General features: G+C 38.0%; 1 protein-coding gene across 1 annotated transcript; it reads right to left on the minus strand.

Moving 5' to 3' along the window:
* Positions 1-3,307: 3,307 nt before the first annotated feature.
* On the minus strand, positions 3,308-66,694 carry Alpk1 (alpha kinase 1). Its single transcript, XM_076864753.2, has 13 exons — positions 66,574-66,694; positions 61,535-61,689; positions 30,294-30,492; positions 23,880-23,939; positions 22,989-23,075; positions 22,051-22,127; positions 21,105-21,200; positions 19,683-19,787; positions 16,433-18,539; positions 11,688-11,841; positions 7,390-7,552; positions 5,024-5,210; positions 3,308-3,870 (listed from the first exon to the last, which is right to left on the minus strand). Exons 1-13 carry the CDS (start codon positions 66,692-66,694, stop codon positions 3,671-3,673), a joined length of 3,711 nt encoding a protein of 1,236 aa, XP_076720868.1. The 3' UTR covers positions 3,308-3,670.
* Positions 66,695-130,561: the final 63,867 nt, after the last annotated feature.

The following is a 130,561-nucleotide window of genomic DNA, read 5'->3' on the forward strand; positions in this document are numbered from 1 at the left end:
TGTTTCCCCCCCCTCATTTTGTCTGCTTCAATGGGGATTGATGAACTTTTTATGTTCCTCCAAATAAAAAATAGTTTTCACTTGGAGCCTAGGTCACAACCACTGCACTCTGCTATTGTAACACAAAAGCAGTCAAAGGTAATACATAACTGAATAACTGTGTTCCAATAAAACTTCATTTATAAAATCAGATGACTTTTCATAGTGTGTTTGGCCCATGGACTACTTTGCTGATTTCTGTTCTACAGCATCTGAAAAGCCACTCTGTTAATTAATGGCCTCTACCTGCTTTGTCAGCAACCTCTTTTCACTGTCTTCAGTCCTTGTTAGAAAAATTCTCTAATTTTTCTATAGAATTTTTCATTGTTGACCACTTCTCCTTATATTCTTCCCTGACAAATTTGTTTGATATGATCTTGATTTTTCACCATCTCTCTTTGTTCTTAAGATTTACTTGCTGTTTTTTCCTTTAAGAAAAGAATTAATGAAGACTTAAAAATATGTATAGAAGCAGAAAGACATGCAAAATGAATTCTCAAGTATGCATTTTCCCAGTTGTTTTAGTCAGCCTTTTCACTTCATGACTAGAAGATCTGATCAGAACAATCGTAGAGGAGGAAAGGTTATTTCCAGGGGGAGCTCACAGTTTCCAAGGTCTCTGTCCATAGACAGTTCCATTCCTTGGGGCTGAAGGTGAGGCTGAACATCATGGAGGAAGAGTGTGGCACAGGGAATCAGTTCACATGATGGATCAGGAAGTAGAGAGAGAGATCTCCACTTGCCAAGTACAAATATATATCCACATACCCTCAATGCCCCACCTCCTCCAGCCATACCCAATCTGCCTTCAATTAAGACTCGATTAATCCCATCAGGTGATTAATTCACCGATTGGGTTAAGATTCACAGCCCAATAATTTCTCCTCTGAATCTTCTTCATTGTCTCATATATGATCTTTTGGGGGGCACCTCACATCCAGACCATAACACTGGTTCAACATCATCACAAAAATTGAATTCTTGCCCCCCCCCCCTTTTTTTTTGCTTTGGCATGAGTATTTTATTTTATTTTTAGAGTACTGGAGATTGAACCCAGGACTTTGTATACAAGACAAGGGCTCTGCCACTAAAATACATCCCTATCTCTGGCTTGAGTATTTAAGATATTACTTTACCAATTTCATCTAACATCAAACCCATATTAAAAATCCACAATTGTTTCCCCAATGTTATTTTATCACTGACTTGTTATTCCACTTTTAGTGATTGGATAGATGATACATGCAATGGAGTATTACTTAGTCATAAAGAAGAATGAAATTCTATCATTTGCAGTAAAATGGATGGAGGACATTATGTTAAATGGAATAAAGCAGACACAGGAAGACAAGTAACACATGCTCTCTTTCATATGTGGAAGCTGAAAGAATATCATTCTGAAAGTAGACTAGTGATTACTAGAGATTGGGAAATGTGTGTGTGTGTGTGTGTGTGTGTGTGTGTGTGTGTGTGTGTGTGAGAGAGAGAGAGAGAGAGAGAGAGAGAGAGACAATGGAAAAAGTGTGGGTGGATTTGATTAGGGCATGCTGTATGCGTGTATGGAATTATCACACCAAACTCCATTAATATGCACAAATAATATGCCTTAATAAAATAAAGTTATTATAAAAATAGTGTCCAAAGATGTTTTCCTTCTTTAAAAAAAAATTGACTTGAGATGTAAGTAGTGTTAGCCTAATACCTGCATTATAAAGTTCCTCTTCAACCTTTCTCCCAATAGTATTAGAAGTTATTAAAATCTTTTGTCCAGATCAATTATTTCATTAAAGGGATGCAAAGTTGTGATTTTCTTCTTCTATCACTTCTTTTATTATGTTTATTAGTTGGAATTCCTCTATAATACTGAATAGAGTTAGGATAGTGGGAAAATTTTTGTTCTCCTTCTCAAATGGAAAGGTTAAATTGCTTCATTATAAATGATAATATTGCTGCTTTTCTTTTCAAATTTAAAAAAACCCTTTATCAGACCCAAAAAGTTTTCCTTTATGCCTAGTTTTCAGTTTTTTTTAACATGAGATGATCTAGAATTTTATTAAATTACTTCTCTGCATCTGCTGAAATTATTATTCCCTCCCTTTATTTTGTTAATAGGATGAATGAATATATATAATGAGATTAATGAATATATATGTATACACACATATCCATATAATATATATGTAAATATATATATATATATATATACACTTTAAAAAATAAACTTGTATTAGTTTGTGTTCTCCAAGAAGTATATGCCAGGGAAAGATTAGACATGTAAGATATTTTTTGAGGTGAAATGATCACAAAGAATCAATAGGATGGCATTGGAGTTGGCAAGAAGACTGCAACACAGCCCAACACCTGTCAAAAGAGAGGACAAAGAAAGGAGGATAGGGCAAGGGGAATCTTGTACCACAGCAGTAATAAGAAAGTTTTATCAAGTCAGTAGGAAGGTTTTGTGCCAGAGTCCTCTGTTAGACGAATTTTGAGACTAGTATCCTTGCCATGCGTGGCTGTGGGCTGAGAATACAAGGGAAAACATGGCTTCCCCAGGAACACTGGTAGACCCAGCCAGGAGGAAGATGGGGGTGCCAGTCAGAGTGCTCCCTGGAGCAGATCAGATCTGCCTTGTTCCAACTGCAATTGTGAAGAGACAGGGGCAGCAACCCCAAACTGAGAAGAATAAGTACCTCTCCATCTACAGAAGCTTGAGTTCCACCATGGGGTAAGGCATCCATACTCTCCGATATAGTAGTTAAGGCTGAGGGAAACTTAGACTGAATAGTGGAGGAGGGAGAGAGTGAGCACCACTTATGGTCCCAAAGAGGAAGTGAAATGGAATCGCTTTATCTTATCAGTGTCCCTTCTGTATATTTCTTTCAGTGAGACCACGGAAGAGCTGCAGCCTAGACCTGAGTAAAGACATAGATCTGTGTAGGGCAAGGTGTGGACTGTGGTGGCCATGATCATCTGCCATTCTCTGTCATGTCTTTCACAGATTATTAATACACTTGAAGAAAACATGGGAGATTAAAAGGAAAGAAACTCAAGAGTATAAGAAAGTTCTAAGTATTATCTATAGCCAAGAAATCATCAAAGAAAAGATTGATAAATTCAACTATTAACAAAAAATTGCAGACAAATGTTTTATGCAAAATCAAGTGTCAAAATACAAAATATTGAATTCATATCACAAAGCCCTGAATATTTTTAAACATATATAACATGCATAATTCAATAGGAAAAAAGTCAATAGTGTCAGTCTCAACAGATAGGGACAGCAAGCTCCAAAATCTCACTGGTTTAAGCACCAAATGTATTTCTCGGCAGTGTTTTGTATCTTTGTGGATCAGAAGGGCTCTTTCCCACGCTGCCATCACTGTGGGACCTGTGCTCATAAGTAGCTACCTCCTGACACATTCTTGGTAACTGTGGCAGAGAAAGGAAACCCTGAAGGATATTGTACTAGAATTAAATCTAGGCCTGAAAGTGATACTCATCAGTTCCTCTCACAAACCATTGGCCACCACTAGCCTCAAGGAGAGGGGCTGTGCCATGTTCTGTTGCCCAGATGGAGAGGAGAAGTTGATGTTGGTGAGCACAGAGGTCTGTCTCTTTGCCAATCCACAGTCTATGACTTGTTGAGTTTCCCCATTGAAGGTCTAGTCAAAGAAAGACGGTGGCATATTTCATTACATTTCACATGCTGGTCATTAAAGAAGTAAAAAATTCCTCTCTTTCCAAAATTGGTAGTGACATTTTTCCGATCAACAGAATGAATTTGGGGATCTGTGAGGTAGATGAGTCCTTTTCCATTACCAGTCACCCAACCTAAAAGAGAAATGGATGCATCTGAGTATTAAGTTCCCTACAAATACCAATCAAACATTTTAGGGGAAAAACATATACACACACAAATGCTTAAAGAGGTGCTTTTAAAATTTGGTCATCTTATGGTTTATATGTTAGTAAGTTTTTGCTAAAGAGTCTGGGCTGCATAACCCAATGCTTGGCTTAAGAAGAATTGAATATTGCATAATTATTTTTGTTAAAGTTGACATATGAGATCACCAATTTCTAGGCATTAGAGAGCAATATAAAACACTTAGAATAATGACGACAATCACAATATTGCATTTTACTTTGATGACTTGGAAGCTTCTTTAGTGCCTTAGTCATTGATTCATGTAGTCATCTGTCTAGGCCACAGATATTCACTGAGTGAAAACTCTGTGTGAAACATCGTTTTTAGAAACTGGGGATATGGCAGAGAACAATCTAACAATCTTTGTATTCATTGAGCGAGCAATCTCGTGAAGGAGGACAGATTGATAAACTACAAATAATTAAAACATTTAATATGACAAAGTAAGAAATCATGTGGAGATAGAATAGGGAAGGTCTTGAGGTGGTCACGTGGGCATTACTAAAATAATTTTAATAAATCACATTTGCCCTTTACACTAAGTGTAGAATAAGACCTCTGATGAGTGAAATACCAGACAAATAAATACATTAGTACAGATTTTAAAAGAAGTCAGATGTAAGTACACACAGCTTTCTCTTCCATAATGGTCCCAATTATGATACTCCACACTACCCTTTTAGTAAGGGTAAAGAGCTGGAGAAAATAAAAATGGAAAAATGATTTTGACATGTGAAAAAAATCAATAAGAAATTTACATTGTGCAAATCTGCTTGAGTGAAGTAAAAAAAATACTGTTCTGGATTTTGCCCTGGAATTAAAACTAACAAATATGAGTCAGACCTCCTCATTGATGATGTGACACAATATACACTTATAGAAGTATCTTACATTGTGTTCTTTCAAGAATCATTTACTACACATAGTAAAATGAATTAATTCCAAATAATGTCCTATATACTGAATAATCTACTTAAAATGGTTAGGGAAAACTTTCAAAAACTTACATTCACAAGCAAGTAATATTTGGAATAAAACATTATTCCCAGTTTCTCATACCTTGTAAATCAACCACAACATCTTTATGATTAGAAAACTCATAAGAAAAATGGCCATAAGCCAAGCCATATTCTGTGGCTTTGTATTCTGTTTTCACAACTTTGGCATTATTTGATAATTTTACAAATTCTCCCAGGATATAAGGCTCCACACTGATACATCCCTTTATTGTCTTGCCTTCTAAAATCTGAAAAATAGAAACAGAGACAGTATGGTTAAGGCCACGGCCTCTGGAGGTGGGTAGCTCTCAGTTTGGATTTTGTTACTCTTCTTCTCTAGACCTCAGTCTCCACACCTCTAAAGTGTATACTATTAACATTCAATAACTACCTTTTAGTTTTGTTAAAAGGATTATATGATAAATGCGGTTAAGTGCTCAGCACTGTATGTAGCATATAACAGAATCTAAAGTTATTATTGTTCATATAGTAAAGTGCTCACTTAAAAATTAGGCCATGAAGAGCCAGGTGCAGTGGCACACGTCTCAGTGGCTCTGGAGGCTGAGACAGGAGGATCGTGAGTTCAAAACCAGCCTCAGCAATGGTGAGGTGCTAAGCAACTCAGTGAGACCCTGTCTCTAAATAAAATACAAAACAGGGCTGGGGATATTGCTCCGTGGTGGAATGCCCCTGAGTTCAATCTCTGGTACCAATAAATAAATAAATGCCTTACTTGAAAAAAAAAAAAATTAGGCCATGAAGTGACCTACCCTTGGGGCTAGCTTGCCAGGGTATAAGAACAGAGCATGCTCTGGGATTCTAGGTTGGAATATCAATTCAATCATCTCTGAGTGATGTGATCTACTTTGCAGAGTTGTTTTAAAGGTTAATGTTTGCAAAATGTCTCTACAGTATGTGACATAAAGATGGTGAAAATTGGACAATGGCTATTATTATTAAGAACAATAAAAGATAGGTTAAAAATATCTCTGGTAATGGGAGAAAATCACTGTAAGTATGAATGTATTAAGGGTCTAATATATTTGGGGAAGGAGGATATTCTCAGTTAAAAGAAGAGAAAACTCAGGGGCTAGACTTATGACTCAGTGGTAGAGCACTTGCCTAGTATGTATGAAGCACTAGGTTCGATACTCAGCACCACATACAAAATAAAATAAGGGTCCACCGCCAACTGAAAAAAAAAAAAAAAAAAAAAGAAAGAAAACTTAGAAGGGATATTTGCCTTAATTAATTAATTATTTTTTGCCGTGCTGGGTATTGAGCCCAGGACCTTGTCCATGCTAGGCAAGTGCTCTGCCTCTGAGATACATCCCCAGCCTTTCTTAAAATTTATTTTGAGACAGGGTCTTGCTAAGCTGTTCAGATTGGCCTTAAACTTCTGATCCTCCTGCCTCAACCTCCTGAATAGCTGGGATTAAAGCTTGCTCCATCATGCTGGGCACCTTTATCTATTTCAAGGAATATTTAGTAAAAAGAGAATCATCCCAGAAGGCAGAGCCATGGGCAGAAAACAGAGGAAGACAGACTTAGGCCAAATCTATAGCTTCCATAATTATTTAAATTATATTAAAAGGGTGATAATTATTTTTTAAATAAAGATGTTTATGCTATAATTTGGTAACAGTTGGTTGCAGGAGGTGGGGACAAACAGAAGTAAAATGGGATTTATGAGTAGTGTTGAGGGGATAACTCATTAGGTATGGTCTCTAGGGTCTCTTCTTTCTCTGAAAGTAAGAGTCAATACAACAAGGAAGTCTATTAAAAATGCTACCTTGACCATGAGGGATCAGATACCAGGATCAACAGATATACAAATGTGACTTGGAAGTATAAATGATGCACTGATGGGGATGGAGGGTCACATTTCTTACATATCTGTCTAAGAACATGAAATTGATGAAACAGATGAAGGATTCTAGAATATGAGTTTATTGGATTTTTACCAGAACAATGGTAGAGGTAGACAGATTAGCAATAAAAATCAAAATTATTGTTTTTTGTGGTACTGGGGATTGAACCCAGGACTTACACACATGTTAGGTGAGTGCTCTGACACTGAGCTACATCCAGCGCCCCCCACCCCCCGCCCCCTGTCTTTTTTCTTTAGTTGTAAATGGACACAGTACATTTACTTTATTTATTTTTATGTGGTGCTGAGGATTGAACCCAGTGCCTCACACATGCCAGTTGAGCGCTCTACCACTGAGCCACAACCCTAGCCCCCTTTTTGTTTTATTTTGGGACAGAGACTTGCTAAGTTGATAAGGCTGGCCTTGAACTTGAGATCGCCTGTTTCAGCTTCCCAGGTATCTGGGATGACAGCCATGCAATGTACCACTGCACCTGGCTAACATAATATGTATTTATAGGTCTGTTTAACACAACCCTTGCTCTTAAAAACCTTACCAGTAATATTGTGGAGGGGATGTAGAATATCTGCGTTGGGATCTTTTGTTCATAGAGTCTCTTGTTAAACTCTGTCACGTAGTACTGTGCAGTCATCTGCCGCTCCACATCAATGAAGTGGTGCCAGAGCCCCTTCTGCTCTTTATATTCTTTCCCAACATATCTATGAATAGAGAAAATCCACATAAAATCGTAAAGTGATATTTTTTTTTTTTTACTACAGAATAAAATTGAGAGGATTAAAACGAGATCTCAAAAATGCTTGAGAGATACTACTTCTTCTCTCTTATCCGGTCAATATTAATTATCTTGACTTACTTTGTGATTCAAATGCTTTTGTCAGAACCACCTGAGCAATGCTAGAATAATACCCAGAAAAATACCAATTATAAAAGGAAAGTGTCCATTTAATGGGGGTCTTCTGATTCTTTTGTAAGCCAAGGTGTTCAACATGGTAGGTGGGGAAGTGCCTAGATTCTGGAGCCAGATCTTTCAGTACCTGCAGTGTGGCCTTATACACACCAATTATTCAATTCAAAGCCTCTCTCTATCCCTTTCTTGTATGCGTATTTCATCCCAATGAACACTTACTGGTTATCAACACCTATTATAAGAACACAATACGCTAGTCCTAAGTGCTTTGAAAGTGCGAGACATGGTTTGTAGATCTTCTAGGGCTCACATCACAGTTGAAGAAAAAAGATACAAGTCAGTAAACGATTAAGTAAAACAGTGAGCACGACATTTTACTGTAGCTTACACACGCTAACAGCTGATGTGAATTTGTGAGCAATTTCACATGTGTCTGGAATGACCTCTAAAAAAACAAAGGAAATTGTCAGAATCATAGACCTCAATGAGAGTCAACTCTCCAGAAATTTCTGAATCCAATATATAATGGAATCTAAGGAGGCAACAGTGTGGGCCATTCAGACTCCTGAGGATCAGGAAACATCTCTGACAGGAGGCTGCAGAGGAGCAGCCTTCATGACATGAGAAAGCAGCCCACAGAGGAGCAGTGGTCATAGCAGCCGTAGTCAGTACTTCAGGCAGTTCTGCTCTACATAGAATCCGAGATGGGCAGAAGATCTGGAGCAATTCAGAATTTTGCTTTGTGACTGAGGCCAGAGATGTGCACAAAGGGGTAAAACCGATGGGTGCCAGTACTGAAGTATTTCCTGAATATTCTGCCAGGGGACCTCCAACTCTAGGTGTGGGATCACCAATCTGGGAGCAGAGAATCATTCCTTCCTTCCATTTGGACTCCGAACCATTTTATTGGAATCATTTCTCTCTGGTGAGAATTAGTGGTAGACTCTCACAGTCACTTTTCTTTTAATTTGCAAATGTTTTTATTTTGCCTTCCATGAAAGATAGTTTCAAGTGCATGACTTCCACAGTTCCTGACTTCTATTGTTGCTGCTGCAAAATCAGATGTGTGTCTAATTGACATTTCTTTGTATGTACTCTGTTCCTGCCCCACCCATATACTTCATTTTAAGAATCTTTTTTTTTTTTTTGTCCTTGGTATTCTGAAATTTATTTAATTTTTTTTTCAGTGCTGGGAATTGAACCCAGGGCCTTGTGGATACTAGAAAGGTGTTTTACCACTGGAATGTTCTACATTCCAGCTCTGTCCTTGGTATTCTGAAGTTGGACTATCATGCAGAAGTAGATTTATGATTGCCTGCCTTCATTTCTTTCTTCCTTCCTTCTTGTTTCTGTTTCTATACTCCTTGAGATTAATTGTGATTCTTGTATTTGAAGATTAGTGTTTTTGAATTCTGGAAAATTACCAGGAATTTTCTAATCAAACATTGCTTCTGTTCTATTGGCTCTGTTATCTCCTTCTGATCAGATGCATATTAAACCTTCTCATTCCATTCTCCACGTCTCTTAGTCTCAATTTATTTCTCATCTTAGATCCTCCTAGGATATATACGGGTACATTAGTTTCCCAAGAATGATGTAACAAGGTACACAAACTAAGTGGCTTAAACAGCAGAACTTGATTTTCTCACAGTTCTTTCTGGAGCCTAGGAGTCCAAAGTCAAAGTGCCAGTAGGATCATGCTCCCTCTGAAGGCAGTAAGGAAAGATCTGTTCCAGGCCGCCCTCATGGTTTCTGGAAGTTCCTTGCCTGTGGCTGCATACTATAATATTCACGTGGTATTCTCTGTGTGTGCACCTATCTCCAGATGTCTTCCTTTTGTAAAAAAAAAACAATTACACTGGGCTAGGGGCTCACCCATTGTGGCCTCATCTTAACTGCCTCTGAAATGACTTGATTTACAGTCTGAGTACTGGGAACTTCAACATATGATTTTTGGGGTGCTTGCAGGGTACAATTCAGCTCAAAATGTCTTAATTGACCATTTATATATGTGACTTTGGGTAAGTTTTTTAATATCTTTGTGCCTCAGGTCCTTCATGTATAAAATGGGGATAATAATAGCATTTACCTCATTAGGTTTTTGGAGGATTAACTGAATCAGTCCGTGAACCACTTCAAATATGGCCTGGCACCTGGTTAAGTGCATTTGCATGTTTACTGTTATAATAGTCAACTTTTCAAGAATTTTCAACTTTTACTGTTTAAAGAGGCATCCAACTTATTTCTTTCTCTCTTTATTTCTGTGTCTCTTCTCTTCCCCCCCTCCCCTTTTTTTTTTTGGTTTGGACAGGGATTAACCCAGGGGTGCTCTACCACTCAGCCACATCCCAGGCCTATTATGTAGTTTATTTAAAGACAGAGTCTCACTGAGTTGCTTATAGCTTTGCTAATTTGCTGAGTCTGGCTTTGAACTTGCAATCCTCCTGCCTCAGCCTCCTGAGCCACTAGGATTACAGGTGTGTACCACCACACTCGGCTTTTCCCATTTTATTTCTTACATTATTTGGATTTAGATAAATAAAGAATAAGATAAACTTTTTTAAAGTTTTGGCTTATAGGTCATTTAAGAATATAAATAGTATAAAGTTAGGCCTTAAAATCAATGAACTAATTTTTCAAATGAGGTTCTGTTTGAAGTTTTCATCAAGAACTAAGGCCAGCAATGAGGCTGTATGTAACTTAGTGGTAGAGTGCTTGGCACTAAGCTACATACAACACATATAAATAAGCTACATACAGCACATATAAATAAAGAAAATAAAGGTATAAAAATATTATGAACAAAAAAAGAACTAAGGCTAAGTAGAAAAATTTTTTAGACACTTTCCTCAGTGAAGTGGAGTGCATGCTTTTGTTGTTTATTTTTTGTTTTCTGGTACTAGGGATTGAACCCAAGGGCACTTAACCACTGAGCATTTTTTTTATTTTGATAAGGATCTCACTAAGTTGCTTAGGGTTTTGCTAAGTTGCTGAGGCTTGCCTCAAACTTGTGATCCTCATCAGCATGTATGCCTCAGCCTCTGGAGTTGCTGGAATTACAGGCATGTACCCCTGCATCCAGCAGGAGTGGAATTTTTAAAAGATAATATTTCTGAAAGTTGCTAGTGGTAGCACACACCTGTAATCCCAGTAGCTTAGGAGGCTGAGGCAGGAGGATTACAAGTTTGAGGCCACCTCAATAATTTAGTGAGACCCTATGTCAAAACAAAAAATAAAAAGGACGCAGGGTGTAGCCCTGTGGTAGAGTACCCCTGGTTCAATCCCCAGTACCAAAAATGGAAAAAAATAAGAAAGAGATAATCATTCCATTGAGAAAGTGCCACCACTGAATCCCTGCTTTCCATGAGTGGTCTCTAAACTCACTATTCTTTGTGTATACCTTTTGTCTCTAACTGTCCCCCATCCCACCCTGCCCCAAACTCCTATGGAGGGTACCTAAATGGTCCAGTGAATACTTACATCCCTGGACATGCTTCATTCCTGGCCAGAGGATAGAGAATCTTCCTGCATTTTTTTTTCTTTCTGTAGACTCACCTACTTATTTAAAAGTGTGGTTTCCATAGTTTAGCCTCTTTGCCAGCATTTTTAGTGAGTAAGGCTCTCTGGCCCACCATATGACCAGGAACTCCATTTTTCTTATCTGCACAGTGGGCCTAAAAATGTTTCCCAGTGAGTTTGAGATGATGAATATAGGACATCCAGCAAAATGGCTGATATAACATGGTCTTCAATAATGGTAGCTGTCATTAACTAACTAGTGATAAAAAGAGAAAAGGGTAGAAATCTGAAAACATACATTTTGGCCATTTTCCCAGCCCTTTCAAAAATCTCATGAATGAGTACTTAGCAGAATGGGAAGATGAGCCCATTTTACATTGGTGACATAGGTATTTTTTCAGTTATACCTTCCCAGGGTTTCTTCCTGATGGAGATAATGAACCCAAAAGGCATTTCTTTGCTTGCCTTTCTTCTTCACATTTAGGTAATCTCCCAAATACACAGCAGTTTCCTGGGCTGTCCACAGTTCAGACTTCTTGGAATATTTTAACAAGAGAGCATCTGAAAAGAGATAAGATGAGAGTAGGGCAAAGTTTCAAAAGAATGTTACAAATCATGAATAAAATTGAAGAAACATGAGTCCTAAAGCAACCCATCTGAAATCTGCGATTTTTTAAAACGTTTTTTTTTCCTCCCAAATTTTTGCCTCTTTTCAAATTATGGCTACTATTAAAAAGTTAGTGAAGTACTATAAAAATGTAACACTTCACATTTTGCAGTGAAGAATGGTGTAGGCATTCAGCTTGAGCAGACTGTAGGCACCTTGGTAATTGTCAAGATTGCCCCTGAGCAGCCCTGGGAGGCTTCCCAGCATACTAGAAATAAGTGAAACTATTCTCACAGTGGTATGTGGAGCTTTATGACAGGACCTTGGTGTTCTCAATGCCAAGAATTTTTGATATAAGCTTGAGAGAAACCAGGTGGGATGAAGTCTCCTTGTCCTGACCAGTTCATAAGCACAACTCTTGGGCTGCGGATGTGGCTCAAGCGGTAGCGCGCTCGCCTGGCATGTGTGCAGCCTGGGTTCAATCCTCAGCACCACATACAAACAAAGATATTGTGTTCGCGGAAAACTAAAAAAATAAATATTAAAAAAAAAATAAGCACAACTCTTTCTGCCCTAAATTGTGAGGATCTACTGGTTTACTGTTGCCCAGAACCATGCTTTTGTAAATAAGCTTCCAGTAATTTGAATTCTGTGAAATCCTGGGTCTGTCTGCCTCTTTCTTTGGTGGTACTTTCTTTCATGGGACTTTGGGTCCAATTCTCATATACTGGGACCAGGCTATTCCAGAATGAATAGTCTTTGATTCGCAAAATCTCTTGCTTGGGAAGGCAAATGATTAAGATAAGATCAGAGTTTCTATATGAAAGAGATGGAAAATAGAGGGGTTTTTAAAGCAGCTAGACCCCAGAGAGCATGTTGGAATAAGAGGTATGCTTGCAACTTCTTCTTCCAATCTGGGAATCCTACATAGAAGAGCTGACTTCCTTTGTCAGAACAAACAGAAATAACTAAATAATTTTACCTAAAAGGCTCCTAGCAACTCCAGAGATTCTAGATTACATATAAAAGGGCATTCTTATTTTCTCTTGTTTTAAGTCAGGAATTACTTAAGAAATTGTAGCCACCCTACAAAGATGCAAACTCAACTTAAAAAAAAAAAAAAAAAAAAAGATTAGAGCAAAACGCCAGGGTTGTTTTCTTAAAGAAAGGAAGAAGAATGCTGGGTTCAGTGGTGTGTGCCTTATTCCCAGCTACTTGGACAGCTACAGGAGGATGGTGAGTTTTAGGCCAGTTAGTACAATTTAGTAAGACCCTATCTAAAAAAACAAAACAAAATCAGGAAGAACAGTGCTAGGAAAGAAAGTATCTCTTCTAGGTAAGAGACCAACATGAACTCTAAGAAAGAAATGCAACATCTTGGTATCCAAGTTAAAATTCAGAGAACAAAGAGCTCCTGGGTGTCTAGGTTGTGACAATGAAGGAATGAATGGAAAACTTGGGAGAGAAGATATTTAAGATAAACCCACAGGTATGGAAGGGGATGACTCTGGGCTAGTGGAGATGGTGTCCAGGGTTTGGTCACTCAATGAGAAAGTGGGGTGGAAACAAAAGGGTGAGATGCTTGTCCATACTCGTGGAGGGTGGTCACTTGAGGGAAGAAGAAAGGAGGGAGCTTATGACTTATGTTTCTGCAACATTGGGCCTTCTCTCCTCTATGGTGATTTTTGTCCTTAAATTGACACACAACAATAATAATAATAATAAAAAGTACAGACAACAGAAGTTGTAAATGTTTGCATGAAAAACCCCACAAGACAGGAATAAATCTCTTGATACACAAAGTGCAAGTCCTAAAAGATGATTAAATCAGCTCAACCAAACTGAGGACTTATATTATGCAAGTAATTTAAATGAAAAGACAGACTAGAACTAGAGAAGATGTATTTACAATACAAACAACTGACAAAAGATTAGTTATATAGTTTCTATTTTTGAAAAAATAGAAGAAACTTAAAAAGGCATTTCACATGGGGCTTATAAACAAATAGGAAGATGTTCCTGGCATTACTGACTAGGTAAGTATGAATTAAGACCATAGTCTTAATTCCATTGTATAGCCATAAGATTTGCAAAAATTGGACCTGATAATACCAGGGGTTAGAGAAGATCTGTGGAACTCACATGTTGTGCAAGTCACAACTCCTGTAGAAAACAGTTACACTTCGCTGACATAAATTTTTGCATACCTTGTGATCTAGCTCTGGACTCCTACTCATGTTCAACAAAGTTTTGTGTTTTGGTGTATGCAGGAATATGCAAGAATATTCATAGTGACATTTGCAATATCTTGTAACTAGAAAAAGTGAAACATCTGTCTATGGAAAATGGATACATAAATTAGGTATATTTACCCTAAGTGATATTCTGTAATGAAAGTAAATGACCTACAGTTATACCATGCAATAAGAATGAATCTCAAATGTTAATAAAAATGCAAATTTCCATGACATTATATGGTATGTGAAGCTTTATGACAGGACTTTGCTGATCTCAAAAATAAGCAAAACCAAAGAGCATATTGTCTGGGTATGTATATAAAACTGTACTGTTAAAAAAGATAACAGTGATAAACCAAAATTTATCTCAGTGATTTCCACAGGAGGATCAATAAATGGGGATAGACAGAAACATAGGCAGGTTAAAGTTAAATGAATAATGTTCTAGTCCTTGGGTAGGAGGGCCTGGGTGTATGCTATGTACAGTTTTGCTTTATAACTGACAGTTCTGTACATCTGAAATAGGTTGTATTGAATACATGCATTAAGTTTATTGTAAAAAGTAAAGACAAACTGAAATGAGGAAAAAAATAACAATAAGGCAATTACCTAATTTGAAGAAATGTGATTCTGAAATTGCAGCATCTCACAGTAGTAGGGAAAACCCTATCACTAGCAAAATTTTGCTTTTTTAGCAACAACCTGATGTGTATTTTAGTCTGACTTCAAGGTGGGCAAAATATTAGAATGCTTTCAAGCAGAAGCTCTCAAATTGGCTTTATATGAAATCATTAGGGAGTTCCCAGGTCATCCTGATGGTTGGATCCATTCCCCAGACCCACTGGATGGGGCTGTCTGGATAGTCTGGGATGAGGCATAGTAAGTTTTAAAAAGCTTCCAGGAGATTCTACTGCAGTGCCCTGATTAAGAACTACTACTTCATATCTAGTATTTAGTAATCAACATAGTTATTTCTTCTGAGATGCACTTTACAATAGTTTTTTTTTTTCCTCATTCAAATGACTCTTCTGTATATTGGAAAGGCATTATATACTATGTTTCTCTGGGCTGAAAGAAGAGCCTTCATGCTATCTTTCACCCAGTCTCACTTTTAGGCTGTAATAGACATATTGACTGCTGGTGGCTCCAGCCCAGGGTCCCTGCTGTAGGAAATGACTTTAATAAGAAGTTTCTGCTAATTGCAACCATAGGGGTCCTATAGTTTGAACATCTGTGTCCTCTTAGAATTCTAATGTTGAAATCCTAACTCACAAGATGATGGTATTAGGAGGTAGAGCTTTTGGGATGTGATTAAGCCATGGGGTTGTGACATTATAAATGAGGTTCCTTGACCTTTCCACCCTGTGAGGACACTGGGAATTCCCAAGGATCCAGAACTATGAGAAATAAAATCTTGTTGTTTATAATCTCCTTTGTTTACAGTTTTTATTATAGAAGCCCAAAGAGACTAAGAGAAAGGGGCACATAATCAATTCTTTGGCTGGCAAGAAAATGCTTAGATGGACAAATGTGAAAATCTCTGTCCACAAGAAAGATGATATTTAAGTAAGACTCTTATCCTTGATTTTTTTTTTAAGTATCAGGGATTGAACCCAGGGGTGGTTAAGCACTGAACCATCTCTCTCCAGCCCTTTTAATTTTGAGACAGGCTCTTACTAAGTTGCTTAGGGCCTCGCTAAGTTGCTGAGGCTGGCTTTGAACTCAAGATCCTCCTGCCTCAGTCTCCTTCTTCTTGAATTTGAATAAGGAAAAATAGAAATCATCTGGTTGGTAAAGAGAAGTAAAAGAGGAGACAGATGCTGAATGAATGATTGGCTATCCAGAGCAGTTTTAAATCCTGAATGATAGCTGTGTGAAGGCCTCTGAAATTCCTGTCTCCCTTTCTGCCTCACATGTCCTTAGAGAAAACCTGCAGTATGTGAAGTAAGCTTGAGCAAATCTCTATTCTTGGTCACCCACCATTAAGGTCTGTCACACAAAGGGTGGGGGAGGCCCCTGCAGTTTACATTTCTCTGTGGAACTCACAAAGTACAACAAAGAATAGAACATTTGTCATGAGCTTTTTTAAAAATATTTTTTCATTGTAGATGAACACAATACCTTTGTTTATTTTTATGTGGTGCTGAGGATGGAACCCAGCGCCTCACATGTGTTAGGCAAGTGCTCTACCACTGAGCCACAACCCAGCCCTGTCATGAGCTTTAAGTGGTCTATACAACGAGATTTTCAGAGGGCCCCAGAAGTAGATGATTCCAACATCTGTATAGACTGAAAAGGCTGTACTTACTGTGAGCTCGTTGGAGTTGACTGGGCTTAAAAACGCCTGTATTTTCCAGTCTCTGAAACAGCCAATCATGCCTCACTCCTGCCAAGAGTTTGTCCAAGTCATCAGGCTGCAGGGTACGAGCCTCAAGGACTTCTTTCCTCATTTTTCCTAGCGATGAGACAGAAGAAGAACTTCCACTGGAATTCAGAGAACACCATAAGCTCTCCCCCTCAGAAGAACCACTGGAAAATGTAGGTGACTTCATCCACCATGAAAGGGATGAGCTGGAGCTCTGGCTGCAGTTTAACATGTGTCCGGGTTCATTTCCTTCTTCTGTGGTGGCACCATCCTCGCTGAGCACAGGAAAGGGAATGTTACTGTTAACAGAGGAACTGGGGGTCTCAGTCCTCTGACCAGGTGGCTGTCCCACGGTGCATGGTCTAGGAGAGTCATGTCCACCTGAGGAGCAGACATCTGTGCTGTCAAAGAGGTGGCCCTCCTCATCTTCTGTAGGGGCATCAGGATCAATGCCCTGCTTCCTGACTGAGCCACCACCCGCCTTTCCTGAGTCAGGATGTTGAACAGGCTGATAAGTGAAAGAGCTACCTGCCAACATGGAACTGTGGCCCTGAGAACTGCCCACGACTACACGAGAGTCAAAAGGCACATCTTTTGTGCTTTCCTCTGTTTCTCCTTCTGGGTCCACCCAGAAGAAGCTCTCTTTAAATACAGGGCCCACATATTTTTCATTGAGTTCTTTTCCCTTTTCTTCCCCGTGTCTGTCTTCAACGTCAGAGTTGGTTTCTGGAAAATCATCAATTATTTCAAAGTCTTCTTCTCGGATTGAAGGACAGGAGGCCATGTGCTTGAACCTACCAGAATCAGAAGACCAAGAAGCAGAACTACATGAGGGTTGGAAGTGAGCAGAAGTATGGCCAGGTCCTGCATGTTGGACTTCCTGGACACCTTCTGGAGCTTCTTCTGACAGCCCTGCTTCAGAGACCAAGCACGTGTTGGTCGTGTTGTGAGGACAGAAGGTTGTTAAGGGCATGTGTTTGTGTGGTTGACCCTGAGAAGGCTTTGGACTGTCATCTGGGGATATTTGGAGAGAAAGATTGTGAAACTCTGAAGACAATGACCGTACAGCTCTGTGATCCCTGCCGTTCTCCAGCTCCTCAGATGAGGCAGTGGAACACTGGGTGTCCACAAGATGTTCTTCTTTGCTAGATTCTTTTCTAGCTGATCTGTCATCGATAGGATAATTCACTTCCTCCCAGCTTGAAGAAGAACTAAGCCCTGATAACTTGCTCCAAGTACTGGAGCTCTGGCTGTTGCTCAGAGACTTGTTGCAGACATGTCCCCCCACATTGCTGTGGTCAGGCGGCTCCGTCTCAGTCTCCACATCTTGATCCAGGGAGACTCGGAATGCCTCAGAATGGGTCCAGTTTCTCCTTCCTACCCTTCTGAGTATCTCTGGACCCTTGCCTTTTTGTGAGCGTGGTTTGTCTTGAGTAGCAGTCATGGTATCTGTGGTTTTTGTTTCTGTTTTTAAAGCAGTGATACAGACTCCTGTTTTTATGTCTTTTTGTTTATTTTTGTTGTTTCCACAAATGTTTTCAAAAACCTCACACACGGAGGTATGGTGCTGTGAATAGGTTTCAAGGATTTTATGGAAATCCACTTGTCCATGCAAGATAGGTTTATTCAATCCGAACTTGAAACTCTCTGGGACATAAGATCTGTCATCTAAATTTGAGAAGCTTTGGACCTGTAAATGATCCTTCACCTGGCTGATAACAGACATGATCTCTCGAGACAGGGATTCTCTGTCCTGACTTCTGGAGGAAGTACTGAAAGTGTACAGCTTCTTCATGGCTTCGTTACAGAGCTGACTCGCGGCACAGACTGCGTGCGTCTCTCCGTGGAGTCTCCGGTGCACTGTGGTGAGACCGAAGGCGGCTTTGATGAAGCTATGAAGTTCCTGTTTTCCAGTAACTACCTGATCATCCCTCTTGGTGAGAAGGCCGATCTCAAAGGCCTCTTTGGCCTCACACAGATACAAGTTTTTCATTCCTGGAGGACAATCATTAGAACTAGTATATGATAATAAGCATGTGCCACGGATATTCTGTGGAAAATACAAACACAGAGTCAGATACTGGGTTGCAAACTGAAAGCAAATCAGGATAAACATTTCCCTCCTAGAAGATAATCATTTGAAATATTATGGGACAATAAAGAGATGCCACACATCTTCTGAGGGAAATGCACACTTTGAGTTAAGGATCGATGTCTTTTTGGTGAATCAGAAGAAGGGACTGGGAGATAAGGGATTAGCTGGTATGAAGGGATAAGAAATTAGCTTTAAAGGCCTCCTACTGTAGCCGTGATACTTTTTGATTAAAGATGGCAGAAGTATGGCCATTGCTGTTTTAGCAAACAATTTATACATGGAATATGGACATAATAAGTTTCTCTATGCAGTAAGGTTGTTTTAACAAATCACTAACTTAACAATAGCCCAAACAATAGAGGTTTTCAAATCCATTTGTGCATTAGAATCATCTTTGCAATAAGAGTCATCCCTCCGTATTGGTGGATTGGTTTTAGGACCCCATATGGAGACCAAAATCTGTGCCTGCTCAAGTCTCTTATATGAAATGACATAGAATTTGCATAGTCTATGTCCATCCTCCCACATACTTTAAATCATTTCTATGTCACTTACAATACTTAATACAAAGTAAATGCTATGTAAATAGTTGCTCTTCTGCATTATTTACGGAATAATGGCAAGGACACAAAAGTTTGCATGTGTTTAGTATGGATTCAACTTTTTGCTCCCATAGTTTTGATCCAAGGTTGGTTGAATCTGCAGATTTGGGACCCAGAGACATGGAGGACCAATTGTACTTCTAAGTGAAAGATCGCTGTATATCAATCCCATAGGTTTGTATTTAATGGACCTAAGGTAGAGCCCAAGAGTATGTGTTTTGAAGAGCCTCCTTGGGTGAGTCTAATGTGCTGTCAGGCTTGGAAACCACTATTCAAGAACAGAAAACATTCTGTGCTTGGGCTGGATAATTTAGCTCCCATCAGGATGTGGCCACTCTACCTGAGCCCTTTTTCCCATGGCGAGTCCCATCACAGCTGCCAATCATGAGGCACACTGCCTACTTTAAGCCTACACCTTTCCCTCCCACTGGTTGCAGAGGGGGGCATCCCAAGGAAAGGAACGGGGGGGGGGGGGGAGGGGCTGCACTCTATTTACCACAGCTGTGAGCACGAACAGGGGTGTGTAGGCACTGAAGGCAGCTGCCAGTTTGCAGGCTTCCGCAGCCGACAACAAATGGTGGTCAAACTCCTTGAGCAAGCCCTGCAAGAACACCGGAGGCAAAGTGGAGGGTGATGATTTATCCATTAGCAAAAACAAGTGGTGGAATCCCTTTGCTTTTCTTTTAAGATCCTGAGGGCCCCTTGCTTCTCATCACAAACCTTTTAGAATAGTGCCAAGAAAGAGTAAGTGGATTTAAAGACCCCAGGGTGCTGATTGTCCTTTCCCCCAGGTCTACACACTCTCCATATTCCACTTCGCCACTCCAGAGAGGGCCTAGGATGTGAAAATATAGTTCCTGCCTGTGCAAGTGAATCAAATGTCCTTAAAATGGTAGCAGTTCTTCATTTGCATGAAATCTTTATATCTTGTAGTCAGGTTGTTTGAGGCATTTTGCATTGTTCTTGGCAAAGAGTCCTTCACAGCAATGAGGATTCATTCACTCATTCTAGAAACATGTATTGAATAACTGCACAGGCCAGGTACTGTTCTAGATTTAGGGGGGCATAGAACAGGGAGCCTGCTGTGAGTTTACTTTCTACTGGGAGGAGAGATTTGTCAACACAAAAAGCACATAAAATGCCTAGTATCTGAGATAATAAGAGTTCTGGAGGAAAACCAAGTAGAGAAGGGGTTACAAAGGTCTGGATTGGGAAGGAAGTTTGCAGTTTTAAATAGTCATTTGGGGGTATTTAGTAGAAATGGCAATTGTAAAAAATCTTCATTTCAATGCTGCCTGGAGAGAAGTTCAATGTCAACACCAATGCTCCAGGTAACAGAGACCCAGGCTCTGCTCTCATTCTCTTACTGGTTGTGCAAACAGCAGATGTTACTTAGTTTTTCTGAACCTCAGTCTATTTCTCTCTAAAATGGGAATGATACATTGTGCCCTGTCTACCTCATAGAGTTTATGTGGCTATATACATTTTTTGAGTTGCAAGGTGATATTTAAATATTATTCATCATCATTATTAATGATAACAGCCTGGATAGTGATGGGTTTTAAATTTTTACCTCTTTATCATCAAGATGACCCAAATTTAGAAACTGAATTTTGTGATAATTTGAAATGAAATGAATTGGACTCAAAATCACTTTGAGGATATTCATTCTATTCATTCACTAAAAAAATGTTTAGTACCTGTGTTTCCTGATTCTAAGCTAGGTGCTGAGATAATAAAGCTGAACAAGACACCACTGGATCTGTCTCCAGGACTTCTCCTGTTAATCTAAGAGGAGATTCTCTGCTCCTTGACCCCCAGTCTCCTCAGAAAGTGCTTAACTCTTAACACCAGGAATAACATTGGCAGTGCCTAGATGGTGCCAGTCTGAGCCATGTTTTTGGCATATGATAATTACCAAGTTAATCTGTGGATTATTTTTAAACTTTTCATAATCTTTTCTGCTCATGGAAACAAAGATGTCTGCCAGGATTCCAAGCGATGTGGAAATGCCCTGTAAAGAAATCACAAACAAATCAGACTTAGAATTCAGGGCGGCTCTCATCTCATGGCTTACAGACCACGATGATCCCTCTACATGAACCCTTGTCTATTATTTTAATAATAATAATTATTATTACTATGCCCTTGAAGACACTTTTGAACTGAATGTCACTGGGCTTGAAAGACCATCACCTCTTGAGACACAGGGACTGTTTGTAAACACAATTATTTTTAGCTGGGTTTCACATGATTCATACTTGCTTATACTGCTGGCCTGAATAATTGGCCCAAGAAAGGGATCTCACATCAGATCCTGGCCATGTTGTAAAAGCATAGGCAGCAACACTGCTGACCCAGCTCAGGGAAATGGAATAAATAACCGGAGGCTTCAGATAAGGAGGAGAATATTCCCCCTAAATTATAGAAAATGAAAAGGTCAAATAGGAGAGCAAAGAATGTATCTTAACTTCTTAAAAATGCTACATTAACAATTCATTGAAGTCTGTGCTCACTTAACTCAAAGAACGATTTTACATATAAGCAGCTTGGGTATGGGAACTTTGCTATGGAATCAAGTAAAGGCTAAATGCACAATAACAGATGAATGAACCAGGAGAGAGAAATAAATAGATAGTTATAAATTATTACAGAGACACTAAATATATGCCAAGAGCTCACTGTGAGCAAAGACAGAGCAAGACACAGATGCAAGTTAGTAAATTTTCTGGTCTTGTGCTCACATAGAATAAATACAAACAACACAGATGGAATCGCTAAATGGAAAATGAATTGCACCATAAGGACATAATCATCCAAAGACAAATATGAGAAAGAAGAAGAAGAAGCATGAGACAAAGGACCTTCTTATCTGGCTGAGGAAGAGTCACATATCCTACGATTGAGGCCCATATTAGCTCTGCTGCTTCATACCACATGCCTGAAAAAGAAAAAGGAGGAACAGTGAGAAACAGCTCATACCTGTGCTCTGGTGTTAGAAGATACCTTTGAAAACTAATACAGAAAGAAGATTCCTCAGGTTCTGTTGGGAAAACTCAGGGCTAGATTAGGTTGACACAACAATTTGTTTTTTCATTTGATTTAATTTAGAAAATTCTCCCATTTTCTTACTTCAGAAACAATAAAATTATTACATATTTTGAATATAACATGTTACATATAGTTTTTCCATGACTTACAATAATACTATTTATTATCTTCTCTTAATTTTTTTTCAAAATTTTAACTTTAAAATTGCATGTTAAAATATAATTAGGGTCCATAAACTTTGCTTGAAAAAATTCATGGACTAAAGGACTAAATAAATAAGGTGTAATAGAGGGTTTGAGATGATGTGTAACTATACATACCAAGTCCGCTGAACTGAGTCAGAGGCTAGGAATAATACTGAGAAGTTGGTCATTAGCAGCTATAATATACAACAGTAAATTTCTCTAACAAAATCAATAACAATATTTTATTTTACTAATATTCTTAACACTCCCAGGTTCTATTATTATTATTATTGTTATTATTTGGCTGAGGGTCTTGCTATGCTGTCCGGGCTGGTCTAGAATTCTTGGGCTCAGATGATCCTCCTGCTTGGCCACTCAAGGAGCTGGGACTGCAGGCACGTGCCACCATGACCAGCTTAGCTCCTGAGATTTGAAATGTCATACTCTTTTCAATGAGTAAACTCAGGGACACGGGGATCAACATTTTAGCCATATATAATAAGAAAATTCCAAAGCAAAATCTTGTAGCCAGGCTTTGTAAATCAGCCTTGAGAGGAATGCCATACCTAGTTTTTGCAGAATTTGTCCTCTGATCTGTATACAGACTGACTGTACCAGGATCTTATCACTTTCATTTCTGTATATCCAGGTACCTAAAATACAAGAAGAAAAAAAATTTCCTGGGTTACTAAGAAAATGGCCTGCTCAAATAAACCTATTTTCTTTTCTTTTTTTTGGTACTACGAATTGAACCCCTGGGCACTTTGCTTCATCCCCAGCCCTCTTTATTTTTCATTTTAGGGCTTCTCTAAATTGCTGAGGCTGGTCTTGAATTTGTGATTCTCCTGCCTCAGCCTCCCAAATTGCTGGGATTATAGGCATGTGCTCTGGTGCCTGGCTAAATAAACATATTTCCCCAGAAGCCTTCATGGGCACTATGACACAGATTTGAGAGACAGTGTTGTCTCTAGAATAATTATTATATATTTTGAATATAAAATGTTAATATTCATACATGTTACATCCAAACCACAAGGCTCCTCAGGAACTGGTGACACAGCTAAGGTTTGGAAAAGTCAGGCTGTGGTGTGTGGATGAGTAGACCTTTAAAAAAATTCCACCTCTCTGGTGTGAGGCAAAAGGAGATGAGGATGGATGGGATCTCATAGCTGTCTGTAGTAAAAAATAGGCTGAGTGCAGTGGTACATGCCTGTAATCCCAGCAACTCTGAAGGCTGAGACGAAGGATCCCAAGTTTAAAGACAGTCTCAGTAATTTCTTGAGGCCGTAAACAACAGTAAGATCCTGTCTCAAAATAAAAAATAAAAAAAGGCTGGGAATGTGCCTCAGTGGTTAAGCTCCTGTGGGGTCAAACATTAAGGTCACTAAGTTTTTATTAAACTAGAACTCTGATAGGGTCTGATGGTAGGAGTCCTGGTGAAACGTGACAGTACGTACCTGTTGCTCCATTGTTGCTTATTAAACTGCTCAGGATATACTCTGCTTTTAAAAGTTTCCCTGAAAGGAAGCAACCAAATGCTATACAGTTAGTTCTGAACATGTACTTAAATACTACAAATGCTCTAAAGTTGATGCATTATAACATTAGAACACTGCCTTTCTGGAAAATATTCTATTTTAAAATTTAAAAACAACAACTGTTTCATATATAAAACTGAAAAAGAAAGCTGAAGTTTTCAAAAATTGGTAAGATGGGTGATTACGGAGTATCTGAAATGGTAATTAGATTCATATATATATATATGCTATGAATGTATGTATTATGTATGTATGATTCTATGTATATAAACAAATACAATTGGCATTTCATATCCACTCTGTATATACACACACATAGAGAGAGAGACTATTGTTATATATATGGAATTGTTCATATATATGCATATACATATGGGTATATATATTCCTTTAGAGCGGGGCTTAAGTAGTAGAGGCAAACCTTTGTAAAAGTGTATGCCTCCTCTCTATGAATGCTATATCTGATAGAATTACTTACAGGACTATTTACAGATTTATCACAAAGGGATTTTTTTGCAAGAGTGGGGAGGTTTGGGGGTTTTAAAAGTTTTTGACTTATTTTGGTTGCCACCACTAGGGAGGGGCCTTGTCTATAAACAGCTGTTTTCCATAAGTAGGAAACTCAATCAGTTATCCTTTTACCCACCTTTCTTCCAGGTAGCTCTAAACCCCAGGTGACCTGGCCCCTCCCTCTCATTCCCTCTATTTCAGAACTACTCCTTACTGTCAGCCAGGCTTTTCCTCCCCATCATAGTCTTCATACTTACAATTATTTCAGCCTGGAATGCCATGATCCTAAATATCTCTTCAGGTCTTTGAACAAATGTCACTGTCTCCTAATTGTGTGGGCTGATCCTGACCACACAATTTCAAACTGCACACACAGACATACACCCTGACTGGAGGAGATTGTGTTTCCAAAGAAGGTCCCAACAGTAGCTTCTATCCACAGCTTTTTTTTTTGCAGCATGGCCTTCATTAAGGAATGGAATCTAGATTTTACTTCCCCTGTCCTTGAACATGAACTGGCACTATGACCTGTTTTATGACCAATGTATATGGCAGAAGTGACACAGTGTACCTTGTTCGATCTGTGCCTTAGAAGGTCCATCTTCTAGATTTAATTTCCTCCTTACAAAAATGCATCCTCTGTGTGTGTGTGTGTGTGTGTGTGTGTGTGTGTGTGTATGTTTATAACAGAGCACAATGTCTCAGAGTAATAAATGTTTTTAGTTATTGTCTGAAAAATGTCTATTTTATCCTCAATTCTGAATTATGTTTTTGCTGGGTGTAAAATTCTAGGTGGAAAGTCATTTCCTCTTAATTTTATGTAGATTCTTTTGCTTTCTGGACTGTTATTGCCAACAAAATCTTTATTATTATTAATAATCTAAAATCTGTCTTTTCTCTGTTTCCTTTAAGATTTTCTTATTGTTTGATTTTTCTGTAGTTTTTCCACAGTGTCCAGGTGTAGATTTTTTTTTTTTTAAATGTGGGTCTTTTTTTCCCTCAAAGTTAGATATATTTCTTTAATGTAAAGAATTATGGGTTTCTCCAGTTCTAAATCTATTTGTTCTTCCTAGAAGTCTTTTTTTTTTTTTTTTTTTTTTAGTTTTCAGCGGACACAACATCTTTCTTTGTATGTGGTGCTGAGGATCGAACCGGGCCGCATGCATGCCAGGCGAGCGCGCTACCGCTTGAGCCACATCCCCAGTCCCTTTCTAGAAGTCTTAAAAGTGTATCCTCATTCAATTTGAACTTTTAAAATTTCTTTCATATACTCACTCATCTGCTTAACTCTGTGCTTTATTCTCAGGCATTTGTTTATTTTTCATGTTACTGGTGATTGAACCCACGGGTACTCTACTACTGAGCTGCATCCCTAGACTTTTTTTAAAAAGATTAAATTTTGAGACAGGGTCTTGTTAAGTTGCTGAGGTTGGCCTTGAACTTTTTATCCGGCATGCACCACTGTGCCTGGTCTCAATATTTTCTTTAAATACAATTTCCAGTCTCATGATCTTCTCTCCTGCTCTTAAACATGTTGCAGCAATACTTTTCAGGAAGGTCACACCTATGAGACAGGGCCCAGGAAACTTGTGCTGATCTTTGGGTTGTTGCCAGTCATATGTACCAGGTGGGCAGGCACATTGTTAGACTCTTTAGCTGGTCCTTTGCTACTCAAGAGAAGTCCGAACAGCAGCAGCCAGGTCATAGAGCTGGCTAGAAATGCAGTCTATGCCTCCTCCACACCTAGGAATCAGAATCTGATTTTTAGTCAGATTGCCAGGGAATTCATAGACCCATGGAAATTGGGAGGCACCACTCCAGAGAGCTCCTCAAGGTGCCTTTTTGTTAATGGCCTGAGATGAGATTAAATGAAAAACTGACAGTGAGCATTGAGAAATGTTTATATTCATTTATCAAGATAATTTTATAATGTTTAAAGCTATTATTACTTCAAAGCAGCATTTTAATGTCTTTTTAATTCATTTTTCTAATGAGTTATTTTATTGTATTCACCCTAATGAAGCAATTATTTTTTTTAGTACTGGAAATGCTGGAAGCTTTTCCCACCCAGTGAGATAACTGTTGGGTTTTCTGGCTGTCTCTATCCATAGTTTTGCAGATAAATTCTTGTATCCTGTATCTTCAAAATAATAACAGCAACAATAACATCAACAACAAGTTGTATGCTTTCTCATTATGGGGATAATTCCTCATCAATGACCATTATTTTCTGAGAAACACATTGATTTGTAATTTCAATTATAAATTCAATTTGCAATTTCAATTGTATTTTTAATTTCTAAAAGTTCTGTTCAGTTCTTTTTCACATGAATAAATTCATTTATTTTTCTTTTGTGTTTTAGTCTTTTAAATATACTATTTTTTTAAAGCTCCATGAGTCTGTCAAGTTGTTCTGCAGGTACTTTCCTTAATGTTGCAGCCCACTTTCATTGTGGTTGGATAAGATGCTGCTCTTGTGTTTTGTTTCTTTCTTTGCTTATTAAAATATTAAATATAATAATATAATTATAAAATATTTAATATAAGGTCATCTTTGGTCAAAAAATATATATTTTGGTACTAGGGATTGAACTCAGGTACACTTGACCACTGAACCACCTCCTTAGCCCTATTTTGAATTTTATTTAGTGGTGGGGTCTCACTGAGTTGCTTAGCACCTCGATTTTGCTGAGGCTGGCTTTGAACTTGTCTTCCTCCTGTCTCAGCCTCCCAAACTGCTGGGATTACAGACATGCACCACAGTGCCCTGCTCTGCCAAGAATATCTTCCAATGGGATTCCCACATCTAAGAGTGAGGATGTTTCTCCAGAGCATAGTTTATACTTGATTTTCCCCTGAGCCTCAGAAATTTCAGTCTTAAATCTTTTTTTTTTTTTAAATTAATTAGTTGGTGAGGGATTTCTTGTCTTGTGATAAAGATAAATTCATACTCCACACTGACATTTGGCATAGACTTGAAATTTTTCTTTATTTTAGGAGGCTTTTTTGATTTGTTTCCTATCTGGGCCCCCTTTCATGGCCTATGTAATAATTTAAGAATTCCAGCTTTATGCAAGTATTTCACGCCTCATGTGGGCCCAAGGCCCTGCCTCTTGTCTCTGCACAGGGATTAAAATGACAGTCTCTTCCCTTAGGACTATATCCAATTGCAAACCCCTATGGCTACAAGTATCACAGGCAGTAGTCTACTGCTTTGACTTTGAACACCTATGATCAGGTACTTAAAAAATATCTTCACCTACTGGGTAGGGTAGCGCATGCCTGTAATCCCAGTGACTCAGGAGAGGGACCAAGTGAAGAGGATAGCAGGTTCGAGGCCAGCCTCAGCAACTTCGAAAGGCCCCAAGCAACTTAGTGAAATCCTGTCTTAAAATAAAAAAATAAAAAGGACCAAGGATGTGAATCAGTGGTTAATTCCTGGATATATATATATATATATATATATATATATATCTTCAATATACATGTATCATTTATGTATTTGTAGTGGGAAAATACTTGGCACCTGCTCATGTTCATGGAATTGAAAGTCTGAGCCTTTATCTCTCACTGTGGTTTTAAAAAGGGTTGTCTCCTAATTTCAGGTGAGAATGAGCTGGGCAGGCCCTGGGAGTCTTCTCTTGACTATGACCTCCCATTATGTTGCTGTCTTGGTTACTTGTGCGGAGAGGATATCAGGAAGGGCTGGATCAAAGGGGCTCATAGGAAGACTGCTGTCCTCTCCTATCACCTTTATTGATCTTCTTACTCCTTGTAATGCAATATTCCTCTCATTTATCTACTCCAAGATTCCCAAAGGCTGGAATTGAGCATCCTCCTCCCTCTTTGCTTTACCTTCTTCCCTTACCCCTACACATCCTTACCTTTTCCACACTCAAGCCCTAATCCAGATCCCCATCCCCACATACATGCAGTATAAGTGGAGACTTCAGTGATGTTTTGGGGCAGAAGTTTAGAAGGAAGAATTAACTCTGAGGCTGAGTTTTTCTTCTTGTGACACTTTTAGAAGTGTCTTTGATGAAAAGCCAATCCTAACTATTGGGGAATAAGATCCGGGACTTTTATCTTAGGCACATGACAATGTGAGCAGAAAAGCGTGACATTCATGATGATGCTATCAAGGCTTGTCCATTATCAGGAGAAAACCACTGTACCATCTTGGTTAGAGATATGAGAGAAATAACAAAAACAAAACAAAACAAAACAAAACAAAAAACAACAACAAAAAAAGAAAACTTAGCAACTTAGTGTGGCTGTGTGAAAGCAAAACTATAAACATACCTACTTATCATTTGATTTGGATTTCCATGCTATATCATAGTAGCTCTGTATATTGCAAAATATGTAAATATGTGATGTAATTCTATTTCAAGTTCTTTTTAAATTATTTTTATTACTTGTTGATGGACCTTTATTTTATTTACTTATTTATATTTGGTGCTGAGAATTGAACCCAGTGCCTCATGCATCCTAGGCAAGTGCTCTACTACTAAGCCACAACCCCAACCCTATCTCAAGTTCTTTTTGATGGGACTCACCTTGCAAGCCTGGTGGCACATGCCAGGCCTAATCATTCTGTTCCCCAGAGAATGCTCTGCTTATGTCACTGTCATCTGACACTACCAGAGGGAACACTAATTGTTTGATTCCCCTCTTGCTTCAAACATTATAAATGTTATCAGGGACAACTGAAAGAAGACATTTTTCCTAAGTTCAACTTTATCCCTGCAGTTACTCTAGAAAAGTCAATAATAAGATGGGGGTGGGTGGCTCAATTAATGCACAGTTGCCAGAACTTGAAAGTGAGTGAACTTGAGCTTTTGAAAAGGTAACCTCCACAAACCCATTTCTCCCATGTCCTTTTATCTGTCACTTTGGCATTCAGTGATTGTCCTACATAGTATGATTACTACAGTTCCTTTTCAAAGGAAATGAAGTAGTTAAAGAGATTTTAACCTCTAACAGACCAGAGGTTTTTTTGTTTTTTTGTTTTTAATAATGGTAATTGTAAAACCCATCAAAAAAGGAACCAGTCCTGTTCTGGAAGGGACAACCTGTCTTCTTTTCATGCTTCAGTCTTCCAGACTTGGAAATGAGAATAGCAGACTACTCATTCCTAAGTGGAATGGTTATCAGTAATTTAAATAATTCAAGAATTCCCTGGAAATGGACTATGCTGTAACACATAGCAGGGCCCCCTCCCTTCTCACTCCCCCCTCCGCTCCACATCTCAAGTTGGACTGTCAGCCTCATTTTTTCATTTCATTCAAAGTGACAGGGGGGGAAAAAAGATACTTTCAGACCTAATCAGGTACTGTACCGGTGTTCTGAATGATGAAAAAAAAAAACCCTCAAATTGCTTCAGTGGGTTTGTCAGGTCCATTGTCAGCTTAGTCAAGTGGCCCTACAGAAAGGAGACAGGAGCGCTAAGAGAAAATAGTAGAATTCTAATCTGCTTTTTAAAGGCTCTTGGTCCGAAGTATAGCGATTCAGATACCCCTGTTTGAAAGCAGCAGGACAGATTTGTTAGAAGACAAAAGCTCCAATTAGTATTTTCCACACCCTTTCACAATTTTCTCTACTGCTTTTGGCTCTGAAACCCTTTATGCCAGGGCTTTTGTGCTGGCAAAGAGGCGGGTGGAAGGGCAGGCGCGGGGCGGGGCGGCGCGGAGAGGTGGCACGCAGGGCCGATGCCCGCGGGCTGCGCGCGGGGCTGGCCGAGAGTCGCAGCGAAGCGCAGCTGAGTAAGTACCAGGCGACGCCCGGACGGACGAGCAGCCAGGTCCCCGGGAGAGAACCCACCTGAGTTGACCGAGATCCGGGCTTGACGGATAACCACCTGCGGGGCGATTGGCGTCGAGGGTTGCAACTTGTGGAGACCTTTGGCCACCTGCAGGAGCTTCCCGGAGACGTCCAGCCCGTACAGGAAGCGGTCCATCAGGAAGACCAGAGCGGCCGCGGCGGCACAGTCCTGAGCGACGATGGAGGCTCGCAAGGACGCCTGCGGGAACAGCCAGGGAACCGAATGGACCGATGGCACAGCAGCCCGCGGACAAAATGGCAGGCTTAGCCCCAGACTTGACCTTTGGGACATTTTCATTTAAACAAACAACCATCAAACTGATATCTAGGAGTACATTGTATTCGATAACTAAATCATAGAAGAAAAAAATATGGAAAGATCCAGTTCATTTGAAAGAATATGTTTTGTTCATTCCATTTCTCCCACTATATTTCTCAAACTGTTCCAAGGGCTAAGTGCGTATTTCCCGTTGTTAAAAATTCAAACAATAGATATATATCTAGGGTAAGAATTAACAGTAGAGATTGTGGCTCAGTGGTAGAGCACTTGCCTGGCATGTGTGAGGCCCTGGGTTGGATCCTCAGCACCATGTAAAAAAATAAATAAATAAAATAAAGATATATGTCCATCTACAATTAAAAACGAACAAACAACAACAACAAAATGTAGCCCATAGTTTCCCTGAACCTTATCCCATCCTTCCCCTGATCTTGTTCCCACTTTCCCCATAAGGATTTGTGAGAGATTCTTCCAGAATTTCTTGTACCCTTTGATGTATTCTTAGACACTAATTGAGTCCTTTTTTTTTTTTTTTTTTTTTTTTTTGGCCTGGCTTTCTCTTTCCCTTTCTTCCTCTCTGTCTCTCTCTCATAAATGAGATCACACGCAACATGTTGCTCTGCATTTTCTTCTTTCAGTCATCATTACATCTGGGAGAACTTTCCACTCAGTTCATAACACCCTGCTTCATTTATTGCATACATTTCAATTCAGAAGAAACACAGAACTTTGGGGGACAATTCTAATTTGATTTATATTGTCATATTATATATAGTTCATAAACACAATAAGAAAAGGAAGAAAATAGGCATGAAATGAAAGTATAAGTGAATAAGAAATAAGAATAAATGAGGCAAACTTCTGTGGAAAAACATCATCTGTCCGTGTGTTGTACTCAAGGCCTTTGATTCAGTGGGCATACAACTAACTGCATAAATGAGCCTGTCCCCCAGTACGATTTCCTTCATCTGCTAAACTAAGCCAAACTGAATGTTTTCTAAGCATGTTTGTCCACAGATGAAGTCTACTTTGCCCTGCAAGCATTGTCCTACTACAGCGCTTCTGTACTAGTCCCTGCTTTCTTCACCTGTAATCACAAGTACTCAACTTGTCTGGCAAAACTAGGTACACAGCACAGTGTACCACTAGTTTTAGTGTTTTATATTCACTAACTCCCTAAGTTCTCACAGCAATCCCGAGGCAAGTACTGTTATTACCTCCATTTGTAGAGACTCAGAGAGGTTAAGAAACATGCCCAAGGTCACATGACAGGATGTAGGTGCAAGCAGGAGGGCCAGGTTCAGATCTACCATACTCACAAGCCTTGCTGTGCCCACTTTGCATTAGGAAAACTGCAGGAGTTAGATATCAATTATCGGACCACTAAGTGATGTTAGTAAATACAGTGAGTGCAGTCAATATTGCAGTTGTTGGTCTAAGCATGGCTTAATTTAAAAAACTGTTAAGTGTTATACACAAACTCTTGAGAAGGAGGGAATCTCTGAAATAGAAGGGTTTAATGAGCCATTATAGATGCTTAAGAGAACCTGGTCTGGGACAAGCTCCTGTCACTTCTAGCAGCAAGTCTAAGCAGCTGTTGGAAAATGTTTGTTGGAACAGAGCAAAGACTATTTTTTATAATGAAAATCTGAGGTGGAAAGACACTAGCTGTTTCCATTGAGCCCCCACTGGTTATAGATGAGAGGGATGGGACAAAGCAAAGTGGGGAAAGTTCCAGCATAGGAATGCTGTCCATAAGGAGAAGCAGCTGCCGCTTCTGGATTGGTTGGGGTTCTAAGTAAGCCACAGTAGCACCGAGGGGTTGTGATGGGATTTGATTTAAGGTTTTAATGTGCATTCAGGAATACAACATGGTCTTTTGTTCTTTCAGCCTGTAGCTGTTGACTGATCGACCTCCTCCATCTCTCTTCCCTTCTGTCCTCTAGCCTTCGTAATTAAATTTAGGACATCTTGGAATATTTATTTTATCAAAATAAGAAAGAATGTATTCATTCCCATTGGGAGAGAGTAGTCTCTTCTTCTTGAAATATATTGGGAACAGTTCTTTTAGAGTTTTAATGTAATATTCATGCTCTAGTTGGGAGGCTGAATGATCTAAAAGGCTATGTGTTCAATGGTACCCCAGAGTGGTACCATTGGGAGGTGGGGGGACTTTTAGGAGGTGACACTTGGTGGGAGATTCTCAGGTAATGGGGGAAATGCTCTTGAAGGGGATTGTAGACCCCAACCTCGTCTTCCTCCTTTTGCTTTCCAGTCATAAGGTGAACTGTTGTGCTTCACCATGAGCTCTGTACCTTTGCCATCTAACATGCCCACCAGAGGCCCAAAGCAGTGGGCCTGCTCAGTCTTAGACTGGAACCTCCAAAACTGTTATCCAAAATATTTTTTTTTCTTCATAAGTTAGTTATCTTGGGTGCTGACTAAAACAACCAGCATATCTCTAAGTAAAACTGGCCTCAACTATCACATCTGGCCCATTCTGTATTCTACCTATGGTATTTGTTCATATAATTTGATTTCTAGTTTATGCTTTTCTACCTAATGATCCATATACTGCATGTAGAATATGACATTTATCTTTGTGGGCATTTTCATTAATCAGGTAATGCCTACTGATAACCAGCACAATAAGCCTTCTTGTTTCAAAGAGATAATGTCTTAACTTGTTTAGACTTTTAAACCATCAATGTATTTATTAGGTATTGAATCTATCTTGTGTTTCTAAGCCAATACATGTTCTTATTGTGCTGGAGATGCCAATTGTTAAGGAGGATATCCCTTCTCTCCTCTTGATGCTCCCTTCCATGTAAAGGGGGCTGGATTACTGTAGCACCCCTGGCCTCTCTACTCTACTACTCACTCCACCACATAGGGGGAGGAGTGACTAATTGTACTGAGAAGAATAAGCTGGGCATGCATGGCTTCACTCCTCCCTTTTTCTCTTGGGAACACTGTGTTAAGAAAATAGGGATTCTTTTCTGCTCTTATCTAAATATATATATATATATATATATATATATATATATATATATATATATATTAGATGGACACAATATCTTTATTTATTTATTTTTTTAATGTGGCGCTGAGTTTCAAACCCAGTGCCTCACACATGCAAGGTAAATGATCTACCACTGAGCTACAATCCCAGTCCCTCTAAGTTTTATCTAGAAAGTCATCTTATATGAGATGTTCTGTTTGGCCCAGAAATTGCTGTGACTGGATGTGGAAGGAAGTCTGCATACTTCTGGGATCAGCTATGTTCTAATATGAAGGTTTATCATTCAACTTACTCTTTATCAGAGTTAAAGATAATATTTGATCTCTTGTCTACATATCTGTTTTATTTCCCAATCAGCTCAGAATAGCAAATAAAGAGCTTTTGTTCATTGGATCCCTCCCAAGACCCTTGCCTTTCTAAGGCACACAGTAACCCACAGCCCATGTCTTTGAAGCAGCCATGTATTTTGCCACTTGGCCTTGACATCTTCTCTCTACCCCTTGCCTTCTCAAACCTGGCTCCATGACTGTGGCTTGGCTTGAAAAAAAAGGAACCTACCAATCTGAACTAAGACATGGTTATGGTTTGGGTATGAGGTATCCCCCAAAGCTTCTGTGTTAATGCAGGAGGTGAAATGATTAGATGATGAGAGACTACCTTAAACAATGGATTAATCCATTTAGTGGATAAATAAGTTGAATGGATTACTATGTGGTAACTGGAGGAGGTGGGGCGTGGCTGGAGGAGCTTATGGGGTCATATATTTTGTCCCCAGCTCCTCTCACTCTCTCTGCTTCTTGTCTGTCATGAGCGGAGCAGCTTTCCTCCACCATGCTCTTATGCCATGAACAATGGATTTGAATGACCATGAACTGAACTGAAATTGTAAGTCCAAATAAGCTTTTCCTTCTCTCAGTTGTTATTTTTGGGTATTTTGGTTTTAACAACCAAAAAACTAACTAACACACATAGAAAGAATTTGATTGTTACTACACATAGAAAGAAATAGAAAGTGGAGTGTGGCTGAGCCACATTTATGGGCAATATGAAGGAAAATCCAAAATTAATGGCTCCACAGCAAACTCCACCTTCCCTGGGTGCATTCTTAGAGTCATGTGTCTCTGGTACTGTCCCGAATTTACTTTCATGATAATGTACACCCCTTTTATGAGTCTACCTGACTGAGCTTCTCTTCCTTCCAGCCAAACATAGCCTAACTAAAATTAAAATACTTCAAACTTCTATTGAGTTTTGTCAGATAAATCATTAATCTGAAAATGCAGTTTCATGATGAATATCAGTCATTTGACATTCATAAAATGTGAACTCAAAAGTGGAAAAGCAAATTGATGGTACTACATGTGCCCAGGTCTGTCTAAGAAGGCCAGTCTCTGAGTAAGAGTCCTACCTATGGGGCACTGCATAAATATATTTATTTGGTTTGCAACTCAGGCAAACTATTTACAGAACTTGAAGTAAACAATTTAGGCTTACTATCCATAGAACTTGAAGTTTCTTCCACTGCCAGCCCCTCTTATATGGTTGCTTAAAAAGAGCAACTCGCTCTGCTCATGGCTGTGTACCTTGGATGGCACTCAGCGAGCCAATGAGGGCCTTCTCTTTGATGTTGCACTTCAGTGCTTGACCTGCTCTCCTTCTCACTGGGGCCTCACTTCCACCTGAGGTTAGATGCAGTTACCACTGGGCTGAGATGTTCCAAGGCAGGCTATTCTCCAGAAGTGACTCTTGCCTCATTATAATGGTTTTCATCTTTGTAGCACCATCGAATTTATGAAAAATGGTGAGCTTGTTTGATTCCTACTGTAACCCTAAAATCTAAATAAGAAAAGGAAACAGGCTGAGAGGCTAAATGGCTTCTCAAAGATACAAAATTAAAAGGGTCAGAGTCAGGCAAGAATTCAAGTTTCTCTCTTTCATTATGTATGCATGTATATATAAGTAAATATATACATTACTGTGGTAAAAACATAAAATTTATCGTCTTAATCATTTTAAAGTGTACATCTCACTGGTATTAAACATATTTATATTGCTGTGATGGAGATCTCCTGGATTTTTTCATCTTGCAAATTTGAAACTCTATTTCTAGTAAACAGCTCTTGTACCCCCAAATCCTGACAACCACCATTCTACTTCCTGTTTTTATGCATTTAATTACTGTAAATACCTCATATAAGTGGAATCATACTGCACTGGTCTGTTTGTGACTGGGTTACTTCATATAGCATGAGGCCTTCAGGGTTCATCCATACTGTATGAGGTGACAGAATTTCCTCCCTTTTTAAGGTGACTAATAGTCTATTGTATGTGTATACTACAGCTGTTTTATCCATTCATCTATCGATGGACACCTAGGTGTCCATCAGCTTTTGTGAATGTGCTGCCACAAATATAGATGTGCAAATATCTCTTTGAAATTCTTTCAGTTCTTTTGGATACATACCCAGAAGTGGGATTTCTGGCTCATGTGAGCTTTATTTTTAAATTTTGGAGGACCGCCATACTGTTCTCCATAGAGGTTGCACCATTTTACAATCCCACCAACAGTTCCATTTCTTCCACATCTTTGCCCAAACTAAAGGAATACAAGTCTCTTGAGATTTGCTTCATCTTCTGCTTCTCCTCTGTGGCTGACCAAGGTAATTTGGAGCAGTGCTTAATTGTGACATAGTGTCATCTTTGGGTTGAATTCACTACTGAGTCTAAACAGTGGCTTTGGGGACCTCGTATCCTTCACTATGATAGGAAAATTCTAAGAAAGATAGAAAAAGAAGAAATAGAAAAATAACTTCCAATGAAAAGAGTGTTTTTGTAATGTATTTAAAGCTAAGAGAAAGGAAAGAAAATTTCCCAGGAGAAGGCCTTAATTTCAATGCTTTGAAATTCTCTAGTAAAAGTTACTACCATGGGTTGGTGTTGTAGCTCAGGGGTACAGCACTTGCCTAGCACATGTGAAGCACCGGGTTTGATCCTCAGCACCACATAAAAATAAAGAAATTAATTAAAGGTATTAAAAACATAATTTAAAAAAGTTAGTGCCATGAGATCAAATGATGGTTTGGTGGTTAGTGGGGGATTCCTCCAGATGGTCTCTCCTCCCAGGGAGTTAAAAGGAAGCACTGTTAGTCCAGGGTACCCTCTGTGAGGTGGTCTCCCTGAATTGAGAAAACGGAGAGACCAAGGTGGAGTTCACCAATGGAGAGGCCAAGGTGAAGTTCACCCAGCAGAGTATCAGAGGAAAAGAGCTCCACAAAACAAGAAGTTCAGAGCTCTGCAGAGGGTCCCCCGGCTGAGTCTTTAGCCAAATACAGGTGAGCTCATGCATGAAGAAACACACAAGACTGGGGAAAGAATTATCTGAAAGGTCCAGGGGAAACAGTCCTCAGGCCTCTGGGAGCTTGTGTTTTCACAGGCCACAACAGAAAATCTCATCATTCAAGTGCTAAGAAAGGAATTGCCTCAGTAGTGACTCAAAATTAGCCTCAGAGTAAGATTTATCCAACTCCATAAATTTAGAAGCAAGTTTCAAAGGGATCAAATTATTTCCTAACTTGACTGAGTCCCAGAACAAACTCAAGAATATTCAAAGGCACACAAATATCTGTTATACAATAAGACAAAATCTACAATATCTGTCATGGAGTCAAAAATTACCCATCAAGCTGGGCTTGGGGAGCTGAGGCAGGAGGATCACAAGTTCAAAAACAGCTTCAGTGAGGCACTAAGCAATTCAGTGAGACTCTGTCTCTACATAAATATTCAAAAAGGTCTGGGATGTGGCTCAGTGGTTAAGTGCCCCTGGGTTCAATCTCTGGTACAACAAACAAACAAAAGTCCCAAAAACAATCAGGAAAGAATCCCATATTGCACAGATAAATAATCTATTTAAAGTGACCCCAAATGACAGTTATAACTTTATTGTACATGTTCTATGAGGTAGAATAGAAATTATGAATATGAAGTATAGATATGGAAGATATAAAACTTCCAGAGATTAAAAACATATGTAAGATCTGAGATAACACCAGAGATACCTGGGTTTGTTTCCCAGTTTCACTAGTTTCTTCCCATGCCAGGTCACTTGATGTCTCTAGTCTCAATGACATCATCTGTGAAATGTGGATAATATTTATTTGTGGTGCTGTTTCAAGATTAGAGGCTATTTGGGTCCAGTGCTCGGCACAGAGTTTGACAAATTGAATGCTTAATAAATGACATGGAGTCTGATGGAAAAAAAATTGAAAAAAGAAATCAGTCACTCATTCCCTCTTTCTTGTATGACAAAAATATCCATAGGCAAAGCCAGGCTTCCCCAAAAAAATTTCAGTGGAATTTTCAATTGAGTGAAACAGAAATGATAATGCAGGTCACATCCATAAGGCTTATCTCAGAAAATGGGGGAACCTCTAACTTCTTTTAATCTCTCTTTTTTTTCCCCTTCCCCAACTCTGAGGACTGAGGTTCCTGGAAACTGAGAAAGAAAAAGGGAAACCGAGCACACTCCACGGCCCTTGGTGGAGGGAAGCTGCTCTTCAAAGGGAACCAACCCTCTCAGCACGCACGTGTGCGCTGCTTTTGGCTGTTGCCAATGCAGGAATCCCTCCCCAGGCACCTGTAAACTGAGGCTGCAAACACGCTATTCTGCACCCCGCACGAACACGCCATATATTTGAGCACAGAACATTGCCTAATCTATTTTTCCCCCTTCTACTCTTAATAGATCGGAGCACAAAAGCCTGAGAGAGGGTGACCCGCCAAACAAAAGGGCCTTTGAGTTCCTTGGAAAAGTAGACTTGGAGGAGGATGGAAGGAATCCAAGTGGCCCTATTATTTCCACTTGCACTAATTAGACATTTTTCTGTCAGCTATTGAGCACTGCTGAGAGGCCAAACTCACTGAATTCATTTCTAAAGTGTTTACAGAAGTTTGCATCTGTTTGTGTCTCTTCAGGAGGAAAATAAGCACTTCAATAGCATTGTGGAAAATCTAAACGAAGCATCCTATTCTAGAGGACCTGGCATCTCCGCAGCTGCATAATTTAACTCCAGTTGAGGGCCCAAACCTCTCGTATCTCTCTCCAAAACCTAACCATGCAAAATGCAGAGAAGTCAACTCAGGAGAATCTTTTCTTTCCTTTCATTCTCTTGGCTGTCTCTCTCTTGAAACTGGCCGCCTGCTGTGTGCTACATACAGATTTAGGTGAGCATCATTCTTGAGGCCTCTCTCCCGTGTTTCCACCGGCCACTCTGAGAAATTAATACCCACTTTCATTTGCTGCCAAGTGAGGGGATCGTAAATTCCTCGGCAGCAACGCAGAATACATCACCATTCTGGGAATCTCCCCGAAACGTACAGGCCCAGGGAGCACTCTGACCTCAGAAGGGGAGAAATGAAAGAGGCCAGGGTGTGTGGTAGGGAAGGGACACTAAAAAGAAAGTCTCCCTACATGGCAAAATGTGCCTGGGTTGTGCACAATTAGATTAACATGAAAGGGAGCCCCTCGCCCTCCCCCAGCCCCAAAAGAGAAAGAAAAAGAAAACAACACAAAAACCCTAACCCACTGACTACATGGGCAGTGTCTTTGAAATGCATATTTGTCCACACAGAATTCGATTCAGGGTTTTTTTGTTTGGGTCTTTAGGCCCTCGACCAACCTGCCATTTCAGAGGACTCAAAATTATGATTTTTTAAAAAGCTGTGTCACAGTAGCAGAATTTTAAGTGTTGGGATGAACATAGTACATCTCATGATAAAAAACGAACATGAATTTCTGTTCCTTTCTCTTTCCTCAGAAGCTGACTTAAGGGAAAGATTGCCCAGAAAGCCACCAAACTCTTTTTCTTGTTGAGTGATCAATTTTAAACACAAATATTTGGATGTGGATAAGAGAATGTGCTAGATTTCTAGAGAGATGGGTTCACAAATGCATACACACCAACACACAGGCAAGGGTACACATGTGCACACATGTGTGCACACACACGTACGCACACACCCAGCTCCCCCCCACCCCCAGTTGTGTTTTCACATCTGCTTTCAGGATAGGAAATATGGGATTCAAATTGAGTTTAAGGCACAAAAGAGAACTTCATGGCTAGGAAGCTGAGTCAGGTGATAAAGGAATTAAACTCCACAATGAGATTTCGATACACTGATGATTGAAAAAATGCTAAAGAGCCTTTTCTAAGAGCTTTTGCTGAACAGCAGCAAGAAAAAGTGTGTGCGGTTTTCATGGTTCCTTGCATTAGTGCCAGCCCCTCCCGATGCCGAGCATCAAGTTTGGGTCCCTGTGCTATGGGTTCAAAGCCACGACGTGTTCACAGCAATGACAATGGCAGCTGTTCTCAAGGGGGGCTGGGTGAGGGGGCTCAGAACCAAAGCCATCTGGCACTGCAATTGGCAGGAGCAGTGTAAAGGGAAATTATTGCTGCATAGCAAATTGGAAGATTGCAAAAGGGAAAGGGAAAGTTGGAAGAAGGGGGGCATGTCCTGAGATGAGGAATTAGCAAAATAAACAAATGAAAAGTGATTGACTCCAGCAGAGTTATGCATCGATGGTAAAAGAGTAAGAATAGAACCCACCAAACTGGTCTGCTCGAGCTCAAAGGAAGCCCAGGCAAGGCATGCTCCATGTTTGTCCATCCACTAAATGGGAAAAGGAAGAGGGAGAAAAATGAACTTTCTTAAGATTTATGCCCAAGACCTATAAACATTATATTGGTCTTTCCTTCATTTCACCAATGGAAATTGCAAATACAAGCATATTTGGAAACAGTTGTAAGCTTTTTCTTTATACCTAAACATGACATTTTGGGTCATCTCTTTCGGCTTGCTTTCTCTCTCTCTCTCTCTCTCATCTATGGTTGAAGGAATTGGTTGTCTGTTAAAGGACACAGAAAGCTGTACCAATACAGACCAACTAACCAGGACACTGGTGAACCTCAAGGGTGCTGTGAACCTCAGACTTGCTCGCCTTGCTTCTTTGGACTCCAGATGCTACGGCCATCCTGGTTCCTGTCATTACTCTTGGTGATTTTAATACTCACATTGATGATTTATCCAGTGTATCACTCTCTCTTGCCCATGACCTTCTTTCTCTTTAGTGATCTCATTCTACACTTGAGATGGTTTGAATGTCCTCCACATGTTGAAATTTGATCCCCAATGTCAGGTCTTAGAAGGGTAAAAACAATTCAACCCTGGTATTTGGAGGTGTGAACTTTGGAGATAGTTAAGGTTATATGAGGCTGTAAGAGTGGGGTCCTAATCCAATGGGTTTGTGGCTTTATAAGAAGAAAGAGGAGAAATCTGAGCTGGGACCTTATGTTTTGCCATGTGATGCCTTTCACCAATTTGGGACTCTGTAGAGTCACCTCTAGCAAAAAAAAGCTCTTATGAGATGTGGTATCTTGGACTTGTGAAACCATGAGGTGAATAATCTTTTTTTTTTTTTTTTTTTTTTTGGTACTGGGGAGTGAACCCAGGGGTGTTTTACCACTGAGCAAGGTCTTGCTAAGTTGCTCAGGGTCTTGTTAAGTTACTAAGCCTGGTCTTAAACTTGCAATCATCCTGCCTTAACCTTTGGAGTTTGGGGGATTATAGGAGTGCATCACCATGCATGACTCTAAATCTTTATTATTTATAAGTTTCCTGGTCTGTGGTATTTGATTATAACAACAGAAAATGGACTAAGATAACATCATGCCTTAGAACTTGCAATTTTAACATCTCAGAATTTAAATTCAATCATTTGATTCTCTGATATTAATCTCCTTTCCTACTAATGCCCTTCCTCTATAGCCCAACTTCAACAATTTTGGAAAGCTTCCAAAACATCCACCAATCCCTTGACCCTACATTCTTTTGCTATTCCATCAATTCTTTCATATCCTCACTTGTCTCTTTAAATTCCATGGTTCCTCAATGTAATGACTTTTGAAAAAGCATTCTTTGTTCCTTGGCCCCTTTCTGCCTGTGTCATATTTATCTGGAAAATTCCAACCATGTTTATTATTAGGAGAAAACCCTGGCCTCACATTAGAATTACCTACAGGGGACTTTCAAAAATCCAGATGCCCAGATGGCACCCCAAACCAGTTAAATCAGAATCCCTGGCAGTGTACCTAAGCATCAGTTTCTTTTAATGATTCCCAGGCAATTCCAATGTGCAGCCAGGGTTGAGAACCCTGAGCTCTCCTGACTTTCAGCCTTTCTCCCCACCTTCAGTATCTCCTCCCCTCTGGAGATAAAATGAGTTTTCTGATGAGCAAGGCAGGCCTGTTCTGCATGAAGGAAGGTGCCTGCCAGCATCAGAAAGAGTCTGGAGTGAAGAATTGGCTGAATATCAGAAGCTACATCCTGTCCATTTTATAATAATAAAGATTGCTTTTTTTTGCCTCAATTTCTTAATTGATTCTGAGTATAAGGGGGTAAGATGTGTTATTCATTGACAGTTAACATTCCAATATTATATCGTATTCTCTGCATAGCCTGAGCTTCTACTTAAGCAAGTGATTTTGGCTGGAGAAAAATACACAAGCATGACACCATCAATTTATGACCATGACCTGAAGTTGGCCCCAGCATGGGTTGGCCATCCCAGTTACTATTTCACCTTCTGCTCTCCTCTCAGGCTGCCAAAACCTCTCACCTCCTCACTGTCTATTAATGGCCTTGTATCTTATTTCACTGAGATAAAATAGTCAATGAGAAGAGATTGTCTTTATTCTTTTACCAACATTTACTGATACTTTTGCATCAGAACCCACGGGTCCCTCATCCTTCTATTGGTAAAGATATAGCCAGTACTATCCCTTCCTTCCATTATGCCTGTAATCACCTCCTTGCTCTCTCTCTCTTTTTTTTTTTTTTTTTTTTTTTTGTGGGGGGAGGTACCAGGGATTGAACTCAGGGCCACTCAACCATTGAACCACATCCCTAGCCCTATTTCATATTTTTCTTTAGAGACAGGGCCTCATAGAATTGCTTAGTGCCTCACTTTTGCTAAGGCAGGCTTTGAACTAGCTATTCTCCTGCCTCAGCCTCCTGAGCCACTGGGCTTACAGGCCTGTGCCACTGAGCCCTGTGACCTCCTAGCTCTTCAGCATCACTGATTTCCTCTTCTCACCTGGATCAAGCTCATCACCATACAAACATATATTATCTTGCATCTCTAAAAAGTCCTGTCTTGGCCACAAGTCTCTCTCTCCAGCTCCTGTCTCATTTTTCTGCCTTCCTTTATAGCCACACTCAGAAGACTCATCTACACTGCTCGATTTCACTTCCTTGCCTCCACTTTCTCATAATTTCACCTTCATTGCTCCACTGAACCCATTTTTTTTCAAGGTCACCGACAACCTCCAAATCCAATGACCATCTAATAATCCTCAACTAATCCAGACCCCAGAAACATTGGTTAAGCCAGTGGATTTCTCTTTTATTTTCATGCGGCTTCTGGCATGACATACTCTCCTGGTTTTTTTTCCTGCTCTTTCTTACTCTGCTTTCCTGTCCTACTAATGCCCTTCCTCTATAGCCCAACTTCAACAATTCTGGAAAGCACCCTATTTCCCCTGGGGAAAATGTCCCAAGGTCTTAAAACTGCTTCTCTTCTCTAACTAAAGCCTTAGGGCTCCATCTCGCCATTTTGTTGATGAATGATGAATTTAAAACCCACTGCATTTCCTGAAATGCAGATTTGTATGTGGAATTGCCCATGACAGCCTAACTAGGGTCTCAAATTTAACATGTTTAAAGTAGAATTCTTTAAAAAAAATTTTAAATATTTTTAGTTGTAGATGGACGCAATACTTTTGTTTTATTTGTTTTTTATGTGGTGCTGAGGATCGAATCCAGTGCCTCTCACAAGCTAGGTGAGTGCTCTACCGCTGAGCCACAACCTCAGCCCTAAAGTAGAATTCTTTATGTTAACCCCCATACTTGCTTTTCTAGCTCAGTAATGACATGTTATCTACTCATTTAAGACAAAGTTTAGATTTTTTAAATCCACGTTTGTGCCTCTTGTACTCTCATACTCTACATTCAAACCATAGCAAAACTTTCAAAATATGTCCAAGAGCTGACCATTTTTCATTCCCAGAGCAACAACTTCAGTCCAAGCCACTATGATCTTGCATCAGTATGAGCCACAGCCTCCTAACTAGAATCCCTGCCCTTGCCTCTCGCGTCACTCTTCCTCTGGCCGATTCCTCTCACAGTACCCAGAATGATCCCCTTAAAATGTAAATTAAATATTGTTGATTCCTGTTCTCAACTTGGCTTCCCATCACATTTAAAATGGAATTTAAATCTATTTTCAAGGCCAACCAGATCTTACATGATATTGCCTCTGACTGTTTCACTGACCTATTTCTTCCCATTCTCATGGTTTCTTATACTTCCCCAGCCTCCTTGCTCAGCCTCCAGCAAGTCAAGAATGTGTCCTTGAAGTGTGGTCCTTGTGCTGCTCCTCCATCTGCAGTGCTCCTCCCCTGCTATTTTCATGGCTTCTCTATTCAGATCTGGGGTCCAATTACCCATTAGAAGAAGCTTTCTGTAACCATTCCTCCAAAAACACCTACAAGCATTCGCTATCCTGTGCCTCTGCTTATTTTTCTCTTCATAGCCCTTAATGCTCTCCAATATTTAATTATATATCATTAACATCATATAAAATATTATTAAAATTATATATGTATATATAATTCATATAATATACAGTATTATATAATATACTCATATGTGTGTGTTTGTGTGTGTGTGTGATTTTCCATCTGTTCATTTCCTGTCTTTCCACGGGAAGCTTTTCATTTACATTGTTTCAACACCCAGGCACTCTGACTTGTTTACCACTGGACCTCAATGCCTTGAAGATAAGGTTTTAAGTTGCAAGTAGTTGTGAAAAAATGAATTAGTTCATGCCTCTCTAGTTGTTTTGCTGATTCACTTACTTTCACACATGTACATATAGCTGTCCCAGTGATACTTTAGTCTTAGATCATGATTTCTCTATTACATGAAGCATAAGTGAAAATACTGATGGACCAAATTCCCCCAACTCAGGCAGTAAAACACCAAGTAATTAAAGAAGATCAAAGCAGCAATAAAGAAGACAGAAATGATTTTGTTTTTCCAAGATAGCTTGCTTTAAAAGTACAAACTTTTATCATTGAGTAGGGATTCTTAAAGTACTTATTATTTATGACAATTTCATGATTATATGCATTATACAAAGAAAATTTAGAGAATTCTTCTAACTATGAAGATGCCTATAAATCCACAGGAAAACTATATCTTTGAGGGTCTCTTCATTGAAAGTAACTACCAAACAGAAAATAAAATCAAAGATCTGTATTAGTTCATATAACACATTGCTGAGGGCAGAACTAACTCAATTGGAGCCATGAGCTCTAATCTCAAAAATGAGAGAGAACCCATTGTTGCAATATATTCCATTGGTGGGGGAAAACTTTGCCCTTGAAACTTTACAATGTAGCTACTGATGCTAGGCCTATGAATTAATGAGAATTCATTCATTTGACAAAATATTAGTATCTTCTGGATGTATCTGAAAGACACTGGATATAAATTAATAATCAAGACATATGTGATATTATCTAATCTGTAAACATTTTGAAGACAAAAGTTGCTGCTTAAATGAATTGAGAAGAATATAGAAATTATAAAATACACTAGTATCAGAGTTGGAAATAGGAAGCTAATATGTGGAACTCAGGTTTTAGATTTTAATCTGAGTCAACCTATTGGCTATTGTTCCAAAAAGATAGCTCCCCAGATAAGAAGTTTTCTGATGAGAATGATGTAGTACATACCCAACCATCTGGACTCCTGGGATGATTACCTTCCTTTCAAAGAGTACCAAATTAGATCGAAAGGCTAAAATCCTTTTTTTTTTTTTAAATCTAATATGGAATCAGAAGACCTTTGTAACTGATGGTAAGATGACAGTCTTTCTATTTTGGGGGGATCCAAATCCACCCTACATGAATAGTATTTCTGTAATAACAAGTGGGTGCTGTCAGGGTCAAGAGTAGGATCTCGGTATTTTCCCCAGAGGCATTCCAGGAAACAACCCAGAGCACTGGATTACCACCAAACGGGACTGTCAATGTAATCACCATAGAGGAAGTGACTATCTGCCAATCAGAATTTTGCTATCTGGGGTTCTGCCATAGATACGTTAGTGATGAGTAATTCTCTCTCTCTCTCTCTCTCTCTCTCTCTCTCTTTCTCTGGTACTGAGGAAGAAACTCATAATTTGAACAGTCAAATTCACAGTTATACTATTTGGAATGCTGTTTTCATCATTTGAAAGGTTGCCTATACATGTTAATCAATAATTTTGAGATTATATCAGTCATTTTTGGCTATTGATAACAATATTCTGTTAGAGGCTTGGTTATTCTATTTGATCTCAACTTCTGTCTGTCTTACTTCAGGACTAGAACAATCCTACCTGGCTCCAAACCACGTTCTTTTGTCAATTACTCATGCAGTAATAATAATCACCACTCTGTGAGTGCCAGGCATTGTTCTAAACATTCCTTGTGAACTCATTTAACTCTCCAAACAATCTATAAGATAAATAATGTTATTACTCTCCTTAATGGATAGGAAAATGGAAGCCAAATGGGCAGCTTTAGGATTTAAATTCTAATAGTCTAATTTCCAAGGCGACTTACTTAATCTCTATCTATAGTGCCTTAAATTTATCCAGATTGTCATGGATATGAAAAGCACACACTGGGATGGTGGCAGATATAAAATACAACAGAACTGTTTGTTCCCTATTTTCTCTAAGGATCTTTATTTGTTCTTAAAGTAGTAATTGTCACTGAAAGGATAGCAAAGGCTGAATTGTGACTCTTGTCATTTTAACATTCAGTCATACTTAGAGAAGCACATGGAACTGACTTCTCACTTTAGAATCACATTCACATGAGCATGAGGAAATATGTGCTTTTAATCAATGAATGAAGGCTTTGCTTTAATAAAACCTCAAATTAAAAATAATCTTAGAACTACTAAACTAGGAAGTATCTCCTTATGGAATGGCTACTTAAGTCCCAAAATGTTTCATTTGGTGGAAAGGCTCAATATAAGATTCATGAATAAAAAGATTCAATAATTTGTTTATAGCATGATTCAATTGTGAATTTTTAATGACAAGATATTAAAGGGGAGAATAAAGTAGTGCTATCTTAAACAGGTTACAGGTTATATATTAGAATCAATAGTGACATTTCTTTAATACAGATTCTTGGATCTCAATAAAGGTCTACTAAATCAGAGTTTCTAGACGTGGTAAGACTTGAGAATATATATTTTTACAAGTTGCCTCCTCTTCTCTCCTGCTAGCACACATACATCGTAGGTAATTCTGATTCAATCAGCCCATTAGCCAGTACTGGAAATCTTTGACATAAGTCATCAGTCATAAACAGACCTAAATTGTATGCACTTTAAACCTATTAGCTAAAGGTCTAACTTTATACAAAGAGTGAAGGATACTTGTCACAGTTCCTGGGTAAAAAAATGGGAGAGCTATCGAGAGAAAAAATTGGGAGTCTGACCCTTTTACAATTCCACCTGGCAATGAGTCTAGAAGGTCCAGAGATCTCAGTTTTATGTTCAAGACCAGAAGTAATTCTTGCCTCATGCAATAGGAGGTTTTCAATAGTCATGAACCTCTCTTGCTTTTACATTGTAAATAAACATAAAAAGTCCCAGAACTGAGCTTTTCCATATATATGAAAAAGAAGGCAATTCAATGAGTCCACTTTCATGAAGAAGCCAGTCTAATCAGTTACACACAGTCATAATTGTGGGAAAGTAAAAAGAAAAGGGGTTTTAGCTACAAAGAAGCACTACGTAATTTTTTTAGCAAGTTACTTAACTTTTAGATCACGGTGTTCTCATCTACAAAATGAATAATACTAACACCATTACTGAGAAGATTCAGTACTTTACTGGCTGATCAATACATTATAACAATCATATTTTGAGTGGATTGAGGGTCTCTTGAGATCTCAAAATGGAAAGAAAATCAAAAAGTTTCAACTGAAATTTACAAGTGAGAAAGAAATTAAGCTTTGCTAACATTTTAGAAAGTGGATCAACACCAGTATTTGGCTGTGTGATGGTATCCATGGCACGGGAGGGTGTCTCATCTTGGAGGCACTGACTTGAGAACTCTTATTGGACTGTTTTCCGTGTAGTGTACTACAGTTTGTAGTAACTGGTTAAATAGATTTACAGATTATATTTCCACAAATTATAGATGCTTTAGTATAATTCATAATGAGAGGAGCAAAACCAACAAAAATCAAGGCAAAGACCTTTCAAAAATGGCCAAATGTAGGGAGTTAGACATTTTTCTTTGGTAAAAAGACAAGTACTCCAAATCTGCCAGTCTCTTCAGTGATAACAAGTAACTGACAACAATGTGCTACCCAACAGATATTTTGGAAAATATCTTTCAAATAATGAGGACTGAAAGTGTTTGCATCATTTTGATTTTTGACACTAAAAATAATGTATTGCATAGAAACAAAAAATTGCAAATGGGGAATTTGAAACTTGTTTAAAAATCTTCCAAGTGGTTCGAATGGATTTTTGATACCCCTTTTAAAAAAAGTAGTATCCTCTATTAACTTGCAGCACATGCAGTTTTGATTAGGGAAGGTGAAATTTTCCTTCCCTCCCTCCCTCCCTCCCTCCCTTCTTTCCTTCTTTCCTTCCTTCCTTCCTTCCTTCCTTCCTTCCTTCCTTCCTTCCTTCCTTCCTTCTTTTCCCCTGCCCTCCCCCCACCATGTTAGGAATTAAACCCGGTACATTGCACAAGCACTCTACCCTTGAGCCACACTGTCAATCCTTTTTAAAAATTTTTTCTGAGACAGGGTTTCTCTAAGTTGCCCAGGATGAGCTCAAACTTTTCATCCTCCTGAGTAGCTGAGATTATAGGTGTTAACCAATGTGTAGACTAGCTAGCTGCATTTCAACAAATGAATTTTTAATAATTATGGATAGTGGATAGGTTGAAATATAAATAGAATAATGAATAAAAAGAGCTGACCATTTCTATTTAGATTTACATATCTTTGGCACATTATTATTTTTTTTTCAGTCACTTTAAAAACAAAGCCAGGCACAGTGGTGCATACCTATAATCCCAGTGGCTTAGGAGACTGAAGTAGGAGGATCTCAAGTTTAAAACCAGCCTCAGAAATTTAGTAAGGCCCTAAACAACTCAGAGAGACCCTGTCTCTAAATAAAATATAAAAAGGAATGGGGATGTGGCTCAGTGATTAAGTGCCCCTGGGTTTAATCCCTGATACAAAAAAATAAAAAATAAAAGTACATGTTGAAATATTCATATTCAAAGTACTAAATCAGATTTTAAAAACAATTAAACATATTCAATCACAATGTTGATGCAAACAAAAAGGTTCTCATGCCAGTAGTGCATCCTTTAAAATTATTTTAATATATTCATTTAATCTTCATGTCATTATTTTAAATTTTTGATTCTATAGAACTCTAAATAACAATGCACAGTACATGTATATAATAAAATAGAAAAGTAGCAAACTATATATATGTGAGCATATATGTGTATATATGTATATGTATGTATGTATATATAGTGTAAATATATATAGTGTAACTTTTGCATAAAAGTTATTCCTAGTGGAAGTTGAACGTGCTGGTGCAGGTCTATAATCCCAGCCCTCAGGAGGCAGAGATGGGAAGCTCTCTTGAGCTCAGGAGTTCAAGACCAGGCTGAGTTTAAAAATACTCAGTTTCTACCCTTGTGAGTGTGACCAATCTGTTTTATGAGGCAGGCAGGTGAAGGTGTAAATGAGTGTTAAAAGGATAGCAGGAGGCAGGGGTGGGGGAGGCCTGAGGGGAGAGCTGAGATTGGATCCCAGCTTAACTACACTTCGTGGCATACCTCGGGAACCTCTCTTAAGCTTTTGGAGCCAATCACCTCCTCTACAAAATGGGCATAATGAATTCTATTTTGCAGGATTGTCATTCAGATTATGTTGTGAAGAATCTGCCAGATGGAATCATGAAATTGCCAGTATTGGATGTTTGCTGACATATACAGGTAACATTTCCATATGGTTCAACCCAATATAAACAGTGTCAGATAGATATGTTTAAGCTCCTTATTTGTTAATACATAAAATTTCGAGGGTGACATTATTCTTCCTTGCTGGCAAGCATCCTTAGGATTACATATTTTCTGAAGGTCATGGCTTTCTTTTGTCTGCCGACAATTCAACTTGTTCATTTTCTGCTAGTTGCTCTGCCCACAGGTCTTAGTCAAATCAACTCCTCCAGGACTTGGCTCAGCCTTCAGACCTCATTATGGGGAGACATGAAATTCATGCCATAGGGTTAGCCCTCATCAAAGGGATAACTCACATGCCTGATGCTGGGGCAACCAGAGTTTTGTTGGTAGAATTTTAAGGACAAGCCACCATTTTAATTTATCTTCCATTGAAACTTGAAAGTACCATATTAAAAGGACAGTTTTTGGCAGAGTTTTAGAGCAGGGTTTAAATCCTTGGTGATTTTAATCATACTCTTATCTTAAAGTCTGAAAGTACATAGCCTAGGGGCTAATATTTATCCTCCTGAGGCTCCATTCTCTTGGCACCTACTTTTCATTTATTAAATGAAATTTATTTTTGAAAAAGCTGAACCTTTCATCTGACTTCTGTTTAAAACAAGAACTACAATATTCAGTAGAAGAAATGAAAGTTTTAAATGTTGATGATTAGAAATTCTAAAACTTCTGTTTTAATTAATTCTGCCTTGAATAAAGTCAAATTATATTAACAGAAGGGGCAGAGGGGTGGGTTATGAGACAGCAGAGAGAACAGGAGTCCAACAAAGGGAAGGCTGCCTGGTCCTACAAAAGCTCTGCATAAACACTCACTTAATCATGGGATTGTCAAGATTCGGGGAGGAAACACCAAGTTTAGGATTAAGAAACCTGAATGTTGTTATTCTGTGATTTCTACCAATTGGCTTCATGACCAGGTGAGCCACTTCTTATTCTTTCTGGATTTCAGTTTCCCCATCTATCCAACAATGGACTTGAAAAAGAGATTCTCTTAATTCCTCTCCAGTTTTGAAGTTCTATCATTTGATAGAGAAATGATTTGTGTCCTGCACCAATTCTATATACACTTACATGTGGGTATACGTGTGCACACATGCATGCTAAAATGATCTCTGAAAAGATAATGGGAGATAATGATACTTAACTTACAGTAGGTTACCAAATGGGAAGAATAAAGAATCAGAAAAAAGAACACTTCACATAAAATCCTTACTTTATTTGGTGTAAAGATGTATAGCCTGAGTCAATTAATGACTTTAGCTTCTCCATTGTTAAGGTAACTCCAGTATTTTTACTTAGAGAAGAGGTGAGTTTGTTTTTGAACATTTCACTCTGTCTAGATTTACAGACAACTCTTTAGCAGTTTTATCTTTCCCATTTCTTATCTCCCTTTTCCTTATTGTAATGGTAATAGATGTTTATTGTGAAGAATCAAAGAAGTACACGTAACTGGTAATCCCATCATCTTAATAAAAATGTTCACCCAAATTTGTTTAGAAAATTTTTCTTGTTCAGGATTAGTGGTAGGAGCTTTTATAAGATCTATATGATTTTTTACTTTGCTTTTTTAAAAAAATTACTTGATATCCCCCTTCTGAATTTGGTGTGGAGGTGGGGGGGAAATGTCAAATTGCTATTTGATGAATTGGTTGTATTGTGGAGAAAAGTTGGCAGGCCATCATGCTCCTGGGCATTATCTGCCAATATATTTCCTGGTCTTCTTCTGGGTATATGGTAGGATTGTATTTCGGGGAGAGTAAAGTGCGATCATGTGCCTTCTCTTGGTCAGTGGTCACACCTGTATGGAAGTGTCTTATGATCCTGGGTGTAGTGCCTCCTTTCTGCTCCCTCCCTCTGACAGCAACCAGTGGTATTCTAGATGGCAATTTGGAATCTCTGAGAGAGAGTGACATAAAGCACAGCCTCCACACTGACCTCAGATGGACATCCATTGCTCTAAGCCCCTGAAGTTTGGGAGTTTTTATTTTTCTATTTTTTCAGTAAAATAACCTTACCACTACAGGGCATCTGACCAGAAAGAGAGAGAGAGAGGAATTATATAAAATCTAGGGAAGAGATGATGTGGTCCGAACCAGTATAGCTATGATTGAGAAAAAGAAAATATATCTGAGAGATATTTAAGAGGAAAATTAGTAGGGCTTGACAACTAAATGAGATATGAGGGGTTGGGAGAAGACGGAGTCAAAGACAACTTCTACATCTTGATTTGGGTGACCAGGTGGTTACACATCATGCGCTATAACAATGGGTGAAACTGTGATAACCCCAAATTTTATTGGCTTTAATGACAAAAATTTTTCATGGTCGTCCGTATTTCATTTTGACTGCAACATTGCTACAATCTTGAGACTGCTGTACAGGTCTTGCCCTTTCCAGGATCCAGACAGAGGGACCAGCCCTGTCTTGTTCATGAAGTGAAAGAAAAAATTTCCAGTGCTGAACCACACAATGGCTTATAAATCTCCTGCCTGGTACTGGTGGATGTCACTTTTAATCACATTTCATTTGCTGACACAGGTCACATGGCCAAGCCTGATAACAGTGTGGGAAGGTGTATCTCTTTGAGAAGAAGGCATGCAGATCACAGGGCAGCAGAGACTACGTGGCAACAATAACACAACCTAGCTCGTCCCTCTAATGATCATATTCCTCGAGCTGTTTTTCTGTAACACCTTCTACATATGTTTCCTCTCTCTTCTCAAGCCCAACATCTCCTTGTGTTCCCACGTGGCCATTCTCTCCTAATCAGTTCAGTGTACTCCACAAACACAGAATCTCCCAAGTTCAATTCATAATGTGCACAACATATAAAGTTGTTTTCTTCAGTTGTTATTTTTTTTTTTAATCAGGAAGAATTCAAGACATTTATTTAAATGCCTTTTTTTTGAGAGCTGTGTGGCCACTATTACCCTGGCCACTGCCCAGCCCGGTGTCTGTGTGGGCCACACACAGGACAGACTCATTTCTATGCCATTATGCATGCATATCAAATATCATGTTTGTTATTTCATTTAAGAGTGTTAGTTGAAGATTTATTATTTTATGTATGAGGGACATAAAGGTAAGCACAGACCAAGCCCATGTCTTCATGGATCTTATAGTCAATGGGGGAAAGAGACAGGAATAAATAAAGAATCACATACAAATGCAAACTGGAATTTGGAAAAATTCCACAAAAGAACTTTAAAAATTGGGAAGGAACTTGGAAAGGAACTTGTGGAACTTGGAAAAGTTCCACAAAGCTACACCAAAGTAAACCATACGACTTGACTTCATGTAGTCACATAGGGCAGAAAAAGGAGTCTCTGAAGAATGGAAACCTAAGCTGAGAGATGAAAGATACAGAGAAATTAATCAAAGAGGGGAGGGGAGTGTGTCTTAGGAATGGAGAAAAGCTATGTGCATGGAAGTGTCATGGTTAGAATGTGAATTGAAAGCACACATGTGGTTAGAGAGGGCAGGGCAGGCACAGCAGAAGGATGGACTGAATCTGGCAGGGCTGTGAGCCTCATTACACACTTAGCATTTCTAGGCATACTGGGGTAACATGACTATGTTTTTTAGATTGCACAAACCACTTTCTGCCTGAAGAAAGGATGTGGAAGAGTTAAATAGCGTGGACCTGGGAGACTACTCAGAAAGCAATTACAGGAGGCCAGGTGAATATAACTGCTCGAGGACAGGGATAATACTGTGGCTTGAATGTGTCCCCCAAAGATCATATGTTGGAAACTTAATCCCCACTACAACAGTGTGGGAGGTGGGTGGGGCCTAATAATAGGTGATCAGTTCTGAGGACTTTGCCCTCATGAATGGATTAATGTCATGATTTTGGGTGTAGGTCAGTTATCATGAGAGTAGATTTGTTATGAAAGCCAGCTTGACCCTCTCTTGCTCTCAACCTCTCTTACTTTTCCACCTTCTGCCAAGAGATGACACAGGTTGAAGACCCTCACGAGATGCCAGCACCATGTTCTTGGACTTTCCAGTCTCCAGAACCATTAGCCATATAAGCCTCTGTTGTTTCTAAATACTCAGGCATTCTATTTTAGCAACACAAAACAGACAGATAGTGATGGTAGTGGAGGTGAACTGGAGAGAGAGATACTTAGAAAGTGTAGCCAACCCAACTTGTGATGGTGTGGATAAGGTAGGCAAGGGAGGGGAGGTGACATGAATGACTCTGAATTTTCTAGTTTGTGCTAGTGGATGGTGGTGGTGCCTCTCAATGGACCCTGGAAGACCATGTCTGTAAAGAGGGCAGAAGATGACCATGAGTTTGAGGTGTCTGTGAGACATCCAAAAGGAGCAATCAAGCAGGAATACACCTGCTCCTCCTCCTGTACCCTCTATTCCAATCTCTGATGACTCAATGTTTTAAAAGCCAATATGGCCCTATAGAGGGAAGAACAGAGATGTCCTTAGAGAGGTGGAAAGTTCAAGTCATGACCTGGAACAAGTTATTTAACTTCTCTGAACATTAATTTTCTTAACTGTGAACAGGGAATAATAACAATACTTTTTTGAACTTTTTATTTTTTCTTTTTAGATATAAAGGGAATAACAGCATTTTAAGAGTTGTGAAAATTAGAACATGTATGGAGTGCCTTTCACATATTATATAGTCAATAAATGGAAACAATTATTTTTTTTTATTGGGGAGGGGTACTGGGGCACTTTCAAACTGAACTACATTCTCAGTCCTTTATATTTTCTGTTTTGAGGAAGGATATCATTAAGTTGCTTAAGGCTTCACTACGTTGCTGACACTGACCTCAAACTTGAGATCTTTCTGCCTTAGCCTCCTGCCCGAGCTGTTGGAATTACAGGTGTGTGCCATAATGCCCAGCTCATGAAATCATTTAAATTCTGGTTTCGCTCATTGTACTGCTCTAACATTCCCTAGGTCTTGTCTATGTGGTTGAAAATGTATTACCTCCACATCCTTATTCCCATTCTTAGAAAGAGGGACACAGCTAAAATGTAGGACAAGCAATCTCTTATAGAGTAACTTATAAGTTGTGACTTTGCCTCATATTTTATTCTAATAAACTCAGTCTCATGGCTACATCTTGCTGCAGGTGATACTGGAAATATTGGCTTTTGGTGAGAGCCCACCAGCCCAGATAAAATGGCATTTAGAGATAATTAACCCTCTGTTGAACAAATGCTGGGAATAACTATTTTAATAAGCAGGTTTGGATAAGGGTTGCCCACTCTCTTCATTTTTGTAGATTTTTTTTCCCCATGACATGACCTGTATCTTCCATTTCTTACATTTATCTCATTACTCTATATCAAACGCCTGGCACATGGTGGCACTTAATGAAATCTTTCTAAATGGATAAATAAATATATAGTTTACATCCCCTATTATAGCCCCAAGTCACTCAGTTGAAAATGAGAAACATATTTGAGAAAATCAGTTACTGAATGAATCATAATCCAAATGGCACCTGCTACTGCTTTTGAATCCTCTATTACTAATAGGAAGACTGGCACCAGGGATAAATGAGGTTCATTGGTTTTAAGAACATCTTTTAATCAAGAGCTTATTCATGGAAAGTATTTTATTCATGAGGCAGGATTTTAGATCCCATCGATATGTCTCACCTTCTTACCTAGTCCTCACAACCATGTACCCATCTTTTTTCAGTTTGACATTTCATTTTCTAATAAGTTCATACTTCTGTTCTTTGGCTGAAGGTCTTCCTTCATCTTCTCAGCTCCCAAATTAGTCACACTAGACATTTGGGAAGCATTTTCCTGCAGTCTTACAATGGGCCAACTCATATATTTATTCACACTTATATATGCTTTAACCCTTGCCTCTTTATATCTTAAGTAGTTTAAAATAAAAATATCAAGTTGGAGGGACCAAGGTCATCTAAAAAAGCACCTTAGAAAAATATTCTGAAAGCTGAACTTATCAAAATGTATTTATCCACAAAGGCTTTCCACTCCAAATAGCAAAAGAAAATAACTAAACATTTTAATTTGTGTGTATGTGGAAGGGAATTCTCTATTCCAATCCCTTCTAGGTAGCAAAAAAAAAAAAAAAAAAAAAAAAAGAAAAACTTTTTAAGAATATTTGTGGCACATAGGCCAGCAGATTACTTATTTCCAGAAATAGAAAAGGCAGTGGAAAAAGGTACCCTCATTCTGATCCTGCTTCCCCTCACCTCAGATGAGCTTTTGTATCACATCATAGACATCAATTCCCCTGTTTTTCCTTGAGGAGGCACCATAGGAAATTCAGGGCTGCCTTGGAGCAGGCCTCTCCCTCCAAGAAACAGGTTGGGGAGAAACACCAGTCCCCTGACAGCCTCAGGACCCCCAAGTCTGTGCAGGAATTTCAAAATTGGGGTCTATCAAACAATTCTGCTCCCAATTGCTATATACATAGAAACCCAAATGCGCCCTTTCTTGCCCTTTTAAAAGCTCTGTTTTCAGATTTCCTTTTGATTGTGAAAGGAACTGTTCCTTTCAGAAGGTGAAAGTTACTGCAAAACATCCCGGAGGCGGCATCCACCTGGAGACTGGTGCCCTCCGTCCCTGGCACCTCGGAGGTAGGATGGGCTTTACTAGTTAGCCCTGCACGGCTGCAGCCCAAAGCCTGGCTTAGAAACCATGCTAACTGCCTTCAGTACTTTTTGAAAAATCCATCAAAGGTTTTACTGAATGATATTTATAAGGGCCTTACTGTTCTCTTTCAAAAACTGAAATGCCCTTCTCCGGCACTTGAAAAAAGTTGCTCCTGCTTTTCATCTTTCCCTCTCAGAGTGTAAACATTGTTTTGAGTGAAAAGAGCTGAAGGAGTGCTTACTTTCCCTTGAAATTTTATTTTTAAATAAGAGAGGGAGAAAATCCTTTTTCTGACTAATACTAATAATACAGGTCAAAGTGTCAGGCGATATACAATTAAATGGAAAACAAAAAGGTTCCCCCTCTTTTTCCCACAGCACAATGGCACTGGAATATAAATTACCGATGAAGATGAAATAATACTTCAAAGCCTATAGGGAAGGGGCAGTGCCGTGTTTACAAAGTATTTTCCATGGCACGATGAGACATTAGAGAGGATGGTAACCCACGGACTCGAGGGTGTTGCTGAATAGACTGAAGCTAGCATGAGGCAGGATTTTAGGTCCCCATAGCCTGTGACCCTACGATATGCTTTGTTTTACAAGGGCAGCTGCAGTTATCAACAGATGTTTCAGCAATAAATAATTGGTATCATCTCGGAAAAGACCCATCTACCTGGGGAGAGGGCATAATACCCAGAACACTGCCCGGCTATTACAGCCACATTAATCTCCCATCTCTCCAGGTTTCTCGGGGAGCGTACTGCAGGTGTTTTTTCTGGGAGAGGGGGACAAACTCTCTCAAGTCAGCAAGCTTTGTGTGCAGTGTAAAGGAGGTTGACCCCTGCCATAAATTTCTGTCTGTGGCCACACACCAAAGGGAAAAAGATTGGAGGGTGGGGGAGGAGGGAGGGAGCCGGGTGTGGGGCGGGGGAGGGTCTGGGGAGGGGTGTTGAGAAGAAAGCAAAGCACAAAACACATAAATTTTTTTTTTTTCTTGATAAAAGTTCAGGCTGAGAGAGAACATTATAAATGACCATAAAATTCGACAGTTCGGTAACTGTGGAAAAGAGTTCTGATTTTACCTTTTTCTTATGTATTTTGTGTTTAACCCTTTTCTTATGTATTTTATGTTACTGTTATTTGTGGAATTAACTGAATGACACAGTATTTTATCCTCGAAGTGTAATATTAATTTTTTTTAAAGGAGGAGGATTTTTATGGGAAAGATTCCATGTCAAGGTTAAAAACAAAACAAAACACAAAGTCATAAACAAACTGTAAGAAAAAAAATAAGGACTGAAAAGACCAACTCATGGGCCTTTGACTATTACTTATGTCAGAGTGGAAACTCACAACTTGTCCATTATTAAAACGTGGCCATTCAGCTTCATTAAGTTGTGATGTTGAAACTGATGGTATACTGGGACAAAAACAAGCCATGGAATTTATTCAAGCTAGTTTTTAACAAGCTAAGATATTAAAAGCAGTGAGAGTTGGAGAGAGCCTGGCCCACAGAGCGCTATAGTTCTCTGTATTTACAAACAGAGTGGTTTAGCAATTGTGCACTTGGGGTCTGGCACAATAGGAAAGTGCCCTAAAAGTCTTAGGAGGTGTGGTTCCTAATTTATAGCTTGCTGGGTAAGCTAAAGAAAATGATGCTCAGAGTTCAAAAAGCTCCCAGATTAAATACCTTAGGGACTAAAAGAGGCCTAATGGACTGATTCTTAGAGCTGCCACAGAGTGACCTTGTGAACCAGACACAAACTTCTTCAATTCTCGGTGCCTCTGTTTCCACAGTTGTGAAATACATAGAGGCGTAGTGAGAGAGTGATGAATGTGCTCTAAAAACAGTCCAACAACCTTGAACAGCTCGTCTCCCAGCTCACATTAACCCCCAGATGCACCGAGACTTGAGAGTCTAAAAACATCAGCTTCAATTTTTCAACTAACATTGCTACCCACTTTGGAAACAGGGAGGCGAAACTGATGAAACCAGAGAAGTGAAAGCCTGGTAACAGTGGTGTGCTACATCCCAAAGATGCCTCACCCTATGTTCCAAGTCGCCCAATGGTCAAAGCAGGGGCTGCTTCCAGCACAGCCACTCTGCTCTCAGTTTCCCAGGAAGGCTTGTAGCATTCCCTGTGCCACCAGCCTAATCATACAAGGACTCCCTGAGCAAGGGAAGCTATGGCGGGCTCTTCCAGAGCAGCTCCCATTTAAGCAACAACTCCCAGAATTGATGGAGAAGAGATGTCTTTCCTGGCTGGTCTCAGTTTTCACTTGGGATTCTCCTTTTCTAATTTATAGCTTGCTAGGTAAGCTAAAGAAAATGATGCTCAGAGTTCAAAAAGCTCCCAGATTAAATACCTGGTTCCTTTGGTCTTCACCTCTCCCTGAAGGATCTGCCTTTCTCTCTCATTCTCCCCTCTATTCTCTTCAGGGCAGCAGTTCTCAAACTTCAGCCCTTCATAATCATCTGGAGCCCTTGTCTAAGGCTAAGCACTGAGTTTCCACTCCCAGGATTTTTGATTGTGTAGAGGATTTTTGATGGGGGCCCAAGATATGGAATTTCCAAGTTCCGGTGGGATTCTGACACTGTGCTTGGGAGGACTCGCTGTAAAAAGCACTGAAGTAGAGATGCACTGTCCAACAGAATGGTGGCCCTGGCCACATGCAACTGTCTTCATAGGAATTAATAAAAAGTCAATAAAACTATAAATGATGGGTGAGCATCCACTCTAATGTCTCATGGAAAATACTTTGTAGACACTGCATTTCCCTTCCCTCTAGGCTTTGAATTTTATTTCCTCTTCATTGGTAGTTTATATTCTAATGCTGTTGTATTGCAGGGGGAAAAAGGGGGAAACTTTTTGTTTTCCATTTAATCCTATATCGCCCAGCACTATGAAGTACTCAAGAGCCACATACAACTAGTGGCTGTCTTGCTGGACAGACTCCTTCTAGAGGAGGTCTCCTGGACAGTCTGCTTGAACACATCTCAGGGCTTCCTGATAGAAAACTGGGATTGGAAAAAAGAGGAGGCTAAAAGTCAAAGCTCTCCCATATACTCCTCCATTCCCTTGGACAAATTTGTCTTTCTGCACCTTAGTTGCCTCCTTTGTAAAATGAAGATAATAACTGTGATATCCACCATAAGGCTATCTTGAGAAATTAAATGAGATCATGCACATGCAAACACTTTGCAGACTCAATAGTGATTAAAAAATTATGCTTATTTCATTCCACTTCTCTACTAATACCAACCACATGTATTTAAAACCCCTGGCTCAACACTGCATTCTTTCCAAGTACTCACTTTCCTGGACGTGCCATCCCCAGTCTGCTTAACCTGTTTTGTTTAGTTTTGTCGGGGGTATGAGAGAAGTGGAGGTTTCACTATTTCTGGTAAGACCCTAAATGTGCTGTTGAATGTCCATAGATCAAGGGGTCTTTCCTAGATTTTTGCTTCAACAGTTAAGGACAATTTCTATACATTTATTTTGGGGATGATCCCAAAACACAATCCCATGTAAACTGAGAGAGTAAAAATTTTAGGATGTTGTCATTGTTCTAATGCCTGATCTCCAAACAAAGGAAATTTTATGTGATGAAAAAAATACCTATAAGCCAGTAGGCTTCCTTGACAACCTCCTGAAAGAATGTAGGCACAAAAACAATGTCACTAAAAAGGAAAATGGGCTGGGTATGGTGGCACATGCCCATAATCCCAGCTACTCCAGAGGCTGAGGCAGGAGGATCTCAAGTTTGAGGATAGTCTCGGCCACTGCGTGAGGTCCTGTGTCAAAATAAAATTTTGAAAAAGGACTGGGCAATGTAGCTCAGTAGTAAAGTGCCCCTGGGTTCAATCTACAGTACCACCAAGGAAAAAAAATTAATAAAAATAAAACAAAGTAATTAATGAGGCTGTGGTATTCCCAGTACCACCACCAAAAAAAAAAAAAAAAAAAAAAAAAAATCCCCAGAACCTAATCTAAGCCTGAATTCTTAGCCCTAACCAGGGTTCCTATGCTGTTCCTGAAGTTCTCTCCTATATGGAGTAGAGGTATCCACTCAATTCATTTCTGATAGATGAGTTGAGGATAAGCACGTCAATGACTTTGACCTGATGCTTCCCAAACAGCCTTAAACATGAGAAGCTAAGGGAACAAATAAAATGGGATTCAGGGAAGGCATATAAATTAATCCACATTCATATGGACCTGATTTTATATTTAGGTATAGGATTCAAAATATGGCAGAGACAAACAGAATAGATAACATAATATTAATAAATAGTAACTATTACATTTATTATTCTCTTTCAGATTTTATGAAAACTGATGGAAGTCAATTGTACCACTTAATACTAAGTGAATCTGACCTTCATCAATAGTTAGAAACATATAGGAATAATCATACTACATCAACCAAGTGTCAATACCAAGCAGAGACTTCAAAACCGAAGTGGTGATTAGATGAATAATAATAATTCAATTGGTGTAGGAAAAACACTATTAAGAAAATGGAGCCAAAATTTTATATAAACCATGAAATCCTGTTGCTATAAAGAATGTTGAGCATAAATACCATTAGAGATAGTGAATGATGTTTTGAAATATCCTGAGGCTTGAAAAAGTGTCAAATAAAATCCTAACAGGAGGACTTGAATTATATGTTTTGATTACCTCTATTAAATTATGATTAATTAGGAGGGCTTAAATTATGTTTTCAATTACTGTTAAACTTCAACAGTTTAGTCAGCAAGTCACCTTGATGAGGCAGTGAATAATTTATTTTTTTAAAGCTACCCAACTTTTAGAAAGTGGCATTTTAAAATAAGAATGCTATGAGGCATTGTGGAGTCAAAACTGCTTTGGTTCACCAAGGATGCCTAAATGTTTCAGGATGACAGGTTTCATATTGGACCCACCCACCACCCTTGTTCACTTTTACTAGGTATGCCTTTCCAACATCAGATCTTACAGGCAGATGCTTTTCGAACAGCAATTTCCCCTACATTAGTCAATCTGGCAGAGCAGACCATAAAGATAGGGACTGTCTTTTGCTTCAAAGAAATTTAATCTATTAGACCACTTAGAGACTAAATGCCTCACTTGGGGATGTCAGAGGGACAGGTGGTGGAGCTCTTCCTACCAGTAACTGCTGCAACCCGGCGCCAATCACATCCTGCAGGTTTGTTTTGTCCTCTGGGCTCATGGCTTGTTTGTACTGCCACTTTTCAGGCACGAAGGGCCACTTCATTTCCTTCGCCTCCTGGATCAGGGTCCTTAACTCGCTGGGGAGTGAAGCTGCAGAGGTCAGAGTTCAGGTAAGGAAATTGCAGTCAAAGAAAAGGCTGTTGAACTCCCCTGTGTTATGATGAAGCACCTCAGTAGCAAAAACACTTTTCCCTAGCTCTTGTGGCTGGTCTGAGCTGTTGGTTCTGACTCAAAGAATAATAGCAAGGAGCTATCTGTCAGGGGTGGCCCTGCTCTCCTTTGCCCTACAGGTAAATTGGGGTAGTCAGGCATTAAGAAAGGTTTTTAGCAGGAAGTAAAGCACTTCAGTGACTATCTCTGCATGAAGAATCAGAGAAAGGAATGGAGGAAATATTATTTTCCCTGTAAAATGAGAAAGGGATTGGAATGGAATGGTATTGTGGGCTTGTGGCAGCTGGGTAATGTAGACCGTCAATTTGTTCAACCTCTTTTTGCTTCTCTAAGACCCCATCTCATTCTTTCACCATGGACAACACTTGAGTCCAGACAATAAATGTGAAAAACACAGATGAGATTTGAAGAGAGATCAATTAAATGTAAAACAGCCTTAATTTTATGTTAGTGGCTCTGTTTAAATCTCTCAGTGAGCACCAAATCTATTTCTACTAGTTCACAGTCTCCTATTCAAAATTCAGAAACCCCCAAATCTCCAGAAAGTAGAAAATTTTCCTTATGTCTACAAAACTAGACTTGAATTGGCTAGGGCAATTTATAGTCCCAATTATCCTACTGAGTGAGATTACTTAGAAGTTTTGCTATAAAAAAAAAAAGTTGATGTCTGTCTTAGCTGCCACCCTGCCTTCTGTTTCAACAATGAATAGAAACATATGTACCAAAAAACCCTCCTCCCATTGGGAAAAGTCTGAATTTTGAAGTACTTGTGACCTCCAGGAATCTGGATAAAGGACCGTGGTCCTATATACATGATTGCCAGCTATAAATCTCGTGGTACTTATCTTGCAGGTATCTCACACTGAACACATACAAAACTTAGCTCAGCAGCTCTTTTCTGAACTTATTTCCACCCCGGCTTATATTCTCTTTTTGGTGAATGGTACCACCATGCACAAAATCACCCAAGTCTGAAGCCCAGGCATCAGTCTAGACATTTACTTTCTCTGTCTCTCTGAATCTAATTGGTTGTTGAATCCTGTCATTTCTAAAACTCATTTCCTCCTCTTCTTTTTCAATAATTTTTGCTTGAATTGCTGTTTATAATTTCACCAAATATTCCTTATTTTCCATATTTTTTATTGGGACACTATAATTATACATAATGGTAGGATTCGTTGCCACATATTCATACATAGACATGATATAACAATATAATTTGTCCAATATTATTCCCCAGTATTTCCCCTTTCCCTCCCTTCTTTCCTCCCTCTGGTTATTTTCTTCTTCTTTATTGATTTCCCTTGGATTTTCCTGAGATTCTTTCCCACTTCCTGCTTTTCTTTTCCTTTTTCCTCTCTAGCTGCCACATAGGAGAGAAAACATATGACCCTTGACTTTCTGAGTTTGACTTATTTCACTTAACATAGGGTTTTCAAGTTCCATCCATTTTCCTGCAAATGAAATAATTTCATTCTTCTTTATGATTAAAACTCCACTGTGTACATATGCCACGTTTTCTTTATCCATTTACCCACTGATGAGCATCTAGGTTGTTTCCATAGTTTGGTTCTTGAGAATTGTGCTGCTACAAGCATGGGTATGCATGTATTACTATAGTATGATGTCTTTAATTCTTTAGGATAAATACTGAGGAGTGGCATAGCCTGATCTTATGGTTGTTCCATTTCTTGTCTTTTGAGGAACCTCCATACTGATTTCTATAGTGGTTGCACTAATTTTACAATGCCACCAAGAGTGTGAAAGTATTCCTTTTCTCCATATCCTCTCTGGATCATCTTCTTTATTTTTGATCTCCCCCTTACCCCACTAAAAACAAGATGGATCAGGCCATTGCTTTGTATAAAATTCTTTTAATTCTTGAATTTTGTACATCCTATTCTGCCTGTATCCCCCTCACTGAATGCTTGATGATCAAATTCAGACCCACTACCTTCAGTCTTCAATGCAAAGGTTGTCATTTCCCAGACTACCATGACCTCAAAGAGGACTTGAAAATACCTTTATGTGCTCTTAAACCACAGGTGCTTGCTCCTTTCAGCCTTCATACCTCCTCCTTAACTACACTTGTCTGTCTCACTGGGCTGGGAGCTTCCTGCAAACAGATATTATGTCTCATGTCCCATTCCTTTTGTAAATCACATCATGATGGGTTAAAGACCATCATGGTTAAAAGATGTGTGGTTACTGTTGTGTCTACATGAGACATGCTGAATAGGGCAAAAGAGATATGACAGCGAGAACAAAAACCAAAAGAAGAGAAGGAAGAAAATCTAACTCTGCATTAGTTCTTGATGGTTTTTTTTTTTTTTTTTTTTTTTTTTTTTGTGAACTTGCCAACTAGGCAAAGAAAAGGAAGTTTCCTGTCAGGAAAGGACTGCTTGACATTGAAGGGGATATCATATAGGCTACACCAGTGAATTATCTGCACTGATTGCTACTTATAATGACTTATAAGTGTCACTCTGAACACCTCCCACTCCTGGCATTCAGCAGCCTGGGACTCCTGAGTACCTACTCTGCAGTACTCTGCAACAGCAATTCCCACATTGAAAATGGAACCCCTGGGACACAGTCTGCTGGCAAAGCTGGCTCTTACTGCCATAGACTCAATTGTAGCTTCTGAAAATGTTTCTAATATACGTGTAGAGAAAATTTCTTCAAGGGTATTAGGATGACCATTCAGTCCTGTTTGCTTAGAAGAGACCTTTGTGGTCCTAGGGTATTTATCAATAGTGTCCCTTTCTGTCTCAAAAGTGTCCCAGTTAGGTAAATTATTTGGACACTGTGATGAACATAAGTCGCCACATGACAGCAGAAATGTAATCTCTGGGTTCCCAAATCTTCATCGTCCTTTGGACTGACTAGTTTAATCTTTCCAAATTGCTTTATCAAAATGGAGAAGGCTTATTCTTTACAGCTCAGGTTTTCCTCCAGCACCCCACCTCTTCCCTACAGATCATGCCAGACCATGAGCAGTCCAGTGGAACACACTGAAAGAAAAGATGTCTCCAAAATACATCTGTAAAAGATTATCTCTTTGGACTTCAGTTTCTGCTCCATCCGGGGGAGAAGGATGTGGTTGAGAGGTGGAAGGGAGAAACATAAAAACCACTGTTTGTGTTTCAGAGCCCGCTGGCTCGCCCTGCCGCCATAAGTGACCCTGTACTAATGCCTTTCTCTCGGGGGCACAAGAGCTGACGACATCGGTGGTGGCAGGACCCGCCTGCTGGAGATGCTCAGAAACCACCTGCCAGGCTAAGGGCGCGCGTTCCGCACCGCGTGCGGTCAACCGCCTGCGCTGCGGTGCTGCACGCGGCTCGGCCGCGGGGGTGGGGAAGCTGCGGTCCTGGGTGGCTCTGCCCAGGAAGATTCCTCTCCATCGATTTACGGAATTCAGCCATCACCAGACTGTCAGCTCCGGACCCGGTAGCCGCCGCCTCTGCCTCTGCCATCACTTACCTCCCCACGGAGCTTACCTGGAGGACCGTGTCTAATTTAGTGATTTTACAGCGGTGATTTGCCTTATCTGTAACTAAACTGATTATTTCTCCCATTCTGTGACACTTGGGAAGAAAATGCTACCCGATCAGGGGGCTCAGAGTCTTTACTAGGGAGAACATAAAGCTTAAGGGAATTTGGGTTGAGAACACAAAGCGTGAGATGGGGTAAGTGGTCAAGAGAAAAACTTGAGTAGAAACGACTCCACACCATGCACTGCCCCCCGGGGGTGGGGGAGAACTAGGACCAGCAACAAGGCATCTTCAGTAGATGCCCAGGAACCCGCCATTCCCTGACAAGGGTCTGACATTGGTGATTTCGGGCTAAGCACCTGCAAGCAAAGTCACATGTGGGGGCACCTGGTTAGTAAAACAAAAGGAAACCCCATAAACGATCCCACAGGAGCCTTAAAGCACCCCCGTAAAATGTGCTTCTATACAAGAAAGTGATGAAGAAAGCATTCAGAACATTTCTCCATTACATAATGAACAACAAAAGGACTCGGTGAGTGTGCATTTCATTTGGGAATCTTACTTTTGCGTGAAATAGCAAGACACTAAAAAATACAAAAAATATGAAAAGTTCATCAGAATCTAATTATATGATAAAAAGGAAACCTAAATACAGAGAGTTGCCTCTCCACAATGGGTCAAAGAAGAACTAAGGATTGTTTTAACTTTCTAGACTTTGATTGAGACTTCCCAAATGATGACTTATCTACAAAGATGAAGAGAACAAAGTACAAAATGAGCTCAAAGCCAAAATCTTAAATCCTGAGCATGATGCAATTGCTATTTGTTGAGATGAGTGGGTTTATTTTACTACGTGTTGGTGACCAAGAAAAGAGAGATTGGGCTGGTGAGGTGACATATTTATGGAAACTGTAGAAGTCTATGGAAATTGATGAAGCACAAAATCCTTGTTTGAAAAAAGTATGTGCCACCATTCAGAAGTTGCTTCAATTTTTTAATAATTGAAATTTACGTGCACCAGCCAACTTGGACCCTTTGTTCTTCTTGAACTAAACTGTTTCTTGTAGCCTCGTGTTTACTGAAGCCTAAAATTAGAACTGACAGCAATTCACTGGGACAAAGTGGGCTTCCTCCCCTGCCTGTCCGCCTGTAGCCCACATCCCATTCATGCCCTAGAAATCCACTCATCTCTCGGTGGTCATCTGCCAAGAGAAGAAAAATAGGGCAGAGATGAGAACGTGTCGTGCAGGCAGGGGAGAGGGGAGTGAACCTGCTGGCTCACCCCTGGTGCCTCCCAGCAGAACCTCACCTCTGCACCGCTGGTCCTCGCTCTTGTCCTCCTCTGACACATCTGGCGCCTCCAACAAGAGCTGGTCCAGCACTTGCTTACACTCTTGCAGTAGTGCAGCTACAGCTTTTTGATTATTCATGATGATTACCCTCCCTGGACGATGAATCGAGTGTCCCTGGGTCTATGGTGATCAATTACCTAGGAGAAGACATCGATTCTCAATAAAGGAGACCCTTGAAGGCTGAGGTACCTGGTGAACAAAAGAGGGAGAAAGATGATTAACTGAAGTATCATCAATTATCTGTAAGACTCAAGCAGGGAGGGATAATAGGGCAAACACATGAAAATACATGACAGCCCCCGAGGACGTTATTAGGGAAGTGTGTGAAATGACTGCGGGGTCTGGTCTAGATTGGCAGCACCTCAGAAGCATCGAGTGCAGAAGGGAGAAGGTCCCCATGCAGACCCCGGTTACCCACAGTGATGTCGGTGGAATCACACGGGGCCAAATGAAATAAATGTCCGCCATGATTTATGTATCTTCTGCATTCTTCATATATGTCAGTGCCTCTGGATCCCAGTGGCACTACACTTTCTACCTTTCTGGAAATCTACAGGAAGCACCTGGCTGACAGTTCTAATGTTCACCCATAAGCATGTAGCAATATGAAGTTTACCACTCATAACCCCCTACTGACTTCCCGACTGTGCAGACTTCTTCATGCTATTTAGCATGATATAATTTGGACTAAGATAGGCAATGACAGATGTCGAATTTAAAGCTCTTCACTGCCAGGCACACTGCCAAGTAAAATAAAGAAGTGATATCCCAGAAAACCCAATTTCCTAGTACTATCGTATGGGTAAATCGATCGTATAGATGGAAGAATCTACTTATGTTGCCATGTAACGTATAAACATTGGAGAGATTTCTCATGTAAATATGAGTGTGATGTAATGAACTATTGCAGTCACGGCAATTTTGAGACCAAAATAACTCAATGAAAGTACAAAAATTCTTGACCAAAAAATAGAAAGTTCTTTGATTAATAAGTCTCTTTTTCATCTTCATTAATTAAAGTAGTACCTTGTAAACAGAACAAAGGAAATTATCCTCTCTCTGACTTTCCCAGAATGGATAGGGGAGCTTCTGTCTGGTTTAGACACTCTTCTAGTGCACATAGAATTGAATTATCAAAGTATGAGAATCTGAAAAAGAAGACAGTAACAGATTCCTGGATGGTTTCAGTCCCTCTGTTTCTGAGCTAACCCTTGTAACTGATGTAATCATTGAAAATATACAAGCAGCAAATTATTGTGTAAGGTTAAAAAGTACACTGTTACCCAATGGCCTTGGTTTTAAAGAATTTATATACACTTTACTGCCAAAATAAAGCTTGAGGATATCACAGGCTTGCTTTGTTAAAAATAATCATGTATTTGTTGATGAACACAAGCAGAGTTCTTGAATTTAAAGTTCTTGTTACCTTAAAGAGCTTTCACACAAGGAACTAGTTACTGGAAGGATTTAAGCATAAGTATAAATTTAATATCTTTTCTGTTTAGGGTGTTTCGAAAAGCATTCTTGCACAAATTGAGTTATTGGACTGAATGGTTTCCAATGACCCTTTTAACTAGAATGTCTATAAGTCACAAAGTTTTGTGCTGCAATCTGGCCATTAGTCTGCCTAGTTATAAGACGAACCAAGTAGAAAGGGTAGATGGAATTTTATTATTGTACTGCTATTGCAAAGAACAGGAGAACATGTCCATCCCTTCTGAGTACTACTGTTACCAAAAAAAGGAGCTTATTAGTGGACTCAGTGGGCAAGCAGCCATGTAACAATAATTTCTCATTCTCACTGGTCCTTGGAAGAGGGAGAGACTGGTTAAATGAGAGGACAGTCCAGAGACTGAGAAATGCATCTGGTGTTTGAGAAAGTTATGAACAAACTTTCTTGGCATGTGCTGTGGGTGAGTTGTGCACTCATTTTTCTTCAAGCCTTAAAATAAGAAGAAGACTCTTCTTTCCTAGTATCTCTTTTTAAGAACTTAATATACAAAGAGAGGTGAAATAAAGGAATATGAAGAGCTGGTTTGTGTACCAAAAAATCAGACTGCATTCTAATATAACTTCAATAGCACATCATCCCTTTGTTCAAAGGCTCTCCGTAAAGTTTTACTGGTACTGTATCATCCTCTTAGGGTGGAAAGCAGTCTTTAGTTGGACCCATAGAAGCAGTAGATAGGCAAGTGTGTACTGAGAGTTGGTGGGTGTTGGGGTTGGAGACATGTTGTTCAAAGCATACAAATTTTCATTAGAAGAAATAAGTTTAAGAGATCAATATTACACAGCATGGTGACTACAGTTAGTGATAATATATTGTGTAGTTGAAAACTAGTAAGGTATTTTAAGTGTTTTCACCACAAAAGTAAGTATGTGAGGTAAATTCATATTGTAGATTGTTTTAGCCATTCTACAATGTATGTGTATAAATACAATCAAAGCATAATGTTGTACACAGGAAACATATGGTTTCAATTTGTCAATTAAAAACAAAATTAATTATAATTATTGGACAATTACATTTTAATTGTTGTGTTTATGTAAATGGTTTAAGCAGGGACAGTATATAGTAAAGAAAAGAGGACATAGAAAAAGGAAACCAATGCAAACAATAATGCTCAACATTTTGTTGACTAATTCTTCCGCTTCATACTCTGTCATTGAACTGTGAGGCCCATGAGAGTCAATTTTGAGATTTACCTTTCTCTAGGCTGGGGATGTGGCTCAAGCAGTAGCATGCTCGCCTGGCATGCGTGCGGCCCGGGTTCGATCCTCAGCACCACATACAAAACAAAATGTTGTGTCCGCCGATAACTAAAAAATAAATATTAAAATTCTCTCACTCCCTCTCTCTTAAAAAAAAAGAGATTTACCTTTCTCATATATTTTTTCCAAGGAGGCATGGTTTAAACAATTTTTAAGATGCTTCTTACTCTTAAATTATATACTCAGTCACAATGCAGACAGATGAACTTATTTATTGCTGAAGAATTTCTGCTATTTATTGAAAATCCCTAGCTTTTTTTTGAAGGGCTTTATTTCATTTTCTGTATTTATTTATTTGTTGTGCAAGGGCTTGAATCCAGGGTCTTACATGTGCTAGGCAAGTGCTCTACCACTGAGCTATGTCCCCAACCCTATCTGTCCTAGTTCTTTTGAGAAATCTTAAATACAATATGTTTATGTATATTTTTCTTTGTGGCTTAGAAATAATGGCTTGAATTTTAGGGGGTTGATTATTAAATAAATATACTCTTTTGCTCCTGTTTCCTCACTTGAAACCCTCACTCTCCTGAGGCAAAGCATCATAAATCTCTCCTTTTTGTCCAAGTGCTGTGAAAGATAAAATATGTGGTTCCATAGGGGCAAACAACAGGACTTGACCTAATTATTTGAATAAAGCTAGGGCAGGTCAGGGGAGGCTTCCCTGAGGACGTAATGCCTGAGTTACTCTCTGAAAGAGGAATAGGGCTTAATGAAGTTGAAAACAGTGGGGAACGACCCTTCTGGAGAAGGAAAAACAGAGGGAATAGAAAAGGGATGTGTTGGGTAGCCTAGAGTTAAAAGGTGGGGCTGGAGGGGTAAGGAAGGGCCATGCAGGGCTGTGTGCACCAGGTAAGGAATTTTGTCTTGACCCTAAAAGTGATAATGTTAATTTCTGATGGCCGTAAGACCCACGACCAGATTTGCATTTGGAGAAGATCGCTGTGTCTTGGCTGCAGTGCTTATTGGCAGATGGGCGAATGGGAGAAGGTCACTGCAGGCAGATAAGACGGGTACTTATTGCAATAATCCAGGTGAGAGCTGTCAGGACTTTGGACCAGAATGATAGTATTAGAAATGTAGAAAATTGGACGTATCTGAGAACTGTTTAGGGAGCAAGGGCAGTATTGATGCTGGATGCTGCGTGAGATGTTAAAAATGAGTCTCAGGTTTTCTGCCTCACTGGAGTTCAAAACCGAATGGATAATGTTACTTAATGTTGAGAGAAGGAAACGGAGAAGAGACAGTCTAGTAAACGACAGAAATAATCTTCTATTTTATATTTCTAGGAAGAAGGAAGATAAATCATACTATCCACAGGAAGCAAACATATTTTGCCCAAGAATACATTTCTGAAAAAGAAGAGTTTACTAAGATAATGTTTAATATTTGTGACTCTCCAAAATGTACTGAAGATATTCTTTATACTTTTCAAATGTTACAGCATTTTCCCCTTCCCCTGCACAATTCAGGGGAGTTAATAGGAAGAAAATAGTGTAACATGAGAAACACTTTGGAATCTGACCATCTGTCCAGACTTGTATGGTTCATTGTTAGGCATAACAGGCTGGAGCCCAGGACACTTTCCTTCAGGCAATGGTCCTGCTGGAAATTTTGATCAACTTCATTTATAAAAGAATCATTTTCAATTTCAACACAAAACAATTTTTGCTCCTCTGAACTGTGGCATTTTTGTGAGCTGTTCATTGTTCTAAAAATCAAAGAGAAGTTTCCCAGTAATTTTTTTGTAACCTATGGATTATTTTTTTCTATTTTAACACATGCTTGTGTATGTGTTAAAATGCTTGTGTTTTTTTATAAAAATCACACCAAAAGGAGCCAGAGAGAGCAATCAAACATTCAGAAAACTCTAGAAAAACACTAAATACCCAACAAAGTTAGAATCATACACCCTAAGGTACACATGCCATGCATTGCTGAATACTCAGGTGTTCATACAGTCTGTGGTTGGCTTTGACATATGCATTCTTCAGTTCCATTGGTGATTTAGAGATCAATTGAGTGGCTGAGAATAGGATAACTGACCAAATGAGCCATCATAAAAAAGAAGCAAGTAGTCTATAATTTCAGTGACTCAGGAGGCTGAGGCAGAAGGATCGCAAGTTAGAGATACTGCCTGGCAAACTTTTAATTTTAATCCCAAAATTGAAAATTAAAAGGGGGTGGGGATGTAGGTCAGTGGTAAAGTAGTCTAGGTTCAATTTGGAGGAGAAGGAGGAGGAGGAGTTGGAGTTGGAGGAGGAGGAGGAGGAGGAGAGGAGGAAGAGGAAATAGATTATTCAAAACCTTATTTCTTGGGCATATATGTTTGAGTCTTTTTCACTAGACAATTAGTTCCTCCATTAGGGAGTAGATCATGGAAAATAATGGACTCCAAAGGTGTTCCATTTTCCACTGACTGCCACCTCTACTAAACTTCATCAGCCACTGAATCCCCAAACTAAAAGATGTGGGAAACATGATATGAACTATACTGTCAAGGAGTTTATAATTTGAGGGTATGTTAGTTTTTTATGACTATCAGAAAAATGCTTTGGTTAATTAACTTGTACAGAGAAAAGGTTTATTTGGACTCAGACTTTTTCAGGTTCCAGTTCATAATTGATTAGCCCCTGTACTTAAGGTCTGTGTTGAGGCAGCCCACCAAGGCAGGGTACATGCAGAGCAAAAATGCTCACCTCATTACGAGGAAAGAGAGAGAGAAAGAGAGGAAAAAGCTGGGAGTCTCACAATCCCTGTCTAGGACACACCTCAAATGACCCAAAGACCTCCCACTAGACCTCACTTAAAGTTTCCAGTGCCTCCCAATAACACCACCCTGGGGACCAAGCCTTTAACACCTGGGGGATATAACTTCAGGGGATATTCAAGGTCCAAACTATAGCAGAGGGATAAGACCCAAATGGGTTTAACTACACAAGGCATATTACACATGATTATATTCCAAAAGCTCAATTTAAATTATCTGTGTTAAAATTTAATTATTCATTAGTTAAATTCTCCAGCAAATACAAAGAACCTGTGTAATTCATATATACATGAATAAGTATTCTAAAACTACTTTTTCATCTACAATTAAAATCATTTATTAAATTTTTTTCAATGAGGCAATGAATTCAGTTCTCCGATTTACAACAATAAGAATAAAATTTCTTTCCAGGCACGTACACCTGTAATCCCAGAGGCTTAGAAGGCTGAGGCAGGAGGATGGCAAGTTCAAAGCCAGCCTCAGCAAATGATGAGGCCCTAAGTAACTTAGCAAGACCCTGTCTCAAAATAGAAAATAAAAACCACTGGGGAAGTGGCTTAGTGGTTAAGTGCCCCTGGGCTCAATCCCTGGTACAAAAAAAAAAAAAAAAAAAAAAAAGAATTTCTTTAATCAGGCATGAACAATGACAATCTAACCTTTTCTACCTTTCCCCCCCTCTCCTGGGCACTGTATGCACAAAGTCTTACCATAATGCTTTTGCACTGATTGAGGGTAGAAATGTGGAAATAAGGAGAAAGAGAAATCTGATTGGAGGGTAAGGCAAATGTGGGGCTCAGATATTTTTCGAGTAACAGCCATTTATTAGCATTTTAAAACTGCATAAACAGGGAGGAGGAGAGGCAGGGAAAAGAAGAAGGAAACCACTCAGTTATCAAAGAAGAGACTTCTGTTTCTAGCAATATGAAGACTCTCTGACACACACACAGAAAACAACTAAAATTATTTGAAAAACATCTTTAAATCTTTAGAATGTATCAATGAAATGGCAAGCAAAGAAGACAAATGAAAACTCGAACCTAAAAGTTTAACTGCAACACAGAGGGTAGCTTTTGCCTTGAGGTATCTGCCAAACTCCATGAACTTAAACTTTGGCTTTCACTGTTTTGGAGAATAGGAGAGTATGAAATAACACCAAAGATATGTGTGTATATATATACACACATATATATGTATACATGAAATATCTGAAATAAATATGTATATATATATGAAATATATAATATGTATGAAAGTTGTGTCAAATTCATTCCACTCTCTTTCCTATTCCTCTCCACCTCCCTTCCCTTCCTTCTAATACACTTCTATTCTTCCCACTGCTCCTTGTTATGGGTTAGCTTCAGAGAGAACATTCTGCCATTGTTTTTTGGAGGACTGACTTATTATATGTATGTACATATATATCTCTCTATACACACACACACACACACACACACACACACACACACACACCATAGTGAATCTCGACATTGTATACATGCACAAGACTGGAATCCTAATTAGAATAAGACATATTCCATGCTTGTATAAATGTATCAAAATAGATTCTACTGTCATGTATAACTAAAAAGAACAAATTTTAAAAATTTAGAATTGTTTAGCAAACTAAACAATTATATTGAAAGTATGAGTAAAGAGCTACAAATTATAAATAAAGTATAGCAAATTGAGTAAGAACCAGAATTTCTAGAAAGGAAAAATGTAGTATTTGAAAAAATCGAATTCAATCAATGGATAGATTTGATAAATTTTAGCTCTCACTTAAGATAGACTTTTTGGATTGGGTGATATATTAGAACATATCACCCAGAATTCAAAAGAAAAAGACAGAGGTGTCACAAATACAGAGGGAAGCTTAAGAAACAGGAAATTATTTTTACAAAAGATGTAACATAGGACTGAGAGTCCCAGATGGGAATAATAGGGGAAGACATAAGAAATATTTGGATAAATAGTGACAAAGAGCTTTTATATCAGAATAATGAAATAATAATAAAAATCCATGACCCTTAAGCAGGACAACAAATAAATAAAAATCCCTACCTACAAATACAGTGAAACTAGAAAAACCTAAGACATGAAGAAGATCTTGAGAGCAGCTGGAGAAAAAGGATTAGCACCAAAGAAATGCAGTGAGTTTGTAGCTAATGACCTAAAAGGAGCAGTGGAAACCTAGCAAAACAAAACAAAAACCCACAAACAAACAAAACAACAACTACAAAATCAGTGGAAGAGTATCTTCAATAATACTGGGGGTAGATACCCTGCAACATAAAGATATTTTGAAAGAAAGATCAACTGATCCTTATTAAATAAATGTCTAAAATGTGTACTTCAGATAGATAGAAGGAAAATGATCACAGACAAAGGGCTTGGAATTCAAGGAAAAATAAAAAGCAATAGAAACAGCAGATTGGTTAAATATAAACAAACGTAGAGTGTATAAAGCTATGAGAGCAATATATTGAAGAGATGTCTGTAATCTTATGTTGATTGCAGCATTCACAATAACCGAAATATGCAATTAACTTAAGTATCCGTTGATGAATGGCTAAAGAAAATAACGTACAAAAATCAATAAAATAAATAAATGAAACAAAATAAATAAAAAATGTATATATATACGCACGCACACATATACAATAGGATCATATTTAGCTTTAAAAAAATTAGGAAATTCCATCATCAGTGACAATACATACGAAGCTTGAGGATATTACATTAAATGAAATTACATAGATGGAGAAAGACAAATAACACATGATTTATCTTATATGTGGAATCTAAACAATGTGGGACTCTAGAAGCAGTGAGAAGAATAGTGGTTACCAGGGGTTGGTAGTGGAGGAATTTGAGCAGATGTTAGCTCAAGGTTACAAAATTTTATTTGGCTGGGAGGAAAAAGCTCAAGCAATCTATAAAATATGGTGACTATAGTTCATAATATTATATTTTAAACTCGAAAATTGCTAAGAAAACTTATGTTCTGACCACAAAAAATAGGTATGTAAACTAATGTGTGTGTTAATTATCTTGATTTAGCCAATGTATACATATTTCAAAACACCATGTTGTACCTCAGGCCCATAGCAGTGCAGCTGGCTGACCATGGACTGAGACTTCTGAAACTGTGAACCCCAAATAAATTTTTCCTCCCCTAAGTTGTTCTTGTCAGGTATATTTGGTCACAGCAATGAAAAGCTGCCTAACATACTGTGGATGAATTTTCTGCTCAGTTTCAACATATTGGAATAACATATTCTTGTATTCTTGTGAGTACAAAAATAAGGAATAAAACCTCTAGAAGCAAGTCATAACATGAATGTTGACAACACTATCAACCTGTTAGAGTGTTCCAGTACACATCATCTCATTTATCCTCATCCCAGAAAAATTATGTCTGGAAACCAGAGCCAGTGTGTCTCTCTTCGTGGCAAATTAATGCCTCAAGAACACATAGCAGTAGTTGTAGAAGTCAGGGTTCATGACCAGTTCTCAAAAAAATAAAAAACAAAAAATTAAAAAAAATCTGATTAGCTTCATTGATGGTGGCAGGATTGATTTTTCTGTCCCCTGGATGAGTTCTCCAAATGTACATGTTGTGTGGCTGGACTACCAGCAAGACTGGAAGGAGTGGTGTTTATGTGAGCTGTATGCCAGATTGGATTTGTGCTCCTAAGAGGATGTTGCAAGTTGAGTCCAAGCCCATGAAAATTATTTCTGAATAAATATAATTTGAAAAAATTATTTTATGTCTAGTTTTACATGTAATATTGTTATTTTGTGAGTTTCAAATTACACTTAATGCATATCTATGAATGCAATATGAGATGCATGCATGATTTCATCTTTGAATGCATTTGAATATAATATAACTGAAAATTTAATTTGCATTCTCAAATTTTAAAGTAACAAATAACCAAATATTTAAAAATAAATTTGAAATAAATCTTTGGGGGTTGGCAACCACAAAAATACCATGTTGAGCACTGCAAATATATAGAATTTTTGTTTGCAATTTAAAAAATAAGTAATAAATTGAAAAACATAAAATGTACATACAACCACAAAATTCAAATAAGTCATGAAGAGAGTGATCGAAGTTAAATTGTTCTAAAAGACCTTTAAATTAATCAGGTGGAGGGGAGAGATTAATTTGGTGTGATAAAATTTCTAACATAATTTTTTAAAAACTGAGATAAAGCATGTAATTTTGAAACTATTAAAAGAAAAAAGTGAATGAAACAAAATATTCTAAAACAAAGCAATATAGGGCTGGGGATGTGGCTCAAGCGGTAGCTCCCTCGCCTGGCATGCGTGCGGCCCGGGTTCGATCCTCAGCACCACATACAAACAAAGATGTTGTGTCGGCCGAAAACTGAAAAATAAATATTAAAATTCTCTCTCTCTCTCTCTCTCCCACCCCCCTCTCACTCTCTCTAAAAAAAAAATACTACCATCAAATGTATAGAGTTCAGTTAAAATGGAATAGCATACATACTTACAGTAGAAATCAGGAATGATGGAAAGTTGAGTTAAGTTCAGATGACAAAAGTAAGAAAATAAATAGAAGAATAAAATAAAACCAAGTAGAAGAAAATAAATAGAGCAGAAATGAATGAAATAAAAAGCCCAACGTTTAATAAGATGATCAACAAAATAAGATAATGACTCTTTCAAAAACAGCAATGAACTCAGAAAACTACTGGCAAACTTGATCTAGAGATAGAGGACACAAATAGGAGTGAAAATTTGTGGAGAATACATTCAGAGAGATATTTTGAAGAGCTAATAAAATATTGGAAACATTTGGTACCAAAAAGGTCAATAAAATAAGCAAATCCTATAAAATTTAAGAAAAGATGGGGCTGGGGTTGTGGTAGAGCACTTACCTCACATGTGTGAGGCACTGGGTTCGATTCTCAGCACCACATATAAACAAATAAATAAATAAAGGTCTATCAAAAACTAATAAAACTTTTTTTTTAAAAAAGAAAAGAAATCAAGAAGAAATAAGAAACTCATCTGGTTCTATAATCTTAAAGAAATTTAATCAGTAGTTAAAAATTTTTCCTACAAAAAATACACTGGGAACATGTTGCTTGAGCAATAAATTTTTGTCAATTGTTCATTAAACCAAAAATCCCATTTTAGGCAAAATAGTAAGCAGTAAATGGCTAAGGATGTTATTAATAAAAATAAACTATTTCAAAGGCATAAGATACATAAGGTAAATAAAACCCAGGGCCTAATTCATGTTAAACAAGTGCTCTATCACTGAACTACCTGAAAGACATTTAAGATAATCCCGACCCTGAACAACATTTAAGATAATCTAATGATCTAAGAAGATATTCAATGTTTGTGGCCAAAACCACAATATTATGATGATATCAAATTTTCCCAAATTAATCTGGAACTTAATACAACTCTAATCAAAATCTCAACTGGGCTGTGTGTGTGTGTGTGTGTGTGTGTGTGTATGTGTGTGTGTGTGTGTGTGTGTTTCATATGTAACCTAGCAAGCTGGTTTGGAAATTCATAGGGAGGCCAGGCACAGTGGAGCATGCCTGTAATCCCAGTGGCTTAGAAGGCTGAGGCAGGAAGATTGTGAGTTCAAAGCTAGCCTCAACAATTTAGCGAGGCACTAAGCTACTCAGTGAGACCGTGTCTCTAAATAAAATACAAAACAAGGAGATTTGACTCAGTGGTTAATTGTCCCTGGGTTCAATCCCCATTACCCCCTGCACTGTCCCCCCCAAAAAAAAGGAGAAAAAGAAAAGAAAAAGAAAATTTATATGGAAAAATAAAGTTCAAAAGTAGCACAGGCACATCATATAAAAAACAACAGAAGGAAAGGAGATTTGTTATGCTTTGGATAAGAAATGTCCTCCAAAGGCTCATGTGTTGAAGGCTTGGTCCCCAGTGCAGTAATGTTCAGAGGTGGGACTTTGGGGAAGTGATTGGATCATGAGGGCATTACATCATGAGAGGATGAATCTGCTGAAGGCTGAGTGGAATGCTGGGAGATGGTGGAAACTATGGGCAGGTGGGGCATGGTTAGAGGAAGTAGGTAACTGGGTGCATTCCCTTGGGACTCTTCCTGTTTCTCTTTCTTTCTGCTTCTTGGCTGTCATGAACTAAGCAGCTTTCCTCCACCATGCCTTTCTGCCATGATATTGTGCCTTACCTCAGGTCAAAAGCAAGAAGTCTGTCAAGACTGTGGAATGAAGCCTCCGAAACCATAGACAAAATAAATCTTTCTTCCTTTAAGTTGTGTTAGGTATTTGGTCACTGTGATGAGAAGCTGACTAACCACAAGAGTGTTATACTATGTGTCAAATATTAATGCAAAATTATATTAAATTATACAAAAGTCATTGGCACCAACATAATCAACCTTATGAATAAGATTGTGAATCTTGAGACCCACATTATGGAAATTTGATTTTTTTAATAGCACTTAATATATGGCATTGAACTAATTGGTTAGTTTTAAGAAACCAGTTCTCATAGCTTAAAGTTAAAAGATAAAACAATACAACACATCTCAAAGAGATCACTAAAAAATAATATTCTTATCTTTTCTATTTAGGGAAGAATTTTTTTAAACTAGCAAAAAAAAAGTGAATTGTAAGGGAAACAACTGATATACTTAATTAATTAAAAGACTGACTTCTGATTTGTAAGGCAATACCATAAAGCATGTAAAAAGACAAATCACAAACTGGAAGAAAGTATTTTTAACTTTGGAAACTGACTAACAATTTCTGTCCAGAATATATGAAGAATTTGTATAAATCAATGAGAAAAGGATCAACTACATAGTAGGAAAAAAATGTACAAAAGACTTGAACAGCTATTTAACACAAGAGGAAACAGGATGGTTAATAACATAAGAAAAGTATCTAATTTCATTCATAATCAGGAAATAAAAGTTCCTACCATAGTAAAAAACTACTTTCAACTTCTTGGTTGTATAAACATTTTAATTGCATAGTAACAACTGTCAAAGAATAGTGAGTGTTGCTTACTCCCATTCACTACTGAAATCCACAGTGTGGCATTATTTAGGACAATCAAATATATACACTATGATCCAGTGTCCACTCTCAGGTATAATAATCCAGTTTAGAGAAACTATCAGATCTTTGCTGAGGGGATATATATAAAATAATGTTCATATGAACACAGTTTATAATTGCAAGCAAACTAAAGGAAGGAATCCACATATCTATAGGCAGCAGAGTGGATTAGAAAATTCATACACTAAAATAAGCAAGTGAATGAATGAATTACAGTTACACATAACAACATGGGTGAAACTTAGACATGATAAGAAGCAAGTCACAGATGAATAATACATGCATAAAATTCACAAACTGATAGTTAAAAACATGCATTGTGATAGGGTCCAAATATATATGGTATAGTGACAAAGGAAAGGAATCATTGTGTACTTGCATAGCATTATCATACTGTACTCATATATTTGTATGAAATAAAAATTTTGCTGGGTGTGATAGTGCACACCTGTAATCCCAGCGGCTCGGATGGCTGAGGCAGGAGGATTGTGAGGTCAAGGTCAGCCTCAGCAAAAACGAGGTGCTAGACAACTCAGGGAGACCCTGTCTCTAAATAAAATATAAAATAGGGCTGGGGATGTGAGTCAGTGGTTGAGTACCCCTGAGTTCAATTCCCAGTACCAAAATAATAGTAATAATAAAAATAGTAATAAATTTTTTAAGAGAGAAAAGTAAGGGAAAGATAAACTATAAATCCAAAACCATGGATTTTTTTTAAAGGAGAAGAAAGAAGATGGGAAGAAGATGCACATCAGCTTCATTCTTTTACTTAAATTGATAGTTCTATGGGTAGTCATTATGTTCCACATATATTACATCTAGCATATTTTTTGTATTTATTTGATACTTAATTTAAACATCAAAAGGAATAAAATAGGAATTCAAGCAGGAGTATTAGAGAGATATTAATTACTGCCCTTAGGGTTGGAACCAGTGACTCCATTAAAAGATGGTAAGAGATATAGCCTTTCAGAGCAGGGAGGGACACTTCCTTTAAGATTCTAGAGTGGGTAGAGTTTAATAGCTGGAGGGAAAAGTGAGGAACAAATTTGAAATGGGGAATGACATGAACAGAGACCATACTCATCTCATGTTGGGGATTCATGAGTAAGCGTAGGCTACTGAAATCATTGATGAAAGAGTTTGAACTGTTAGTTTGACAAACTCTAGGTTACTAGGAAATTTAATTCGTATTTTCATTCCATTTCCACAGAAAATAAAGAAGTATGTTTTGATCTTTTAAAAAACCTCAGCAAATTATATTTTAGGAAATTCTAGAAATAAAAATAGAATTCATTGATGTCTCTTTCAAATCAAGATGCCCACCCGGGGGGGCCAGCACCTTATTACAAAGAGAAACTGGATTCCAAAGCTGTCCCTTCCCTCTGTCTTGCCTGCAGCCCACCCTCTCTAGTTCCCTGCTCTGAATGTGTTTACCAAACTTGATTGTACCAGAAAGTGCAATAAGAGTGCTCCGGGTCACGAATGGGTTATCTGCTTGCCTCAGGAAGAAACAAGAGGGAAAAGAAAAGGCCACGTTTGCTGGGGTGTTGCTGCTGTCCTCCGACTACAGTTACCCACTCCATCAGCCATGGTGACATCTGAGGAATTATTAGGTTGGCCCCCATGGCTAGAAGAGCGACATCTCAGGTCAAGGTGAGCCAAGCCTACCATCTGGTTCTGGCTCCAGGCTCCTGCACTGATGGTTTCAAAATGGTACTTCCAGGAGCATTTTCTTTGCATTTTGGCATCCCAAATGAGAGAAGAGCACTCACATATACTCACTCCACATGTCCCCAAATCTAAAGCTTCTATGATGACAGGAAGGCATTCATAGAGGAAGAAAAAAGATTTTTGCAAACTTTGAAGGGCCTTTAATTTGATGTATACTCTCTGAGAGGCAGATATTGTTCACCCAAACTCTAGGTGAAGAATTTGATAAGCCAGGGGTGTGGCTTAGTGGTGGAGAACTTGTCTAGCATGTGTGAGACCTGGGATTTGATCCCCAGCATCACAAGATAAAAAAGAAAAGAAATAAAGAAGGAAAGGGAGGGAAGAAAGAGAAAGCCAGAGGGTGGGGGGAGGAAGGGAAAATTGAACTATGGAGGTGAAGAGGGGGTTGAGTGGCTTCCCAAAGACATCAAGCAAAGGAAGCCAGGGTAAGAGTTAAGGGTTCTGAATTATCGTCAAGACACATGGCCATTTTGCTTCCTATTACATAGCATCAAAGTTCTGGAGAAAATCCAGCAAGAGTAATTTTGTTGGAAGAGAAATAGTTCATCTTCAGAGGAAGAAATGGAATAGCCTTGACTCTTTAGTCTTTGCTGCAATGGGTGAGGCAAAGGGAATGTTCTATACCAACAAAATCAGAATAGCAAAATGTTGCATGCCTCCAGGAATGGAATAGGGGGAAACCTGGTTACGGTGTGGTACACACATGGAAATGGCATGAAGCACACTCTGATATAAAATTACCAGGGCTGTGAAGCACCACATTTTTGTTGTTGTTGTTGTTATTGTTGTTGTTGGTACTGTGTACTGAACACAGGGGTGCTTTACCTTTGAGCTATATCCCAGCCATTTTTATTTTTTATTTTGAGACAGGATCTCTCTCACCTGATGAGGGTCTCGTTAAATTGACTAGGCTGGCCTTGCACTTGCAATCCTTCTGCCTTAGCCTCCTGAGTCACTTGGATTACAGGCTGTGCCTCTGCACCTGGCTGGCACTGTATAATTTTGGCAAAGCCAGCAAATGTGAGGATTAAGGTTAGTTTTGCAACAAAGGATTTCCAAGTCAATAATTATAATTTCCACAATCTGGATAGTTAATTTATGTTGCATAGAACCATGCAGATTTTGAAGTTAGAGATAGCCCATAAAGGAGCAGTCTAAGGAGAAAAGGGGTAAGGAAGCTCTGAAATTATAGAAACAGAAAAATAAAGATGTAGAAATGAAAAATTGTGCTTTCACTGTCTTCATCATCAATAGATAGCTGAGTTAAGCAACTGCCCTTTCCAGTGAGGATTCTTAGGTTTAAAGTTCAGCTCTGCTACTTGCTAGCTGGTAGTGTTAGGCAAATTATGTTTCAGTTTCCTCATCTGCAACAAGGAGTCATAACAGATCAATCTCACAGAGTTTTATAAAAGTTGATTGAATTAATACATGTAAAACACCAAAAATTGCCTAGCATGTAATAAGAGCTTCCCAAATATTTATTATTGCCATCAATAAAATCTTCAAGAAATAATGTTTATTTTTAATCGGACCCAGTTTCTCCTTCCTTTACCCTACTTGAATTTGATTTCCTTGTTGGCTTCATTACCATTAATATTTTGGAGAAAGAAAATCACTTGGCTATGCAAAATCTTCTTGATTTTTTCCAGTGTAAAGCCAGATAATGATAAAATGATAAATAATTCTCCATATGCATATTCAATTAATGAATAGAAACTTTGTTAGAGAATTTGAATATTATGACCTATTATATAAATAAAGAGATATGAAGTTTATTTGCTTAAATAAAAGAGTCCCAGCCCAGCCAGCTTGGTTTAATCAGCTGTTTGCCTGCAGGCACTCAGACCCCTGTCTGAGGTGTCAGGAAATGAGGGCTGAGGTGGCTGAGAGGGAAGAAGGACTTTGGATGGATTATAGATTAGACAGAAACACCCCAGCCCCTCATCTTCCACTCTCTGACACACAAAGCTCTTTATTTCTTTTATACTTAAAATGTCAAAGGTGCCCAGAAATGGGCCTCTGGACTAGGGACCGGCAGTCCACACTAACCTGGGCTGACATAACAAAATCCTCCATTTGCCTGTGTGATTCACACAGCGTGTGTACATCACCACAAACATGGATCTTGGCAGGAAGCCTCTTACTGGCTTGGGAACAAAAATGGACTTACATGTCCGGAGCAGCAGGTGACTGAGGTGGAGAATCATGTGCATCTCCATAACTCTTCAGGATGCATAGGTACAAGTACATTTATGTGAGGCCAATGTCAACCCACTAAACTACTTTAACTTCGTGACAACCAAGTTCGGCCCAGTGACAGGGACTCTATTGGACAAGGAATTTGTAGCAGGATTTTACTACTCCTCAGTGATGTAAGAAGAATCACCCCCCCAAAAAAGTGTCTACAAAGAAAAGAGCATATTTCTTATTATGACTCCTAAGCATCCCATGTTATACACAAAGGTAGAGTCTTTAACATAACTCATCTTTTTTAAAAAATGCTTTTATTAGTGCATTATAGTTATACATAATAGTGGGGTTCATTTTGAGATAATCATACATGAACTGAATTTATTTTGCTTCATTTCAATCCCCAGTGCTGCTTCTCTTCCCTCCCCATTTCCCTTCCTCTATGCTACTAGTCTTTTTTCTATTCATGTATCATTTTTTAAAAATTGGCACTTTATAGGTATACACAAAGGTGGAATTCACTGTGGTATACTCATGTATGTACATGGCATAATTTTATCAAATTAATTCCGAATTTCCTCCCTTTTCTCATTCCTCCCCCTCATATCTCCTTCCTCTATTCCACTGATCTTCTATTTTCCTCAGATCTATATCCCCCTTTTCCCTTTATTTTGCACTAGCTTCCATAAATGAGAGAAACATTTGAGTCTGGCTTATTTCACCAGTTTCATTCTTTTACTGGAAAATATTCTAATTTCATTCTCTTTATGGCTGAGTAAAACTTCATCATATATATATATATATATATATATATATATATATATATATATATATATATATAAAATATTTATTTATTTATTTTAATCCATCATCTGTTGATGGGCACTTGGGCTGGTTCCAAATCTGGCTCTTGTGAATTGCACTGCTATAAACACCGAGGCACCTATATCATCATAGTATGAAAACAGTTCATCTTAAGAGCTAAAGACTTGATTGGAAAACCAGGCCTAATCCTGCTGTCTCCATAACCTGCAGCTTTGTGTTTGATATGGAAAATGAGTACAGCTTTAGAATTGCAGGATTCTATACTTTCTCTAAGAGTTCTGTTCTCCTTTCTGTGATAAGGAGGATGGTGATCTGGGACTTGGTATTAATTCTACTCCTGGCAAATATTCCTTTATTAGCTAAAAGCAAGAACTAGAATTAATCCTAAGTCTTAGAGCTCCATCTTCCTTGTCACAGAAAAGAGAAAATGAGAATTCTTCCACTTGAGGAGCTGCCAAAAAAAGTACGTGGTGTGGCTCAAAAACAATAAAGTCATCCCCAAATCAAGGATCCACACTCTGGGCATATTTGCTCTGTGACTGAGAGAGCACCAAATTTTCCTCAAGAACAGAAAAATATTTTAAGAATGGATAAATCAAAATGGGCAAATAATACACATTAGTTTTATCCAATCTATTATCTGCAAAAAATAATTACTTGCTCCCTGTAACTTCCTTAATGCTTGACTTTAATAGCTAACTTAGAATTTTAAAATATAAAGTAAGGTGTACTGTATTTGCAAATTTCTTGATGGTAGTTAGCATCTATTAAGTATTCATGGCTTACTGTACTTTTGAAGGTAATCAGAGAATCAAAAAAAAAAAACATTTTCAACTCTCAAAGATTGTCATTTGGGAAGTAAATGTAAGGATATAATTCAATTTGTGAAAAATTCAGGCAACCATCTGACCCACAGAATCGGTTTAATGAGTTTACTACAGTTAGACAAGTTGGAGAATTTATTCCGTCCTTCCTGCTATTATACTGTTTTTTTTTTTTTAAAAAAAGAATATTGGTAAGTAGATTCTGACAAAGAAGATAGAAGAATGAGTTTATTATTTTACTGGTATACAATTCCTGTGCAGAAGACAGCAAGGGAGATAGTCCCAATGAGGAGATAAAGAGACAAAAGTTCAATGATTTGAATGATTTGTCCAAGGTCAAACAGCAACTCAGTAGAATTATGTGTCAGGAGTTAGACACAGCTTTTAAATATCCAATCCACTGCAGTTTGATAAAACATCACCTTGTGTTCTAATTTTTGTGAGGAAGAAACCAATAATCACACTGAAAAACAAAAAGTAGTACCTTGGTAGATGATTGATTCTAGGACAGAAGTGTATATTTCAGTCGATTTAAAGAAATAATTTTTCTGCTTGAATCTCAAATTTTAAAGCACTGAAATAATAACTGCTGTATTTTTGTGGGGTAAATACATCCTAATTTTGACCTAATTCAAGCTACCATATGATTCCAGGGGGACCAATGAAGGGGGATCAATGACTGATGGGGTCTAAGTGGTGATTGCGTTTATAGATTGGTTCTGACAGGAGGCAAATGTATCTACTCCCTGGAGCCCCCAGTGTAGTCAGCAAAGGACTGGGGTCATAATTTATGAGTAGAGTGGATTTTTCCCATTATAATAAACACTTCAATACCTTTAAGTGAAACATTCTTTTTATTAGCAGGAAGTTTAACGAGTAAGTACAGTATGGTCATTTCTTTCCACTTTGGTTTTGTTTGCCATTCTCTCTCATTCTCTATGCTGCTTCATGTAGCAACCCATCTTGCCCCTAAATGATACTAGGAAAATGTGTACACTTAAAAAATGCATTTCACATGCCCAAATCTGCAATACCTCATGTGGGGAATGAATGGCTGGGCTAAATGAGTGGTTGGCAGCAGGGTCCCCTGAGCGGTCTCATATCCATCTGCTATAGATGGTGGCCTTCCACATATAATTTCATTTGAAGCCAAGAAGTCATAAAATACTTATCCAAATGGGTCAATGAAGGCAGGGAAGGAGTATAATAATGATGTGACTTTTATTTTTCAGTAAGATAATAAATTCTTATTCTAAAAGACACTACCATATATTATAAAATATACCAACCACATACAATCACTATGAAAGTGGTTACTAAAGAGTTTTTGTAAAACTGGTGTGTCATGGAAGCAAAAATAACTAATTTATAAGAGGAGGGTCAAGCAGTAAATTCCTTTTAAAAAAGATTCCTGTTTTGTGATGATATTAAGCCATAATAAATTATATTAAGAGTAGATGTTGATTTTTAAGGTGAGTAATAGTACTATGGCTATGTTTAAAAGGAGTTCATGTCTTTCAGGATTACTCTTAAAATATTTATAGATGACATGACATAAAGTCTGAGATTTGCTTCGAAATAATTTGGGGCATAGAGAGATAGGAAGAAAGGGTAAAAAATTAGACAAGATTGGCTATTAATCCTTAAATGTTGAAGCTAAATAAAAGTATGTAAGGATCCTTATATTGCCTCTGTTTTTGTACATATAGTAATATAATTTAAAAAATTAGCTACAGATGGACACTATATCTTTATTTTGTTTATTTATTTTTATGTGATGCTGAGGATCAAACCCAATTCCTCACATGTGTGAGGCAAGCACTCTGCCACTGAGCCACAACTCCAGCCCTAGTAATATAATTTTTAAAAAACATATTTGGAGCACTGGAAATGAAAATGAATGGTTTTGATGACTTCTGACAATAGGAAAAGACCATTCTGAAATTAAGTCTGCCCAGCCCCTGCTTTTGGTAACTGACAAAATCACAGCCTCCTTAACATGACTAGTACTCTGCAAAGCACAGCTACAGCTTCCTCCAGTTCTGCAATTAAGTCCATACTATGCACATTTGGAGTATCTGCTTCATGTGTCACCAACAAAACATTGTATTTTAAATCAGGGCTCCATTCTACCTACAGCCCCACCATATAACACTGGTAGGCTACTCTGCTGCCTTGTTCTATTTGTTAGTATGTGCTTAGAAATCACAACTGAATTTTAATATTATCTTAAGCAAAATACAAGCAAAATGTTAAGTGTGGTGCAAAAATAATCATACCATACACCTCAAAGCCATTAGCACCAGTAAATGAGCTGAGTCCACAAAACTCCCAGAAGCACGCCCCCTGTAAACACCATCTTGGGAAATCAGAGGCTGCAACTGTGAATGAACAGAGAAACCCAGGCCTGCTCTTACCAAAACATACATACTTCTATCATTCCACTTTTGACAGAACCAAAAAGTTAAAACAACTGAGAACAAAAATTCTGAATTGTGAGAAAGAGAATGTCTAACTTAGTCTCTTAAAAAAAATTTTTTTTTTAATAGAAAAAAGTAGTCTGGTGGTTGGAATGCTTGGAGTATGTGAATTTAGTTAATTCTTTTTACTCTCAGTTTGCTATCACAGGTACCACCAAAAGAGTAGATGAAGAAGGACAGTTGTCACTGGCTAAATACTTAATTTTAGGTACTGTGTTAGGCACCTCTGATGCAGTATCTTAGGATGTAGTCTTTATCCCCACTCTAGAGATAAGTTGAGGGTCGTGGAGGTTAAGTAATTTGTCCAAGGTCACATACTTTAAAAAGGGTGAGTTCAGAGTCTCAAGAAGACTTGGACCTCAGGGGTGTTTTCAAAACCATTTGCCTTCCAGCCTACTGGTAAATATTTCAAAATCTATCAATGCATAGAAAAAGAGGATCAACAGAAGTCCTTTTAAATGTTCTCTTAGATGTCCAATAAAATAATTCTCTATATACACTCTCACTTTCCAGATCAATTTCTACCTAGCCTGGTCTTTAATAAAGTTAATCATATTCCATAGTTTCTTCTAACTATTCTAGAAAGAGACAGCTGACAAGTCAGAAGACTAATTCAACTGGTCAATCCTACTATTTTCACACTGAAAGATAATTGCTTTCAACAGCATTCCCCCTAGACTTGGACTAGCAGTAATTCAGGCTGGAACACTCTCTCTGTCACACTCTAGCTTCTCCAAGTGCAGAGGAGTTCTGTCTCCTAACAGATAATTAAAGACATGGCAGTGCCACTTGCTAGGATTTCTCTCTTTCTCTTTCACCTCTTATAAAAGAAGAAACTTTAGTTTAAAGATTAGTTTTTTTTTTTTCTAAAGCTGGGTATACCAACTGGCATGGGCTGTATTAAAATCAGGAGAAAGCTCAATCAAAAAGCCTCTCTCGGAAGGCAGGCTTTCTTGTTAATATGCACCAACATGAAAGGCTTTCTTTTCATCCTATACAACTACAGTGTGTGTAAATTGCAGGGGGCTCATTGGCATAAATCTCGGCTGCGACCTCTGAGGTAAACTGGATTTACATTACTTTCTGACAAGAATTAAATGAAGGCCTTGTGGATATATGAACAGCCTTCTAGGCTGCAACAGATGGGCATGAATGTGTTCCCTAGGAAAACTATCAGTGACATCTGTGTCCTCCAAATTCTGGTGGTCTCAGCCAATTAACAGGGGGGGAAAGGTGGGGGTTGGGAGGCCACAGCACAGCCCCCAGCCAAAACCCAGGCAGAAGTGTTTGTGTTTGGAGATGGGATCAGGCTGGCCCGCAGCCGGGAGGTTACCACTTTATTGTCATCATTCAAATGGGGAATGTGGCTTACAAGCCATTTGTATACCACAGGGAGGATAATATGATTTTTCTCATTTGACCGGAGGAGATGGCCCTCTCTTGCAGCTGATATCATATTTCAGCTCAATCTCTTTGAGACGAGTGTTTACTTTTGTCTCCTCCGAGGCAGGCTGAGGGTGCTGCTGTCTGCCAGCTTCTGCGGTGCATTCACATGGCACAAAGCAGGTGACTTCTAAGACGAAACAGATCTTTCCCTAAAACAGCCTTCCTTAAAATCATCTCTTTCCTCTTCCAAAGTGGCATGTTTTGATTTCACAAGAAAATCAAAATCAAGATTTCTCAGTTAAAATAAACTCAAAGGAAATTATATCAGACATTTTAATGGAGTGATTGGTGGAGGGTTTCTTTAAAAGACGCAGCACTGTGAATGAATCACGAAACCTATAGTCCACACTTGCCAGATTTCAGGGCATCAGTTCCCCTGTGTTTAACATGCAGGGAGAAAGAAAGCTAGAGAAACGGAGGCAGAGGATCGGATTCCTCTTTGCCATCTCTTTTTCTTTTCTGTACTCTCTCAGTCCATTTGCCTGGACCAGGAATGGGAAACTGGAGGGCTAGGAGGGGAAACAGGGAACTAGCATTTATTTGTTCAGTACCAGCAGGAATCAGAAAACTCCTGCTTTGGTATTCCAGGTCCTGTCTGTCTCTAGGGCCTAGCATTAACACAGAACCTTGATTCCAAGGGACCCAGATCTGAATCCTGCTCTGTCACTTGCTGAACTGAGACAATGGGCAAGTCACTTCAGTTCTTTGGGCCTCACTTTCCTCATCTGTAAAACCAAGCTAACGAGAGCATCTCTTAGTGAAGAATTGACATAACACAGGAAAACTCTTCTGACAGGGTTGTGAGAGCATTTTTATCCTGATTTTATGATGAAGGGTTTTTAAGTAGAGATGGGAAGCTCTAAGGTAGTTTTTCAAAATGAAAGGCATTATGTTACACAACACTATGTTTTTGGAAATTCAAAAAACTGATTCCCCCCCCCCCCTCCCAAAGAAGCAGTTGTCATTACTTTTAGTAGCCTGAGGTCATGCTTTAAAAACTAGATATTTCTGAACAGGGGTGGGGGCAGTTCAGTGGTAGAGTGCTGGCCTAGCATGTGTTAGGCCCTGGGTTTGATCCCCAGTACTGTCAAAATGTTTCAAAACCATATATTTGCTTTAATGTATATAAGATTTGAAATTCTGATTTGCTAAAATTAACAAAGCCAACATTATCAGGATATTTCTAAATTGTAAGATAGACTGTCAAGAAGCAAGTAAAAGCAGGGCACTGTGGCACATGCCTACAATTCCAGTGATTAGGGAGGCTGAGATGGGAGGGTGGCCTCGGTAACTTAGCAAGAACTTCTCTCAAAATAAAATAAAAAAGGGCTGCGGGTGTAGCTCAGTGGTAAAGCAACTCTGCATGAAATCCTCAGTACTTACCACCAACAACAACAACCAAAAGAAAAAAAAAATGCATTCAAATGAAGAAAAATAAAATCAAGCTTTTTGTTTGAACCCCATTTCTTAATTGCCAGAATGGGAGTGAATATAAGTTGTGTTTGGTCCCAAATTGATTATTATATGTGAAGTTTTAGAAGATGATGGTTGGTTGTAGTAGTTTGAATGTAAACCTTTTACCCCTTTGTCCAAGGTGTTGTTTAAAACACAGTGATACCGTATAAACATTGTTCAAAATGCCACCAACAAAAGGAGAGCAAATCAGACCTTCTAATGACAGAAACTACTAGCCACCCTGTAAATTTTAAAACAAATTTTCACACGTAGATTTTTATCCTCTTTTTTTTTTTTTTTTTTTTTTTGGCTCTGTATGGTCTTGTAATGATTCTTTTGCAAGAAGTGAAGCAAGTTGAGCCTCAGCACAAGCATGTTTGCTTATAGAGAAGCCACATTGTTGATCAACAAAGAAGTCACTTTCTGTTTCTCCTCATATGCTGACGTCAGAAGCCCCCCCCCCCCAACCTGCACTTAAGGGTGAAGGTGAAAATGATTGTGAGAACAATTTTTTTTTATACCAACTGTGAACTTTTTCCTTTTTTGAGCTGCAGTGCCCAATATACCCTTGTCTTACTCTGTGGGTCCCAATATCACTCTGCTGAGCAATAAACAGCAGAGAGGTCTTTGTGGCACTGGGACTCAGAGGAGAATCAACGCTAAACAAAAGCACCTGTTGTTTCCTTCTTGTAATGACCTTAGAAGTGACCAGTTGACTGCATTTCCCCCACACTCCTCCTTAGGCTTTTCCCAACACTGCCATCTCACACATCATTATTGGACGTAAAAGGAGAATAATTGAGGAGAAGATCAATAAATTTAAAAGCTCTTTAAGGAGAGACATAATGAATTTGGTACAGCACATATTTTTAGATCAAAGATGCCTTTGAAGTGACAAAACCCTAATCCATAAACTACCAAGGCACTTCCTTTCTCTCCCAAACTGCTTGTTGTCAAATAAAATGGAAGTTAAGGAAATTATCTTTATCTGAAAATGGCCAAAAGAAGCCATCACCTAATGACAGCCTTGTCACAAGCGACAATTGGGGAAATTGTGAGGAAGGCAAGGCCTAAGGAGCAGAGGAGTGGGCTTGCTGTCTGCACTAATCTGGCCATGCCGCCCCCACACACAATCCCAGTCAGCTTGCTGTGTGAAACAGCTAAGGCTTTGTCACCGCTAACAGGGACGGGAAAGAGCACTCTTTCATGAATATGTATCACCACCCCTCCGTGTCTACAGAGACAAACCCTTCAAAACTGAGATATAAAACCCACACACACACACACACACACACACACACACACACCACCGGCCAACAAAAACCAAGAGAGCCTAAGCTACTCAGTTGAGTGTAGTGAAATGCTAGTAACTAATGAGAGATCACGCGTTGGAAATCAAGCCAGAGGAACTGGGTTCTGTGTATTTGCTGGGATCTTTATTTCCCAGCAATTGAGATGAAATCTTCAGGGGGCTTTCAATCTTTGGGAACTGTGTATGTAGATGTGTATTTAAAGATGCTACAAATCGTTACATGGATTGCAAATCACACTCTCAGAATGAATTCACCTTCCCAGTGACAAATGCGTCCTGAGATTCTAATGCTCCCACGAAAAGAACTTTGACATTAACCAAGCACACGTGCAGTTTTAAGGAACTGATCAAATCTCATATTGGCTTTCCTGTGAGGTAGTGAAAATACTATCTGGAAAACTATCAGAAAGAGAGAGCTTTTTCTAATATTGTGCAGGCAAAAAGTGCAAGTTGCAAATAAAGAATTTGAGGTTGAAATGGGAGGAAAACCTAACTCTACAACCCATTGTAATCCTAACAATAGTGTTTTTTAAAAAATTAATATTATGTGTATGTTATTTTCTACAAAGATGGATCATTTCACACCCACCCCGAAACAGATCCACTAAATGTATTTTGAAATGAGTGAATTTCAATTTTCTTCTTCTGATGTTGAAATTTAATCGAGTTTAAAAATGTGTGTATGGATATATGTATGTATATAAATATCTATATATTTAACTTCATTTTTATAGAAGCAGACACATAAGGCAAAAAAAAAAAGTGCAAGGTTGTTTCATTTTTACTTGTTCTTCTGCTGTGGTAAAGTTCGGATTCCCACTGTGCGGGAGACAAAGCTGAGTTTTGAGGGGTTTGGATATTACGCAATGTTTGCCATAGACATTAACATTTCATTAGCATATTCGGCTCTACGTGAAATCCAGCGTTGAATGCTCCCAGCGCGCTAAAGCTAATCCTCTTTAAAGAGCTACAGGCTATATTACATGTGGCCACAGCAGCAGCCGTGCCATCGCTGAGCACTTTGAAGACGATGAACAGAGTTCCCTTGTGCGGCTGTCTGGACCCAGCCTCATAAACCGCTGCTTTCTGTGCTGTGAAATCCTTCTGTTTGCATCAAGGAGAATTACGGCGAGGCTCAAGTCCACGTGAGCACGCTGAAGGCTGGTCTGCTCTCAAAAGGGAGATATTATGCTGATTTCACTTCTTTCTAAGTGTCTATCCACAACCTTTTCAACTAAGATTAAAATGAACTAGATCCAAGTATTTTTGGTCCTTTGATTAGGATCAAGTGCTAACCACATCTTCTGTCTAGGGAACCTGATCCTGGGTGATCAGGGAATGGGACTCAGTGATGTCACAGGTCTTTTTTTCCCCCTGTTGCTTCGTTTTTACAGGATAGCATTAAACATTTGATGCAGGAATTTGTTAGGTAGCTCATTGTCCACAAAGACAATTCAGCTGATGTCATCCAACTAAGTGGCACCTAAATAACACAGGGATGTCATTTCAACAAAGTAAAGCGATTAGAAATTGTGCAACCTTGCAGAAAAATTATAGATTTTTTTTTAGTTAGAAACAAAGGTAAATAAAAGAAGTTCATTATTCTTCTGATAACACTCCCTTAATAATGCTTTGAGTGTTTTCAAAACATAATCATTATATTATAAACAAAACTGATTTTGTTTTTTTTATTTTATGGTAACTAGTTTATGAATAAATCATTGGTTTCTAAATTGTTTATAATTTTGAAAATAGTTATTACATAAAATTTGCTATAATTTTATAAAGTAATTATACATAAAAGTTGCTACTGAAGGTGTCCATTACATGATTTATGTTATTTTACTTAAAACCCCAGATAGCAAATTTTCCTGATTTCAAAGCAAGAGACTCTTTGATTTTCATGCCAAATGAATATATTTCTTTTTATTCAATTATAAACACCTAAATCTCATATTGTCCCTTTTTGCCTTTACTCCCAGGAAACTCAGAATTAGATTTTGTGCTTGGTTCCAAGGGTGTCTGTGTCTGTCACTTAGATGCCATTGTACCAATGGTGTTATCCAGATCCTATTTACTTACACCACATTATTTACCCTTGGTTTAATAATGCTAAACACATCTGTGCCTCTCTTTATGGGCAATTTCAAATAATTTTGAAAGCACGTGCAAGTTGAAGTACATTTCCCAATAATGCTATTTATTTAATTTGTTCATTTTCTTCACAAGTATATGCTAGAGAGAGTTTATAGCACAGTGGAAAGCGCACAGGGTTGTGAGTGAAGTAGATTTGCTGGCTACATGGCAAGCACTTTTTACCTGCTCTCCTGGGGTGACCATGGGGCAGGTGACTGCTCCTCTGGGCCACTTTGGCATTTCTAGTAATGAAACACAAACTTTGCTGTCAGTTTTCATGTAGTCCCCTTTTTAATGCTGGCAACATCTAAATTTAGGCTGAAGTCTCACTTACAATTAATGTCATTCTCTGCTTGCTCTCATATTCTACTTCCTTCCAAAGGAAAATATACTCTGAGAGAGCTCTTGATTGCAGGCATTCAGACATTAAAAAATAACCTTCCCGGGTGCTGTGCCACTTTAAAGGAGATGCATCCATCTCTTCTGTAGGATTTCCCTTTCCCTCTCACACCTTTCCCTGATTACTGCTTAGTACCGCCTTTCTCCCATACTTCTAATTTAAACAAGGTAGGAAAAGAAGTAGGAAGTTGAATATATTTATAATAAGATATCTTACTCAAAAACTAGTCTTCCTAGAAAAAAAACCACTGAATATGAGTATATTAAAAATTAAAATATATTAAATAGCTTATTAATCAAAATGATTTTAAAATTCAGACCTTTCAGCTCTGATATATATTAAATGCATGCTACTACTGAACATTTGTGAAAATTAATAATATGGCAAACCCAAAAGAAACTTCATAAATCCCCCAAAGGAAAAAATTTTACTTGATCACAATGCATGCAAAACCATGAATTATTAATAAAAATTAAAATTTTATAAACAAGTCACTTGGAAATTTCAATAGCAATCAAAAATCATCTCTTTGTCATTTTTCAATACACTTCCAAACTTAAGGAATGCAACCAAAATTATGGTCAGACAAAAATTCATGACTTTATAATCTTTCATGATAAAAATGAAGTATGAACTGTGCTTTCATCTCAAAGAATTAGAAAGACAGCAACAATATAAGCCTTAAAAAGTCAGGGGGAATGGATAAACGTATTTTTTTTTTAAAAAATAATAATTTATAAAATAGATAAAAAGTTAGTTGTTTTAAAAGTTCAGTAAGGTAGTTTTGGAAAGATCTAATGGAAAAAAGGAGTGAAAACAGGGATATAAACACTATTATTATTAAACCAAGGGTAAAGAATGTGGTTAAGAATTTTGAAGTATAACAGACTATTATATACAAACCCAATGTAAAAAGTGTGAAATTTTGCAGAAATAATATGTTTTCTAGGATAATTTTTGACAGATTACTAAAACAGGTTAAAGAAAAAAAACAAGATATAATTAAAACTCTATGGAAAAATTTGTCCACTATTTTCAAGAAAGATTTGGATTCTGTCACAGTTAATTTCCACCAAATCTTCTAGATATATGTAATTTAGATTATTACAGAAACTAGAAAAATATGAAAGACCTCATAATTCATTTCATGATGCTGTTATAGTACTGTCATTAATATGGGATCTGATCTGACCGAGAAAAAAATAAATACAGAGCCCACCCATTTCCGAAACATAAACTGCCAATACACATGTAATAAAAAATGGCATTACTGAGGGGCATAGAAGAACCACCATCCAGATAATATTCCTAGATTTAAAGCCTTAATATTTTAAAGATGCTATCATTTTTAATAAATTTTAGTGAACTTTATAAAAATTAAAGACATCTTTGATAAACTTAATACAACATACCCACAGGATAAATTTAGAGCTGCTTGGTGTTTAGAAACCAGTTTTCTAGAAAGGAAGGAAAAAAATAGCACTGGTCCATTTCTGAGGTGCAATTGTTCCTATACTGGGCTGATTTCAATCCATTGATGGGAGATGGATAAAATGGAATTGGGGAGAAATGGGCTGCAACCCACCATTACATGATATATCCACCACAGAGATACAATAGGTATACGCAACCTCAAGATCATAGATAATAGTAGAACACCATAAAATAATTAGGAAATAGGTTTTGTATTTCCTTTAAAGCAATTTATTTAAAGTTTATATATTTAATTTTTAATGGTGGTTGTGTTTACCAAATGGCTCACAAAATTCCTGAAAATTCAATAATTGGATCTCTTGAACCAATACAAGAAAACCCTAGCATATCACCAGGAGGAACAATTAAAAATTCCCAACAGAAGAGTGCCTAGAAATAAATAAAACTTTAGGAAGATTAGTACACAGTAGTGAGTTTTTGCTTCTTTTCAAGTTTTATAAAGTCTGTTACAAAAATTTAAATAAACCCAATCTTCTTAGCTATCGTTGCTTTATTATTAATAAAACTGGCATAAATATGTGTTTTTTCATTATAATTTTATATTCACTCCACTAAAAAAGACAGAAAATAACAAATGTTGGCAAGGATGTGGAAAATTTGAGCCCTTATTTTCTGCTGGTGGGAATATGAAATGATTCAGTCACTTTGAGAAACAGTTTGACAATTTCTTAAAAAGTTAAATGTAAATTTACCATAAAATTCCACTTCTGCAGATTTATCCATGAGAAATTAATATATCCTTTCATCCAAAGAGTTATTCATAAACGTTCACAGCAGCATTATAGTAATAGCCAAAAAAGTAGAAGCAACTCAAATGATTTGTCAGCAGACAAATGGCTAAATAAAACATGGCATGAACATACAATAGAATCTTATTCAATAATAAAAAAGAACTTTCTACAAAATGGATGAACCTAAAGAATATGATAAATAAAAGAAGCCAGACACAGAAGACCACATATTTGGTGGTTCCATCTTTAAGAAAAGGCAGCTATTTGGGGTAAAAATGGGAGTTCATAATCCAATTGAGTCAAATGTATGAAAGATGATTTATCATGAGCTTTGTAATGTTTTGAACAACCAATAAAAAAAAAAAAAAGAAAAAAAGAAAAGGCAGCTGACACATGCCTGCAATCCCAGTAGTTCAGGAGACTGAGGCAGGGGAAAAGCAAATTCAAAGCCAGCCTCAGCAGCTTATCAAGGCCTTAAGCAATTTAGTGATGCCCTATCTCAAAATTTAAAAAATAAAAATAAAAAAAGAACTGGGGGTGTGGCCCAGTGATTAAGTGCAACTGGGTTCAATCCCTGGTACCAAAAAAAAAAAAAAAAAAAGGAAAATCAAAGCAATAGAGACAAAGTATATGAATGGGGTGGGAAACAGGGCTGAGATGAAAACAGGATTAATGTAAATTAGAATAAGCAATCTTATTTGGGTGACTAAAATGTTCTAAAAGTGGATTTTGGTGATAGTCACACAACCCCATAAATTTATTGAAAAAAAATTTAATTGTATATTTAACACAGGTAAGTTTATTGTATGTAAATTATATTTCAATAAAGATGTCAAAATTATATTCAGCCAAGTTTTATTTATTAATTTTGTTCATCCACATTATAAGAGATGCAAATGAAACTCAAGGATATTGAGTACTTTGCTTACAATTAAAACTTTTAAAAAAAGCATTAGAATTCATACCTCAAATTGCAGTTTCTGCCTGCCTGTCCTCCCCTGATTCAATATTAAATAACACATATCTGAATCACCTTATTCATTATAAAATGAATCAACTTCCTGTTGTCCAGAGGGCTTTCTTATCCATTTTCACTGTGTGTGATTACTTATATGATTGCTCTTCTCCTGGGGTCGCTATGTCTAAAAGAACAAGAAAAAATCCAGACTTTTGATTCATTCATCTGTCTACTTGTACTTTCATCTAGATATTCAACATATACTTACTGAGCACCAAATGCTATTGCAGGCATTAAGGATAGAGCAGTAAGCAAAGTTGATTTAATAGTTTTGTGAGAGTCAAAGGGCATGGATTTGTTCTTTGGTTTTATATTTGTTTATTAATTTTTCCAAAATGCAAAATTCTGAGAAAGACTCATAGTAGAGAACTTATGTTATAAGCAATAAGTTTTTCTCCTATCAATTCAGATTAAATATCCCAAGAGATCCTTGGATGAAGGAGAGACGTCAGACTGTCATCTCTCTGAGAAGGCCCGTACCTGTCTTCTTTGGAAGAAGTCCAGTAAAACCCCAGAATTAACAGAGAAAAGCCTGTATTACTGGAATATGCTTGAACTTAGAGTAAACTTTTCTAAGTGAACTGTCATGCTGTGCAAGAGATTATATGAAGTCATCGAAAACTATAAAGAGCTGCATTTTTGCCTCTTAACAATTATACTGTATCCATATGTAGGTTTCTCAAAGCCTGGGACTCAGAACTCCACTCACTGCACACTGACACTACCTCCACCCTGCCCCATTCCCTCAAATAGGACTCCACTGAGTTCTCACTCTTCTTTCTCAAAATGGCTCCAAGTTTCCACTTCCTGCTGAGAGCACCCAGTACTACAGGGAACCAGGAACCCAAACACCCCACTTCAAAGGCATCATTATCCTCCATTTTGCAAAAGTAAAAGAATCTTCATCATTTGAGTTTCCTTTATACAAGACTACATCTCAGTGATTAGAACTGCAAGAATAAATCTCCAAGGGCAAATAGTTGCACTGCTCTGACTGAATTTTAGTTACAGAATTTTCACGTAACTAGTGTGAAGTCCTCCCAGAATGGTGCAGGATGGCAAAAGCAAATATAAGATCCTTATCATCCAGTCTTCTTCCCTGGCTCAAGCAGCAACTAGGATTTTATAAAACAAATTATCCCAGGATTTTTTTTTATCCGGACTTCATATTCTAAGGAAGACTTTAGCACATGGATTTGATCTAACATAAAAAGAACTCTGAGCATCCTGGTTAAGATAAGAAATATTCCTCCTTTCCGTGACTTTCCATTACAGGATATATATCCCCTATTGAGAACCAAGCATACCACTATTTTTGAAATTTATATATGGCAGTGGAATGCATAATAATTCTTATTATACATATAGAGCACAATTTTTCATATCTCTGGTTGTATACAAAGTATATTCACACTGATTCGTGTCTTCATACATGTACTTTGGATAATAATGTTCATCACATTCCACCATCATTTCTAACCCCCTGCCCCCTCTCTTCCCTTGCCACCCCTCTGCCCTATCTAGAGTTCTTCTATTCCTTTCATGCTCCCTCTCCCTATTCCACTATGAAACCAGCCTCCTTATATCAGAGAAAACATTCACATTTGTTTTTTGGGGATTGGCTAACTTCACTTAGCATTATCTTCTCTAACTCCATCCATTTACCTGCAAATGCCATGATTTTATTCTCTTTTAATGCTGAGTAATATTCCATTGTGTATATATGCCACATTTTTTTATCCATTCATCTATTGAAGAGCATCTATGTTGGTTCCACAGTTTAGCTATTGTGAATTGTGCAAGCATACCACTTTTTAAGACTAAAAGCCTACACACTAAAGATCTATACTATCCTAATCAGTATTGCTTAGACACTTGTCACAAAGACCCTCACAAAGTTTCACCTGTTGGCCGTCTGAACAGGGAACTGTGTTGCTCTTCGGGACATTTGTCAGTAAAATGATGCTTGGAGGAAAATTTGTTTTGTAGCCTGATTGGGGTGTTTGTTACAAAGATCTATAAATTATATAGATCTATATTTTATAAAATTTTAAAATAAAGACCAAACAAAAGATCAATTTTACTGTATGTTAAGTTTAAAAATAAGCCAATATATGTTGCTTACCAGTGCCTGCTCCCAAAATAAAAAAAAAGAAAGAAAAGGAAAGAAGAAGAAAAGAAAAGAAAGGAGAGAGAGAAAGAATGAGATTCAAAGAGCTTCCCTCTTATATCTATGGGTCTATCTGAATATAGGAAGGGCAGTGTGGCCAACCTATATCCAGAGGAGAGGGGACTTACACATGAAAGAATTGTAGGATTTTTTTTCTAATTTATGTTTTCAAAAAACAGTTTAAAAATATTTGTGAAAATGAATACTAGATTTACAGTGAGGAGGAAGAAAGGAACAGTGCTCCTTACTAATACTGGTTCATTTGCCAGAGATTCAGGATTCATTGTGTTGGTTCTATTAGGTAAGATTGGTTATGATAATTTGCTCAGTTGATTGGCTGATGCCTGGACTTTGTGGCAGCCTATAGTAAATGAAGTCAGGATGCTAGAAAATTAATATAACGTAGAAGAAGAAATTCAGACACTTAAAGGTAGAAATATGAGAATGGTTTTTTGTTTGTTTGTTTTTTGGGATGATCTACTCACTCAGTACTTTACCATGTCATCCTGGAACATCAAGTGTTCCAGGAACACTTGACTGTACAATAAGTCTCTTTTGATTTATATAATTGTAAATCCTTGTTCTGGTAAATAGAAGTGCAGCTTGTATGAGCACAGTGAGGATCACTGTCTCCCATTTCCCAGAATTGCCTTAGTTCATGAATATAGAGCCCCTTCAATGAAAGGGAGGCTGTGCACCCTTGAGGAAGTTCCCTGAAAATTATCATGAGGTTTCCCTCTAGCATTCTCAAAAGTGCTCTGTGGTAATATTCTAGGGAGAATCTCTCTATATATATTAAAGATCATTTCAGTTGTCTCCAAGCAACAGTTAACTCTAGGAACATGAAGCATCACTATAATCCAACAATCAGAATAAAGACTTTAGGGAGTTGGCTGGTAAATGGAGTTTGAGCCCAAATCCATCTCAGAATGGTCAATCTGGATCCAAACATCATCCTGTGCTTATTTTCCAAGTCCTTGTGTGTAGAATTAGAGAAGACCTATTCAGCACTGGCAGAATTCTCCATTGGCTCTCTGACAGGTCTGTGTCATAATTTAATATTCAGATACCTTGATGATTTTGCCATTTCGTAGGACTTTAATTGCCACGTTATTGATGAATTTGTCAATTGATCTTCAAGCAAAAAGCAACAAATACATACTATACCTTGGTAAGACACATGTGACTAAGGAAAAAAGAAATTCCATGAAAGTTCAGAAGTCTACTAATTCACCTATGTTTAGGGGAATCCAGAGATCTGAATATATTGTGATATCCCTTCACAGTGAAAGAAAACTAGCTGCACTTTGTATCCAGTTCCAGATACAAATATTTGGTGGATTTTTAGTAAAATGTTACAAGCAAAATAATATTACATAGGTGTTGTTCCTTCCTACTTACTTAATAAACCATAATATTTCTATATTTAAGGAAGGCCCCAAACAAAAGAATATTCTTCAGCCAGTTTAGTTTAAAGAATAAGCCACTCCTGCTACTTAGACCTTGTGACCAAGGAAATATAATGTGCATACAGTGTTTGTGGCAGACTGGGATATTTTATTGAGCGGATAGAATTCCCTAGTAAAATAATTATAGTATAGAGCTTAGAATTGAGAGCAAAGCCATAATCTCTTTAGAAAATGACTACTTTCCTTGAGAATCATATCCTGGGGTTTGTTTTTGGGTTCTGGTAGAGAATGAGTATCTGGTCAACAGGAAATGAACTGGTTTTACATGATACCTGAGCTGCCCATCTGAATCAAAGATGATATTTGATGGACTGGCTTTTAAACTTGGATGTGCCTAGGAGCTCTCCATCATCCAAAACTGTAGAGGCATATGAAAGATCAGATGTGATCAAGTTCTAAAGGTGCAAGATAGTTTTATAAGAAAGAGGCTCAAATTCTCATGGCACCTAATCTATAGCCTAATGGAGGTTTCTCTTTAGCCAGGGAAGAAAAACAATCCAAGACTGATTTACAGAGGATTATGCATAGTATCTTTCATAAGTAAATTGACCCAGGATGGAACTCTCTTTACTGTTGGCCATGAAGGACAATGAAAGATGTTTTCACAATAAGCAGAACTTGGAGAGTTCATCAAATTGTACGTTTTGCCTCTAAGGAGAGATGCCCCTAATTCTGACTCATTTATAGAGCCTAAAGGTTTGGTGAGATGATAAGGAAACTGGAAGGAACAAGACTGAAGGATTGGTGGCAACATAGAAATAGGAAAGATAGTGAAATGAACCCAACATAATTTTCCTATTTTCATAAATGAATACACCACCAGTGAAACTCCACATCATGTACACCCACAAGAATGGGATCCTAATTGAAATAAGTTATACTTCATGTATGTATGTCAAAATAGACTCTATTGCCATGCACATCTAAAAAGAACAAATAAAATAAAAGATTGATGGCAAAGACATTTAGAAGTCATTCATGGACTTCTCAGAAAAGGCCCCTGGTGTGAGGAAATCTGTGCTCCAAGTACACTTTCACCAAGGGCTCCCACTGCAGAAAAAACCTTGCCCAGAGAATGGGCAAGGAGATAGTACTGCCAATGTGAGTTTCCCTGTTTCCTAGGTCTCATTAATGTTCCTTAGTGGGTGTAAGAACCGAGTGACTATGATAACAACAATGGAGATGAGTCAAGGGCTCAACCACACAAATTTTCTTTACCAAAACAGATATGGCTATCACCCCTGTTGGATGTTTAGGATGCCAGCAGCAGAGATCCAAGCTGAATGGCCCACACAGCTCTAAACCTGGGAAAGAGTGCAGGTTATTGAATATTGACCGGTTCAACTGAACCCTTTTTATAATGGACTTAGTAGCAATTTTTCTCCCTAGAATAGATATTTGTTCTGGATCTATATTTGACTTCCCTGCTAGGCTTCCATTAGCAATACCTTCTGTGGACTTGCTGAAAGCTTAATTCACCCACAGTGATCATATAGCATTGCTTCTGGCCACTGATGCTACAGGCCATTTCCCATGGGACTCATTGGCTTTACCCTAATCCAGGAGCAGCTGGCCTTACAGAGCAGTCCAATAGTCCACTGAAGACTCACTTTTAGAGCCAGCTGGAGAACAAGGGTAGTGGTCAAAGAAAATGGTATATGTTCTGAATCTGTAATCCATACATGCAATTGTTTTACTAAAAGACAGATCAAATGGGCCAAGAAATCAAGGAAAAAGTAGAAGTAGAACCTCTTCCTGCCTTCCTGCTCCCTCCTAAAGTACTAGATTTAGCAAACTATAAATCTAGCCTGATAATCAATTGTGAAAACAGGGACTGTTGCCAATGTTCATGTTTTCTTGTTTGTGCAGTAGTGCATATATTATTCATATATTAACTCAGTTCTTCCCGCCCCCACTCATCACCTATTATTTTATATAAGCTATATTTAGGTGCTGATCACCTTTATAGTTTATTTCATGAATAACATGTAAATGGCTTTTACAAAACTGTTACCAAATGTTTTCTTTCTTTTTTAAGCATACATGCTATGAATTCTTTTTAGAATTAAGCTCCAAGAAAAAGTGTTCACTTATGGGTGAATTTTGGACTGTGCTACCTAGCATGTTTCTCTTCTGGCTTGGTTGTCAGAAGACAGCTCAGAGCCCTGTGATGTTGATTTGCTCATGTCATGTTTAGGACATTGCTTTCTTTTCTTCTAAATGATTTGTGATCAGTTTTTCATTTTAGCTTTTCCTTCACTGGTTTATGGATATTTTAATAATGCAGGTCACTTCAATATCTTTTTATCAGTACTTAAGGAAATACCTAAGTAAATAAACCTTGCCTTTAGTGAGGCAGTTCATGGCTCCCCTTAGCAGCTGAGCCACACAATAGCCTGTCTGTTCAACCAGCATTTATTGAGTGCTTACCATGGGCACACATGACAGTCCTGTACCCTATTGCTATGTATATCCTGTGTCCTTGACCATCATAATCATTTCATGTCAAATGGCTCACTGTCAACTCCAGGGGAACACTTTGGGGTGTGTGTTGTTGCTTTTATTTGGAGTGTCCTTCAAAGTCAAATTCCAATTATTTTCTATTCCCATCCTGGAATTGCCTTTCACTAAGGATGTCTTTAAATCCAAATCCACTCTTAGATAAAAACTAACAATTTCCATATTTCCCGATAACTTCCCATATCTTAGGTTAACTGTAACCTCGTAACTTTCAGAAGCTATCTGAAAACCCAAATGACCTTATCTTGAGAGCTAAGGACTTTGTATGGAAATGAAGGCATGAAATACTCAGATTTGGGCAAGGGCAGAACTGAAAGTGAATACAGACACTGCAATCTCCCAAACTCTATAGATACAATTCTCCATAAGTGGTTAGCTCCTAGGCCCCTCTTCTTTTCCTGAGTTGAGCTTTTCTCATTCCTGCATTCCTTTTCTTCTTCAGCATGTATATTTAGTTTTTCATTTGTTCAGCATTTTAAAAGTTCCTACTAAATGTCAGACACAATGCTTAAGATAAATGAACGAATACGGCAGGTTCTGGACTCCAGAAGCACACATTCATGGGAGCCAAATGTGTGGATAACAATTACAGCCTTGTGATAAATGACAGGGCAGAGGCACCATGGAAGGCTAGAGATGTCCCTTCACCTGACCCACAAGCTGAGAGGCTCTTTGGGAATAGTGACCCCGCTTTATAATGCAGTAAAAGGTCATTAATCTATCATGTTGGGTGAGCTGATGGGCTCTTTCACAGCTGAAAGAACCAACAAAACCTCTCAGGCCACTGCATGAACAGGCAGTTTTGGAAAGTCACTCTAATTTCCCCACAAATCCACATATATGTAGTTTTGGCCCCGGGATGGTAAAACTAGTACTCCAAAGTAGAATTTTAAGGGGGAAAATAATCCTCACATTTCTAGTAGGGCACATAGATTATACAAATGTACTAAAGAGCTCTCTGAGGACTCCTGAATGCCCAGCATGACACTCTAGAAATTTCTGTCAGCCCGTAAAATGATGTCAATGAAGGATGGTAATTGGTCCCTAAAGGGTTGCTTGGAGAGTGTGATGAAGAGTGTGAAGCACGAATACTCAATGCTGGCAAAGAGCAAGCAAGGAAGGGTATGATTATTTATCTAGATAAAAAGGCGTAGATACTTTGAACATGTAGATTGGGTTCAGATGATGAACGGTGCTGGATATGCACATTTTGAGAAGGTAGCGCTTTTGAACCTTCCCAGAGACTTCTGGGAAAAGCTGCTTATGCTCCATACTCCATACTCCTTTCTCTTGCATCAGTGACTAGAAGCTAATGCAGTTTGCTTGACAGCACGCACGACTGAGGGAGGACTCACTTCAACAGATAGATTGACAGTTTCTATCAGAGAAGGAACTTCGTGCATCTCCCCCAAACCCTTGGCCTCTTGAACAGTCTTTATTAATGTATCAGTCTTAGTCCTTTCTTCAACAAGTCAAAACCCACATTCTTCTCTAGGTAATCATTGCTTAGTATTCTCTCTATCCAAGCTCGCCATCTACAGGCCATACAGCTTACAAATTGCATTTAAGATCCTCTGCAGATCGCATGGGAGGATTCATTCACAGGTGCCTACTACTTGCGAGTTTACATTGCTGATGATTGATGCCACAATCAATGGCTGTTGACTGCATACCCACTGTCTGGTTAGGTATTTACGAGACTCTTAAATTTCTCTACCATTCTGGAGGTTATATTAAAAAGGTAACAGTAGGGCTGGGGCTGTAGCTCAGTGGTAGAGAACTTGCCTAGCACGTGTGAGACAGTGGGTTTGATCCTCAGGACCACAAAAAAATAAAAAAATAAAATAAAAGCATCGTGTCCATGTACAACAAAAAAAATTTAAAAAAAGAATAGTAAAGAATTATTAAATATATATTTTAGTGCTATGTCTCTTAAATTTAAAAATAACCATCCTCCCTTCTGATTAACATAAACAGATCCCACTTTTCATTAATGTTTGCATTACAAAAGCAGTAACAATTCTAATTATACCCACCATTTCCTGAGTACTTAGCTTACTATGATTGAACTAAAATCTACAGATATTTTCTGATTTACTACGTACAGCCAATGTATGAAGTATGGTTCTTCTTATTTTGCAGATGAGAAATCTGAGGCTTCCAGGGATTAGGCAGTCTAACCAAGGATATAGAGCTAGCTAGGAAGCTGCAGAATTGGTATTGGAATCCAGGTGGGTCTCACTTCACAACTATTCTCTGGGAAAATTCACTTCACTGGCTTCAAATATTTTACTTGTCTGTAAAATGACTGCCTATGGCTTTTTCAACTGTCGATCCTTCTCACTTTGAAGTTTATGTGAATACATGGGGGTGTTTCCCTACTGCTTTCGTAAGCAGGAAAGATGATCCTTTTCCTCCATCTGTTGCACAATAACCCAGAATACAGCCAGACACAAAGAAGTCTCCTGCCCCTCCCTAGTCCATCACTATTTCAGAAGCCCTACATGAAACTTATCCTCTTCCTGGAGCTTAGGTTGGCAAATGCCACCTGATTAGAACTGATCCTCTGGGTGGACATTAAATGAAGCCATGTTTAATCAACAATGCCTGTGTCTGTGTATTAGGATTTTGTCATGTTTTCCTCCAGAAATTAAGAAGGCCATCAAATTTTACTTTGGGGGATAATTCTTGAATTTTCCATTAAATTTCAGTTTCTACTCTTTCCCTGTCCCCAAAGGTTGAGGCTCAGGTAAAGTAGCCGAATGCTTACTTTTGGAATTCAGTGGTAAACAGTTGCATATAGAGAGAACCATAGTTACCACAGTACTAATTTATTGAGGATACAGGCACTCCCTGAGGTTAGTTGGACTTAATCACTGAGTATTTCTCATAGAGAGGTCTAGACAAACTAGCCATGAAGTTAGGTACTTTGTTATAAAACCAGGTACTTCTTATCATCCTTCTGATTTTTCCTCTTAATCAGGTCTGAAATCTGGAATTGTTCCCTTAAGGAATTCACCCTATTTGCCCTTATTTAGAGGGCATTCTTCAATGGTTCCCCTTTTCATTAATTAATTGACATGATTCAACAAGTATTTAAGTCCTTCTGATGCGTCAGGAAACCACAATCCTTATACTCACAGAATGTTTTTGGGCTAGGAAATTCATCATGAATATCTCTGAAAATTGTGGGGTGTGTCAAGAATGCCAGACCCAACTTCTTGCCCTGTTCTCTGAGTCATTTATTATTGGGATTATATTTGTAGCAGAATTTTGGGATAAGGTAATGCCTCCCTCTGGGACAAAGAACAAGCTTGCTATAAAAGCAGCGGGTTCCCAAAGCTAAATGTTTCTCTGCTGCAACACAAACCCACTTCCTGCACGCACAGCATCCACTGGACCATTATCACTCCTACAGGAATAGGAAGACAAGAGGAGCCGACATCAACATGGTATCTTATGCTGCTTGTTGTTATGAGTAATAAAGTCCTTTGTCTCTGACTAAGGAGGCTTGTGTTTTTTTGCCAACATCCATGAAACGATAAAAGGCTGGTTTGTGAGGAGAGTAAAAATCAAACCCCACACTCTGACAAATTTACTCTTAATTTCCAAGAATTTCATCACCCTAAATAAGCATCATACAAAACAAACTTCATGAATTCCCTAAATATCCATCTCAAATGAAATAGGACAAAACAAAAATGTCAATTTTATTGGTATAAATTTCTTTCCTTTTCTTTCTTTTTTTTAAACTCTCTATAGTCTCCCAAATTTATAGCCTACATATTGTAAATTCCACACTGTTCAAAATTACAAATTCTTAAATTAATTTAATATCAATGAATATAAATTAACCAAACCTTCCTCAGTACTTGCACCCTCTGTACAAGATCCATAAAGACTATAAGAATGAATGAGAGTACCAGAACATTTAGTGCTCAGGTTTAACAGAGATGACAGAAACATGTGTATCTCAAATATGAGACTAAAGGTGATCATGTACAGTTGAATTTCAAGACAAGATTAAAAATGACTAATTGTTCAGGGAAGAAGAGGTTTAATTGAGGTGGGCCTTATTCAGAAAACCAGATAGGAGTTAAACACTGAGGGCTGAAGGGACTCCAAAGAGTGAACTTGGGGAAAGCCAGATCTACAGAACAGGGATGGTTGTGCAAAGAGATGCATGTCAGACAGACGGGACTGGTGGGACTACAGCAAAAGCAGATGCACAGAGTTTTGCAGTTCATGACCACAATGCAGTATACCTGGAATCCCCGCTCAGAGATGATGAGTTCAAACTCAGGCTATTGAAGGTCCCCATGGGAACATGTAGAGAGACTGAGCTCTCTGAAGAGGTGGAAAATGTGAGTTAAGCTCAGGAAAGATTAGAATTGGAGATGAAGTTAGGATTCATATCCATGGATCAATATCTGAGATCAAAGGAGGCAAAAATGGGATATGAAAAAGAGATGGACTTTTCAAGAATTCCTCTTCACAAAGCCCAGAGAGTAGGGAAGCAGTCTCCAAAGGAATCTCTTAGAAATGTGAGAACCTTGACATTGCAGAGACTTGATACTGTGCATAGCAACCAGTTCTACGGGAGACCCAGGGAAAAGGCTAGGAAGAGGCAACCATATCAGAGGATTTGAAGGCTCTTGCTGATCTTGTATGTAGTCATGAAAGGACAGAGCAGAAGAAGTTAGTCCGTAAACAAGTAAGTGAAAAGAATAAATACACATACTGTTTTTTTAGAGCTCTGCTGTTAAGTAAAAAGATGAACTAATAATCTCAAGGGCAATGAATATTTCCTAAGAATTATTAGATTTGAATATTTTTGTAGGCTAAGGAGATGTCAGAGGGCAAAAAGAAAGGAAAAAAGACAACCAGAGAAATGAAAAGTTGTGCTCCATTTGTGTACAATGAAATGAAATGCATTCTTCTGTCAACATATAACTAATTAGAACAGATAAAAAACAAATAAATTTAAAAAAGGGAGGAAGGAAGGAAAGAAAATATGAAGAATGAAAAAAATCATAAAAGAGGTGAAAAGAGTAGGCTTAAGAAAATAGAAAAAGTAGGCTTGGATTAGAGGCAGAACATGGAGGCAGGAGGGAAGGGGAAAGAATGACCAGGGATTCTGAGAAAATCTGAGAATTCTCCATAGATAACCCAGTATCCTAAATCAAATAGATGGAAATCTGGGAGTTAGGGCAGCAGGAATGAAGCTTGAAAAGAAGGATCCTGGGTTGAAACAGGTGCTCCGGAAAACTGGAAAGACAACCAATTAAGCATGAATAAAAGAACTGATGTGCATCACTGAAAGCCCAGCTACAGTTCGCCTGATCATAGTCGGCTGGGAAATGTCTCAGCTTTGGCTGGGATTGCTCTATCAACCCAGTTCCAGGAAGTGCATGTGATTGAAGAAAAAGAGACAAACAAAAGTCTAAAGTCCTCATCAAAATTATAGGCAACCTATTGAACTAAGGAGTCTAGACTTGGAAAGCTACTGAGGATGGATTTGAGCTCACAGACTGGGCCTAATGGGAATCAGGGATGGTGGAAATGCCTGTAAGGGTGGGTGAACAAGAGGTGGCAGGGAATTGTATTTACACAGGTGTTTCTCAGCTTTGGCGTCAGCATTTACAGCAGATCACATGAGAACACGTTCTCAGCTGAGGTTGTCACCGGTTGATGACTGACTTGAAGTTTAGTCCAGTTCAGGTGGTCTATGGCATTGTAAATCACTTTAAGTTGTGGCAACATGTTTTTATGCCATACAGTAACTACCTGAACAGTCTTTGGCAATGCTATTTTCATGAATCTGTAAATTTTATTTTACCCAATTTATTTTTTTTACCAGAGGAAAGAAACACAAAAAATGGCCATTAAAAACTTAAGTATGTTGGGAGCTGGGGTTGTGACTCAGTGTTAGAGCGCTTGCCTAGCAAGTGTGAGGCACTGGGTTCAATTACCCTCAGCGAAAGAAAGAAAGAAAGAAAGAAAGAAAGAAAGAAAGAAAGAAAGAAAGAAAGAAGGAAGGAAGGAAGGAAGGAAGGAAGGAAGGAAGGAAGGAGAAAGAAAGAAAGAAAGAAAGGCCCATCAACATCTTAAAAAAGAACTTAAGTGTATTTTGTTTAGTGTGTGTGTGTGTGGGGGGGTGTGGGTGTGCACGCACACACACACACACACATGTTCTGGTGCTGAGGATGGGCCCAGGACCTTGCTCATAGCAGGCAAACACTCTAGCACTGAACTACAACCCCAGCAGGAACTTGAGTTTTTCTTGAGTCCTATTTTCAATTCCACTTAATTTCCAGTTTTGGAGTTGAGCCCAAACTCCTTTATTTGGGTCCCTATGGTAGATTGTTTTCCTTTTTTGTTTGTTTTTCTTGATTATAACTGTACAATAATCACACAGTTTGATTTAATGTCTATCTTCTCTATTATAATATAAACTCCAAGAGATCAGGGAATGAGCTGATTCTTTTCTATAGCCTCAGTACCTGGAATAAGTTCTAGCACATACTAGTGCTTAAAAAATGTTTATTGTTGTTAAATGTTTATAAAAGCAGATATAGGATGAATTTGGGAAACTTCTCTTCGATGATAAATTCTATGCATTGCTTACTATTCACAAATTAAAGATACTTCCTTTCATTTTAGAGAAAGTTATATTTAAAGATAAAAGAGATACTTAAAGTTATATTTAAAGATAGTTATAATTAAAGATAAATATATTTAAAGATATTTTGATTATCTATGTAAAGTATTAAATTATCAGCCTACACTCTTGAAGTGACAAGAAACAACATGCTTCATTTTAGTGCATCTCCAATCTTTCCTTTTCAATCGAATATAAAAATTTCAGAACATCTCTTTGTGTCAATTTTCATCGATCTCTTTAAAAATTTTTTTTTAATTTATGTATGACAGCAGAAAAAAAATTCCACAAATGTATTATCCTCTTGCATTATAAGCACATCATTAGATTTTCTGAAAATTCTGTGGCAATGTTTATGAGATAGTTTCTGACAAAAAAATAAGTCAATTCTGGATGTTAATTACCATGTCAGCACCAAATTTGTTTGTCACATCATTCTTGGTCTTAAAGAGGGTGTGCAATTTCAAAGCCAAAAAATTAGTTCTTATTCTCAGCACCTCACTGCCGCCCTCTTCTGGTGGCACTCATTAGCACCATTATCAGCAATACCACCTTGAACTAGATGTATATTACTTATTAATGAAAACAATGGGAAAAAATTTACATAAAAAAGAAAACAAACGAGGAACTCTACAGAGAAAAACAGGTCTAAATAATTTACAAGACTTAGTAAAGACCTGAAGGAATGGAAATCTTCATGAAGTATGAAAATAGCAAAACATATTATTTACCTGACCAGTAATCTTTTTGGAGCTTAATTTCAGTAAAAATAATCCTTTTGACTTTCATCTTAGAATAAATTCACTAATCCACTGTCTCAAAAACTATGCTTCAATGTAGTAATGACAAAATTTATTTTGTCATTATGTATTTTGTTGTTGTTATTACTGGGAATTAAACTCAAGGTTGTTTTGCCACTGAGCTATTTCCCCAGTCCTTTCTGTGTTTTGAGAGAGGATCTTGCCAACTTGTCAAGAGTTTCTCTAGGGTGGCCTTTGATTTGTGATCCTCCTACCTTGGCCTCCCAAGTTGCTTGAATTACACATGTGAGCCATCATACCCAGCTATAACTGTACTTTCTATGGAGAAAGAGCCTGCTAACCAAATGGGTAGTGTCAATGTCATTGTGGGTCATGTTTAAACTGTGTATGTGTGTGTGGGGGGGCTGGGGGTGTCAGTGAAACTATTCAGAGTATTTTAGAATGGCTAAATATACTATACAAAATATTGATAAGTCAAAATAGACTTATATTTTACTTAATGCTTTATGGATCTTTTGCTTCAAAATAGTAATGCAGTGCTTTTAGATGTGGACAGATCCAAAGCCATTGCTCATGCTGTTCTCTTGTCTCTATTGTTCTCAGCACACATCCTACAGATGACAAAACTGAGCAACTTTACCTTGCAAATATGGTTTTGCTCTCTCAGTCTTTCTTCTTGCAATTCTTCCATATTCTATCTCCAGTTTGTTTGTTTTGGTGCTGGGGATTGAACCCAGGGGCATTCAACCACTGAGTCACATCCCAAGCCCTTTAATTTTTTTTTTTTTTTAAATTTGAGACAGTTGCTTAGGGCCTCACAAAGTTGCTGAGGCTGGATTTGAACTTTGCTATCCTCCTGCCTCAGATTTCCAAGCTGTTGAGAATACAGGCATGTGCTACAATGCCCAGCTCTGTCTCCAGTTTGGATTCTTAACTTCCTGCTACCTGTCTCTTTGCCAGGTCTCATACTCTATCTTTTATTTGCTACCTGATAGCTTCTTAAGATACCAGAACTGGCAGTCACTTCCCTACTTATTGCTGCTAGCTGATTGTCCAGAGGCTGAAATTTAAACTCCTGAACTCAACATGGAGGGTGCAATCTGTTATGCTCAGCACCACCTGCCACCAGGAAGCTTCTGTCACTGTGAACTTGCTCTTAGTAGCCTGGAAGAGTGTCACTGGCAATTAGTTTTCAACTCTGTGCCAGAGTTTGATACCAACCTCTGTTATAAGTCATGTAGTTAACTGTCTCCACAGTGTTTTGAACATTCTTTTCTGTATCTCAGCATTTGATGGTGTGTCTAGCATACTGCAGAAACTGAATGCAAGTTTTTTATTAATGGACAATGAATGAATGAATGAATGTTCTTCTCTACAATTTTTATCTAATGAAATCCTGTTTTCAGGTCTTAGGTTATAATGCTGCTTCTCTGTTATGGTTTAGATACCAGGTATCCTCCAATAGCTCATGTGTTAGACAAAGAAAGAATTTTCAGAGGTGAAATGATTGGGTGATGAGAGCCTTGAACCATGAGTGGATTAATCCTCAGTTATTGATCAACTGGGTGATAACTGCAAGGTGGGGCTGGAGGAGGCAGGTCACTGGGGCCATGCTTTTGGGTTTATATTTTGACCCTGGTGAACGGAACACTCTCTGTTTGCTGTTGCCATATTCTGAGTGGCTTTTCCTTGCCACCAAATCCAAACTCCTTAACTTCTGCCATAATGTTCTGCTTCACAGTGGGCCCAGAGCTGTAGAGTTGGCCATTTATGGACTGAGAACTCTGAAATCAAGAGCCCCATATAAAGTTTTCCTCCTTTAATTGTTCCCGCCAGGTTTTTGGTCACAGTGATGAAAAAGCTAACTAAGACATTCTCAAAAGCTTTTTTTTTTAAACTCAAATAAGGCAGAATAATTGCTATTAGAGTATTTTGTTCACATTATAGAGACCTATTTATGCTTCTGCCCTGTGTATGAGATCATAAGTGCCTAAAGCAAACTGGAGGAGTGAAAACAGCAAGAGCTTTGGAGTCAGACAACCCTGAACTTCTATCCTTTCCACTCACTATCTGTGTCACCTCTAATGACCTGGTCAGCTTTTCGGAAGTGAACTTTAATTTCCTCATCCCTATTGTGGCTAATACCACTTCCCAATAGGACTTATGCAAAGACTAAATAAGAAAGTAAAAGTTCATGACACAGACTTTTGTTACATTTTGGTATTCATTCACTTTCCCAGCAGGGGATGACCCTATATAATTTATATATAGATTCCCAGAGCTTCAAAAATCTTTAGATTCAGTTAATATTCATTGAGTAAATAAACACATTCTAGAGTTACAATTAGTTAAAAGCAATATAAGTATAAACTTTAACGAAGTCTTTTAAAGTAGTACCACTGTTTGTTATTCCTTCCTACTTTTAAATATTGTAGTCTCATATTCTGAGATGGCTTGAATCAGATTCTTCTCGTGTTTGTAATTATAGCATTTAAAGTATTCAGAAATCATGTGATTTGAGGCAAAATATTTGCAAAGCTTTCATTATACTTCCATTTGTACATTTCTCTTTTAGTCGATTGTAAAGTATGTTTATGAAGTATTTGAATAAAAAGAAATAATGTTTATTTTTAATGGTTTAAATATATAATAATGTTAAGTAAGAAAAGCAGAATATAAAATTATTCATACAGTGTAATAGCAACTATGTAAAAAAAATTATGGAAAACTATTGACATTTTTTCCAGAGCTAGAAAAATCCATCATAGGATTCATATGCAATCTCAAGGGACTCTGCATATCTAAAACAATTTTTAAAAAGAAGAAGGAAATTGGAGGACTCACACTTCCTGATTTCAAAACTTACCACAAATATATAGTAATAAAACATATATATTCATATATATATTCAAATGATTTTTAACAAGATTTCCAAAACCATTCAATAGGAACAGTTTTTCAACATGTGGAATTGGCAAAACTGGATATCCACATGAAAAAGAATGGAGTTGGACCTTTACCTCAAAACATATAAAATAAAATAACTTAAATGGATCAATGGCTCAAATGTAAGAGCTAAAACTTTAAAACTCATTGATGCTGCATGTAGCAATGATTTCATGGATACAACAACAAAAGAAAAGAAATAGTCCACATCAAAACTAAAGCCCTCTTGCATCAAAGAATACCATCAACAGAGTGAAAAGAAAAAAAAAAAACCTGTAGAATGGGGAAAAATTGCAAATCATATATCTGATAAGAAGTTAATATCCAGAATACATGAAGAACACCCACGATTCAACAACACAATAACCACCCAGTTTAAAAGAGACTTGAATAGAAATCTCCAACAAAGATATAAAAATAGTTAATAAGAACATGAAAGATCCTCCATGTCATTAATCACTACAGAATTGCAAATCAAAACCACCATGAGATACCACCTCACATCCATCATGAACAGAAAATAACAAGTGTGGAAGAGAATATGGAGAAATTGGAACCCTTGTATGCTCTTGGAAAGAAAATAAAATGGTGCAGCTGCTATGGAAAACAGTGTGGAATTTCCCTTAAAAAAATAAAAACAGAAGTATCATTGCATCCATCAATTTTATTTCTGAGTATATACCCCAAGGAAATGAAAGCGAGGTCTCAAAGAGATATTTGTATAACCATGTCCACAACAGTACTGGTTGTAATAGCCTAAAGGTGGAAGTAACTCATGCTTCCATTGATGGATGAACAGACAAATGAAATTGGTACAGACATACAATAGAATATTATTCAGTCTCAAAAAGAAGTAAATTCTGACATGTGCTACATAACATAAATTAATGTAGACCACATTGTGCTGAGTGAAAGAAATTAGTCACAAGAGGAAAATAATATATGATTCTACTTACATGAGGGATCCAAAGTAGTCAAATTCATAGGCACAGAAAGTAGAATGGTGATTCCCGGAGGCCCTGGGAAGAAAGAAATAGGAAGTTATTGTTTAATGATCACAGAGTTTCAATTTTGCAAGTTATAAATGGTTCTGTGGATAGATGATAGTGATAGTAGCACAATAATTTGAAACATACTTTACACCATCGAATTGTACAGTTAAATATGGTTAAGATGGTATATTTGATGTTATGTTTATCTTACTATAATTTTAAAATATCACTCAAGAAGAACCAGAAGGAAATACAATGAAATGTTAACCACCTTTTCTTCTAAAAGGTATTTAAAATATTTCCCTGTCTTTTCATATTTCTCATAATGACTATGTATTGCTATATAATTAGAAAAAAGACTCAGTTCAAAATTCTTATATGAAAACTTACCAAAATTTGTGGCCATTAGATTTCAATTCATTACTTATTTAGAAGTTCCTGGTCAAGATAAAGCCATTAAACACAGAGGACTTTTTATAAAAAGAGAATGAATAGGACAATATTTCTCATAATTGGGTCAAATAGGAGTGAAGTTGCAATTGGTATCATCACTATCCATTATTTCAGATATATAAGGAGGAGGAATGTCACATCAAAGGCTTTTTGCCACCCCCTTAAGTAGGAAGGAGTTACAAAACTCTTCTTCTATTTTTGAAGCAGTTCAATCCTGTAGGAGAGAAATCTCACCACCAGAAATCTAAACCACCAGTGGTGGTGATATCTGGTCATTTTGTTATGCAGAGAATGAAGAGACTTGCCTCTGGATGTTCTGAGACTTGCACTCACTGACTTAAAAAAAAATCTATTTATTACTCTTGGGCTCACCAGATATAGGGAATCATGTACGACATTTACACAAAAAATTATTTATTTTCACTGAGTTTACTTGATCACATTACTTTCATAGTGGTTACATTTTACAGCCACTCTGCAGCCCTTACAAGAGGAAGCTTAGTCTCCTCCAGCCCCTGGGTGGGCAGTCTCCTAGTCTTCATGGCCACTCTGGACCTTGCTTTCGCCTTCTTGTTTAATCCCCACTCCCCTCTCCCCACTTTTGAAACTCATATCACCAGATTATGTTACCTTCTGCCCCTCATGGTTGCTGTCAAGGGTCAACTCTCAGGGCATTATTTAGCTGCTGGGTCACTGCTAAAACTCTCACTCACTCACATCCCACCCTGTTCTTGGAGATTCAATAACCAAGCAGTGATCCAGAACTTTGTTTTTATAAATGCTTTCTTCCAAGATGCATCTTTCACCCCACGCCACTCACTCCCTTAGTCATACACGCTGAGCTGTGACTACAAACAATGTTCACTCCTCCATATTCTCAAATTCCCCCCTTTAGTCTTCAAAAGCCTGGATTTCATTTGTGGTACTTGTTTAGCAAAATCACTAGTCTCCTTAAATCTAGATTTGGCACAGATAAAAATATTGGGTGTGGGGGGGAAGGGGGTGGCGGGTGGAAATAACCATATTTCCCAGACTTCACTTTCAATTCCTGAACTTGAACCTCCACCATTCATGTGCTATTAGTGCTCCCAGGCAATCACAGGGCACTTCCGTTCACCTCCCACTCATGTGAAGTATTTGCATTTTCTCTCCCTTCCTTCTGTACCCCCATCCTCAGCAGTCAGAAGAGGACTTCCACACAGTCTCACTCACCACTCTCAATCTAACAGCAGCTGCACCCCATACTGTGCCTTGTCATCTGATACCAGAGCTGAACTGCACCCGTCATCTAAAACCAAGCACTCCATTCATGCAGTAAAACCACCTCTGTCTACTTGAGGATATTGCATCAGCCTTTCTCCCTCCTCTCTCAAGTCTCTTGCTTCATTAAGTTTTTGCTTTCCCTTGGCTCAATCCTATTTATAAACATGACATTCTTTCTTCTATCTCAGAAGAAATTCTCTTGAATTCACTGTCATCAGCAGTGATTGCCCCTTCTTAACAATATTTCTGAGAAAATTGTTTCTACTCAAACTTTGAACTGTCTCTTCTCATTTCCTCTTAACAAGCTTCAGAGTTTTGCCCCATGACTCCACTGAGGTTGCCCTTACCAAAGATGGACAAACCCAGCAGACAGCACTCATGGGGAGGACCTAGCCCTCCCTCCTCTCTTCTATCCCAGGACACTATACTCTCTTGGTTTTCCTATCACAGATCACTCCTTCTTACCTTTTTTGGCTGTTCTTCTCTTCTAGAACTCCTTACTGTTAGAATATGCAAAAGCTCTGTCTCAAGTTCTCTTTCTTTCTTCCTCTACACTCACTCCTTTCATTCAATTAATGGTTTTAAACGCCACATATTCCTTGACCATTATTGTTCCCCAAACTCTTTTGAATTTCAGAGACATATTTTCAACTCTAGCTTGGTATCTGCACTTGGATCACCAAATAAACATTACATTCCCAACACACCCCGATTAAAATCCTGATTGGTCTCAATTACTGACTCCACCTTCCCTGCACAGTGCAATAAAAGGCCAGCCAGCCCTTGGATGAGCTGTGGATTTGCTGAGAAGGAGCAGATGGGACAACCTGAAGGGATGCGCCTTGTGGAAGGAACTTGACCTGGGCTGGTTCATGCACTCAGCTTTTACTTCCTGCACCTGCATTTGCAGACCAGAAAGACATTTCCTCTGTCAGCTGTGATTTAGGGGAAATGGCTCTGTTGAGACACTGTGGAACTTCTGCTGTCTGTCTGTGGCACAATAACTAATGCTTGTTTTTTTCTTTTTTTTTAATGCAATTTCCTTTTACTAATATACTCTGGCTACTGGCTTTCAAGAGAGAGGCATTGCCAGCCAACCGAATGCTGCCAGGCTCCTGAAAAGGGTTAAAAAGAAGCATTTCAAATATGAAAGGGCTAGTGAGGCTTAGGCAAGAGGATTACAAGTTCAAAGCTAGATTCAGCAACTTAGCAAGGTCCTAAGCAATTTAGTGAGAACTTGTCTCAAAATAAAAAATAAAAAGGGATGGAATAAATCAACAAATATATGAAATAATGTTCAACATCTCTATCAATTAGAGAAATGAAAATCAAAACTACTCCAAGATTTCATTTCACTCCAGTCAGAATGGCAGCTATTAAGAATACAAACAACAATAAGTATTGGTGAGGCTGTGGGGAAAAGGGCACACTAATATATTGCTGGTGGGACTGCAAATTGGTACAACCAATATGGAGAGCATTATGGAGATTCCTTGGAAAACTTGGAATGGAACCACCATTTGATCCAGCTATCCCTCTCCTAGGTTTATACCTAAAGGACTAAAAAACAGCATACAGGGACACAGGGACACAGGGATACAGCCACATCAATGTTTATAGCAACACAATTCACAATAGCTAAATTGTGCCCTTCGATAGATGAATGAAAAAAGAAACTGTGGTATATACACACAATGGAATATTACTCAGCATTAAAAGAGAATAAATCTTGGCATTTGCAGGTCAATGGACAGAGTTGGAGAATATCATGTGAAGTAAAATAAGCAGTCCCAAAAAAATCAAAGGCTGAATGTGGATGCTGATCCATAATGGGGGTGTGGGGGGGGAGCATGGGAGGAATGGAGGAACTTTAGATAGGGCAAAGCAGAGGGAGGGGAAGGGAGAGGGAATGGGAGTAGGAAAGATGGTGGAATGAGGTGGACATCATTACCCTAAGTACATGTATGAAGACATGAATGGTGTGAATCTACTTTGTGTACAATCAGAGGCATGAAAATTGTGCTCTATATGTGTACTATGAATTGAAATGTTTTCTGCTGTTATGTATAACAAATTAGAATAAATAAATACATTAAAAAAATAAAAAGGATGGGAATATGTCTCAGTGGTTAAGTGTCCCTGGGTTAAATTCCTGGCACCAAAAAAAAAAAAAAAGTCATAAAGATTCTTTGTGTCATATATCTATATCTATATGTCTATATCTATATCTATATCTATACACACATATATACACACACACATGCATATTTTTAAATCTATATTTTTGAAACATTGTATTATTATATTATAAAAATATTATTATAGAAAATTTGCAGACATAAATCAGATAAAAAAGAGAGTAAGAACTACTTACGGTCCACTAAGAAATAAATACCACAAAATGTTTATGTCTTTTTCTTCATAATGAAGTTTTATAAAGTGAAAGCTTTTAAAGTTTAACGAAATATTCTTTGTCTGATAATAATTGAGCAGTCTGGTTTTTGCCTTTAAGTTGAGATGCCTAGGTATATTCAGAAATGATTTAGCAAGACTAGTGGCATTGTGATCATTTTGGTGGTGCGTCCTCTATCACTCATGTCCTGTGGCTAACTCAAAGATGACTTCTGCATGTACTAACCTGTTTTTCTTTCAATTTTGTTTTAGAACTGAACATCTCTGCACTCTGCCTGTCTCCCACCTTCCCTAACACAAATGACTGACTCCCACAGTAAACCATCATCAGTGAGTACTAGCCTTTATCAAAGTCAGGAAACAATCCCTCTTATCAAGGTATAGTGCAGCAACATGTGATTGATGGCAGGATGGAGGAGAGTAGATAAGGCCAGGATGAGGTCTGGAGCTAGCTGCTCAAGTCAGTAAGGCACTTTGCAGGGCAGACAATCTACAGGTACTAGGGAAATTCTGGTCTGGCTAGCAGGTCATCTCAAAGGAGATGTCAACAGGCAATTACATAGTTCTGATAAGTGGCTGGTATTAGAGATGGAGGAAGTGGAGCATACCAACAGCCTAACAGAGCAAGGAGGGAGAAATAATTATCACTTTCCTTTATTGAGTAAATGCTAATAATAGTACCTGACTCATAGAACAGTAGTGAGCATTAAGCAAGATGAAGCATGTATGACTTGTAGCAGAAAGGCTGACCCATAGGACATGTTCAACTAATATTTATTAATGAATAATAAATGCTGTTTACTATTACAGTAGTCCCCCTTATCCACAGTTATAACTTTATACAACATCAGTTACCTACAGTCAACTGTGGTTCAAAAATATTAAATGGAAAATTCCAGAAGTTCAGAGATTCAAATTGCATACTGCTCTGAGTAGTGTAATAAAATCTCATCTATCCTATTCTGTCCTGCCTAGGCTTAGGTGGGCTCCAGGCTCTTTGCTGAATGCCAATTGATCTAGAGATTAAATCAGCACAACTCCAGGGCCCAGCAACTGCCCGTCCAAGCTGGAAAACTGCACACCAGGTTCCACTCATATGATGGTGGAGTCCATCCTATCTCAGGTTCAGTCTCTAAAAAGAGTTTCTCCCACCCCCTTTCAAATTCCCAGCCAGCTGTGTCTCTCCCAGCCAGTCCTGCAAGCAGCTGGATTGGATGGGGAGGGGAGATCTGGGTAGATTTCCAAAACCAGTTTCCCCTGTGTAGTCAACCTCTCTCCATGTGTGATTATCTCTGATTACTTAGGCACATTCTATGCCATGCAGTGTGGGTTTGTCAGGCCTATATTTTGGAGCAATCTTGGGTTTTGCAGGACTCAGCTCCCTCAGCTCCCTCAGCTGCCAGCCCCTCACTGCAGCTGCAAAATGCTTCCTTCTAATGTCCTCTGCATGCAGTCGGGATAGTTGGGCTTCTTTTCTGCATAAGGATTTTATGCAGTGGGCCTTTCAGTTTAGTCAGGCAGTGTCTTTGATCTCTAGATTCTCCATATCCAAACATACCTCAGGACTCCTAAAAATGTGGGTTCCTTTAATTCTCCTATCCTTCCACTTTACTCAAGGAGGGACCACCCTGGCAGTTGCCTCCACCTGCAACAGTAGCTGTGGGACTTCTTTTATTCTTTCTTTCTTTTTTTTTTCATTTTTAAATATGACCTTTTTATTATTATTTTTTTGTTCTAATTAGTTATAAGTGACAGCCGAATGTATTTTGATTCATTGTACACAAATGGAGAACAACTTTTCATTTCTCTGGTTGTACACAATGTACACACCATTTGTGCAATCATACATGTACCTAGGGTAATGCTTGTGTTCTTGATAACTGCCATTCTGACTGGCAGGAGATGAAATCTTTTTTTTTTTAAGAGAGAGAGAGGAGAGAGAGAGAAATTTTAATATTTTATTTTTTAGTTTTCGGCGGACACAACATCTTTCTTTGTTTGTATGTGGTGTTGAGGATCGAACCCGGGCCGCACGTATGCCAGGTGAGCGCGCTACTGCTTGAGCCACATCCCCAGCCCCAGGAGATGAAATCTTAAGAGCATTTTTTGATTTGCATTTCTCTAAGTACTAGAGATGGTGAACATTTTTCATATATTTGTTGATAAATTGTATATTTTCTTCTGAAAAGTGTCTGTTCTGTTCCTTAGCCCATTTAGTGATTGGGTTATTTGTTTTTTGGGGGGGGTGTTAAGTTTTTTTAATTCTTTCTGCATCCTGGAAATTAGAGCTTTATCAGATGTGCATGTGTTAAAGGTTTTCTCCCAATCTGTAGGCTGTCTCTTCACATTATTGTTTCCTATGCTGAGAAGAAGCTTTTTAGTTTGAATCTATTCCATTTATTGATTCTTGATTTATTTCTTGTGCTTTAGGAGATTTCTTATTTTATTATATCCAATTTCCTGAGTCCCCAATCTGTTTTGAATGTCCAGTATTAAATTCCAGTAAAGTACCCACCCCCCCCGACACATACACACTCTTTTTTTTCACCTACCTTGCTCAGAAGCGCATATCTGCTTTCTTGGTTTCATGCCATGGAATAGCCAGGAAAGCCACCTTCTCTTTCCACCATCTTGAAAATCCCTGGTGTATCTCCTTACATTGGATTTTTATATTTTAATTATATATATATATATATATATATAATTATTATTATAATATATAATATATATTATACATATTTTAGTACTAATAACACCATAGTTTTACTTAATGCATTCTACTAGCATTTTCAAAAGAGTAACATATATATAATTCTGATGATGTTCTTCACAGAAATAGAAAAGGCAGTCATAAAATTCATTTGGAAAAATAATCTCAGAATAGCCAGAGTAATCCTCAGCAAGAAAAGTAAAGCAGGAAGCATCAAGATACCAGAACTTAAATTATACTACAGAGCTATAGTAACAAAAACTGCATGGTATTGGCACCAAAACAGACATGAAGATCAATGTTTACAGACATAAACCCACATCAATACAGTTGTCTCACGTAGCCAGTTGAAATTAGACCCCTATTTCTCACGCTGAACAAAACTCTATTCTAAGTGGATCAAGGTCCTAGGCATTAGATCAGGGACCCTGTGCCTAATAGAAGAAAAAATAGCACCAAATATCCACCATGTCGGCTTAGGAACTGAATTCCTCAACAGGATTCCTACTGCACAAGAATGAAAATAAAGAAAGGATATCTATAATGGTATCAAACTAAAAACCTTCTTCACAGCAAAAGAAACAATCAAGAATGTAAAGAGAGAACCTGCAGAATGGAAGAAAATCTTTGCCCTCCACAACTCAAAGTATTCATCTCCAGGATACAAAAAGAATTAAAAAACTTAACACCAAAAAAAAAAAAAAAAAAAAACCAAATAACCCAATAAAAAATGGGCTAAGGAACTAAACAGATACTTCACAGAGAGTAAATATGATCAATCAACAAATACATTAAAAAAATATTCAACATCTCTAGCAATTAGAGAAATTCAAATTAAAACTACACTGAGATTTCTTCTCCCTCTAGTCAGAATGGCAACTGTCAAGAACACAAGTAAAAATAAATATTGGTGAGGATGTGGGGGGAAAAGGCACACTTATACATTGATAGGACTGCAAATTGGTACAACTTAGAATAGAACCACCATTTGACCCAGTTATCCCACTCCTTGGCATAAGCCTAAAGAACTTAAAATCAGCATACTATGCTGACACATCCACTTCAATGTTTATAGCAGCTAAAATCACAATAGCTAAGCAATGGAACCAAGCTAAGTGGCCTTCAACAGATGAATGGATAAAGAAACTGTGGTATATATACACAAAAAAATATTATTAAGTCATAAAGAAGAATGAAATTTACCAGTAAATGGATGGAACTGGAGACTATCATGCTAGGTGAAATAACCCAATTCCAAAAAAAAAAAAAAAAAAAAAAAAAATGTGTGGATACTAACACACAATAATGGGAGAGGGGAGAATAGAAGTTTATTAGTCTTAGATAAAGGGGAATGTAGGGGAGGGAAAAGGATGGGAATAGGAATGACAGTAGAATGAATCAGACATAACTTTCCTATGTTCCTATATGAATACATGACCAGTGTAACTCCACGTTATGTGCAATCACAAGAATGGGAAGTTGTACTCTATGTATGTATAATATGTCCAAACACATTCTACTGCCATGTATAATTAAAAAGAACAAATAATTTTTTTTAAAAAATTATATATGCCCAATAACCTTACATAGAAGACGAAATGCATTAAGCATTTTTTAAAAAATCCAATGAAAGTTTTTTAAGAGAGAGAGAGAGAGAGAGAGAGAGAATTTTTAAATATTTATTATTTTTTTAGTTTTCAGTGGACACAACATCTTTATTTTATTTTATTTTTTATGTGGTGCTGAGGATCGAACCCAGTGCCCTGTGCATGGCAGGTGAGCGCGTTACCGCTTGAGCCACATCCCCAGCCCCAAAAGTTTTTTTAATCATAGTATATTCAGAGAAATAGAGACAGGAAGAAAAACAATTGGCTGCCACTACAACAACCACATAAATTTCTGAATTTTTATCTATGCTATTTTATGCATGTATTTAAAAGTTTTCATTATAATAGTTGATATTTAATCAATTTTTCACTCAACATTTCCTGTGCTGATACTACTATCATTCATTCCAGCATAGTTTACAGGCAGACTCTCCCCTTTGTTAGAATGCATGAACTTCTTGGTTATTATAAATACCTTTGTGATGAATATCTTGTGAATTTTTTCCCTACTTAGAATTATTTCCTTCCAAGAATGGATTCCCAGAAATAGAATTACTGGACATGACCATTTTCTCAGTGACCTTGGCATAAGATACATCAATGGTGCTTCCATTTTCTAAATGACCTTTGGCATAAGATACATCAATGGTGCTTGACCCAGATGATGTTGGAGTTCCCCATCTCTCAATGTAAAGATCTTTTTGAGTCTTAATCAGACCAACAGAAGAGAGCCATAGCTCTCATTCTGGGACAATTCACCATTTTTGTGATTCTATTTCAAAAAATATTGCCACCTTCTGCATTCCATCAGTTTTATAATAATTCAAAATGAAATGTGTAGCACTTCTTTAAAAAATTTTTTTTAGTTGTAGATGGATACAATACTTTCATTTTTATGTTGTGCTGAGTATCGAACCCAGTGCCTCACATGTGAGAGACAAGTGCTCCACCACTGAGCTACAACCCCAGCCACTTTGTAGTACTCCTTTATTCATCAAATATATTCTACATCTGTAACTAGGAAATTTGACAGGTGGTATTATCAACTGGTCGATGTAACCCAAAACCAGTGAAATTCAGAGACACTTCACTGGTTTAGAAAATATCCGCGTCTCAAATGCATTAGGGCAACATAGCCACATTTGGGTGTCACTGTCACTGTTTTTGCTGTATCTGCATGTTACTTGTAGTATTATTTGTTTCTTAAATCAATAGTAAATCAGCTCAGTTTCTTTTTATTTAGTGTCTTCCAATAATATCTATAAAATCAGAGTTTTTATGAAGTAATTATAATTTTTGCTCACATCAAACTAAATGTGTAATTCAAATTTTTAATGGTTAAAAAATGTCACCTATAGTTAGTAGTAGGTATGTCATACTTTAGAGAAACTGTATTTGTATCTATCTGCTATTTAGGCTATAATTATCTTTTTCTGTTTTTCAGACACAGAATGATAGCACCAACTAATAGTCTTGTTTTTAAGTTTGTTTATCCTTAACACACTATAAATAAAGCAAATAGCAACATCCAAGAAGTCACGGTTAATATCAAGAAACAAAGACTCCCCCGATTAGAGAGGTGTCAATGACAATAACAAGCATAGGGACTGTGTTTGTACCAGAAATGTGAATGCAAGTTCCTGTAAGTTATTCAGCCTCTAGGTGTTTAAAATTTCAAGAAGAAAAACTCTTTAGAAAGAACAGCTTATGCCCCTAAACATCATTCTATAGAAAAAATTAAGGGACAGAAAAGGCAGGATATGTGTGTGTTCAGGGGAAAGGGATCTGTAAAATTCTTTAGAATGATAGGAGTCATGGAATTCAGAAATATCTTGACACACACACATGTATTCTTAAGGAAAATTCCAGGATTGAAACCCAAACTAGATCCTATGGGAGAAGTACCATTCCAGATTAACAGATCAGCCATGCTCACCACTCAGTATTATCATATATAAGATTTTATAACATCTGTCATTTGATTTACATGAGCTTTTGAAAAAATAATTTTACATACATTTTTTAAGGTGTAAATTAATTATTGGCTTCCTTCTTGTGCAGGTAGGGATGTTGTAACATTTTGGTGTCTTATTAGGAGAAGAACTTTAAAAGATCCATCTCAGATTCAAATGATCTTTAAAGTGTGGAGGAAGTTATTTTTAGAATAATTTTTAAGTATTTTGCTCCTTTCCAGGCTGGAGGTTGACAGAGTTGGGAAGGAGATGAGAGAAGTTAATTGTTGGTTCAGCAGACATAATGACTTGACTTGGCATTTGTTCATTTCTGGAGTGTCCCCCAGGAGGTAATTTTGCTGACATCCACCCACATGAGAAAGTATATACACCCTACAGACATGAAATCTGTGGCATACCACCCGGACTTGGAGGCCTCTGGGATCTGTGGCACAGTTACACTTGCTCTGTCCATCATGTTTGGGGAGATGATGCTAGAGCCCATGTGTATGCTTGGACAGTAAGAGCAAATACATAAGAGAAATTTAAAATGTTCTTAAAGATGAGATATCACCCAACCCAAAGTCGATATGTAAAAATGTTAGAAGTGCTAAGTAAAAAACAAAACAAAAACTAAGAGGGAGATAAAAGCAAATATTAGAAATAGAGATGCCATTATGTTACGTCATAAAGTCCTCTGTTTTCTGGTCCTGCTTCTGCCATAAGCCATCTGCAAATCTCAAATAATATTAAAGGTTTTAATTTATGGCTTTCCAAAGTAAGCTAGAGACCTCCATTCAAATTCTAAATTTTTTTTGGAGGGGTGGGTATCTTGGATTGAACTCAGGGGCACTTGACCACTGAGTCACATCCCTACCCCCTTTTTTTGTATTTTATTTAGAAACAGGGTTTCACTGAGTTGCTTAGCACCTCGCTCTTGCTGAGGCTGGCTTTGAATTCATGATCCTCCTGCCTTAGCCTCCTGATTACAGGGGCCACCAGGCCTGGCAAATGATAAAATTCTTCAATGAAAGGATTCTTCTAACTAGACACAGGAAGGAATTTAGATTTTCACTTTCTCACTACGTAATGCTTGCCCACATCCAGAATTCCTGTCAGTTCTTCCCATGTGTCAAGAGTAACTTTTATCTACCTGCTTCTTAGCAAAGTTATTGATTCCATCAAAAAAGGAGTTGTTTCTAAGGTTACTTCTTATGTAGTTAAGCAAAAGTACCAAGGTTGGTTTTTAAACTAAGGAATCTCAACAATTCTTTAAAGCTTTAATCAAATATCTTGATTCAGTGACAAAATAAGGTCAGATGTTCATTAGCAGGTCTAACAAGCTCTGTGAGGTAAGCACCTTATTATTAAGCCTTATTAAAAAAAAAAAAAACTTACTCATTTTCTCCTCTTCACAAAACTGAAGTTTATCACTGTAGGTTAGTAGCCCTTCCCCACCTCTCCTCACCCCTCCTCCATCCCATCCCTCCATTCACCCACTGAGGAATTTTCAGAAGTGTAGATGTTCTTAGAGTACCAACGTCATTTAAATGTAAACAAGATATGTTAATGAATAGGGTCAGCAAGTATACAGTAATTTACAATTTGAGGAAGTACTTCCGTACACATAATGCCATCCTTTATAAACATATCTACTGCAATTACTCATTTGAAGGCTGATACTCACTTTTATCTCGAAGAAGAGGAAAAACACTTTAAGATCCAGCAAATCTGACTCTGGAAAGAATTAATTCCAGTACAATGTCTCCGAAATATACTGTTTCTCATAAACAGCCTTGGTTTCAGGAAGTTGGAATCTGAAAGAAAACAAATGCTGTCACTGTCTCAGAACACGGTTGTGTAATTCAACACCGGGGACTTTCGGCAGTTTTGTCACAAGACACACCCCTTTAGGAATTACTCTGTTGAAAGGTATGCTGGGAGTTGTATTACTACAGAAAGTTCCTTCTCTTAATCAAAGAGCAAAAAGCTCCTTATTTGGACTAAATCAGAATGGAGAGTCCTTTGAGCTACAAGGAAATAGAAGATCAGTAAGAAACAATGAATGTGACATTGTTTAAATTCATTATCAAAGGACAAAATCTTATTAAGGCTGCATTTCTGTGCTGCATCTCAGAATCAGACTGCAGAAGTGAGCTTGATGTCACAGGGACACACGCATTACCTGGTTTATTTACACCAAAAATGAAGGTAGAATTTTTCTGATAGAAAATCTGGTGAGGCTGACTGGTTTGATAGTGAGGATGGTTTAACTGGGTTATATGGTGGGCACTGTCCTTCCATGAAACAATCTAAAGTCCAAGTTTTGACCAAAAAACAGAAACAAATAAAAAATACAAGAGAAAATTTTAAATTATTTATCAAAATACATTTTATTGGGGGCTGGGGTTGGGGCTCAGCGGTAGAGCACTCATCTAGCATGTGCGAGCACAGGGTTTGATCCTCAGCACCACATAAAAATAAATAAATAAAGATATCAGGTCCAACAACAACTTAAAAAATATTTTTAAAAGTACATTTTATTGGAAAAGTTTTTGAAGACAATGGTATTTAAACTTTCTTAATCCTTTCTGAGTCTTCTGGGTTGAAGAAGTTTATGTGAATGGAAGAGGAATAGATTTCTTTAATGGTAATTTGAAACATTTTGGTAAAGCCTTTGGAGTACTTCCCAGAATCTGAGAGAGTGAAGGACTTTAATAACTAGGTAAGAAAACCTCAGGCAAGTTGCATGGTTTCCAGCTCTGCCTCCCCAAAAAACAGAATGAAAGAACTGAGTAGTTAGATCACTTTACAAAACTGTTTGTAGAGAGGACTACATAATTCTTAATAAATGCCCATGGAAAAAGTTCACATAACTAAAAAGCATTGTATAAGAAAACTCTATTTCCAAACAGAGTTTCATTTTTGTGAAATACTGTTTTATTCTAACTGTAAATAAAATTCATCCATGAACTAATTTTTAAAATCCCCATACATCTCACTGAAAAATGCATTTTAAATAAAACTTTTTTTCTGTTTAATACTAATCAAACTGTATAGTTTTGTCTTTCTGAATGAATAATTATTCTGAATGAGTATTATTGGTATAACTTATCTTAAAAAACTTAATACTTATTGTCTAATGTCAAAAGAAGCAAAAATAGTTTCAACGTATACATATTTTCATTATATTAAAAATGCATTCAAGCCAGGCACGGTGGCTCATGGCTGTAATTCCAGCGGCTCAGGAGGCTGAGGCAAGAGGATCTCTCGTTCAAAGCCACCTTCAGCAAAAGTGAGGTGCTAAGCAAGTCAGTGAGACGCTGTCTCTAAATAAAATACAAAATAGGGCTGGGGATGTGGCTCAGTGGTCAAGTGTCCCTTAGTTCAATCTCTAGTACCAAAAAGAAAAAAAATGCAATCCAAACTTTGAGGCATATAAACTATTTTATATTAGGAGAAAATTTTATGGAGAAAGTGAAATGAAAACAGAATTTTAAGGAGATAAAGGAATAATGTAAAACTTCCTATTGTTGAAGAACTTGCACATGTGTTTTTAAATAGATGATAGGGAGCTTCAAATCACTGAATATATCATTTTCATTGAGCACATTTAGAATATGTTAAAGTTTTGTTTCTTAAAGGTCTTCTACAACTATTTAAAGTTATGATAAATAATGCATATCAACTTAAAAACATGTGAGGGACTAATTGGTTTTGCAGAATTGTTTGTGAGGTAAGTGAGTAAAAATGTTAGAAAATGAGTGTTTGAGAGAAGGACTGGGTATTTGAGAGCCTAGAAGAGAGCATTGGACACTTGGAAAAGAAGAAAGGGTATGGATGGAAGAGGAGGGACCTAATGAGTCATTTATCTTCCAGATACTTAGAGAACAGTCAAGTTGGTCTTTGATAAGATTTTCTGGTAGAATCCCCAGAATTGCAGAAACACACTTATAATATCTCATTTGTGATCACCATATTCAGTTTGGGGAAGTTTGCAAAGATAGTTCCTTAGGTGAAAATTTAATAGCACAAGCTTCAGCCATGGCAGATGCTTGACATGTGCACCTATGAAGGAAGTGCATTGGGACACACTGGGAAGAACTGGTTGCAGCATCATATTCATTTTGATTTTCTGAGTTTTATAATTTTGAATATAAATAACAAGTTTAAAGTATCTGCTTTGTGTCAAGTATTCTTTTGGTGCCATGGATTCCGACCAGACTGAGCACATAATCAATATCCTTAAGGCCATCACAATGATAGATAGATCAGTGGAAATTAGCTTGAAAAATAGGCAGCAATTAGCTCATAATGTAAGAGCTATCTGTTTCATTTTAAGAAGTGTGTAAATTTGTGTCCAAAACACCCCATGGGGACTCACAAGAAATTAAAGGTTTATGGTAACTAAATCATTTAACTTTTTTTTAAAAGGTACCCTTGAGGGCTGGGGATGAAGTTTTGCAAAAAAAAAAAAGAAGGAGGAGGAGGAGGAAAGAGAGAATGCTTGTTGTAGTGGGAAAATTGAGTTATGAGGCAAGGTTTATATCAGTAGGTGGTAGATTAGAAGGCAAGATAGTTAAGGAAAAGAATTACAAGATTACTGCAATTTCTAGACAAGTAATGACTGGGCTTAATTAAAGACAATAATAGTGGAAATAAAAAGAATGGGAAGGAAATGTTTAGGAGAAAGAATAACAGACCTAGGTAAGAGACATAGGAATTTGGATAAATGACTTAGAGATAGTAAAAAAACTAACTAGTTAGAGATTAGTGTGAGAGAACAGACAGAATGAAAAGAAATCATTGAGAAAGAAACTCAGTAACATTAGGAGTTATACAGAAAAAAAGAGGAGTCCTCAGAGGGGCTGGGGAGAGATTCCCTAGAATGATGTAGAAAAAACAAAATTACATGTGGATTTCCAGTTTTCCCAGCACCATTTTTTGAAGAGGCTATCTTTTCTCCAATGTATGTTTTTGGCACTTTTGTCTAATATGAGATAATTGAAGTTATGTGGGTTATACTCTGTGTCCTCTTGGTCCCAATACCATGCTGTTTTTGTTACTTTTGCTCTGTAGTATAGTTTTAGGTCTGGTATAGTGATGTCACCAGCTTCACTCTTCTTGCGAAGGATTGCTTTGGCTATTCTGGGTCTCTTATTTTTTCCAAATGAATTTCATGCTTGCTTTTTCTATTTCTATAAAGAATTCCATTGGGATTTTGATGGGGGTTGCATTAAATCTGTATAGTGCTTCTGGTAGTATGGTCACTTTGACAATATTAATTCTGCCTATCCAAGAACAAGGTAGATCTTTCCATCTTCTAAGGTCTTCTTTAATAT

Source organism: Callospermophilus lateralis, chromosome 8 (genome assembly GCF_048772815.1).
Source record: "Callospermophilus lateralis isolate mCalLat2 chromosome 8, mCalLat2.hap1, whole genome shotgun sequence".
Classification (NCBI taxonomy): Eukaryota; Metazoa; Chordata; class Mammalia; order Rodentia; family Sciuridae; genus Callospermophilus; species Callospermophilus lateralis.

What these genes read in the sequence shown, in the direction of transcription:
- Alpk1 (XM_076864753.2), bottom strand. Translation starts at nt 66,694, where the DNA reads ATGAATAATCAAAAAGCTGTAGCTGCACTACTGCAAGAGTGTAAGCAA. An exon ending in AAGCAACAATGGAGCAACAG is followed by an intron (nt 23,076 to 23,879) that starts GTACGTACTGTC and finishes CTTGTATTTTAG; the next exon opens with GTACCTGGATATACAGAAAT. An exon ending in TTCCTCAGCCAGATAAGAAG is followed by an intron (nt 21,201 to 22,050) that starts GTCCTTTGTCTC and finishes ATTTCTTTACAG; the next exon opens with GGCATTTCCACATCGCTTGG.